The sequence below is a fragment of the Epargyreus clarus genome, unplaced genomic scaffold (assembly GCF_041222505.1).
Source record: "Epargyreus clarus isolate Ecla_fem2 unplaced genomic scaffold, WU_Ecla_fem_2.2 ptg000027l, whole genome shotgun sequence".
NCBI lineage: Eukaryota > Metazoa > Arthropoda > Insecta > Lepidoptera > Hesperiidae > Epargyreus > Epargyreus clarus.
In genome coordinates this window covers 11567103-11711281 of record NW_027332234.1, presented here as the reverse complement: position 1 = coordinate 11711281, position 144179 = coordinate 11567103, and the positions used below count along the sequence as shown (strand labels likewise).

At 34.6% G+C, this 144179-nt stretch overlaps 4 protein-coding genes across 4 annotated transcripts; 1 reads left to right on the top strand and 3 right to left on the bottom strand.

Annotated features, from left to right (window-relative positions):
- Positions 1-43620: 43620 nt before the first annotated feature.
- On the bottom strand, positions 43621-46364 carry LOC140753872 (zinc finger protein 277). The gene is made up of 2 exons (XM_073088676.1): positions 46000-46364; positions 43621-45416 (listed from the first exon to the last, which is right to left on the bottom strand). Exons 1-2 carry the CDS (start codon positions 46247-46249, stop codon positions 44362-44364), a joined length of 1305 nt encoding a protein of 434 aa, XP_072944777.1. The 5' UTR covers positions 46250-46364; the 3' UTR covers positions 43621-44361.
- Positions 46365-46687: 323 nt separating this feature from the next.
- On the bottom strand, positions 46688-98713 carry LOC140753751 (protein NDNF). Its single transcript, XM_073088521.1, has 13 exons — positions 98182-98713; positions 68552-68722; positions 66825-66937; positions 66417-66505; positions 65140-65258; positions 52377-52657; positions 51759-51850; positions 51202-51360; positions 50868-50979; positions 50170-50339; positions 49635-49783; positions 49062-49166; positions 46688-48211 (listed from the first exon to the last, which is right to left on the bottom strand). Exons 1-13 carry the CDS (start codon positions 98184-98186, stop codon positions 48070-48072), a joined length of 1707 nt encoding a protein of 568 aa, XP_072944622.1. The 5' UTR covers positions 98187-98713; the 3' UTR covers positions 46688-48069.
- A 29873-nt stretch (positions 98714-128586) lies between these two features.
- On the top strand, positions 128587-134367 carry LOC140754056 (trypsin-1). The gene is made up of 6 exons (XM_073088967.1): positions 128587-128840; positions 129347-129524; positions 132665-132781; positions 133118-133284; positions 133545-133696; positions 134032-134367. The coding sequence occupies exons 1-6, from the start codon at positions 128765-128767 to the stop codon at positions 134233-134235; spliced, it is 894 nt and encodes a 297-aa protein (XP_072945068.1). The 5' UTR covers positions 128587-128764; the 3' UTR covers positions 134236-134367.
- Positions 134277-142333, bottom strand: SmydA-5 (SET and MYND domain containing, arthropod-specific, member 5). The gene is made up of 6 exons (XM_073088966.1): positions 142239-142333; positions 139391-139433; positions 138183-138367; positions 136651-136776; positions 136155-136277; positions 134277-135504 (listed from the first exon to the last, which is right to left on the bottom strand). Exons 2-6 carry the CDS (start codon positions 139427-139429, stop codon positions 134409-134411), a joined length of 1569 nt encoding a protein of 522 aa, XP_072945067.1. The 5' UTR covers positions 139430-139433; positions 142239-142333; the 3' UTR covers positions 134277-134408.
- Between the last annotated feature and the right edge of the window lie 1846 nt (positions 142334-144179).

Here is a 144179-nt window from a genome sequence, read left to right as displayed (position 1 = left end):
GAAATTATGTGCGTATTAGAAATTAATTATCACTTGCTAAAACGGTGAAGAAAAACATCGTAAACCTGCATACCTAAGAGATTTATAAAGAAACAAATCTCAAAGGTATGTCAAGTCCACCAATACGCACTTGGCCAGCGCGGTGGACTATGGCCTAATCCTTCTCATTCTGAGAGGAGACCCGTGCCCAGCAGTGGGACAGTAATGAGTTGATGATGATGTTTATTTATCAAACCACATTAATAGACGTGGACCACAGGGTACTTCAAATATAATATAGACATAGTTATCCACTGGCTAAAGTCCATACTTAAAAATTCTCAAGTACTAAATTATTATCAGTTAAAAATTAACATCTAATGGGTTGAGTACGATGCGTCCCACTGTTTTTTTTTTATTTATTCGGTTTGCCAATGATTACATCACATACAATAATAACAACACATGTATCTTAAGCCAATTCAAAATGAGTATGTGTATACCTTTTAAGGCAAACACAGAATGCAAAATTTATTTATAGAATTAAAGTTTCAATGTTTTAAATGATTCAGTCGGTTTTAAAAGTTATACACTTTTTAAAAGCATTGATTGTGAGATGGTTTATATCCAAAGACCCATCGCACCCATTTCCGTTCCTATGTTCGTCACAGATCTCCTTTCGAAATAAATGGGGTTTAGACTACTGCCCTGGAAAAGTTTAATTGTTTGAATTTCTACACCTTTGAGAACTTATTTTTTACAGGACTCTAACGTAAGTAGGATTCTCAACATATTCTCCTTCCTTTCAACACGTGATGATTAATTTGTACATATTAATACACATATAATTTTGAAAATACGAGGTGCTTTTCTGGGATTTGAACCTTTGACTAATTGTGAGTAAGCCGTTTAAGCTGCAGGGCGAGCCAACCAATTAGACAGGTCTGAAGGTGGTAGAACTCTTTGTGGTTCGACTCCGGCAGCACCACCGCCACACCTATTTCTACCTAATAACAGCAGTGTTAGGCGCTGTTGTGTTCCGGTTTGAAGGGTGTGGTAAGGGAGGCAGACTTTTCCGAGGCGTTCCAGCTTAGTCCTCAGGGGTAGCGGCGCATCTGTGGCCGACCTCAGGTAGGAATATCTAATCCTATCTGGGGTTGATTACAGATGTCCATGGGCGGCAGTAGCCACTTACCATCAGGTGGACTGCATGCTCTTCTGCGACTCTTATATTATTAAAAAAAAGGCAAACATAAATACGCTCGAAAAACATTACTCTCCGCAGTTGGGTAAAGAGCTCTTTCCTTTAATAGAGAGATTCGTGATAAGCATTTACTTCAATATCATTTTCGATACACCGGCACCTCAAAGTTATGAGCATAACACGTATGTATACCCAAGAGAACAACTTATCTTGCAACTTTTATTCATGACTGTAATATTTTTAACTTTGTAAGTTCCGAAGTACACTCTATATTTCTGCAACATTGTATATTACGTCGACCATTTTGAAATGTAATGCAAGCACATTCGTTTATATTACGGGAATATCGTAATAAACTGGGAATTGTAGAGATTCGGACTTACATTGTAGCTATTTTGTTTCAACGGAAACTTTGTAATGAATTTAATTTTTAATAAGGGATCCTAGATTTGGAGTAAACAGATGAGCCTGAATTGTTGCGTAACGGTCTGAAAGACATTATTTTAATTCTATCCCAGGTTACATGAACATTTCATTATCACATGATAATTTTGCAATATCACATACACATTTAGCAATTATCAGTTCCTTATGTCTCATTACGCATGCGAGCCCTTATATATAAGGTTAGGTTAGGTTATAAAGCCCATGAACGTAGACAGTCAGTGTCGTATTTTGAGTCGCCAATAAAAGTTCGGCCGATCTTAAAGTTTATCCCAGATATGCCAAGATTGCACTATTTGTTCCAGACACCCTCTGGAACAAATAGTGCCTGAAAATCAAGTGAAAAAATGTCTGTTTCCAAAACTCTACATTCTACGCAAATGCTAAGAGGTGTCCGGATCCCCTATATGTTGTGGCCTAAATCCCTATCACTATGAGAGAATTTACGTGCCCATTGGACAGTAATGGTCCATTGCCCATTGACAACGATAAATATATACCTAGCCTAAAACAAGCTCGCTCAAATATAAGTCAACGAGCTTATTACCTAGTCTTAAAGACTTTGTACTAATATATATTTTTTTTATAATATAGGAGTAGCAGACGAGCAAGCAGTCCACCTGATGGTAAGTGGCTACTGCCGCCCATGGACATTTGTAATCAACCTCAGATAAGATTAGATATTCCTACCTGAGGTCGGCCACAGATGCGCCGCTACCCCTGAGGACTAAGCTGGAACGCCTCAGAAAAGTGTGTCTCCCTTACCACACCCTTCAAACCGGAACACAGCAGCGCTTAACACTGCTGTTATTAGGTAGAAATAGGTGTGGCGGTGGTGCCGCCGGAGTGGAACTACAAAAGGTTCTACCACCTTCACCTTCAAAAATACTTGTACTACTTAAGTCTTAAATTACAGACTGTCTAGTGTTGTCTTACAGGAGCACCAAACGTTTATTCCCGACACCGCAATGACTGTACCGAATGAAATTGTACATGAAATAAATCTTGACGCTAAAGTGATATGCCATTATCCTTATGTGTATTATTCTAAGTACCTCGTTCCGTCTCATGTGATCATATTATGTTTTGCAGACAAAAGTCACAGAAATTTTCTTACATGGTAGAAATCTGTGTACTTAGTTTTATTTGTGGCTGCTCTTTAGTCATATGTGGGCTAATGGTATTATTAAACTTTTTACGCTGAACTATGTTTATCTATGTGGGGTTGTTTTCCATCTTGTTTTATAATATAGGAGTAGCAGTTCAGCGTGCAGTCCATCTGATGGTAAGTGGCTACTGGATATTCCATGGACATCTGTAGTCAACCCCAGATAAAATTAGATTTCTCCCTGCGGTTGGACACAGATACGCCGCTACCGCTGAAGATTACGCTGGAATCCCTCGGAAAAGTATGTCTCCCTTAACCCTTTAAAACCCCCTTTAAAACATCCGTATTAATACAGCATATTAAGCGCTGCTGTGTTCTGGACACAGCAGCGCTTAATACTGCTGTTATTAGGCAGAAATAGGTGTGGCGGTGGTGCCGCCGTAGTCGAGCCACAGATTCTACCACCCTTAAAGGTACCTACCACCACTTAGCAGTCAAACCACGAAGGGTTTCTCTAAACGCTCTTTCGTACATAAAGTAAAGCTATTCCAAAGATAATTTATCATTCTATAAATCGCCATGAAACGCAATAAAAACTCAAAGGGGGCGAATTGTTCCGCAATATATGCTCTCGAGGGAATCCATTTTCGCGATGAATAATTCAACACTGAATATGATGTAAGACGCGGGAGATTGGCATCTTCTGCAAATGACACTTACACTCGACACATTCCGCCTGCTTACACTGTATATCATATATCCGGGTAATGTAACATAACATAACATATTGGAGTATGTAGATGTTAATCGATTCGGAAAAGATAAGTTCAAATAACTAATGTTCTAAAGTTCAATCCTTTGTGGTTGGACATTGGAGGCACCACCACCACACCTATACTGTATTACCGTAATAACAGCAGTGTTAAGCTGCTGTGTTTGAAAGGTGTGGTAGGAATTCATACTTACTCGAGGCGTATCAACTTAAAGTGCTATACTTATACCACAAGTACTAAGGATACACAAACACTATAAACCAAATGTCTGCCTGTCTGTTTCTCTGTTTGTTCCCGTAAATCTCTGAAACGGCTGGACCGATTTTGATGGGACTTTCACTGCCAAGCCATTACACAAAAAAAAGCAATGATATCTCAAGAGTTTTAATTTTAATCAAAACTTTTGTACGCGGGTGGAACCGCAGGGCACAGCTGAATGTACATTCGTTGCACGGAGCACCAATTTGCTTAATAAAGTATACTGCAAGCGTTTCTGCACTCATATAAATAAATTTACTAAGCAACTTAGTCATTTACTTAGTTGTGACGGATAAAATTGCACTGGGAATGTCTTGGGGTGAGATGCACCATTTAAGTTTAACGTTAACAAAAACCTAACCGGTCCATTCACCATTTAAGTTAACAAAAGCCTAACCAGCTTTAAATCTACGTAAACATTTTACGCGTAAACGTTTAAGCAGTGATAGCCTAGTGGTTAAGAAACTTCGCCTCTCGATCGAGGGGTCCGAGGTTCAAATCCCAGGCACGCACCTCTGATTTTTCAGAGTTATGTGCGTATTAGAAACTAATTATCACTTGCTAAACGGTGAAGGAAAACATCGTGAGGAAACCTACATACCTGAGAGATTTATAAAAAGAAATCTCAAAGGTATGTGAAGTCTACCAATACGCACTTGGCTAGCGCGGTGGACTATGGCCTAATCCTTCTCATTATGAGAGGAGACCCGTGTCCAGCAGTGGGACAGTAATGGGTTGTTGATGATGATGATGATGATGATGAAACATTTCATGGGTTATAACTTTTTAGTTACTAACTAACACATACCCTTAACCGGTCGATATAGGTCGGCTAAAATTATTGTTGTTGTATTGTTAAAATTGTTGTCAATTTAAAGATTAAAACTGTATTGATAGCGACATAAATGATGTTAATGACAATAAACTTGGTGCAACACAGAATCGTTACATCTATTGCTATCGTCAAAGTTTTTATAACTTTAACGCAAACATTAAACGGGCCTACGGTGCAACCCATCCTTAAGAGTTTAAAGTTTAAGCATTTACGACGGCGACAATAAAGTGATGTTAAGTTGATGTAACTTTCAATAAAGTTTTAGTTATTCTTTATTATCAGTCTGGTTGGTCTAATTTTACTTATATACTTATGCGAAAAACTACTTAACTTCGAAGGAAAAATAATTTCAAAAATTTCCTTTTCGTCAGTCGACGCCATCAACCTATTTCTGTCCCACTGCTGGATAGTTTTTTCTCAGAGCAAAAAGGGTTTAAATCATCGTCCATTCCACTGGTCCTCAAATTCTTAGATTTCATACAATTCGGAGAAGTTCTTTTAAAGAACTCTGATATGTGTAGTTCCTCATGATGTTTTCCTTCACCGTTCGAGCAAGTGATAATTAATTTCTAACACGCACATAACTTTGAAACATCGGGGGTGCATGCGGAGAGTTTACAGTTCGTGTAATTGTCCTATATCTCACTTTCATCATCATCAACCCATTACTGTCCCACTGCTGGACACGGGTCTCCTCTCATAATGAGAAGGATTAGGTCATAGTCCACTGCGCTGGCCAAGTGCGTATTGGTAGACTTCACATACCTTTGAGGTTTTTTTTTATAAATCTCTTAGGTATGGAGGTTTCCTCGCGATGTTTTCCTTCACCGTTTAGCAAGTGATAATTAATTTCTAATACGCACATAACTTTGACAAATCAGAAGTTCGTGTCTGGGGTCTGAACCTTGGACCCCTCGATCGAGAGGCCGAGTTTGTTAACCACTAGGCTATCACTGCTTATATCTCATGTTATATCTCACTTTACTGCTCTTAAATCCAGAACATAAAAGCACTTAGCATATTTTATATGTATATGCTAAGGATACCTTACACAATGTGAGATGTCAAAGGAACCACCTCATTATCCCGAAAAATTATCTGTCCTCTAAAAGATGCTTGCACTTTGTAATACTTTGTATGAATGGAAGCGAAAATTGTGAAAATAAAACTTATTCAACGTACAACCTACTATAACGTGAAGTAAGTACTTTTTCGTACGGAAATTCATGTGTTTTGTGACTTATATTTCAAAAATTACAAAATGCAATATAATTACGTACGTAAGATACTTTTAACTTTATTCACGTTGAATAGCAATATTACATTCTTCGAAAATAATTTAAATTAGTTCTAACACTATATCAGTGCATTGGAGTATGATAAATCCGCTTCTATGAGTCAGGAGTACTATTCTGTAACACCGTCTGTATACATTCGAAATCGAACGTATCCATTCGATATCAGAATCCTCATTTAATTATCAAAATCATATTTTTTAAAAGTCAACTAAGACCACACTGAGGGTTATTTCCTGTCGTGCGGGCTTGTAATCGCTCGCGGATTGGGTCCACATGGGTGTAAGCATGTAATGCGTGAATAGCATGCCTATACATACATATTATATGTATGCCTATGGCATGATATCACTTCATTAATACTTATCCTGTCACGTAAGTTACAGGAACACGAGACGCAGACTAAGGCAAGTTAATTCACGCATGCGAATGAGACACATGTGCGAACATAAACCCGTAACATAAACACATAAATATGTGTAACATAAAATATGCTCTAAGGATGCTTTTCCTGTCACGCATATGTTTAAGCGCACGGGTGTCCCATATGCTACTCGTGTTTGATTATGAAACGATAGAAAGCTTAGCGCGTGTGTGAGTTTTATCACGCGCGACAGGGAAAGCGCCTTAAGTTTAGGTGGCGCTACAATTTCAGTGTTGAAATGAGGAACTATAATTACGTATGACAATTTCTGATATTAATGTTTATATACGGTATTCTGTAAGGAGATTAGCGTCCCTGATGACTTACATTGTTTTCGAAACACACATTCCTTTCATCGTGTCCTCTGTCTCGAAGCAATCGAGATTGTAACGCATTGAGACTCGAATCTCTGTATTATAGAATACCACCACAGCAGTGCTTTGAAGAAAGTTTTGATTAACATCACAAGTAACTGGGAAAATTACGAGTAATATAAGTAAATACGGCACGGAGGGAACCTTGTTACGTTGGAGGTTCATAAAAAGTTTCATCTAATCAGACTCGAAGTATTCTAAGATTAATCATACTTTTAATTTGAGTTATGTTTTTGACATAATGTATTAATGTTCACTTGTAGCGGCATCACATTATTTCTGCATTATAACAGCAGTGTTAAGCGCTGCTGTGTTCCAGTTTGAAGGGTGTGGTAAGGCAGACTTGTCTGGCGTTCCAATTCTGAGGTAGCAAGGGTTTTGTGTGAAAGGTATGGTAACTTTAACTACTTTTTAACTAGGAGACTTGTCCGAGGCGTTTCAATTTAATTCTTAGGGGTAGCGAAACTTTTTTGGCCAACTTCAGCTAGGATTTTATATAGTTAATAAATAAGAGATCATTATTATTATAATGTTTATCAGATCAATGAAACTGAATGCTCCGATAATTTGTAATTTAATCGGATTAATCAGATGCTCGTACAAAAGTTTTCATTAACTAGTGGTAATTTTCATTTAAAATTTAATGAACATCAAAATTCTTGAATATCGTTAATATTTAATTTTATTAAAATTTATTCTTTCGTTGGTATTTAAAACTTAACTTTACATTTACGCTATAATATGCTGTACTGTAATACTGTAAAAAACAATTAAATTAACCTATTTCACTTACTTAATTTTATTAAGATTATTTATATGCGTTTATCTTATTAAAATCTGTTTAGAAATCGATGTTTTCCATGAATCAATCCCAGCAAGAACTAATCGCCATTAAAACTCTTTTAAAAAAACAGACAGGTATTAAAGCAGTTGTGTAACCGATTGCGTTGGCTTTCCATAATCTTGCAATTCCCATTTGGGGGAGAATTAGATTCGAAAAGCAATTAATTATAAGCATCCTGATTAACTGTTTTTCAATCAGAGCTCATTTATAAGCTAGGCTAGGTTTTACTTATAAGCTGATTATGATTCGTGACAAAAGGAACCCTATTATTAAGTCTACGCTACCCCTTCGTATGTGTGTGTATATTTTTAAAGTGCTATAATTTTTGAATCGTAATAGGTAGCCAATTGACTTTTATGGAGTTTGCCAAAATGTCATTCGCTATGAATATTGTATTTTGACAACATAGATTAGTAAAGATTACTCACTCCTAACAAGAAAATGTACCCAGTTTTGAGAATTGAAATAGTTACGTAAAAAAGTTTTTCCACGTCTCCGTGCTAAAATGTCCCTAAAATATTTGAAATAATTATTTATTTATTATGTAAATTACACAGTATAAGTTATTTATTCGTATTTTTTCTCTAAAAATGTATTTATTTGTCAAGAATTCAAAAAAAGAACTTACTATAATAAGCCATTTGCGGCTTCATTCAATTTCAAGGCGGCGAAATATCTTTACTTATCTATGTTTGACAAAGATTGTTCCTATTGATAAATCGTAAAATACATAATATGATGCACAAACACCGAATTTGGTATTATATTTGAAAGTGAATTGTGAGTGATTGTAAAAAATTGGTAAAGGGTGAGCGAAAGGGTGAGAAAAACACATTTTTGTAATATCTGGCTGAAAGGGGTGTATAATGAGCTGTATGTTACCTGTAAGGTCATTCCTTCCTTCTCAAAATTAAAGATTTATTGAAATAGTAAACATTTTCACAATTTGTACATATGAAATAATTTCTCTAAGCTCAACACAAAAAGTCTAATTTAATGCTTAAATATTAGGCTGTTGTAAAATACACGGCAGTGATAGCCTAGTGGTTAAGAAACGCGGCCTCTCGATCGAGGGGTCCGAGGTTCAAATCCCAGGCTCTCTGAGTTTCAAATTCATGTGCGTATTATAAATTAATTATCACTTGCTTAAACGGTGAAGGAAAACATCGTGAGGAAACCTGCATACCTGAGAGATTTATAAAAAAATCTTAAAGGTATGTGAAGTCTACCAATACGCACTTGGCCAGCGTGGTGGACTATGGCCTAATCCTTCTCATTCTGAGAGGAGACCCGTGCTCAGCAGTGAGACAATAATGGGGTTGATGATGATGAAAATACACGGAACCCTTGGTACGCGATTCAAGTAGTGCTTGGTCAACTTTTATTTTTCATCTCATTACGCTGCACTTTTCTATAATCTGCTTACATTTTTCATTTTCAGAGGAATTTCTCCCGACGACACTAAGTTGACATCTTGTTGTGGGCTTGTTAGCCATTTTTATGTATTTAAATTATAATTGGTATATTCATGTTTTATATATTTGTATACTTGAGAAGTGGAATTTTTTGTATAGATATTTTTTACAGCTGTTGTTAAGCCAATGAAGACCAATTTATTATAAAACCTATAGTGTAATTTACATGAACAAACAGTGCATATTCTAATATGTTCTGTTCAATTGTATTATATATAAGAGTAAATACTAAAAATAGCTTAAAAATAAATGAGTGTCGCTATAAAAGAAACCGCTTCTATTGGACGTTGTTTGCCGTATCTTTTGAACCGTAATATGTAGACAACTAAAATTTTCACAATACCTTTATTTCAATGGCTGCTATAATAACACATATTAAAAATAAAAATAATATAAACATTCGATGGTACGGAACTCTCCATGCGCGAAATCAGCTTGTACTTGGCTAATTGTTTTAAAGGGACTCTAGTCATTTTGAAAAAAAAAAATTTAACAAAAAAATAAAACTGACTTCTATGTCACTACAAAGTAAAAAATAATTGAAAAAAAAGTTGGTTTAGTACATATTTCTGAAGTCGGCGCTCAATATATTTCTTTGATAACAGCGTGTCCAATATGAGCGCCGACTTCAGAAATATGCACTAAACCAACATTTATTTCAATTATTTTTTACTTTGTAGTGACATAGAAGTCGGTTTTATTTTTTTGTTAAATTTTTTTTTTTCACCCTTTTTAGTGATGATATGCTAACGTTTGTATTAATATTATGTAAAATTGTATAAATGTGATCATGAATAAAGGTAAGGTCTGAATAGATACGGATTGGACCCAGCCGCTCGCAGGGCGCTGCCGCGCCCTTCTCGCTTAGTTTTGTATTGTCTTATATGTTCCAACCTAACCTAACCAATTCAATACGAAACATTATAGGCGAGGCTTTATGAGATACTAATTATTGGCTAGGTTAGATAGGAACAGATAAGTAAATAAATCAAACTAGGTGGTAAAACTCTGCGAGTGAACCGGTCCAATTTACCTTAATTCAATAGTTAAGAAAAGAAAAAGGAGTTGATGGTCAAATTTTTCATCATATATCTCTGTCTAGCTACTTCATTACAACAAATGTCTAATCTATATACTTTACATGGGAGGAACCTCTGCATCATCAGGATTGAAGAATTGAAGGTCATATCTTCCATCATATGTCTCTACTCAAAGACCTTATCATATATTCGTAAGCTCCAAATGCCTAAGTTGTATGGTTGAGGCAGGAGGCACTTCTGCATTATCAGAGTTGAAGAGTAGAAGGTCAAATTTTCCATCATATATCTCTACCTATCAACCTTATTGAATATTCATAAGCATCAAATGCCTAACTTGTATGGCTGAGGCAGAAGGCACCTCTGCATTATCAGAGTTGAAGAGTGGAAGGTCAAATTTTCCATCATATATCTCAACTTATCGACTTTATTAAATATCCATAAGTTCCAAATGCCTAACTTGTATGGTTGAGGCAGGAGGCACTTCTGCATTACCAGGGTTGAAGAGTTGAAGGTCAAATTTTCCATCATATCATGATAACCTAGACACTCAATGTTCATTAACCGACTTCGAAAAAGGAGGAGGTTACTCAATTCGACCGTATATATTTTTTTTTTTTATGTTTGTTCGGCGATTTTTTCGCGATGCCGCGACCGATCGACATGATTCATACACCATTGTATGCGGCTACTTTCACAGGGGGTCCCATTTCGAGGAAATTTGAAAATTTTCGCCAGTTTTCCCGGGAAATTGGAAAAACCCGATTTCTTTCTTTTCTTTCCCGATATAAACTTCAATAACTCGACTATTTCTTAACCAATTTCAATTTTCTTTTTTTTCAAATGAAAGGGTGTTTTGTTGCAGTACTTTCCTACTATAACATTAGTATGCTCTGATGATTAGAACTTAAGTAATGGGGTGGAAGTCATCATCACTACCCCTGCTTTTTACATATTTTATGACAACTTTCCTTCTGCCCACTCAATTCTCATGAAACTTTAAATGAACATTGAGTATCTAGATTAACATGATATGATGGAAAATTCGACCTTCAACTCTTCAACCCTGGTAATGCAGAAGTGCCTCCTGCCTCAACCATACAAGTAAGGCATTTGGAACTTATGGATATTTAATAAGGTTGATAGGTAGAGATATATGATGGAAAATTTGGCCTTCAACTCTTCAACTCTGATAATGCAGAGGTGCCTCCTGCCTAAACCATACAAGTTAGGCATTTGGAGCTTACGAATATATGATAAGGTATTTGAGTAGAGACATATGATGGAAGATATGAACTTCAATTCTTCAATCCTTATGATGCAGAGGTGCCTCCCATGTAAAGTATATAGATTAGACATTTGTTGTAATGAAGTTGGTAGACAGAGATATATGATGAAAAATTTGACCTTCAACTCCTTTTTCTTTTCTTAACTATTGAATTAAGGTAAATTGGACCGGTTCACTCGCAGAGTTTTACCACCTAGTTTGATTTATTTACTTATCTGTTCCTACCTAACCTAGCCAATAATTAGTATCTCATAAAGCTTCGCCTATAGTGTTTCGTATTGAATTGGTTAGGTTAGGTTGGAACATATAAGACAATATAAAACTAAGCGAGAAGGGCGCGGCAGCGCCCTGCGAGCGGGTGGGTCCAATCCGTATCTATTCAGACCTTACCTTTATTCATGATCACATTTATACAATTTTCATAATATTAATACAAACGTTAGCATATCATCACTAAAAAGGGTGAAAAAAAAAATTTTAACAAAAAAATAAAACCGACTTCTATGTCACTACAAAGTAAAAAATAATTGAAATAAATGTTGGTTTAGCACATATTTCTGAAGTCGGCGCTCATATTGGACACGCTGTTATCAAACGAAATATATTGAGCGCCGACTTCAGAAATATGTGCTAAACCAACATTTATTTCAATTATTTTTTACTTTGTAGTGACATAGAAGTCGGTTTTATTTTTTTGTTAAAATTTTTTTTTTTAAGTTTCATGAGAATTGAGTGGGCAGAAGGTAAGTTGTCATAAAATATGTAAAAAGCAGGGGTAGTGATGATGAGTTCCACCCCATAACTTAAATTCTAATCATCAGAGCGTACTAATGTTAAGGTAGGAAAGTACCGCAACGAAACACCCTTTCATATGAAAAAAAGAAAATTAAAATTGGTTAAGAAATACTCGACTTATTCAAGTTTATATGAAATCGGGTTTTTCCAATTTTCCGGGAAAACTGGCGGAAATTTTCAAATTTCCTCGAAATGGGACCCCCTGTGAAACTAGCCGCATACAATGGTGTATGAATCATGTCGATCGGTCGCGGCATCGCGAAAAAATCGCCGAACAAACATAAAAAAAAAAAAAAAAAAAATATATATACGGTCGAATTGAGTAACCTCCTCCTTTTTCGAAGTCGGTTAAAAAAATACACCTTGTATTGTATAATTGTGATCTTCGCCATACCATACAGTTAGAATGGTATTTGTAAAAGATACCATATTATATATCGTATCTTTAATTGTATTATTACTTAACTATTCCTTACAGTACAACTTTAACATGAGTATCAGCTCTAGTAATATTACAATGAATTATCTTTCTGTAACGACCAACAAGGGTCTATTCCTGTCGCGCATGTCTCTCCCACACGCGTGCTGATTGATCTTGTATCTCTATCTATCATAATAGGTAGTTCTCGCCTATTATCTAGAGTAGATTTCAATGTGATACCTAATGTAAGTTTTGATGGATTGCGCATACCTTATAGCGATAAAGTTAAAAATCTTGGCTTATACTTTGACAAACACTTATCATGGGCACATCAAATTGATGAGGTAAGTAAGAAAATGTTTTCCGTGGTGGGCTCGCTCAGGAGGCTTCGTAACTTTCTCCCGACGGCGACTAAAATTGCGTTAACAAAATCCTTACTCTTTCCCATTCTCGACTATGCCGATGTTTGCTATCTTGATTTAACGGAAGAGCAACTTAATAAACTTGAGCGTCTTCAAAACTTGTGCATTCGTTTTATATTTGGGATCCGCAAATATGAACACATATCCGATTATCGAACTAAACTCAAGTGGCTTCCAATCCGACTTCGCCGGAATATGCATATTCTTTCTGCACTTTACTGCGTGTTGTTCAGTCCCAATACTCCTACCTATTTAAAAGATCGTTTTCAGTACCTTCACCTTTCTCATGATCACTGTCTTCGTTCCTCCATAAATCTCTCCCTTCAAACTCCTTCTCATACTACCTCCTTCTTCAAAAAATCCTTTTCTACTACTGCTGTTTCCTTGTGGAATAAACTACCTCTCCATATACGTCGTGCTAAATCGCTTGATACGTTTAAAAATGAAGTTATGAAATTCTATTCTAATCCATAACTTTCCTTCTTCCTGTCGTCATTTGCATGAGATATTATGATCCATTTCTTCTATCAATATTTATTCTCTTATGTGCTTTACTTTATTCGTCTGTGCTTGTTTCTGTTTTTTTTTTTTCTTTCTTGTTGTTTGATTTATCATTGTGTACTATATTAACTATGTTACCTTTCATATTCCTTCTCCAACTTCATACACACTTCCCACTTTCCTCACTATCTTCCTTACTTTTCCATGCATAGGTTGTCTGGAAGAGATCGCTGCTTAGCGATAAGGCCGCCTATTGCATACGATTAACTATATAATTGTATATCATTGTTGTGTTCTGTTGAAGTGTGCAATAAAGAATATCTATCTATCTATCTATCTATCTATCTTGTAGTTTCATACGCGGCCATAGATTAGTAAATATTACTCGATCCTAACAAGAAAATGTAACCTTTTGACAAATGTCACTGTCAATTATTTTCATGTTTGAAAAATATTAAAAAATGTAGTTTTTAGATAATTTACAAATGAAACGATATTTCTTCGCACTTTTACTTCGATTTCGTGTCATAACTACGCATATCGGTATTATGTCGCGTAAATTACACCATGACAGCCATTAAACGGCTGACAGACCTGTCAGCCGTTTAAGTTATTTAATGGCTTCCTTCAATTACAAGGCGGTGCGATATCTATACCAATCTATGTACGCGGCTTGCAAAGAGACCGTGTCACGTTATGTCTTGTGTACGGATTGGACGCACGTGCGGGCGTATATACGCGTGACAGGAAAAGCGGTCTAGGTTTTTGTGTAACCTTTCTTATTTATTTATAGAATTATTCTAGTAAATTAGATCAAATACCCTTGTAGTGTACGTTCAATTTCTAAAAATAATCTAATTTAAGAAATCTTTCACCAGATATCCAATAAATATCAAACAAAATATCCCACAGTACCCAGCACGCATGAGCATTTGAGCCGGGAACATGTTATGTATTCCGCATTGAAGGTAAACAAAGTAAAAGAACACGAATCCACAATCTTGCGTCACGACAAAGCTCTTAAAGTAAACAAGGGGTCTGAAAGCGTAAACAATAAAGAAAACTCTTAGTAAAATAGGGATGGCTGTCTGAGATCGATTATCGAAGAATCGATTTTTTGGACCAAAAAATCGATTGCTTTAATCGACCTCCAGTAATGGACCTGTAGCGACTTCCCGCTACTTGTCAAGAGATGACGCTGCTGAATCACGCTATCGAAGTTTTCTAAACATGTTGCATATATTATATAAGTTCCTAACGGAGACTGTCGGAGCGCGGCCGCTTCCCGGGCATGATCACCTAGCCCGGCGGGAGATCTCCCTTTGCCAAAATATTAACAAATGTGTTATAGACATATTTTCCTGACGGATATGTATTACAGTGATTATGTTCTACCCCCAGAATAGAGCGAAGATTGATATTTGGAGTATGGAGGCCTCGATTTTTTTGTAAATCGATTTATCACACTTCGAATTGATTCAAAGATCGATCTTTTTCGGAAAGAATCGCCATCTCTATCGTAAAATGTTTTGCGAACTTACACAAGAACACATCGCCATCAATCACTGCTCAATTAATGCGAAAACCATAATATCGGCCATCTTACAATTTTACAAGAAATTTCGCAATAACACACATTATTATCAAGCAATTTTAGCCTCTATCTTGCTGTAATATGGAGTAGATTAGCGTGAATGTTTTAAAAAGTGGGTAGTTTTGTTCCGTTCTGTACATACTCGTACGTTTAATTAAACGACGTGTATAGAATAGTACATTACAATACGAGGACGAAAAATTTTTTTCTGACAAGTGTGAGTTTGCAGGCCGAGCCGCAGGCGAGGACTGCAATCACACGAGTCAGAAAAACATTTTTCGTCCGCGTGTTGTATAAAATTTTATATTACGGGGTCGGAAATGGGGGTTTTGCGCACGCGAAGCGTGCGTAAAACGTCCATTTACGCACGCCGTGATATAAAAGATTTTTGAAGTAATACTTCTTTAGGCGTGCCATTATAGACAAAAGTAATGATGAAAAGATTTTTGTAACAGAAACGGTTAGATGGAGCGTTACTTTAAGATTTTATTTAATTATTATCAATTTTTGGATGTGATATGATAATTCAATAAGAATATGATACGATTATGATATAATATGCACCAATATTTTCGTATTTTTTATTAACGTATTTCGTAGTTTAGTAACAATTCCACTTCTTGCGCATATCCCACACTATTTATTTGTATTAATTACAATAAAGAAGTATTACTTCTTATATGCATACATGATACATAGATGGGTTAGTTAAGTGGTAGTTAAAGCTTATGTTTACTACTACCACCACACTAACCCATCTTGTATGACATGATCTAATGTTTTGACAGCAAATATCTAATACTTGTGTATCTAGTACCCGATCTAACTATTTAACCTTTTCGGGCAAAATGTCCACGCCGCTATATATTTGCCGCTTGCCTCCCTCTACTAAATCGGGCCATATGTGTCTTCCTTACCACACCCTTCAATATAGCGCTTAACACAGGTATTATAAGGCAGATATAACTGCCGCCGTAGGTAAACAACGGATAATATTTTATTACCTGTATAACCTTTCCTCTATAAAAGAGAATACTAAATAAAACAATCAATTTACACAAAGCACGTAAGCCTCCGCATCGATCACCGATTCTTTCAGCTGACTGCCTTCACGTGTCAAAAGATATGAGGCTAGACGCACGTAGGGTTTAGATTCAATGGTCTGGATATATCGCAAGAACCATTTAGGACATTAGCGAAATAGGTCTACGATTTCGAGTGTTTTCCCTCGATTAGAGCCAATGGTGTGAAATGCCCTTAAATGTAACCCTTGAAGTTGTGATGCAAAAAGCCCTGTGTGTAATTGTGAACGTAACAAGTTATACTTCTTTAATGTAATTAATAAAAATTGTAGTGCGTTTTCCCTCGATTGCAGGTAATGATGTGAAATGCCTTTAAATGTAACCCTCGAAGTTATGATACAAAAAGGCCTTTGTGTAATTGTGTACGTAAGAAGTTATACTTCTTTAGTGTAATTAATAATAATTAATAGTGTGTTTTCCCTCGATTACAGTCAATATTGTGAAATGCCCTTAAACGTAACCGTCGAAGTTGTGATACAAAAAACCGCTCTGTGTAACTATATTTATTATACTTCTATAGTGTATTTAATAAAAAATATAGTGTGTTCCCTCGATTACAGGTAATAGTGTGAAATGTCTTAAATGTTACCCTAGATGTTGTGGTACGTAAAAAGCGTGTCTGTACTTATGTACGCACGTAAGAAGTTATACTTCTTTAGTGTAATTAATAAAAATTTGTAATGCATTTCCCTCCATTACAGGTAATGGTGTGAAACGCCCTTAAGCGTATGTGTAATGTATGCATGTAAGAGATTATACTTCTAGTAAGCTTATGCTTAAAACCACTACACCATCAGCACTCAGCAAGATTATTCTTGAAGTCTATCTGCTAATGGGTGTAGCCAACTAGATAAGCTAACACGAAGCTTTGCAACTTACTAGCTTAATCATCGAAACAACCTTAATTGCTACAACATTTTAAGTACTTCAAAAATAAAATGGGCAAACATTGCGTAACAGAAATATTCGTCCATTTGCAAAAACTTACAAACAGATAAGCCAACATAATTTCCGGATTTAAAAGAACTTTCGGAAGATCACAATTTCCATGTCAAAAAATCTTCCAAATTTTGAAGAAAACGTTCACCGGCTAGAAAATATTCAAATTTATTTTGTACCGAATCATTCATTCGTTCATTTCCCGTCAAACAATTTAAAGATTGCTTTCGTGAACTTCCGTTCTAAGATACTCATTCAAGAGATCATTTCAGAAGGGATTTGCTTAAATTCGATTTGGTGTCTAAGCCCTTACAAATAAAGATTGGTAATAAAATATTATGACAAAGACATTTTTCGTTTCGTCCATTTAAATAAATTGAATTTGTGTTTCTGTGTGATAGAATAAAAAATCAAAATAATATTATATAAGTTTTAATATTTGTTTAAACCCTTTGTGTAACTTTGAAGGTAGTGGATTTGTGTATTTTAGCTGACCGGGCTAAGACGGAATTTGGTGCCCTTCATATTTAATTACTGAGGAAAAAGATCTCCATATGGGATAAGATAAATTGTGACATTTTTCGAACCCAAAAACAGCTCTAAAAGCCTTTTTTCTCCCCCTATATGCTGTGCCTGTGATAACTCTGTGGTCTAGTTTGAAGAGTAAATAGGGGAAGAGTAGGGTGCTTTACTACCAGAGATGTGAGGGGTAGCTAATTTATGCATGTTTGTCAAATATACCAGAAGCATTGGTTGAACTCAAATAATCGTATTAGTAAATTGACAAATTACTCTGGTGGAAATGTACTACGACATAAGAAAGATATACACTGTCACAATGTTAAAACTATTTAGCATTAAGGCTACCTTTTATATCACATTTCTTATAATCAATGAAGTCGAAGAAATAAAAAGAAAGTAATTTCACTGTCGATGACATTGTTAGCGTGGTTCTACCGACAGGTTTATTCTTAAAATCTGCCTGAAGCTTGGTTGCGGTATTACACGTATGTGTATGTACACACTGGCATACAAATTTACTTATTTAAAATATGAAGGTTTTATTAAATTTTGCGGAAGCTTTTTTGGCACCGAACTTAAAACGGCTACAGCTTTTTATAATCCTCCAAAGCTTCGTACTGGATATGTTTCATGAATATTATTATATTTTATCCTACGTTTCCACAAGCATATTACATTTTCGGATTTTTCATTTTAATATACCTGGTACTTGTGTATTAAGCTATTTTTTTTTTTGGAAAAATGAAGAAGTAAAAGTATGCAATCCACTTTATGGTAAGTAGCTACTATCGCCCATGGATATTTGTTATAAGCCCCAGATAAGATAAGAGTCCTATCTGAACTCGGCTTGTTGCCTGAGGATTAAGCTGGAATACCTCGGAAAAGCATGTTTCCCTTACCACACCCTGCAAACCAGAACACAGCAGCGCTTAACACTGCTGTTATTAGGCAGAAGAAGGTGTGGCGTTGATGCCTACATAGCCGAACCACAAGTAGTTTTATTACCACCAAAAATTTCATTTTTCTACAACTCGCTTACCATAACAAGTTTTAAAGCAAATTTTACTAGATTCATTTTATTTCAAAGGAAGTCTTTATAGACATCCATTTGAGGTTTCCATTAAGTTCTAATCACTTAGGGTAAGAGCTAGTATCGGCAAAGCATTAGTGAGCCACATTTGGAAGGGATTAAATACTAATGAATGAACCTTGCCCTATTGACTGCAGTCAGACCTGAGGTATTCAGGTCAATGAGGATTAATGCCAGACTAAAATGGAAATAGGCGGTATTATTTCGATTAGTTATAGGAATTTGAAAACCCACTCCGTACGTTCTAATATCGTAACTCTTATTTACTCGTATGTATTATAACTGCAATGTTAAACGTGTGTATTTTCTGGTTCTGTTTGTAACTGCAGAGGGTAATGTTTTTATTATGTATGTACGTCTATATACGAGTATGTCTCCCGCCTAAACGGCTTGACGCATTTTAACATATAAGGTAATGTTGTATTCATCTAGATTGTGGGAGTGACACAGACTTTTTTTATAATATAGGAGTAAATAGTCCACCTGATGGTAAGTGGCTACTGCCGCCCATGGACATCTGTAATGAACCTAAGATAGGATTAGATATTACTACCTGGGGTCGGCCACAGATGCGCCGCTACCCCTAAGGATTAAGCTGGGACGCCTTGGAAAAGTCTGTCTCCCTTACCACACCCTTCAAACCGGAACACAGCAGCGCCTAACACTGCTGTTAATAGGTAGAAATAGGTGTGGCGGTGGTGCCACCGGAGTCGAACCACAAAGGGTTCTACCACCTTCAAAACTATATATTTAACTATACTATAAGCTATATTTATAAGCAGTCGTCTTTTTGCTTTTATAATAGTATTAGTTAATTGTGGCCTTAACAAGAAACTTATAGTCTCTACGCGAAAAATTGAAAAACCTGTGCTTAGTATAAGTAAATCACAAATTAGTAGTAACTAATATATTATCATCTATGCACCAATTACACAGACCTATATTATTATCTAAATTAACACACACAAAACTAACAAACAAAGTTTATATTTATGTATAATTACCATTTGAAAACATCGTTCAAATTGAACTGAACATTATTTGTATTTGATTCAGAAACGTGATTTAATATCAAACAACAATAGGCAGTAATGAAACATTAAATTGCTTCGTCATAATTGGTTAATGGGTGTTCATGTATACGTACATAAATTCACATATATGTAATTTGATGTTAGAACCTTTTGTAGTTCGACTCCGGCGGCTTTACCGCAATACCTTTTTGTGCCGGTTTACAGTTGTGTTAAGCACTGCCGTGTTCTGACTTGAAGTATAACGATAGATACATTATCTACGTACATGGTATATCGCTTTAATTCTGAATCGCTCTAGCGTAAAGTTGGTAAAACCCTTTGTGGTTCGACTCCGGCAGCACCACCGCCACACCTGTTTCTACCTCATAACAGCAGTGTTACGTGCTGCTGAGTTATGGACTGAAGGGAGACATACTTTGCCGAGGCGTTCCCGCTTAATCTTTAGGAGTAGCGCCGCATCTGTGGTCGACCTTAAGTAGACATCTAATCCTATCTGGGGTTGATTACAGATGTCTATGGGCGACAGTAGCCACCTACCATCAGGTGGACTGCATGCTCGTCTGCTACTCCTATAATATGAGAAAATGCATGTACAAAGACTTACATAAGACGTAGACCTGAGAATGTGCTTCAAGTTTATAAAAGAAATCACAAAATGATCGAAGAAACTTATATATAGGTATGTATAAGATATTCAAACATAATATTAAATTAAATAATGAAATGATTGAAGTCTTGTCTTTAATCAGTGTCTTCATACTATGGCATACATTTATAAAGATTAATTTACTACTGTTATGAAACAATTAACTCTCAAATAATTTGAAAATGACGTCGACGATCGCCCTTTTAACTTTAGCAAATGATTTGCGAATTAATTTACGAACTGTCAAGATTTGATGATTACCCAGTAAATTATTTGTTGTTTTCGCCCAAAAGTTTGTCCATTAGCAGTCTGGTAGTGGAATAGAGTTTGATCCACGTTTAAATAAACAATCAATTACTTAGATTTAAGCTTGATCTTTTCTGAAATAAAAAAATAATTACTGATAATAATTACGCTATAATATAGTTATTTTATTTTTGACTTCCCGTGTCACCGCTTGTAAGGACTTTTAAAACAGCTGTATTGATTTTTTACTTGACTACAAGACAAATATAGTATGTCGCCTATGGACAATTGCAACACCAGAGGAGTCGCAATGCATCGCCGGCTATGGAAAAGCTCATAATCGAGCTCATGAAAATTTTCATGCTCACAGGATATTAAATAAAAATATAAATAATGTTCAGTTTTGTCTATGGTTCTACGTATTAATTATCTGTCGTTGGTATTAATTTTAATCTGTAGGATTAAAAGCATAGAGATTTATAGTTTGAAATAGTTCGTTGTAGTACCGTTGTCGTCGTGTCGTTCGCGGTGGCGGGAGCCTGATGGCTTCCGCCACCGGGATTTTTTCTTGTTCGGGAAGCTTCGGAGTCGTCGGTCGCGCTCGCGCATATTTGTCGTTTTAGTTATACTCCGAAGTAGAAGCCACTATTCGTATTCGTAGCGTTTCCTTTAAATTCGCGTTAACTTCATTGTTCGCGGTGCAACGTGCTGTAAGATCGACGCCACGTGAGAAGAGGAAGAAGGTAGAGGTAACCGGTAGACCATTCCGAGGTAAGACTAGCTAGCTCGAGCTTAGGGTGAGTTGAAGGTGCCTTATACCTAGTACAAGAGGCTGCGCCCATCAGCAGCAGGTGAGTGCGTGACCCTATAGCACTTTGCATCTTATTTTTCGTATATACAGTCCAATTAACCTTCTTCGGGACACGGTCATCCTATCCATCGAAGAGAGGAACATTCGGTTCCTTATTTGTTCTAACGGCCGTGGAAATCTTAATATTTTCGGTCTCGGAGCCGAATTCATAACATTTTTGGTCTTCGAGACGAATTCACCACAATAAATTACAGAAAAAGACGCAATGGAAATGCGAAAAATTTCCCACATATGCACGCCAAAACGCTAGTGAGCTATTTTATAACGTGAGGCATTTGTTTTTTAAATATCTTTGAAATTGTATACATTGAAGGTACTATATGAAAGTTTGTTAATCGAAGAATTAATGTGTTTTAGGTATAAATTGATGAATCTCTAGAACATGTGTAATGAAGATCATGATGCTTTCATTCTTTTTCTTTTCACTCCCATATTTTATGATTCTGTTTGTCATGCCTGAGAATAAATGAAATTGGGTCTAACCTTAACCCTTCTTACAAGATCCATGTTAGAAATTGAATGATGATGAAGCACATAGAGATCTTGCGTAATCATTCATATCAATTTGATACTATTTAATTACATTTATATAGGTAATACGATGTACGTTTTCATTTTATTCGCGAATTAATAAAATCAGGGAGCACGGCAGTGTAAAGGTCTAAGTTAAATACATTACACTTTACCCATAAAATAGGTTTTTTTATTCATATAAAAATAGGATATTCGCAGTAGAATAATAGAGTACGGCCTTCACACCCACATCTCTTTAATAATAGAAATGCAAAAATCCGAATCTCACTTATATACCACGAGCAGTGCCCTTTAATCCCACAGAGATCTTTTGTACAAAGCGTTTTAACCAGAGAAGCGACACATTTGCGATAGAGCTCTTATTAGAGCTCTATCGCAAATGTGTCGCTTCTCTGGTTATGAAATGAAATGAAATGAAATATATTTATTTTGTATAGGCCAACGGCGGCACTTACAAATTGTCAGTTACAATATTTTCTTAAACTACTACCGGATCGGAACGCGACCTCTACTGAGAAGATCCGGTAAGAAACTCAGTGGGTTTGTCTTTTTTAATTTTAAAAATAATTATTCTCTTTTTATTTTATTTTTTTTTAAATGCCATTATTTTTACATATAATTAATAAAGCATTAGCTCCAGTATCTTGCTTTACATTTATCTAAAAAAAAGAAGTTTGTTCAGCAAGATACGCTACACTTTGACATTTTCTTACTTAACTAATAATTATGTTATTGATCAGTCCCAAGCTGTTTTATCATTAATATAATCAGAAATTGTATAATAAGCTTTACGACTAAGTTTGCTTTTGATAATAACTTTAAATTTATTAATTGACAAATTTCTGATTTTGATGGGCAGTTTATTATAAAAACGTATACATTGACCCACAAAAGAATTACTTATTTTGTGAAGACGAGTAACATGTGTAGAAAGGTTATGTTTGTTCCTTGTATTTACATTATGCGTGTCACACCGTTTTACAAATTTATCAATATTTTTCCTTACATAAATTAGGTTTTCATATATGTATTGGGATATAACAGTTAGAATATTTATTTCTTTAAATAGTTCTTTTAGTGAAGCTCTTGGAGGCAGGCTGTAGATAGCTCGTATAGCTCTCTTTTGCAATATAAATATATCATTTAGGTGTGACGAGCACCCCCATAGCAATATACCATAAGTCATAATGCTATGAAAGTAACTAAAATAAACTATTCTAGCTGTTTCTACATCTGTTAGAAGTCTAATTTTTTTAACAGCATATGCCGCCGAACTGAGTCTACCCGACAATTTATCTATGTGGCAGCCCCATTGCAATTTGGCGTCAATAGTAACACCTAGGAAAACAGTTGACTCCACGGGATCCAAAACCGTTCCATTTAATAACACATTGGTTTCAACATGCTTCACGTTGGGTAACGAGAACTTGATACATTTAGTTTTCTTCTCATTAAGAAGAAGATTATTTATGTTGAACCAATGGATAACTTTCGAGAGAGCATTATTTACTTCGTCATAATTATTTAATTGTCTTTTAATCTTAAATAAAAGTGAAGTGTCATCAGCAAACAATACAATCTCGTGATTATTCCCTACATAGCCTTAAAACGCCCTATTGGGCTCCGGTTTGAAGTAATTAGCTAGTCTTTGGATGACAGTGGTCACTAAACGTCACCAGAGATACTAAGCCATTATTTTGATATACGATGTATTAGACAACAAATATTATACACTATCTCAAAATAGACTTGTCATTTGTCAGACGTGAATAACATCCAGTCCGATATAAAGTTTAAAAAAGAAAAACCTTTCAGTAAGCGTAGAACTCGCCGAGCTAGCTACCTTGTTCTTTCAAAAGCAAGAACAAACTATGGAAAAAAGACAGTTACTTTTGAAGGAGTATATATATAATAAGATACCAAGCAATGTTAAAAATGTACACCCATTCAACGCTTTCAAGAGCAAATTAGCTAAGTACATAATAAAACATAAAACAATCACTTAAATATAAAAGGGTTGAATGGGTATCTGATAATACTGTGTGAATTGATGATACCTTAAATTAAGTTAATGTAAATCTCTGTTCTCATAGAAGTGACGTATTTGTCTTTTTTTATAATATAGGAGTAGCAGACGAACATGCAGTCCACCTGATGGTAAGTGACTACTGCCGCCCATGGACATCTGTAATGAACCCCAGATAGGATTAGATATTCCTACCTGAGGTCGGCCACAGATGCGCTGCTACCCCTGAGGGCTAAGCTGGAACGCCTTGGAAAAGTCGAAAAAGGGAGATACCCTTACCACACCCTTCAAACCGGAGCACAGCAGCGCCTTACATTGCTGTTATTAGGAAGAAATAGGTGTGGCGGTGGTGCCGCCGGAGTCGAACCACAAAGGGTTCTACTTCTACCACCTTTAAACACCTTGTCTTATTTGAGAATATAATTCTTTAAACCTAAACCTATTTTATTCAGGTATGTTATTCGTGAATTTAATATAGTACGTATTCGCAATTCGCAAAAAATATAAAAGGATTTTTCGCACATGATTAATGGTGGAAAGATTAACGCTTGTTACACATTAGTCCTTTGAAATGGAATTTAGTGCGATTCATTTTTATTCTGTATAATTCTTTCAATTCATTTATCTTGTTTACATGAATTTATTTTCTTTTCAGGAATAACAGGGTGAGGTTAGTGCGTCAAGCACTTGTCTAAAGATCCCGGAGTCCTCTACACAGCGCCGAGGATGGCTACCGAGGGCGTTTTAGTGCGGTAAGAATCCCACATAACCGCGGGTACCTTTTGAAGGTTTACCCCTCGTTAAAAAAGGCACTTGGCCAAAAGGAGATACAGAATTACAGTACAAGTACAAGGTGCCCCCGACCTGGTTTAACGACATAAAAAAATAGGAGACAGCTGAACACAGAGACTACAGGCTCAGTTCGAACAACATCAACTCAGAAACGCCTAATAGAAGATTTTCAGAGCTATACCTAAGTACTACCTATGTGATAACAATTAATGATAATTTTATCTATTTCTTTTAATTGTAATATCGTTCTTTTTATTAGCAAGCATAATTACATATTTATGTAATAAAATATAACACTAATATAATAATATTGAAGTCTTAATATTAAAACATTTCATTATTTAAATGAATATTATGTTTGAATACTTCCTACAAATTAGGGATAAATAGTCAAATCATAAATTAGTTAAGGTATCACTTACTTTATGTAACATCAAAGTTTTGGGGCACAGCAGTTAGTGGGCCAAGTTTGTAAGTTTCGTGCCCTCGCACCGGCGTCGAAAACTTCCCCTTTCAAGCATCGTTCAATTAAATCTTAATTTAGTGATCTCAGCTTTTAGTTGTAGAAACGGGTACGGTTTTTCAGTCAGTATATCAGTGTGTTCAATCTTTAGGGTGTAAAGTTTGGTGACTTCTTATCTGTTATTGATTACGGAGTAATTTTAGAGTTGGAACTATTTTTGCTAGTTTTGTACCGTTGATATTACTACTGGTATTATTTTATTTTTTCTTTGTTAACAAGGGGAAATCTTCAAAACGTACCCGGTGCCGTGGGAGCGACACAGGGTTAAAGGTACAAAATACAGGTCGGTGTTATGTGGGACTCTTACGACAGGCAGGGAATACCGTAGCCCTATTTTAGTCCCGGGACTACAGGGACAAGGTATTGTATCCTATAGAGGTGGTTTGATTTTGCTGACGCAATAAGTAAGATACCATATGAGTGACAGTTAGCAGATACTCGAGCGACATGCGCTACGACCGTCACTGACTGTCGCAACCAGTACCCTTACCATGAGTTTTTACGTTTCGACAAATATGACTGTTTTGGTATTTGTTTACGTATTTACAAATTCCAATCAGTGTCCCTAGCGGATTGTATCAGAACTATAGTGTCCGTAACGTAAAATTGAATGTCTAAATTGACAAAATGGCGCTTTATGTTTTGTTTCTCTTTTTTGCGAACATGTGAGGCAGACAAAAAGACTTGAGCACTGACTTATTGTTACATTTACTCAGTCTACTGAAGCAAACGGAACAAAATAATGGATTGAGTAAACATAACGTAAAATTGTGGGATGTTTTGAAAACTCATGGTAATGGTACAGACTCTAACTGTAGGCGGAAGCTGTGTAGTTAAACTCCGGAGTTTGGTGGTGCCGGGCACCATTACCACGTCTTTTTTTGTCAAATAATAGCACAATTAAAGTTAGTGTTTAATACAATATTTATCACAGGCGTTCTAACAGTAGCCTGAGGGGTAGCAACGTAACTATGGCTCATGCCAGGTAGTGATCTAATCTTATCTGGGGTTGATTACAGAATACAGACTTCATGGGCGACAGTGGCAAGTTATCATCAGGCGTATTGTATGCTTCAATTTGAATTTCCTACATTTTTGACGAATTGTAATTTCACTATAGCACTTAAAATTATAATGATACTAGCTGACCCGGCAAACGTTGTGTTGCCATATAAATAAAAAAAAATTAAGGGTGAACAACCCTTATCACTTAGGGGTATGAAAAATAGATGTACCCGTTTCTCAGACCTACTGAATATGCATATAAAATTGGGTGAAAATCGGTAAAGCCGTTTCGGAGGAGTACGGTTACTAACATTGTGACACGAAAATTTTATATATAAGAAGATAGTTGCTATATATAAATAAATAAATACTTCAACTCATTTAAATGAAACCTTTTAATATGATTGACTGACTCAATAACGAAAATGAATGCCTCCATCCATTAACACAACATCTGCTCATTATGAGTTGGACGAGGCTTAATTAAAATTATTTGCGCTACTAGCAACATTTGTATAGCTTCAGTAAACAGTATGAGAGATTGATAAATAATTAATTATACTTAAGTATAGGAATGTAATTGTAAAATGGTTTAAAAGGTTTTGGAAAAACTAAACTCGAAGTTTGTAGAACCCTTTGTCGTTTGACTCCGGCGGCACCACTGCCACACCTATTTCTACCTAATAACAGCAGTGTTAGGCGCTGCTGTGTTCCGGTTTGAAGGGTGTGGTAAGGGAGACAGACTTTTCCGAGGCGTTCCAGCTTAGTCCTCAGGGGTAGCGGCGCATCGGTGGCCGACCTCAGGTGGGAATATCTAATCCTATCTGGGGTAACAGATATCCATGGGCGTCAGTAGCCACTTACCAGTAGGTGGACTGTATGCTCGTCTGCTACTCCTATATTATATAAAAAAAAGTGGTACGACTCCGGCGACACCAACGACACACCTAATTGCATCATAACAGCAGTGTGAATGCTAGAAGCGCTGCTGTGTTCTGGTTTGAAGGGTGTGGTAAGGGAGACATACTTTTTCGAAGCGCATCTGTGGATGACCTCAGGTACTAATATCTAATCCTATCTGAGGTTGATTACAGATGTCCATGGGCCCCAGACGAGATTTCATACCAGGGTCAGCCATAGGTGCGCCGCTACCCCTGAAGACTAAGCTGGAACGCAACGGAAAAGTACGTCTCCCTTACCACCCTTAAAACCAGAACGCAGCAGCACTTAATACTGCAGTTATGAGAAAGAAATACTTGACAAAAAAGTAATTTAAATTTGCCTTAAAATTCAGATATAATTACTTGTATTTCATAAAATTATTCGCAGTAGGAAAAAAAGACAACAACAGGTTTTTAAACCAATATCAAAGTATGGATTGTACGGCTAGTTACTACTAAAAGACATTGGCGAAAGTAAGATAAAGGTAGTGTTTTCGTTTTAGTTCGGTAAAAAAATACCTTTTAGTATTTCTACGTATTTAAAAAAAATTATACCTTTGAATTTTTATATTATGTTTTTTCTGTCTCAGAAAAAAAAAATTTTAGTAAAGTCATAAGTATACCAGTGACGTCACAACTAACATAAACCTAAAAAAACCCAAATGCTAAATAGTAAAGTACATTGAAATATTATTTCTACCCAACCAAGCAAAATAATATGATGAAATATTATTTCTACAATAACATAATTTGTTACTGAGCCTACAAAGGGCGCGAAAACAGAAACTTCAAATAATAAATGGGTCCTGTAATTACGTGAAATTCGCCGGTAGATTAAAGGATTGGTTATAGAATAGGTACGTCACTTCAATTTGCAAAGTCAGATTGAAGCTTACAATTACATTCTATAGATGAATTTGTAAAATTATTTTAATTAAATTTATTGTACGAAGACACTGGTTTTCATAATTTGTATTATTATGTTACATAAGCGGGTAGTATATTTCTCGTAACAAAGTAGGTTATTTACCCATTTAATTAACTTCCTAGGCTCTTTATTAAACGATGTTTATTTAGCGGCCTGAAAGATTAAATTCGGTCTTTTAATCTAACACCTAGACAAATTATTTGGATCGATAACGTTTAACTTGCCTAGTCGAGATTATATTAATGTATACATAACGTATCGATTATCATTTTAGAACGACATAATATTATTTACAATTCTGCAACCATAGAGTTAATTTTTGGTGTTTCTTTTTTGCTTCAAAATCTATGACAACTAAATATGTTTTATTAACAATCATAAATATTATAGATATGATACTTACATATTACAACTATATATATTGTGTATAACTATAGATATTTAAATTATTTTGGTCCTTCGAGTCGGATTTCGTACGGACCGAAAACTTGTTATTTGCCATAGCTGTCTAGTACAAACCTTGAATATCGGTGTTTGCCAAAATTATGAGGTACATCTGCGGAATATTGCTATACTAAGTGTCAAAGTTTTGGGTTTACACCGCACGCCTGGGTGGCTTTGCTTTATTAGATAGACCTAATTTAGTCTATGGATCAAGGAAATTTAGTGTTTCGTAGTACGCTGCTATCTCTGCCTTTACTTATCAAGATTAATATCTACAGACACAGCTAATTTAGTAACAATTAAATGGTAGTTGGTAACTGGTAGAACCCTGTGTTTGGACTGTGATAAGCCCAACCCACTATAATAAATAATAACACTACTATATTTATACAAGAACGAATGATTCATTATTCATTAACACAAAAACATTACTTTCCTTAGTTGGTTGTGGAGAGTAATATTTTTATATTTCATTTTATGGAGCGCCCTGCAGTCTTCAGAGCTTGAAGGATTTTATGATAACACGAGCTTTTGCCCGCGGCTTCGCTCGCGTTGCGCAGTAATATTACTAAGTATGAATATTCATACAAACTTTCATCCCCAATTTTATGCCCTTGGGGGTAGAATTGATCAAAATCCTTTCTTAGCGTATGCCTACGTCATAACATGTACTTGCATGCCAAATTTCAGCCCGATCCGTCCAGTGGTTGGGGCTGTGCGTTGATAGATCACTGTGTCAGTCAGTCACCTTTGAGTTATATATATTTAACATATATGTACATTATGAAGTGTTCGTTCGTTCGGTTCGTCTAAACTATGGGAGTAACATAGTCAATAAACAGTATTTTTTTTGTTTTTATAATTATCCACATCACACACAGAGGCACACACGCACACACACACATACACATCTTTATTACTTCATGTTCTCACAAAGAAAAAATACTATTCGTTCAAACGAGATATAATTATATTTTTCATTTTATGTATAGACTATTCTTTTAAGATCTAAAGACATAAATTAACCTTCTTATTTTCATTGGCTCCTCATTAAAGACAGATTCTTTAACAACTTTTCTCGACTTTATAATGAGTTTGCAATGTTTCGTGATCCGTGTTCAGATTGAGTGGACGAGAGTCTTTGAGAAGGACGATTAAGATATTGGAGAAAGACAATTAACTTCTTTTTAGAGTCATAAATATGGTTGATTATCAAGATTGACTACAGATACAAAATAAGATCTTAATTAGGACAGCTTATTTTATCTAAATGTAGACGTAACTAACCTGAGGAATGCTCGTTTCATGTATATGTATATAGCTCAAAGATACGAGTATATGTACAAGGATTTCTGTAGATATTTTGAAGCCTTGCTTAATATTGTTTCCCTGAAATATAATATATAATGTATTTATTTGCGATTGTCCGAAAATGTAGACACTGACAGATAAAATAATGCCATTCCAATCCTAACACGTACACACTCATTAAAATAGACCAATAGCCTCCTAAAACACACACGCTCATAATTTACCACTAGCGTCCTAAAACACACACGCTCATAATTTACCACTAGCATCCTAAAACACACACGCTCATGATTTACCACTAGCGTCCTGAAACACACACGCTCATAATTTTCCATTACCGTCCTAAAACAGAGACGTTTATAATTTATAATTAGCGTCCTAAAACACACACGCTTTTAATTAACCACTAGCGCCATAAAACACGGACTCATAATTTACCACTGGCGTCCTTTCCTTATACACACACGCTCATAATTTACCACTGGCGTCCTTTCCTTATACACACACGCTCATGATTTACCACTGGCGTCCTTTCCTTATACACACACGCTCATAATTTACCACTAGCGTCCTAAAACACACACGCTCATAATTTACCACTAGCGTCCTAAAACACACACGCTCATAATTTATCACTAGCGTCCTAAAACACACGCTCGTGATAATTTACCACTAGCGCCCTAAAATACACACACACATAATTCGCCACAAGCGTTCTAACACACTCACACGCTAATAATAATTTATCTCTAATATCCCAAAACAGAGACAGGCTCATGGAATTTTGCAATTAACTGTTTACAAAGATACATATAGTTTGTTACGGCTATTGAAATTTTAAGCAGACTATTAACATTCGCCGAAAATTCCATTTGTCAGTATCAAAGCCTCGTTTTCACTTCAGCCTAAAGTAATTCACCCCTTCATTTTGTGGAACCAATAAAATTCCGTTCTTACGGAATCGTTCAAATAAATCGGGCTACAACGGCCTCAATTGCTTGTAGAACTTAAGAAACCAGCCTCATTACGCCTATTTGCATTGTTAAAAGACACTTAAGGTAAGCAATTTTTACCCTTACGCCTTTGTAATAAGGGTTCTTAAGGTGCCGTAGTAGGCTGAATGCATTGCAATAAATTGTTTTGAACTAATGCCATGGTGCCTATCTCGCTTTCTGGTTCAATGAATTCGAGTTAATATCAAACCAAAAGCAAAAGTAACCAAATTAGCGTAAGCCTTAAAAAGTTAGACTTAGGTAAGTTTTTTACACCTATAATTATTATTTATTAACTCTCTCTTGTTATTTACATTTACGTAATGATGCCTCTGAAGTCGATCTACGAAGGATTCTACTACCTTACATCCACTCACCCCATCTCCCATCACCCCATCGGGATAATCACATTTATTCCGAAGGGGTGATGGGAACCTTTAACTTTTGACTCTTTTGTCATACTTATCCATTGGTAAGTCAAAAACAATCAAAAAAAAAGATCTCCTATTTACTCGAAAGATTTTTATACTTTTTTTTTATTTTAACTGTTTTGTTACTTAGCAGGATAGTAAAGGGAAAATCGAAACATCAAGGTACAAAAACTAACAATTTTTGGAATGTCTGTAAAGTTTTGTGAGTAAAGTTGTGGATATGCGGGTCTCTAGGTATCCCTTTGTGAACCCTGTTTGTTGTACCTTGTTTCAGATTATTTGGATAATGTCTGTGAAGTTTTAGTGCTATAAAAGCGTGGCTATTACCTCTGGGGGGCTAGCCAAGTTGACATTCTACAGTCGCTTGCGCTGTAGAAACGCTATAGAAACGCTAAAATGTATGAAATTATCAATGATCACGTGATCAAAATAGCGAAGTAGAAAAGTCGTAGCCAAGTTACACGATAGAATAGAACGCTAGCGATTCTACAATGCTCATGTCATTGCTTTTTTCCATACAAATGACAACCTTTGACAACCATTTGACAACCTTTTGACTTTTTTGTCAAATTTGTTAGCGAAGCGTATTCTAAGATAAATGTCATAGTGAGCGATCGCGCCGACCCTGTAGAAAACGTAAACGCTAATAAAATGGCGGATTCTATATCAGCTGTTTGTCACTGCATTATAGATTTTTTGTTCATTTGAAAATGTATACTTTAAATGTGTTGAAATTTGAATATGGCTCTCTATAACTAGGGTACCCTAAAATATTATACAAATGAATTACACAGTCGTTTTTCTATTTTAATAGGAGCATATAATATAATAGATAGATAGGATAGAAATTAGAGTTATTCCAGTGTTTAAATAAAACTATTGTCTCAGTTTAACTGTTTTATTGCATCATCATTAATGCTTCTCATATTAGCTTTACTTGTAACTAAACCATTTATTTACACCTTAAAAGAAAATATAATATTAATATCTGTATCCTTTTTTCATTATTATCTCCTGTTCCCCAGCAATCTCCCTGTCTAGGCATAAAGCTAGTGGTTATGAGGTTTCATTTGTTGGCATGGCATGTGTGGCATACACCCAGTGGCATTTTCATTTATAATAATTGCCTCCTTGGAATCCGCTCCTACGATGGAAGAAGATCCTGAGTAGCTCTCCTTTTGATGAGCTTTAAAGTGCGGGTGGAATTCATAAGTTCACTAGCAAGTTCATTGGAGTGTCTTTATATGTACGAGTATATGATTTTAGTTTATTTGTCACTTTCTCTCACACTGTTGTCCCTGTGGCATCAGCTATCATGCGAAGCATTTTCGATCGGAAGCGCTGTATGATGTCCAAGTTTGAGTTGGATGCGGTTCCCCAAAGTTCGGATCCATATGACCATATCGGTTTTGGTATGGATTTGTAGTGGACAAGTTTGTTCGTTGTCATGAGCCAGTAAATCGTAACATTTTGGACGTCCAGATATTTTCTTTTGGTCATACGTATCCTAAGTTGAAGTAGGTAATTTTATACAAAATACATGCAATCGCTGTTACTGTCATTAGTAATATCGCTATGAACAATTTGTATACTCTTTGTAAACAATCAGTAATCACCATAGTTACCGTCCATAAACACATTATTAAGTTTAGTTTATGCAAAAAAATTTAAATAATAAAATACAAGTGCTATAAAATATAGTATATTTTTTTATTTATATTATGATGATATATTGTAATATTACTATTAAATAATTAATCATTACTATGTAGCTATTTTGGCTGGTGTAGAAACCAGACGATATTGTATTTGACGCCTAATTGATGTAAATGTGATAGCTTACCATAGACTTATCATATATGTAGAATCACATTTGCTAACGAATAGAATAGAAAACGAATAGAATGCAAAGTTTGTAACATGGCTAGCCCCCCTGAAGTGCTAGTCCACCTAACTGCTAGTCCGCTCTGAAGTTGTTGCGTGCAGGTGTGGTCATACAATTTGCTATGGTGACGCGATTCATTCCTATATTCAGAGCGGACTAGCAGTTTTACGCGGACTATACTCGTTCAGTGTACATTTTCAAATTTATTGAATAAAGCAAATCCAAATGCCATAATAACTTTTGGTATTTCTTCTCCATTTATGAAAAAAATTAATTAATTAATATTCTTATCTTTAATTAATTCTATTTAAATCCCATTTTTTAAGTATTAACAAAGTGTGCATTGATTTACTCTTTTTATATAATACCTATAAGAGTATCAGACGAGCACGCAGTTGATGATAAATGGCCCATGGACATCTGTAGTCAATCCCAGATCATATTACATTCCTACCTGAGGTCGCCCACAAATTCGCCGCTACCCCTGAGGACTAAACTAGAATGTCTCGGATAAGTATATCTCTCTTATCACACCCTTCAAATCAGAACACAGCAATACTTAAAATGCTGTTATTAGACAAAAAAAGGTGTGGCTGTGGTGCCGCCGGAATCGAACCACAGAGGGTTCTACCACCAACTTATATAACTTAATGGAATCCAAATTAATTCCTGTGGTCTTAAACTTGTCGTGAAACAATACCAAAACATTAATCTAATCCTTTTAACTCTCAAACTAATCTGAGTGAAATTAGTTTTCTTCGACAGTTTAGTTTTAGTCAGGTACCTATTTATTTGTTTCACCATCCGCGATACGATATTGAATTGGAAGGGAAGCGATAAAGTTGTTTTTTATTGCCACGACGTATTTTATAGAAAGAACGGTCTTTTTTTTAATGGAAATTTTGAGTTGTTAGTAACAGTAGACGGTCGTAATTAAAGGCTGGAATGAAAATATGGTTTTGATCTGACTGCCAGTTTTTCAACGAGCGAAGGATACGGACTCAAGCATATGCCGTTCCTTACCATTCGCTTCTTCATAACTTGTTGCAGCTGACCGAAGGAAGTCTACTTCTGTATATCGGCTTAGAACATAATGAGATTCTCTGTGTTTTGGGTGTCACGAATGCACTTACGCAAGTACACATGCATCACGAAAACAGACTTTGCTCAATAAAATGTTTTTTTTTTGCGATAAAAGACTTACGAAAAAGTAACATGATTCTATAAATATCCTGTATACGACCTCTGATGATTGTAAGCTAAGTTCCATCACCTATCTCTGTTAGCTCCTCGTTTCTCGCTCGCTTTAGTACAAGTGGTTTAGGTAGGTACACGGCATCTGACCGAACAGGACAGATCATTGTAATTCGAATAGACATTGCTACTGTAACTTTAGGGCCCTTTGGTATTTTACCTTAGGTACCTATAAGTAAATTATATTTTAACTTTGTATATTCCCAAACCAAAGGTCTATAATACCTTAGGGAATGGAATGGAAGTTGGTAGGACTCTTTGTGATTTGACTGCGGAGGCAGTGCCGTTAAATCTATTTCTGCCTCATAACAGAGTTATTAATCATCAACCCATTACTGTCCCACTGCTGGGCAGAGGTCTCCTCTCACTATGAGAAGGATTAGGCCATAGTCCACCGCGCTGGCCATTATTACAGAGTAATTATATGTCCCTAATTACCTATACATTGACTGTGTGTGTGTGTGTTTTTTTAATGGCCTAGTTTGATTCTCGATAGAAAATTAGATAAAATAACTTGTAATTTCATTTTTTTTTAATATTTAACGCTATTAAAGAATAAAGATTTGGCCTTTCATCCCCATTTGAAAATTCACGAAGTAAAATTGCGTCAAAACTTTGTCAAAAATAAACCGTTTTTATGCATCTATAAGCGTATCTTGTAAAAAGAATCGGTTCATCCGCTTACCCTGTAAGATACGGAAAATCCTTGAGAAAACAATGGGATTCAAGCCCGCCCTCTATTATTCCGACCCAATAAAGTTTCCGTGAATGTTCGTGACAGTCATGGTCTTTGCTTCAAGATCGGCTGAACGAGTTTGCACACGAGCACAGAATAGACAAATTCAGATGCAGTATCTACATGTGAACCAAAAGACGTATCTACACTCACAGCCCCACAGGATTCTATGTGGGTGGATTCATAGATAGACGAATACTTAAGCACCCAGAACCAGATCAAAAATCTAAATCCATCATTTAGATGTCTGACTGGCTGGGGATCGAACCCGGGACCGTCTGCGCGTCACCCACGATAGATATCCGACGTATTATGCGGTTGTGGTATTAGAATCGAAAGGGGTGAGATTTGAAAAAACTCAAAACTAAAACAATTTGATGTAGCTGCGCATATCAGATCATAATATACGAGTACTTATGTTGCTTTCATATTCCGAACAGACGAGATAATTAATTTTTAATAGGTATAAATTAGAAGGAGTTAGAACTCTCTGTGTTTTTTCTTACGCAGTCATAGTCCACGTAAAACTGCTAGTCCGCTCTGAATATAGAAATGAATGGCATCGCCATAGCAAATTGTATGGCTACACCTGTTCGCAAAAACTTCAGAGCGGACTAGCAGTTTGACGCGGACTATACCTGCCACGTAACGCATTTTAATACTTTTCGAAGAATAATGAATAAAGAAAGTTCCGCAAATAGTATAATAGTTTTAACTACTTCCTTGACATTTCATTTGAAACTTTTGATTACTTGACTCCGTTACGTTCTACCGTTTTTCTTTAATCTGTGGTAAAAGCTACAGTTGCTGTAACATTTTCCTATGTAATGGTTTTACTTGCGAACAGTAACATCAAAGGAAATAACTGAAAAGTATAAAGTAACTAACTGAAGGTAATTGAGCATATTCATCTTTAATTTACTTAACCTGTTATTAAATGTGTGTGTTCCAGGGTTTTATTCCAGTACCACGGTTGGTTCAGAGTTATTACTTTTATGTACTTAATATAGAAACAACAAACCAGTATGCAGTCCACCTCATGGTTAGTTGTTATTGCCGCCTAGAGACATCAGTAATTCTACATAGGATTGGAGTTTTACTCGAGATTGGTCACCGACGCGCTGTTTTCTCTAAGTATTAAGTTGAAACGCCTCGTATAAGTCTCTTTCATAACACATAGGAATTTTAAATTTAAACACAGCAGCGCTTAATACTATTTGTATAAGATTATTATGTCTATGGTATGAGACAAATAGGTATGTGTGCCGATTGTGCCTTCAGATCCAACCACAAAGGATTCTGAAAACTTCCAACTACAAAGTTACCCTTAATGCTAAAGAAGGAAGACAAACATTCTCGAAACTTCCAATTTTAAAGGTGCATTTAATGCTACATCGCGCGAGAATTATTGTATATCGTCTCGTTTCAACTAAGTTGCTTCTATATTCACGGAAAGAGGAAAATGATACTGCACAAGAGCCATGATATAGAAACGGATATGAATACGAGAATGCGATAACAGAAGGGAAATTGCGAAGTCGGGTATGTTGAAATGCTTTTAGGATTTAACTACTATGTTGGAACGAGAACATTACCTATTGTTAGTAGGTATAAGATAATTATTAGGTTAGTAGTATAAGATAATTATGTTATGAATTTAAGTTATATTTTTGACGTGTTTGGGAAAAAATATGAGAGTGAATTTCTCACAGCGACATTTTTTTAATATAGAAGTACCAGACGAGCATGCAGTCTACCTGATGGTAATTGGCTACTGCCGCCCATGGACATTTGTAATCAACCCCAGATAAAACTAGATTCCTACCTGAGGTCGTCCACAGAAGCGCCGCTACCCGTGCGTACCTACTTAGCTGGAATTCTACTGATTTTATATCTAAGGTTATGTCTCCATTTCCTTAATCCCAAAAAAATATTAAGATAAAATTGACTGTATTGAATTTTATTATGAAAAAAATATTTATAATAAGATTCTGAAACGTTTGCAGTATGTTGTTGACCAACGAAGCTACTGATATTGCTGGACCGAATATACATTTTGTTATTCACAAATAAGTATATACGAATAATTTGTCGTTTCAACTATAACCCTTTAGGTACCCAAAAGTTTCTTAAAGGTCACCTCCCCAGACAAAAAATGAGAAATTCTCTAATAGGTTGGTATAAAAACTATTTATTTTGTAAAGATACTTAGAACTATTTAATTATATTGTTTGTATACGAAGGTCGACAAAAACAACCAGTATCTACAAGGATCCAATTAGACCTAGTCAGATTTCGAAACTGAAACAGAGCGAAATAAAATAATTGTTTCCTAGAAAATGCTGAGACCTAAATATTTAGTGAAATATTTAATTACTATCTTCAAAAGAAATGGAAATCTCGAAGAATGAAAACGCTTTATTTGTAATATCTATTGGGTTGTTTGGAAAGTCATTTCGTTTATTTTTGTGAAAATGAAAGACAATTTTCTTATAATGAATGAATATTTTATAAAACTATATATTGGCAATTTTAGCCCAACACCTTAAGCCATCTTTCTGGTAGGAGCGTGATTCCACGTTCTTAATTTGTTTGGTCGATTCTTGCAAAAAACTGTTGCAGGTGAATTTTGACCTCTTTATTTCAAGTAAAGGTTTTACTGTCCAAAAATATTGCAGTGATCGGAAAAAATAATAATCGGATGGCGCCAGATCTGGAGAATATGGTAGGTTTTTTAGGTTTTAAGAGAATTTCGTGACGTTTCGGGAGCAGATCATAGACGTCAACGCGACGACGCAAATTTTTCATCGTGAGAAATCGGGGGACTCATATATCGAACTGCAAGCTTAAATCCAGGCCTTAGCAGATCATAGACGTCAACGCGACGACGCAAATTTTTCATCGTAAGAATTCGGGGGACTCATATGTCGAACTTCAAGCTTAAATCTAGGCCTTTCAAGTGGTCATAAACGGTTTATTTCCATAAATTTAAACTCTGGCCGATCTCACGTATTGTTATTGGCCGGTTTGCATTAATGCCTTTATCAGCCTTAATCGGCCTACCAGAACGTGGTGCATCTTCGACTTCAAAATTGCCGGATCTAAATTTTGTAAACCAGTTCTGCCACTGGCGTACTGACAGCACATCTTCTCCATACCCATTAGTTATTTTTTTTCTGACTTGAACAGTATTTTTACCTTTTCTATAGTAAAAAAGTAAAATATGACGAAAGTGCTGCTTATTGCTCTCCATATTTAAAAGGGCACCCACCAAAAACTATTGCATAAAATCAATTGAACTTATTCACACACAAGCCTTGCTATATCAGCTGTAAAAACATATAATGACAATGCGATTTAAGTGTGAAGTTAGCTGTGAAAAAATACAATTAAATCCACTATTGGGAAAAAACGAAATTACTTTCCGAACAACCAATATTATAAAAATACCGATGACACTAAGCTAATATAGGAAAATTAATTAACTCACTATGAATTTATTTGTGTTGTGTTCATGTCTATAAAAACTTAGAATGAAAAAGTAATAAATAATTTACCTATTTACACAACGGACTTCCATGTCACAAAGTGACAAAAAATAACTCAAATAAATGTTGGTTTAGTACATACATAGTTCTGAAGTCGACAATCAATATATTTCGTTGGATAACGGTGTAAACAGCGTGTCCAATTGTCTTTGGGAAGTCTGTTAAAAAATATTTTATTTTTTACTCAAAGGAGCCAAACATTTTTCCATCATTTCCGAAAAAACTAAAGAACTGTCGCTTCACTCACTTCACAAGTCCCTTATTTTAGGCCAGACCAGCTGTTTATTTACCCGTGATGCTCTGCCACTTACAGTAACGAGACACCGACCCAATTTCCTCTCAGTCACCGCCAACACTCATATCCGTTTGGGAAGTGGCTCCCAAGCATGTTAGTTGACCTTGCAGATAATTTTCCGAAAGATTAGTGATGTCGCAACGTAGTTATTTTGGGGGTATTTGTGATAAAAAATAAATGATGATTACACATTTGTTTCTAAACGTATAATGGATACATACGAAACTACGAAAATGTCACCCCTATCTTTTTCAATGGCGACTAAATGTTTTCGTTCATTTTCGTGAAACTACAGAAGCGTCACTTCACAAGTGACCTTTATCCTAGGCCGGACCAGCTGTTTATTTACCCGTGATGCTCTGCCACTCACAGTAACGGGACACCGACCCAATTTCCTCTCAGTCGCCGCCAACACTCATATTCGTTTGGTAAGTGGCTACCAAGCGTGTCAGCTGACCTTGGACAATGTTTAGGTACTAGAGGTCAATCGTGATATGTGTTGAATATTTAAAAATATTTTTTTATATATTATATAGGAATAGCAGACGAGCATGCTGTCCCCCTGATGGTAAGTGGCTACTGCCATGGACCCCAGATAGGATTAGATATTCGTACCTGCGTTCGGCCACAGATGCGCCGCTACCCCTGAGAACTAAGCTGGAACGCCTCGGAAAAGTCTGTCTCCCTTACCACACCCTTCAAACTAGAACATAGCAGCGCCTAACACTGCTGTTTTCCGATTGAAATAGGTGTGACGGTGGTGCCGCCGGAGTCGAACCACAAAAGGTTCTACCACCGTCTTATCCTGTACGCAGCAGTAGGAGATAAAATGGATTAAAGTTGTAGTTCGACGCCCTCTCCTCTTTGAAAAGATCCAGTGTCCAGCAGTTAAACAATATTTAATTGATTCTAATTCTTATTATATCCCTTATATATTACCCGTACGGACATTATTATTTTTATTTATGTGTATTTGTAGTATAATTATTATAGAATAATAACAAAAAATGTTTTTTGAGAGTAAACTTAACTTTTCGTTTAATAATTTCAGAATAAATTATGTCTATAAATACGTAGGTATAATAATATGATTCAATAAAGTATCATGAAAAATTATGCAATTTTTATTTACTTCTGACTTATTTTAAAGCTTTTTAAGCTCCCTGTAATCGAACACCGTAATTTCCTGCATGTTATCCTTACATTTAGCCAATATATATTTTTTTCAAATGGCATATGAAACTACCCGTATCTGTTGTAGTTTCCAAAAAACAAACATTCCTCTTCCATTCCGTTACCCTGAAAGCGATGGTTGTTCATTTCCACTAGCCTCCCATTCAAAGGCATCACAAAAACAGTCCTGATAAATGAATACAGAAGAGGCAATTCCCATACAACTCGTGTACGACAAATAGTTCTATATGGGATGGAATAGGGATGTGCCATCTGAAATCGATTTATACGATGTTCCGATACGTCAGTATAAGAAAAAATATAGTAACTGACAATTTTATTTGTCGATTTATTGGCCGAATTTTTTAATCGACATTAAGTAATGATTCTAATTAACCCAAGAATGAATACTAATCACATACTAATCTATCAAAAAACCGATAGCTATTATTTTTTTTATTTGCGATTATATTTTTTAAATATCCAAAGTATGAGATTTTTCCTTTTTCCTATTCATTTTTTTGACGTGACAACGTCTTAAATTAGGTTGCGGCTGGGAGTCACTTATGAAAAAGTGTAACGCCCGGTAACGTTACGATGAGTCACCGAACGAGAGAGAGGCCCGCCGAATGCCTTGCGTCTCTCTCCCACTCAACTATGATCGGTCTGCCGCGCGCGCAGCACTAGAGAATTAGGCGCATTGAATCGGCGCATGCTTGTGTCTCTGTCTTTGTCTTTCTCGAACGTTCTTGGCGTTGGAAAAACAAGAAAGCGTCACAATACAAGTTCACACGTGTGGTTAAAGTATCGTCAGCTGTGTCTGTAGTGAAAATATGGAGTGCTTAGATTCGTCATTTATCATTTACAACAACTACAACAATAAAGGTAAATAATTGTACACTGATATTTCATTATCGTAAACTATGATTGATTGATTAATTGTTAGATTGACACAAAAGTTGAGAAACTGAGTTTATAGGTTATGTCATACTATTGATAAATGTTGATAGTGTTAAGTAAATTATTAGTTTAAAATTAATTAATTAATTAATTATTATTTTACAAATTTCTTTTGAAAAATGCAACCATTCCATCAGTATTTTCATATGACGTTGTCACGTTCAACTATCGTCAGTAAACCGACTTTACAGACAACCGATTTTTTCTTTCATCAGCAAAATTTGTGGACTGCCAGGAAAATGTGAAAATCTTCTGTTTTCGTCGATAGGTATATTTTCGAGGTAGTGATAAAAATAATCGATCCTATAGTCTATTGAATTAAAATATATTTTTTTCAGGATGACTCCCGTCCCTAGAATGGGACACATCCGGAACAAACCAAGACTTTATACGAGTGACCTTTCAATTTCGAATTTCCATAACATAGGAGGTCGTCAATTTAAGAGAGCCATGACAAATGTCGGCTTTATTTTTATTTGATTCTCAATTTATTTGTAAAATTGACTTTTTGTAAAGTAAAATGGACAATTCTATGGTAAATTGTATTTACATAGATCATAAAATGTATGTCCACGTCACAATATATGATATTTGTGTTAAAACTTGTTTTAATTTGCTATAACTATTAATTAATACGGTAAAGTATAGACTTACCAAAATAATTGTTCAAGCTACAGCCATGCTACAGCACAAAATCACAACTACCTAACTAAAAACTTATTTAGAAACTTACTTATTTACTTTTCGCTTATTCATTAATGTATCATATGATTTTACTGAAATCTGCAGTACTTTAATAATAAAAAACACAGGCTTAATGGAGAGACATCGTAACATTTAACCAGAAGGGAATATTATGTAAAATATATCCCTACCCACCTTAATGTCATTGTAAGTAGGTAGATAATAATCAATCATCATCATCATCAACCCATTGCTGTCCCACTGCTGGGCACGGGTCTCCTCCCAGAATGAGACGTTTTAGGCCATAGTCCACCGCGCTGGCCACGTATTGGTAGACTTCACATAGCTTTAAGATATATTTTTTATAAATCTCTCAGGTATGCAGGTTTCCTCACGATGTTTCCTTCGCCGTTTGAGCAAGTGATAACTGATTTCTAATACGCACATAATTTTTGAAAATCAGAGGTGCGTGCCTGGGATTTGAACCTCGGACCCCTCGATCGAGAGGCCGAGTTTCTTAACCACTAGATATTAGAAGATAATAATCAATATTACCAATAATATCACTTAAGCGATTTTAATATGAGTATTTCCCTTTACATGAATAACTCCAAAAATTAAGCAATTTTCCGACAATACCTTATAATAAAATGCCCACAAAATTCTAGTTACGGGTACCGACATACACTTGATACAAATTCATAGTCACTCAAGTCCTTTACCAATAATGGAATTTAGGTAACAATGGACCCCACTTGAGTGTAATAACAAACTAATTGAAGAGCGGTTCGTTTAATGCAAACTGTTGTATGAATTGAACGCCTAAATTAAAGAGGTGTGAAGTAGCTAGGTGTTTTTAATATTTAGAATTTTCAGGAAAATCTTATATATAAAATTCTCGTGTCCCAATGTTAGTTACCGTACCTACTCCTCCGAAAAGGCTTTCACCAAATATTATATGCATATTCAGTAGGTCTGAGAATCGGCTACTATCTATTTTTCTAAGTGATAAGGATTGTTCATCCTTAACATTTTTATATTTATATGGCAACACAACGTTTGCCGGGTCAGCTAGTTTTCTACATAAAATATTATGAATGGTTCAAAATTTGAAAACGCACTTCATGATTTATCTTTAAGATTTTAAAGACCTCTCAGCTCACTGTGTTTTACTTTATTGTTACAGCAAGTGATAATTAATTTCTAACACGCACATAATTTTGATAAATTAGAGGTGCATGGGATTCGAACATTGGACCCTTGGACTGAAAAGCTGCTTTTCTTTCTACAAAAAAAAAAAAACAGAATTAGTCGAACATCCCGATATAAGACTACCTTTATCGAGCTGGCTAATGGATGAAACGTTTTTTGATTCAAATTAAATATGTCATAAACTATTGCAAATGGGTTGACTTACAAATTTCAGTCCAGAATATGATATGATATGAATATCTGGACAGAATTTTTTTAAACAAGCCATTTGCAATATAATTATCGGCATATTTAATTCGACTTAAAATACTTTTCATCCATTAACCAGCTTGGTGAAGATCGTCTTATATCGGTATCTTAGACCAAATGTATATTATACCAAATAAATTGAAAATATGTGGTAGGTTTCCATAGGTTTATAAAAAAATAAATATGTACATTTCATTTATTTCAGTTGTATTTACAAAGAGCATTGGTAGCTAAAAATATTGAATAGATTTAATGAAAGATAAGACAATATTTATTTTAGTTTGAACGAAACATGTAACAATATTACAATATAAACAGAATAATATATATATATATTTTTTTTATAATATAAGAGTAGCAGACGAGCATGCAATCCACCTGGTGGTAAATGGCTACTGCCGCCCATGGACATCTGTAATCAACCCCAGATAGGATTAGATATTCCTACCTGAGGTCGGCCACAGATGCGCCGCTACCCCTGAGGACTAAGCTGGAACGCCTCGGAAAAGTCTGTCTCCCTTACCACACCTTCAAACCGGAACACAGCAGCACCTAACACTGCTGTTATTAGGCAGTAATAGGTGTGGCGGTGGTGCCGCTATCGTCGAACCACAAAGGGTTCTACCACCTTAAATTATTTATAACTATCATGATTATGTTCAGAGACATAACTAAAGTAGAATGTATGTCTCATGTAATATATGCATTTAAATCAGGAAATATTAGCACTGCACTATGATAAATTCCATCTGTTTTTGGTACATATTTGTATTGAAATATGACAACATTTGTGGCAAAACAGTCACCATACTAAGCTGACACAGTGTTTCAGGTTCAATCCCTGACAGATAATGTTCTGGGTATTTGTGTACTCTCTGCATATAGCACCCACAAATAAGTTATTCAGATATCAATGAGTATAAAAAAAGCAAAAAATTCAATTATCATTAAGAACAGCCAAAGCCATTTCCTTCGATATATCATCCGACATAGAGTTCCTCCTCTCAATTTCTGTTTCATCACTCGACCACCAAGTGTCATCATTATCTTGTATGTAACATAAAAATAAATCATCTTCATACGTTGGAAAATAATATTCAGGCTGGTCCCATTTCTCCTTCTCGAGAACCAAATGTTTATTTTCCTTGACATGCTTTTCCAAATTTTTCAAATCGTCAAATTTCGTCTCACAGCCCAAACACTGCTTTAAATGCATTCGGTGACGTATATAGTTCACAATTTTGATTTTGTGATAAAAGTCCAAGTCTGTAGTTGCATTTGTGAATGAGAACTCATGTTTTCTTTCCATATGGTCCAATACATTATCGTATTCTGTTTCGCTGTGGTCGCAGAAGAGACAGGTAATTCCCGGACCATTTTCTTCTGTCCATTCCGACCATTCCGGGTCACTATCTTCCTCTGACTCTCGTTCAATTGCAACTGTTTGATTTGGCTTAACTTTATTGCCCCTTTTATACCTAGGTGTTTTGTATACCGGCTGATTGCCTCCTACGTAATTAACTAGATAGAATTTATCGTATTCCTTATTATCCGGATTGATTCGTTTGTGCCCTTTCTTCCTCATGTGCTCCTTAAGGATATTCCGGTCCTTGAAAAACCCTTCACAGAAGACACATTGTAGTTTCTCCACTTTTCCAGCGATGAAGTCTACCAATTCGTCAATGAATACCAAGTTATCGGGTTTTGCTATAAAAAAGTTGTGTTTTTCATACAAATGACTCAAATAATTAGCTCTCGTAGTATTTGAGATATATCTACAGAATATGCATTCTTTGATATAATTCTTGTCCTCCCGCTCAAATGCATGCAGTTCCAATAGCTTTTCTAGTTTAGTTTGTACAAGATTTGCTCTTAATTCTTTATCTTCCGGAAGGACATCACTTAATAAGAAGTACTCTTCGTTTTTAGACTTGGTCCCGTCTGGTTTGTTGTCTAAGAGCATTGTTGTGCAGAAGTATGGTAGGCTTTGATCTGAAAAATAAAGAATAACAATATAGATTATTATTAGTGAATGTTTGTTTTAACTGAAACTGGGGCTTCTTGCATTAAACCAGCACTGATATCAGAGACTACAGGTTTTTTAAACTATTTGGTTTTTCAATCTCCTCTGACCAAATGTAAATTGATAGTTTTCATTTTTTCCCAGACTTTTTTTCTAAGTATTCTCAGGCTAACCTTACCTAACCCAACCATATTTTTTATAAAAATAAAGTATACATCTAGTATTGAATTGTCACTGCCACAGTTTAACCAATCCTATATAGAATAAGAGTCCTTTTTGTATTTGAAATCAAAATATTTTTTCAAAGCAGACCCTTTACATAATTATTCTTCACTTCAAGAATCTACTAATTAATTTACAAAATGTTTCGTCAAGATAAATCGTTACAGAGTATTCAGTGAGATGTTGTTCCCTGTTGACCCCTGGAGACCAAAGGAAGCCTCATTATATTTTAAAGCAGGGTATAGTAGGGCAAGAAAGTTTCAACACAGTACAAATAGCGTTCGATAGGCTGCAGTAGAACAACGAAGTTGAGTTGTAAATAAAACTAACCTTTAAATCTCAGTCGCCAATATTTAACGTACGCGCTCAAATCAGCTATCTGGTTAACATCGGCTATAACAAGACGATGCTCCATGAATAAATGTGTCAGGAATGGCTTCTCGAGTAAAGGTAACGTGTACTTTTCGTCGCACAAAACACAAATACACTCCACAGGATCGTCTCTTTTGAAAATGGTTGGAGTTTTAGTATTCTGATGCAATGTTAGCGGTCCAAGGATTTGTTTCTCGTTTGTACTCATTTTTAATTGTGTATTTTCATTAAGATACTGTAAACTTTGCAATATTTATTGAAATTTCGGTATTGCAATCACAACAATATTCCACAAATCCACTAATCGACATAAAGTTGACAGTTGTCAGATGTCAATGAGCAATGACGACTTTGATAATTTTTATGCTATTGATTTTTATACGAAGTAACTCTAACATTCAGCCGTCATTATACGTTGTATTAATTTCGTGTTGCCCGATTAAATTTGATCAATATATAGATTCAATTATTATTTGTTAATTAAATATTATATCTTTAATCTAGAGTGACTAAAAGGGTTATTTAAGAAGGAATGTAATAAATGAGACTACTGTGTATTTTTATTCAGTTAGTTTTACTTTATTTTCTCTTATTTCTAAAATAAACAATATTACGTAAAAGTAGTAGGAACTTAGTAGAGTCTGTAATTAATTGTAAATGCCACAAGTAACTTATACAACGTTTAGTTATTAAAAATGTTATTTTTATACATTTTAATAATGATATTTAGAAATTAAAATTACCAATTACAATAATTTAAGAACAGAATAAATATTAAAGGCTTACAAAGTTGTTATTCACTTCGGTATTATTTATATTATTTTTATTAGTAAAATTATACTTTCGTTTACATTGTTTTACAATAAAAATAAAAATTGACTTATAATTATTAAGTAAGTACCTACAAAATTTTACAATAATTATGATCAATAATGCCACTATAATATTTATAAATTCCACACTAATTATTAAATTTTATAACAAAATTTAATAAAAATAAATTGTTTAACAAAAATATAGTTTATTATACTTAGCTATAACTAAATAATATTTATACAGATAAGTAATAAACTATATTTTATGTATTTGTTGTAAATTTTTATTTATTAATCACCTTAAAAAATAGAACCGCTTTACTTTTATTCCTACTATAGAAAATATTTTTATTCACAGGGCCAAAATTATGTATTCTTGTTACTAATTTTATATTCCTACAAAAGTTTCATCGATTAAAAATCATCCCTTGACATTGCACCTCATACATAGTATAGAAAAAATTAAGTTATTTCAATTCTTATGCTTATGTATATTATTATTATAATCATCACATATTCGGCAAAGCATTTAACATTTTCATAATAATTACAAATTCTAATTTATTTATTTTACTTATAAACACAAAATTATTATTTATAATACACGACCTCTCTTATAGGAACTACGTAATACATTTTATAAAGATGCTTCTATAACTTATATTGGTTATATTATATCTAATACTAATAAAAAAATAAATACCTAAAAAGTTGATTTATGTTGCAAGACAGTAGTTTATGGGAGTAAGTTCATTAAGACACCTTAGAAACTTAATATATTTTTCAAAACTAAATACTTGTTCAAATTAAATCACAATAAATAAAAAAAAACCCTTTTATTTTACGAAAAAATATTATGTTACATCGACATTCAATCAAAACGAATTAATAAAAGGGACTAACTATTTCTGTTGTAATGTAGTTTCTATCATGGTTTCTTTGGTTCCAACGTAATTTTATTGTAAATTATTAATTCTTTAAAAAAAATTATTTTTTTCAACTTTAAGAAACAACGAACATTAGTATTAAAAAAGCTTAAATAAAAAGACGGCAACCCTAAAACTAAATGACAGGTGACAGACAGTGACAGCAGATATATTTGTGATTTTTATTTCTATTAACATGACAAAGGATAGTTAGGTAAACATCCTCACATTAAATACAAAATAATTATGTTCACCTTAATACTGATTTAGCTAGCTTTACTCGAGCGTTATTCTTCTTTACAAGACGCGTTAGTATCAACATACAACATATTATACGGCACCGAGACTCCTTTATTTGAAGCTGTCACTTGAATGGCGTACTTTTTCCCAGCTCTAAGTCCTAGTACCTTTTGTACTATCACTCTTGTTCTGAAAAATAAAAAATAAATATTAAATAAAGGGAAAATTCATAAAAAATCATTAAAAGATCATTCACCAGACGGTGCTGGGTGAGGAAGGGGTTATAGAGTTAGTTAATTCATTTAAAATTAGCGCTTATTGTAAATTATTGCGCTTATTCTAATTTTATACGAGAAAAAAAACCTTGATATCCTAGGCATATAATTTTGTTAGTCTCTTTTATTTCCTTTGATTGTGAAGTGAAGTGAAGTGAAGACTGCTTCTACGGTACCTGCGTTATGCACTCAGACTAATAAAAACGACTAATAAAGTATGCGTTTTTTTAAATTTGTTTTCAATTATTGAAGGTATCAATTATTTTTATAGTGACCAGACTAGTGGTGCCCGCGTCTTCGCCCGCATTTTAAAGAAATAATATGACATACATAAAACCGAAAATTTGTACCTGCGTTGGAATGACAGTGGTGCCATCTGTCGAAAATTGGTCTTACCAACTCCCAAACCCTCGTGGGCTCTTGGACAACTACTTTGCTAAAAACCATCACTTGATCAAATGCATAGTTTCCGATTCTATAACTACTTACGAATTAAAAAATCCTTTTCCCACGGACTAAATTGGAAATCTAAACCATTCTCAAGTCCCCTTGAACACACACAACAAATTTCATCAAAATCAGTCCAGTCGTTTAGGAGGAGCCCCAGCTTTCCCCTTTGACGGTTAAAATATCTGTCGGTCAATATATTGGCGAAAAGACTCCAATAACCTTTCGTGCAATACCTACAGCAACGAATGAACTTCCATATGAACCAAAGTAAAAAAGCGTAGTAAAAAGAGCAAAGTCTTTATCCTCATACTTACGGTGGTCGTTGCAAGTGATTCATACACTGGTTTCTCATATGCGTCCGCCTGCTCGAGCATACATAGCTGTCGCTGTTCACTATCTCCCTCGTGGTGATACAATATCTGGGAAGATGATGAAATATTTTGAAATTAGCAGCTCTGGAGAAGCTTAGGACATTCAAAAAGAAAAATATTACAGCACATTTTAAAATAAATTCCATGTTATGTTTTACGGGGCCAAAGTTGTCAAAGAGACGACTGTACAAGGAAAATAGCACTTAGAAATGTTTTGTTGGTAATTTGTTTTAGTTTAAGATATGTGCATCTTTAACTATGCAAACTGCTTATTTGATTTTGTGCAGGAATAGATAGTACTGTTCGAAAATAATGCTATTTAGTAGAGGCAGATGAGTGGTGATAAGTAATAGGACAGTACGAAAGATACAAAAGAAAGTTGGCTTCAATTTGATGTCAATTAAATAACGTGTCACTATAGTTAAAAGAGCTGCAATTGGTTTTAATTTGGAGTGTCAACCATTTGGGACTAATTTAAACAAAAATATATTAATTTCAAGTATAACACCAGCTGACCTAATAACATCTGTAGCATTATGACTGGCTGGTAAGAAGGCGACATCTACAGATTTGCAAGACCTCCTCGGTCTCAGTTCCCTTACAGTGCCCCCATCTTCCAAAAGCTCTGGAGTATTCGCTCCCCATCTCGTGGTTGATGCTGTGACCTGGAAAATAACATTTACTTATGTTATTATGAGTTCTAAGAATATCCTTTGTATCTGAACTTCCTTAAGGATAATTCTTCAATACGTCAGTATTACACGGTGTTTTTTCCAACGGTGTTAAATGGCCAAATCCGAAATTAAAAGCCACGAGGCAACTTTTGAAAAAAAAGATGATTAAAACTCATTAACTTTCATTTTACAAAGTAGGTGTAATCTGGTAGTAGAAGAAATAGTAGTAATATCAGTAGGGGTGGTAGACAGTAGTGCTATTGTAGAACTCGTGGAAGTAGTAATCATTGTCATAGTAATAGCAGAAGCCACAGTAAGAAAGGATACCATTAAAGAAATAAATCCAATACTTATTTGAAATCAAAATAAAACCTTACCTCGACATTCACAGCGCCATCTCTGTACCATCGGTTTGGGATTACCCTGATAACGTATCTCATTCGTGTTTCTTCAGAACTAGAGTCAAATTGCACGGACCCTTCGTCACTCGTTTCTTGTATTGACGATGTTGGTATCGGCGCAGGTACGAAGAATTTGGCGTGTGGTTCTAAAAAAATAAAATAATAGAAGTCAAATCACATGATATTAAGTAAATAAAAAAATCAATGGCCTGCACTCCGGGAGGGCCGGCAGAAGTGAAAACTTGAATATTAACGTTGTGCATTTTTGATGTTTTGGAATGGTTAGGGAAATATTTTAGACGAATTGTTTTAATTATCAGTATAAAAGTAATATATGTGGTAAAATACAATATTCATTTATTGCGCTATCGTACACAAATTATCGTACACGAATTTTCGATCAGGTCAGGTGTCCTGGCGCGAGTTTAACATTTTTTACTCATTACAAAAAGTGCACAACCCCTCTAAATAAGTCTTCACTTCAAAAATCGTATTTTCGTAACATCTCCATACAAAAAAAGCGCATTGACAATAATATTCCAGCCAGTACATGCACGTTACATTTGGTAGCTAATGTCTATTATGAATGAGATAATTTACATAATTCGCTCACGGTAGCGTATTCTATACATAATAGGTACTAATAACGATTATAGAAAGAAACAACATCTTACCTATATCTTTTAATAAGTACAGTCTTTTGCCTCTGACAGATACTTCAACATCGACGGAACCTCCACATGTTGATATTCCAAGCCATAGTCCACCTCCTGAACTGATAGTAGCCTAAAACAAGAAATAGTTCTCGTTGATATTTTACTTGCTAGTATTACCAGTAGCATAAATGATTGATTTTAGTAAGAATATACCAACTGATATAGATTTTAATTAACACCTCTATAACTAACACAAAATGTTGAAATGCCCCATGCACTAGTGCTCTCAAAGAATAGTGCGAGGGAACTTTATTCCAAATTTCTGGAAATTATGAAAATATAGAACTCATACCTTAAAATAATAAACACTCTTCCCTCGGATATCAGATTTGTGGGGAACATTTTCTCGTAATCGCTTTGCAGTTGAAGTGCGTGGTTTTACGTTACCAATAGCCAGAAGGGACCCTGCCCTACGATCTCTAGCAACACCGAAGACGCTAACGAAATATGTCTGAAATAAAGCGAAATTTCATTATAAATAAAGAAAAAATGGGCAGTATATTTTAAACGACATCACTTAAGATAATGGTTATTGTAAAGTTTTCTTTTAAAAGTAAATATACTACTAATAAGGTTTCTTGGAAAGTATAATTATGTTGTTTAGTGACTTTTCATCTCTTGAAATTTAATGTGGGAAAAATTTCAATCGTTAATTAAGCTGGGACAAGAGAAGTATTAATGCCCTGTAGATAAATATCCAAGGATGTAGAAAATATAAAAAAATGTGATATTTTAGAATTGTTGAAATCATATAAATAGGTACTTGTTACTGAAAGATTTCATTTTACATAATAAAAGTAATAATGTAAAGGTGTCGTAATAGTTAAAGCATTTCAATCAAATACATACGATGCTAGGATCCAGATTTTCAATCAGATGATGTGTTCGCTCCCCCACACAAGCTATTACGGGATCTTCATTGGTCACTCTTGTACTTCGACCTGGTTTGACACACGGACCTATTTAGATTGATTCGTCAATATATATAACTTCAAAACAAAGACAGACTAAGTTAAAAATACAAACAAGTTACTAAGAATATCGCAAAAAGTTTTAAACTGAAACAGAATTGATTGAATACTTTTAAATTACAAAGTTCACTTTTGATAAATGAATCTAATTGATGATTTTTGCGCTCAAACGTTTTCTTTAAGAATCCCTATTTCGATGTTTTAAACCACTCTAACACACCTAGACCCAGAAGACAGATTTACATTACTCTTTGTGATATCTTCACCAGGAATTGAACCCGAAACCCTTTGAAAGGTCGGAGTGACAACCATTCTTCTACGCGGATCATCAAAAGTATATACGGATCTGCAGTATTTAAAGACAGCTGTAATAACCTTATATTCATTTTCTATATATACTTTATTATGTGTACGTTCATTAACTTTTCCTAAACCAACTTTTTCAAATACCTTTCTATTAACCTTAACCAACAAACCCCAACTCCTTAACACTCACCAAACTTCTTCCGCCTATAAACGTTCTTGAAGCTCTCGTACGAGCTAAAACTATCTGTGTCGATTTCAATTTTATTATCCACTTCGGTGACCCTTGTGGCGTTATCTGCACCGTTTGCCTTAAACCGATCAGCTTCCCCACGATCTTCTCCGGAGTTGAAACGATTGGATTTGTTCTCCAAACGACTCGCCTTTACGTCGTACTGGGCTGCGCAGAGGGATGTGTAGTTCTTTTTATGCGATGCTACGACACAGTAGTTTGTTTCTTGCGGATCTATAGGACTGAAAACAGTGGATTGTTAATTTAAAATCGATTTTAGGAATTTTAAATTGCGGAGAAAGTTGCTTTTTAATATAAATAGAGAACTATTATACAAAAAAATCGAAGGTTTATAACTACAGCCTATGTGTCAGTTAATTAAAAGTTTCCTAAAAATTAGTCTTACCTACCTACATACATACATACATTTTGAAGGTAGGTACTGCACCATCGCCACTAAGAATTCTACCTAATAACAATAGTGTTAAAGGCTGTCAATACGCCAGCTGTTTACTTATTAGTGTTTTTAAGTTAAATAACTAAGCTTCACCATTTATGTGGGTTACATACGAACCAATATTGCACGGTTCTATCTCCTTGTATGAACATTATGACTATTCATTATGAAGTATTCAATAGAAAATAATTAACAGCAAAAGCGCAAAGCATTTCTCACACCTTTTACACCTCAAACCGCAATAAAATACAGTTTTCTCTTTATTTCACAGAACTATAAAAAATATTTTTCCTATAAATGGTAGTGTTGGTGATATCCCAAAGAGGTTAATTGTCAAGGTTAAATTAATGGAATAAGAGGCAATGATCGAATCAGGTAAAACGTTGCGAAAAATCCCATTGAATTACTTTAATGGTAAGATGAGTCTTGCATTTATAGGTTCCTGCTAGATAATAGTGAAAAAGTTGTTTGAGCTTACAGCGGGGACCTATTCTGTACACATTTCTACCGTTGCTTTACGTATACGTTGTTTCGATAAATATTGTAAATTAAAATGGCGGCATTTTGATTTGTATATATAGACGTATTTGTATTATAATTTCTATGGGAACAATTTATACTCGTAAAGGTTTTTACCCGTTACTTGTGCGATATTCTCTATCCTTTATAACAAATATTCATGTTATAATTTTTTCATACATAGTATATATTTTTTTCTTTTTATAGCTTTATTAGCTGTATTAGCGTATAACTTGTTGTTATGTTTAAACACGTTATGTTGCATCCGCACACTTGGCATTTGTTAGGTATAACTCCAAATCACTACAATCGTCAAGGCTTGATCAAAAACTATGCTATAAGCGCTTGCACACAAACCAAATGATATGCTCTATTCACACCCTGGAATTTGTGACAGTTTGGTAAGCGTGGCAAACGCGGCCTAAATTTTACCATTTCGAATCCGACCTTAAGTCAAACCTGTCAAACTTATTTTGCACGACTCATGATGCGAAGCATCAGAGAGTGCTTTACGATCGAAAAATTTTTTTCGCTTCATTTTGGCGGCTATTTTTATTTTTAAATTATAATCGACGATTGTAGGTCACTGAATGCGAATGAGTAATTAATTCAGTGTCGTTTAATTGCAATTAATAAAATAAAAAACGAAAACTACAAGATATATATATATCCATGTAAAATTAACATGGATGGTGATATATCTATATCTATAGATATTATGTACATTTTATTCCACCAGGGGCGCCTGTGCATCACTTTCCTAGTACAGCTGTTTTTTTTAAATTTTTATTTTGCACGACTCATGATGCGAAGCATCAGAGAGTGCTTTACGATCGAAAAATTTTTTTCGCTTCATTTTGGAAGCTATTTTTATTATTATAGCCTTGATAGTTCATGGAATCAAGATATTTTGCATACTATTGTCGAGATAATTTAATGGAGATTAATTCCATACTTTTTAAAAATTGATTAACTGCAATAGAATTGGAAAAAAACACCAAAATAGGTCAAAAAATTTTCCTGTCCGTCATGTGTGAAACCTGAAAACACTCTAACTTGTGAAAAAATCCATCATTTGAGTTAATTTTTTTTTTAAATTCTAATCGACGATTGTAGGTCAATGCGAATGATTAATTAATTCAGTGTCGTTTAATTGCAATTAATAAAAAACGAAAACTACAAGACTGTATATCTATAGATATTATGTACATTTATTCCACCAGGGGCGCTTGTGCAGTACCTTCTTCCTACTACAGCTGTTTTTTCGGCAATTAATTTTGAACGACTTAAGTTTTTTTTTTTTATATATTTCATAATTAAATGAGCATTATGAGTCGTGCACTTTTGGATTTTCCAAACTTTTTTTTTTTCTTTTTTTTCTTTTTATTTTGCACGACTCATGTGTTTTTTTTTTCGTTATTTATTGACAAATAATTGGATAGCTATTTTTTTATTCAATTAAAAAAATGAATACTGTTAAAACAAAATATAAAAAAAAAAATTAACGAATGAAAATTTCACATATTTATTTTAAATTCTAATCGACAATTGTAGGTCACTGAATGCAAATGGCTTATTATTTCAGTGTCGTTTAATTACAATTAATAAAAAACGAAAACTACAGGACTGTACATCTATTTATATTCATAGAAAATTAACATATGGATGGTGATATATCTATAGATATTATGTACATTTATTCCACCAGGGGCGCTTGTGCAGTACCTTCTTCCTACCACAGCTGTTTTTTCGGCAATTAATTTTGAACGACTTAAGTTTTTTTTTTATGTTTCATAATTAAATGAGCATTATGAGTTGTGCACTTTTGGATTTTCCAATTTTTTTATGTTTTCTCGGAAATTTCGAACTTAAGTCGAACATGCCAAACTCAATATTTTATTTTCTTCTGATATTATGTTTAAATCTGAAGGATGATTTGAGAATACTCCCCATTGGAGTCCAGTTAGCTAAATGGTTAAGTTATCACTCGATGCGCGGGCGCATGTGATGGCATCCATACAATTACACGAACAAGAAATAAGTAAAAGAAGCCGCTATTAAATTAATTAATGTTCTGCTCATTATGAGGGCATCAGAGGGTAAATAAGATACCTTCCTTTTTTGAAAACTTCCATCATCACTATTCCCTTTAAGGGTATTACAATTTCTTATAACGATCGAGTTCTATTGATATCAAGTGTATTTTATTATTTTTATAGGATTTTTCAAGAGTGGTAAATAATAATGATATAAGTGCCTTTGTACTATTACGCCTTCAATATTTTATGATATTATCAACATATGGGGTCTTGGAAGGGTTATTAGGATTCCGAAGATCACTTTTTCTAGCGTGAAGTAGATCTATCGTTTCGGAAGGATGTGGATGCCGGCTGACTTACTTAATGAGGAGATGCTTCATTCGTCCTAGAGGGAGGGCAACGCACCTATGATCGTTTAGGTAGAACCTATGTACTATTATTATATACGGAGTTGGTCACTATGCCTATGGACGGCAGTGACCACTTACCATCAGGACTGCATGCTCATTTACTCCCTTATAATTATAAATAAAAAACACAACCATATAAAATTGAACTCTACCCCAGGTCACCTCAGACACTACGTATCCCGACAAGTTTTAATGACATGTTTCACCACTATCCACTACAAATATTCTTACTTACATTTATTTATTCCTATTATCATAGCACGCATTACATAATCACACCGAACAATATTTCACAAAAGTTAAAACAAGTTCAAAATATGCACATAGCCCGAATATTCCAAATTAAACTCAATATCGTGGAGATTAAGTAATTATTTCGTTCAACAGTTTTCACGCCTCGCCGCTCTATACGATATTTAACTTTGAATATTTAGTTTTAAGATTTACGTTCCAACGCCGTACAGCGGATGGCCTGATGCAAAAACTTGATGGAATGAAGCTTGCCTTTACAGACTCTTTATTCTATTTACACTAGCCATGCAGTAGCATTGACTGCGTGTAGTGGTGACACTGTGTATTGGTCATTAGATTGGTTTAGATAATAAATAAACATAGGTATAGGTATCAAAGAAATGTTTATATAATTATACAACTCCTAGAACTAACTTGATGATTTACAAGGTTTTGTAATTTTAATGGTTTTAATTAATAATAATATTATCAGTGAATCAGTTTTGTCTACCAAAGTAATAATAAATAATAAGTATTAAGTAATAAATAAGTATTAAAAAAACAATATGTCTAGTATTAATAAAATGAAATTGTCTAATGGTTGATTATTAATAAAGGTTAATACGGATTATTTCGACGACCCGCGTGGCGGAGCGGTTACCATACCGGTCTGACGCGCTGAGGGTCCCGGGTTCAATCCCCGGCCAGACAGAAATTTAAATGAGGAATTTAGATTTCTGTTTCTGGGTCTGGGTGTTTGTGTATTTGTCTCTGTGTGTGTCCATGGCACCCACGATACAGGGTATCCTAGTTTGGGGCTGTGAGTGTAGAATAGGTTAGTTAATCCTAATCTGAAAATATCTGAGGACCCTACAACTTTACACGGTATATTTGACACCTCGTTCGGCGTAAAGTTCAAGCGATTACAAAATAATCGACGTATGTACTCGTATCCATGTATTAATGTACCTACTCTTATATCTGTGTGTATCTTATAAATGTGTGTGATTAAAAAAGTACGATTTTACTACTACAACGTCACTAAAAATACAAGGAAAATAAAGAGTGACTTTAATTGGCGATTGTCGCTAGTGTGGTGTCAATGCAATAATTTTACTTGTTCTTATTTACTACTAGATCGACTATCAGCTGACATTTTTTGTTTAAATCCTTATTTGTATAGTTGTTGGAATGTGTGTTTTATGTTTTTATTACAATTACGATTATAAAATTACACTTATTGAAAAATGTTAAGCAATTTTACAAAAATTAATACAAAAACATTACGCGTTTCCGTAAACAGTAGTAAATAAGTAGCATAACTATTTAATTCTTTAAAAACTGGGCGAGTAGCGAGTTAACTCGCATGAAGAGGGTTCCGTATAATATATAGGTTTTCTTGTAATATTTAATTGTACACTAATATTTAAGTAATTTAAGTGAACACTATTTTTATATTTGTCATTTTGTTTCCCAAAAGTCACCCAATTCAAAATGCAGTTATTTACGTTATACTTTCATGTTTTCGTCATGCGTAAAAGCGTATGACTACCGAATTTCAATACATATTTTGGTCCAGTAGCTCCGTCAAAAAATAGTGGGGACAGACGGACGGACAGACGCACGAGAGATCCCACAAGAATTCCGATTTTTGTTTTCTCATACGGAACCCTAAAAATACTTAAATACTTACAAACCTATTGCAGGTGTTTAAGGTACTTATCGCAATTCTCACAATTGACTCGAGCAATAATACGAGTGTTCTCTTATCTCGTAGGAATTTTAATAACATAATGTCTATACTTAACATAATTTGTTTATGGTCCACACAGTTTACGGTATTTGTTATTTTTATTGCACCTATTCGTAAGTTAGTTTCTTTCTCTAGTACACACTATAGTCTGATTCATAATTAGGTGTCCAAAATGTAAACAAAGAAATGTCATTGTCAAAATTCGATTACAGGTATTGCAAACCTTAACAAATTAACAAGAAACGAAAAATTTCACAAAATTCAACATAAAACAAAAACTTAATAACTGCACACAATTAAAAAAAACGCGCTAAGAAAACTAGAAAAAATTCGAGTTCGATCACGATCACGAAAATGAATAATATCAACTACGAAACTTAAAAATAGCGGCACAAAAAATGTTTTAGATGCCGATTGTGTGACCATTATCACAATTTAATTTTCTCTCATAAATCTTGTTTTTATTATTATGACTGTATGAAATGAAATTGAGTTAATATAAATATTGTAAAATGTGAATTGATTTTAATTTATTTAGATTATTATTTTATTATCGATGTATTAATTTAATATTGTCAAAAATAAGAAACTGCCATTTGACACATATTTTCTTGATACCTTTGTTTACATTTTGGACACCTAATTATGAATCGGACTATAGATCTAGTTATTTATGTCCTAAAACAGGAGTAAAAGGAGCGTGGTTTGGAAGATATTCTTATTCAAGGTATAACTTAGTCCTCAGGGATAGCAACGCAATCCTGACTAGTTTCAGTTGAACCGACTTCAAGTGAAACTGTGGTAGATACAGATATCCATGGTTCAGTAGCCACTTAGAAATCAGATAAACTGCATGCTAATGTCTTAAAGTAGGTACTTAGCATTTAAGAAGTCTTTTCTTTTGTTTTCCCAGGAAAACTGTCGAAAATTTTTCACTTTATACGAAATGGAACCCCCAAGAAATTGGTTGCATAAAATGGCATTTAAATAATTGTGCTGTAGTGCGTGTCGAAGAAGTAACATACATTCATAAACACATACATAACTACATACACACACAAGCTCAAAAAACAAAACACTGCGCAGTCAGAAAAAATAGGCTCAACCATCCCGGCATAATAAATACCATTATCATTTTAATAAAACAGTACAAGATTTAGCGCCGACCAATTACTCGCCTACCGACCAATTTACATTACAACTTTTTTTACAAGACACCAATACATGGAAACTCCATTATACAGAGGAATGTAGAACAGAGGCAGCATTGGTCGATGATCGTATACAATTAAAACATACGGAATGTCAACGTGTAGTAAATATAGTATAGTATTTACAATGTTGCCGGTTCTAGTAAGGAAAGGCAGATCCGTTTGAAGCAACACCAATTTGAAAGTAGCGTTCTATTCTATTATTTGTTTTTTGTGATTAAGGTTAGGTGAGGTTAGGCTTCATGTTTGAGTTTATTGTTATGAATTCTTTGGCACGGGTTTGTGAATTTTAATTATGTGGTGTCGTAGGAATTCGTTAGGTACCGCGATTATAATTGCCTATAAAAAAATTGAAAAAAGAAAGTGGCGATTTAAATTTTATCTTATTGGCGCTGATTTTGTTCGAATTTATAATATTGACAATTCAATTGTAAACAAAAGCTCTAACTAAAGAGTCGAATACAACTTTTTACATTATTTTTACATTAACATGTAACAAATTAAGTAAGTAATTTAGTTTAATATTCTGAATTTCTGTGAGTATCTTACCCAAGAAACAGAACTATAGTTTATTATTGAAAAACTCATCACATCCACAAGTTCAAACTGTCAATACAATTCCTCACATTATCTTCCTACAAAAAAGTTTTGCTTACACTTTGCGAAATATTATGCACACTAAGTTACGTCAAAGATCTACCTAAAAGTATTCCAACGGCTCAAATATGGCATTATGATACATGAACATGAGTTCATTTACTGGTACTGCCAGTTTATTAAATTATACGGCAACTCAATATTTATACGATGTCAATTCGGATGTTTGCAATTCACACGGACCTAGAAATGGATTAGTGTCAGTGTTGCAAGATGATAAATCAAAGCCGTATACGAGAATGTTTTGGTTTTTTATTGCAATATCAGTGAAACTATCGGTAAATGTGGTCGGTTTTAATATCATTAGTACCATTAATGCATTAATTTTATATTAAGTATGTGTGTATACGTTTTGCCCGGTTGCGGAGGGTAATGTTTTTCAAAAGTATGTATGTATTTCTCATACTTTTTGACGCCTTATAATTCAAACGGTTTGATGGAATTAAACTTACATATATGTTGTCATCGGGTTCGTACACAATGTAAATTGGCTATATTTTAAGTAGTTGGGTTGGTTTAGGTTAGGTTAAATGTTTGCTATTCACACGGACCTAGAAATGGATAAGTGTCAGTGTTGCAAGATGATAAATCAAAGCCGTATACGTGTGTGTTTTGGTTTTTTATTGCAATATCAGTGATACTATCGGTAAATGTGGTCGGTTAATATCATTAATGCATTATAATATGAGATATTTATGTATACTTTATACCTGACTATGGATGGTAATGTTTTGGTAGTATGTATGTATGTATGACTCATTCTTTTTCACGCCTTATAAACCAAACGGTTTGATGGAATTAAACATACATATCTGTTGTCATTGGGTTCGTACACAATGTAAATTGGCTATATTTTAAGTAGTTGGGTTGGTTTAGGTTAGGTTAGGTTGTGTATTTATTTTTCATACTTTTTGACGCCTTATAATTCAAACGGTTTGATGGAATTAAACATACATATCTGTTGTCATTGGGTTCGTACACAATGTAAATTGGCTATATTTTAAGTAGTTGGGTTGGTTTAAGTTAGGTTAGGTTAGGTTATGTATTTATTTTTCATACTTTTTGACGCCTTATAATTCAAACGGTTTGATGGAATTAAACATACATATATGTTGTCATTGGGTTCGTATACATTGTAAATTGGCTATATTTTAAGTAGTTGGGTTGGTTTAGGTTAGGTTAGGTTATGTATTTATATCTCATACTTTTTCATGCCTTATAATCCAAACGGTTTGATGGAATTAAACATACATATATGATGTCATCGGGTTCGTAAACATTGTAAATTGGCTATATTTTAAGTAGTTGGGTGTTGGTTTAGGTTAGGTTAGATGTGCACAAATCACACGGACCTAGAAATGGAATAAGTCAGTGTTGCAAGATGATAAATCAAATCCGTATACGTGTGTGTTTTGGTTTTTTATTGCAATATCAGTGATACTATCGGTAAATGTGGTCGGTTAATTATTAATGCATTAATAATATGAGATATTTATGTATACTTTTTACTTAACTGCGGAGGGTAATGTTTTTCGATTGTATGTATGTTTGTTTATATGTATGTCTCATACTGTGACACGCCTTATAGTCCAAACGGCTTAAGGGATTTTAACAAATAAGGTGTCGTTGGATTCGTTTAAATTGTAAGAGTGAAATTGACTATATTTTGAGCAGTTGGGTTAGTTTAGGTTAAGTTAAATGTTTGCTATTCACACGGACCTAGAAATGGATTAGTGTCAGTGTTGCAAGATGATAAATCAGAACCGTATTTGTATACATTCTCGTGAATATTTCGTTTTTTAATCCAATAATGTAAGTGATACTATTGATAATGTGTTAATATGGTATTTATGTGTACTTCTTAGCTATTGCGGAAGGTAACTTTTCCGAGCGTCTAAGGTAGCAACGTATCTGTTGCTAAGGTAACTTTTCCGAGCGTCTGAGGTAGCAACGTATCTGTTGCTAAACTCAGGCAGGAATCTAATCTTATCTGGGATTGATTGAGATACCCATGCCCTCTAGATGCAGGATAAGGACTGCATGCGTCAGCTGCTTCAATATTAAAAAAGGGCGAAAAAAGAACTAGTTCAGTCGGAGTCGAAGTACAAGGATTCCTTCAACTTTTTTTACTTTTTTTAAATGAAACGCTTTCTACACTCACAGTCTCACACTAGGATTATCTGTATCGTGGGTGCTACGGACAAAGACACACAAATACATAGATACACTCAAACCCAAAAACAAAAACCTAAATTAATAATTCAGATATCTAAAACAGGTGTTAAGTTACGCCGGTTAATAATCAATCTATCCAATGTTTTGCCTGCCAAAGATCGACATTTCGTATGAGACATTGTCTTATTTCAATTTTGGGTGGTAAAAATTGCATTAAGTTTCTATCTATTACGCTTTAGGAGGTAGAACCCTGTAACAGACGTACAGATAGTAGAGGCTTAGTAACAGGGTTCCAGTTTTACACTTTGGGTACGGAACCCTAAAAAGTTGTGCCAGCGTCAAAATACGAGAACTTCTGCTTCTTCAGTTAAAATGTAAACCTCCGATTTTATCACGCTCGTAAACCGTTGATTAACATAATACAGATGTCTTTGAGTTAGCACCGCAACTGAATTACTCAGAAAGTCAATCCAATCAGCAGATGAGATAACATACTTGTTATAGAAAACTAAAACAGGTGTTAACTATGTATGAAGCTAAACTAAGCTTACGAGTAGATGTCTATTTCTGATCGGTAGGAATTTCATATGAAATGTGCTACAATACGATGACTGCTAAGGTCCGGGTTCGAATCCCACGTATGCATCACTTATCCTTTTATTTTCTCTTTATTTTCACTTATTTTTTATATTATCATTAGATAGTGTTTACCTCTTATTGAGATCGATTATACGTATAGCAAGATAGTGTGAGTTTGTCCGCCATTTTTAATTCCACTTTTTATCGAAACAGATCGTACTAATGAGTGTGATAAAGCTCAGTATCTATGCCTTAGTTGATTCTTTGTTTTAGTGGCTTGATAGATATATGGATAAAGATAGCATGAGTTATATTGCCATTTATAATTCTACTCTTTAGTGACACGGACCATACTATCGCTTTTAATCAAGCTCGATTCTATTCTTTAATAATTCGATAAATGGTTACACTACACAAACACAGTATGAGTTTACCTGACAATTTTCAATCTACTCTTTAGTGACATGAATCATATCTGAGCGTGAATTCAATAAAGTTCAGTATTCACACCCGAATCCATTCGATACATTAATGCATAAATATAGCACGAGTTACACCAGCCTTTTATAATTCCACTCCTGAGTGTTTCGAATCGTACTGGTGCGTGTATTAAAGCTCACTATCCACGCCTGAGTCAACGGTTGCGTGAATGCTTGAGCAATTATATCCCTACACGGGCAACTTGGAGCGCAATGAGCGAACGAGAAGCAGAACTCGGTACCTTCATCGCGTGTTAGATTTTATAAACTTAGGGTACTTTCACACAGACTCGTGTGTTTTAAGGAAATAATAATTATTTGAGACTTTTAAATTATTTTATTAAACTGGAGTAAGAAACAAGCACATAGTCAAACACGATGCCAAGTCCAGCCGCTTATGGATATTTTAATCAATCGAATTTAGATGGACCACAGATACATTGCTAATCTTCAGAACTAAGGGCTAAAATAAATATAGCGCGACTTTCGCCGCCATTTTTAATTCTATTCTTGAGTCAATTCCATCCTTTATTGAATTGATATATAGACGGATAATGGTAAAAGTTACACCATCAGATGCCGGCGTGCCTACCATTTATAAATCTACTCTTTGGTGATACAAGTAACACTAGTGCGTGTATTAAAGCTCACTATCCACGCCTGAGCCAACGGTTGCGTGAATGCTTGAGCAATTATATCCCTACACGGGCGACTTGGAGCGCAATGAGCGAACGAGAAGCAGAACTCGGTACCTTCATCGCGTGTTAGATTTTATAAACTTAGGGTACTTTCACACTGGCTCGTGTTAAGGAAATTATTATTTGATGGTTCCGTACCCAATGGGTAAAAACGGAATCTTATTACTAAGGTCCCGCTGTGTGTCTATCACAAGGCGTCTATCTATTGAACTGTAATAGATAGACACTTTAATTTTTTACAGAGTAAAATGTAAATGAAAGTACGACTCGCACTTGGCCAATTATTTTATATAGTTAAATCTAAACGATTCAATACACGGGCTACGTGATGGAAAGTAGTCCCCGACGCCTATGGTCATTAACAACACCAAAGAAGTCACCAATGCATCGCTGGCTTTGCAGGAGAGCTATTTTTGCACCTTTTTTTAAGAGCCCTATGTTATAGCGCTCCGGAAATACCTCAGAAGGAAGTTCATTCTACATAACATTTCTACATAACATCAGTTCCAGATATAATAGTTCTAGATTAGTCAGATAAGTTGTTATCCTTGGGGACTAAGTTCGAACGCCTGGTATACAGCCTTTAAATCAGAACGCAGCAGCGCCTAACACTTGCCCTAGCAATAGACCAATTTTATTTTATTTGAAAGGTGTAAGCAGAATGAGTTACATGAGGCGCTTCAACTTAGTTCTAAGAAACTAATAAGCAAGATTTAAACGTATTTTTTTAACTTAAATTTCAAAATTTAATAAATTTATTATTTTATTTATCTAGATGTAAATTAATGCATAAAGTATCATTCTATAGCCTCTAGTGGAAAACCGCAAACCTACTGTTAATATCAGTACATTATAACCCGTGCCTTACCAAGTCATATCGAAGGCCTTATACGGCATATCATAAATTCATCTATACTTGTTCTTGTGACGAACGGACAGACAGGGCGAATTTATGGCTTGTGAGTTATGGTTAACGGTGCTGCGGTGGTGCTAAGTTCCATTAGGTTAGTATTTAAGCGTTAAATATAACCTAGATCATTAATAAAAAAATAACATTTTTTTAATAAAATAGGAGTAGCAGACGAGCATGCATCCACCTGATGATAAGTGGCTACTGCCACATCATGAACATCTGTAATCAACCCCAGATAGAATTAGATTTTTACCTAAGGTCGGCTTTAGGTGCGCCGCTGCCCCTGAGGTTTGACAACGAAGATTGTGAACTTTGTAAAATTAAAAAATATTTTTCGGTAACAGTAGGCATACGGATTTCTACATCCGTATGATGTCCTGTGTTTTTTTTTACGAGGGGGAAACCTTTAAAAGATACCCGACTTCATGGGAGTGACGCCGGGTTATGTGGGACTTTTACCGCACTAAAACCCCCCCGGTGGCCGTCCTCGGCGCTATGTAGAGGACTCCGGGATTTCCAAAGGAACGCAACCGGGGTCCTCTTAGCGCATAATAGGAAGAATGCAATACAAATATTATATTGGTACTTGTTATAAATATTTACCTTGGATCCCAGCTGGCAGACAGCCTCCGCCGGGATCGAACACGCAACCGCATTCGCACTAATCTTGTGGCTTCGCCTCGCACGCTCACAGCTATCGCACCCCCTTTTGGCGTTGATAACTGTGGGAAACGTAATATTTTTAGAAAATATTCTCGTATCAATATTATACAATGGATTAATGATTTTGACAAATGCTTTGTCATATGTTATGATGAGTGGATTGATTTTTTTAAATATTATTGAAGTGACAAACAAGCGTGCATTTCACCTGGTGATATATGGTTACTGCCGCACCGCCCATGGGCATATGTAATGGACCACAAGTGTATATGGCTCCCTGAGGTGTGCCACAGATACATTGCTACCCTTTTGGACTAAGTTGGAAAACCTCGGACAAATATGTCTCTTTTACCACACCTTTCAAACCAGAACAGAGCAGCGCTTAACACTGCTGTTATTAGGCAGAAATAGGTGTGGCGGTGATGCCGGAATTGTAGTGCAGTATTATTCAGATCTCCCCCTCCCCTTATCCCACTGTGAGTAAATATCAGATGCAAGGCTTTACAGAAAGTATTATCTCCACACAAAATAACAGCAGCATTTTCAAACTGTTTATACAAACAATAATGCATTTTTAATTTTATGAGAAAATTGTATCAACCGTCACCTAATTTCTGAAATTGTGTGTAATATAAACTTCCTCATGAGCATAATGATTACGTTCTTAAGGAATATAACGAAATATCCCCCGAAATACAAAGACAAAAGGTTCGGTAAGAGTATAATTAGGGCTGTATTGTTTCTACTAATAAGAAGGTTAATGAAGGGAACTAATTAAGGAAATATGTGTACTGTGTAGGCAGATAACCTCTTCATGATAATCTAAATGATAAGACCTGGTTATAATGAAACTGATAAAATACTGACATTGATAAAAGGAAATTGGGATATTTTTTGAAAATGAATACATACATAATTTGGACAAAATGCAGAAAACCTAAAAACTGATCATCCGTAAAAAGTAGCAAAACTCAACTAGATTTTACGTAACTTTTATCTAATCCTTAAAAACGGTACTTTTTTTGAGATGAAAGGTAAGTAACATATGTCCTTTTCTAAGCATCTGACAACATGTGCAGAAAATTTAATTACAATTGGTTATGTAGTTACGTAAAGTATAATAAACAAACAAACAAACAAACAAACAAACTAACATTCGCATTATAATATTAGTTAGGATATTCATAAATAATGAAAAGCTTAGAAATTATGCGTACCTGTAATATGTATTTTTCTTGCCTTGAAGTATTTATAGATAGAGTAACCATTTCTACGCCTTTGTATTCTCTTAGAAGATTGAGCTGCCCTGCAAAAATAAGGTTTTTCTGTTATTAGTACTCATCATCATCACCATCATCAACGCTTTATTGTCCCACTACTAGACACGGGTCTCCTCTCAGAATGAAAAGGATTAGGCCGTAGTCCACCGCGCTGGCCGAGTACGTATTGGTAGATTTCCTTCAGATAAAAATATTTAATAAATTCTTCAGGTGTGCAGGTTTCCTCATGATATTTTCCTTCACCGTTTTAAGCAAGTGACAATTAATTTCTTCTCTACTCATGACAATTTTTTAACCACGTTTTTAGTTCTTTTAGGTAATAATTATTTTCCAAAATTTGCTTACCATCATCAGTACCTGCTTTTCCATTGTAGAGAGCCCAATGTATATTCCTTGAACATGGACTCACAGTAAGGTACACCATTGTCTGTGATATTGATGACGTATTTAATTCTAGGCTGAAAAGGAGAGCATTCATTAATTTTGTTTCATACTGTGTTGACGTTAAAAAACCGTGCCTAAATATGTCAGACCTAAGGTCCAATTGGAAATAGATTGCAAGGGCACTAAGGTTCTCATTGTCAAGGGAGCTATGGGATTATTGGACCAAAACGAAGCTACTGATACACCCATAATTATAGGTGTGGTAGCGATTCCTGCGAAGTACTACGAAGGGTTTTATCACCCAGAAACCTTAATTATAAAAACAGTCACAAAGAACCAATTTCACATTTTCGAAACAGTTATATTTAATGTTGCAGGGTTATAACAGAGCGGTTCTATTTTACCATTGGATTCTATTTTCACAACTAGGATTCTGGACCATTTGGAATTCGAACTTGGGACTTTCTGAGAAGTAACACGGTAAGGGCGGATCTACGTGACGTGCCCGGAATGCTCTGCGTGCCAGTGACCAGACTGACGTGCGGTGACAGGGGAATGACGTCACAGCTAAGAGAAAACAGATGTGTCACGTGTCATGGAATCTTCAGGGATGTAGATGTATAAATGACTTTTACAGGTTTTATAATTGTATCATTGGTTCTGTCTGCCATAGTCTTCGGATTCGAAAAATTCCAATAATTGCTTATTTTGTTAATATTCTCGTGGATCTGTTTCTTTTTCGTCGTGTTTGAAAAGGCACTAATCTGTCATTAATACTCTTCGCGACAGGAAAAGTACCCTTATTATAATGTAGGTGTAGCAGACGAGTAAGCATTCCACCTGATGTAGCTGAGGGATAAGCTGGAATGCCTCGGAAAAATATGTCTTACCACGCCTTTCAACCAGAACACAACAGCGCTTAACACTGTTGTTATTAGGCAAAAATAGATGAGGCGGTGGTGTCGCCGGAGTCGAACCACAGAGTGTTCTACCATCCTAAGATGTATGTGGCACGCGTGTGGTGTACGCATTTGCGTACTAAAACACGCGCGACAAGAAAACCTTAACATTTTTGTGACACAAAATAAATACCAATCTTTACGAATTCCTCATCTATATTTCGCAATATACGGTAAGGCACAATAATAGGAATTTCCCTTTGTTCTACAAATAGTTCTTTGAAGACACGTAAAGGGTTTCCTGTCCTGAACAAACATTATTTTTCCTGGTTTACTACGAAAAAATTGAGATACAAAATTGATTTTCATCGAAATAAGCGGTTACACGAAGTATGCGTACCTATTTGTATTATATTTTAATATTTTGTTTTGTAATATAGACATAGAAAATAATCATGTGGTCCACCTAATTTATAATCAACCCCAGATAGCTTTAGATCCCTACCACAGGTCGCCCCAAACCGCCACCTCTGAGGACTAAGCTGGAACGCCCCGAAAAGTAATATATCTCTTACCACACCCTTCAAAGCACAACACATCAGCGCTTAAAACCGCTGTTAGGCAGAAATAGGTGTGGTGGTGGTACCGCCGGAGTCGAACCACAGAGAGGTTAATCACCTTCAAAAATAAATGAATAATTTCTAGCATTTATAGTACAATCCATCTAGGTGGCGTTAAAATGTTTACCCTCGATATCGATTTTGGATAATATCTCTATTAAATACTCACTTTTTACTCTCTCCCTTGTCCAGCCTGTACACAGTCTGATTGTCCATCGGCAGCCACTCCGTAGTGACCCTGGACACAGGCCTGGTGACCAGCACGCTTGGTGCCGCGTACCCAGCTCCCGCCGCGTGAAGGATGATGAGCACTGCCAACCTTGATAGGTGGATGAGGTTGCTAGAAAGGAAAAAACAATTCATTATCACTTATATCATTATCATCATAGGCATCGTCGTCATCATTATAATATTTATTATCACTACGACGATTACATCAATCTTTGGAACCAGAAACATTGTGATCATCCTAGTACTAAGGAGGGGCAACATATTTATGATCGGCTTCATGGAGGACCCTTCAGCTTCACATGGACTAAGTTCCAGCTTTCTAAGGCGCCCGTGAGGAGATCATCATAAACACTCGATATTAGCTTTTCCCCGCAGCTTCGCTCGGATTCAGAGGTTTATGTATGCCTCTTGAACGGTTTCGGGAAAAAAGGTGCCCTACGTCCTTTTCTGGACCTCAGACAACTTATATACTTATGTACAAAATTTCATGGCAATATAAATAGTTGGCATGCAATGGTACAAAAAAACAGACTCACATTCACATTTATAATATTAGTCAGGATTGTGTGTCATTGTCACGTTAGATATAAGTATGTCAACACATATTGTATAGGAAAATACTTTTTGTTTGTCACGGCACGCGGCTATTACGCTCTATGTCTGCACATGTAAACGAACCCTTAAGGTACATTAAAAGATACCAATCAAAGTAATTTATATCGATTTTTCTAGTAATATTAACGTCGAACTAAATGTAAAATATAAAACACGTTTAAAAGTTATTAATTTACATTGTAAGCTCAATAAAATTCATTCCAACTTGAATTCCATTAAGCGATGAATCGAATAATATCGATAAAACAGCAATACCGAATATCGATACTGAAACATCGCGTTCCATTCGAATTGATTCTATCGATGCCTCTTTAAGTTCAACACTTATGTTCTACTTAGGGTTGGCACAACAAGTTATTTATGTATTTTAGAAAATATTTTAACAAGGATTTGCAGCTTCTTGAAATCTTTCCTCCTAAAAGGGACCATGTCTACCAGTGGAGCAAAAAATGCATCCTGTTATAATAAAAGTGCCTCCTAAACTATATAAAATGGAGACATTAGAATATGTTTTAGGAAACACATTTCTACCGTCCACACTTAGCCAGTGCGCTAAATTAACCAAACCAACCAAATCTTTTATTCAGAGAGGAGAGTTGTTCCCAGTATCTTTGTGGTTAAAGATCATTTATTCTCAAAAGAATTGGTTACAATTCACTTAAATGAGAACTTAAGATTAAATACATTCATAAGTAATGAGCATGAGGGTAGACTGCAAAAATTATGTGGATTTTACTTATAAACAACACTGCGACGGCGGTATAGACGGAATCTGTTAACAAAAGGTAACGTAGCAATAGTGCCGACTGGATGCGACTTCATGTTAAAGTTAGAAAGGTGAGCGTAGTCGTTTATTTTTGTTTGTTTTATTTTAATTTAATGTTAATTTTAATGCATTTTAATTTGTTATTTGTACAGAAGTGTTATTAAATGTTATGTTATGTTTATTTTAATGTATCATTATTATTATTTTATTTAAATTATTTCAGGTAAGTTAGGTTAGTGTTCAGGTAAGAGGTAAGTGTATTTTTTTTATTTTTATTTTTTTTATTTAGTTTATTGACGGTGGATGTTCATTGACACTTCTACATAATATTGTATATAGTTTTATTACATTTATGTGTTCTTTTATATATTATTTTATGTATTCGTTTTTATATTTTTTATGTTATTGATTGTTTTTAGCTTTTTAAAATAGTATGTGTTTGATTTAATCCTATGTTATGTTCATTTTATTGTTTTTAATAAGATATGTTGCTTGAGTAATTTTTTAAAAATGTTTATTGATTTGGCTTCTTTGATGTTCTTTGGAAGATTATTGTATAATTGTGCGGATTCGTATACTAGACTTTTTTTACCGTAGCTAGTTCTTGGTGGTCGTAACAACAAATTATTTGCGCTTCTTAGTTTAATTTTTTGATGACTAGATTTTGTTTTAAATTCAATTTGGGTGAATATATATTTTTTTAATATTTTATGAATTAAAATGCATGTGTAATATCTATATGATTGTGTTACGTTCATTATTTTGGTTTCTCTGTATATTTTTTCTGAAGGTGTTAAAAAATTGTAGTTGAATAGTACTTTAATCAATTTATTCTGAGTAATTTGAATTGAGTCAAGATGGACTTTAGCAGCTGACCCCCAAACTTCAATAAGATAATCTATGTGTGGTTTTATAAGAGCGTTATATATCATGTACCGCACTTGTTTGGGCATGTATTTCGCAACGTTGCGAAGAACACCCGTTAAAGAAGTCATTTTTAATTTGATTTTTTCTAAGTGTGGCTTCCAATTGAGATTTTTATCCAAGATAAGGCCAAGATATTTTTCTTTTTCAACTCTTTTAATATTTTGATTGTTTATCTTTAGTGGTTTATAATTAGAAATTTTCTTATTTTTTGGTAAGAATATTATATAATTCGTTTTGGTGATATTTATTGTTAAAAGATTAGACAGAAACCATTCATTTATTAAGTTTAGATCATTTTGAGCTTTTGTTACGACGCTTTCAATTGTATTACCGAAATAGAACAAACTGGTGTCATCTGCATATAAAGTTAAGTATCCTTTTAAGCCAATTTCTTTAATGCTGTTTATGTATATTAGAAACAGCAACGGCCCAAGGATTGATCCTTGAGGCACGCCGCATGGAACGACTTTTGGGCTACTTATTTGATCTCCTAGTTTAACAACTTGATATCGGTTTGAGAGGTAAGTTTTAAAAATTTCGAGAGCGGACCCATGTATACCTATATTTTTTAATTTTTGTATTAGCAATTCGTGGCTTACTGTGTCGAATGCTTTTTTGAGGTCGATGAAAATACCGAGCGCTATTTGTTTTTGGTCTATGTTTATTTTAATATTTGTAACTAGGTCAACTGTGGCCGCAAGAGTATTAGATTTGGCTCTGAAACCGTATTGCTTGTCGAAAAGGAAATTTATTGAATTTAAGTATTTCTCTAGGCGCTGATAGATAATTTTTTCGAAGATTTTTGAAATGACTGGCAATACTGAGATCGGACGGTAATTTGAAGGGTCGCCTTTGTCACCAGATTTATAAATTGGAGTCACTTTCGCTACTTTTAAGTTGTCAGGAAATGTTCCTTTGTCTAAGCATGTATTAGTACATTGAGTAAGTTCGTCAATTATCAAGAATTTCACGCATTTAATAGATTTTATACTGATTCCATCTATACCTGAACTTGAATTATTTTTTAAAGTATCAATTATTTTAATAACTTCTTTCGGAGTAGTTGGTGGCAGCTGATAAAGTCCGAGATTGTCGTGGACCATTTTGGGAGCATAAGGCTGGAACGTATGGTATTTACTCGGAATTTCATTAGCTAATACTGAACCAATGGTGGAAAAATAGTTGTTAAATCTTTCACATATCTCTCTATTATCAGTAATAATTCCCTCAGAAGTACGAAGTTTAGTAGGTATTGCAGTCTCCTTATGTTTATTTACAGACAATTTGTTTATTAACGACCACATTTTTGATGGGTTGTTCCTGCAATTGTGAAATTCTTTGTAGTAATATTGTTTCTTGGTTTTTTGAATTCTTCCTACCAACATATTTCTTTTTCTTAAAAACTCTTCTTTTATTACTTCACTTTTTGGGTTTCTTTTGTGGAGGTTCCATAATATGTTTCTTTCGTTTAATTCATGTATTATAGTTTTATTTATCCAATCTTGTCGTGGTTGGTTTATTATCTTCATTTTTGGTATTTTACTTTCACTGATACTAGATCAAAGTTTGTCTTCTAATACATTGTACTCGTTTTCTTTATTTGTTTGATTGTTTGCTTCCAAAATACTGTAGAGTTTATTGTAATTTATTGCTGTATAACTCATTCTTTTTAGAGGTATGGGCTTATATTTTTTAATTTCAAAATATAGCTGTTTATGATCAGACATAGCTGATTCTACAATTGCCAAATGAAAATCATTCTCTTTTAAATTAGTGCATATATGGTCTAAAATTGTTTTCGTTGTATGAGTCTCACGTGTACAATGGCTTTCTTCAATTTTATTTAATATTTTGTATCCGTTTTCTGTTAAAACTCTTTTGTAGTCCATGGTATGTTTATCTTTGTTTAGTAAATTAAGATTAAAATCGCCAAACACGACAGATCTTTTACTTTTTTGAAGCTGACGAGAATAATTTTCGAGAAAACTGTTGACATTAGCTCGATTTGTTCTATATATAGAACCAATATCAATAGAAAATTTGCTTAAATGAATCCAGAGGTAATGATTTTCATTAAGGGATTGTTCTTCAATGAGGTTATGTTTGAGGTTATTGTGTGCGAAAATTGAAACTCCTCCACCTCTTATGTTGGATCTATAGTTATAGTAGTGGGTATAGCCGGCTAATTGATATCTTCTAGCTTCGTTATCCGATTTGAACCATGTTTCAGTCAAAACAATAATGTGAACAGTACTTTGAAAAGACTGTATTGCGCATCTTAGCTCATCAAATTTTCCTGATTTGACTAAACTTCGAATATTAGCATATAGGCATTTTAGGGATCCATTGCTAGTAGTAATATCTCGATAGCAGTTCGTTATCTGGTATGTGACACTGTTAATAGTAGTAGGCAGAGTATTAGGTATATTCACTGGGTACTGGAGTTTTTTGATGGGAACTCAACAATTTTAGGTATTCCTTTGACATATCTGATACTCAAAGTTGCTTCTCCATTTGCCTTGCGGCGTTCAAGTTCTTCCTTCAAATTCTTTAAATATGATTGCTGTTTTGGAGTTTGGTCCGGGTAAACTCTTATTGAGAGATTTTTAAGTTTGGTTTTATTACGTAATATAGATATCGCCGTACATTGGGATGCAAAGCATACTTTGATAGGACGGTTTTTGCCACTAAAGGGTTTACCCAAACGAATAATTATTGCTGGTTCTGGGCAGCTAGAATCTAAAATTTTCAGCAATTTGTTCACTTCAATCTTGTCTTGCTCAGAGTTCTCGCGTAAATTTGTAGAATTTGGTTCGGGCATACCCGTAATGATGATATTTTTGCTTCTTATATTGCGATCATTTATTTCTGCAATTATGTCTTCACTCTTGCATGGAATTGATACAGATCCTACAGAGGTGGATTGCTTAAATTCTTGGATGTTTGATTCTAGCGTTTCAACCTTTTTAAGGGTTTTATTATCAAATTCAACCATAGCAGCTAGTTGTATCTTCATTTTATTTTGTTCTATAGTGACATTGTCTATGGTTGACCTAATATCCTTTACATCCTCTTTTATTGATGTCACATCCTGGGATAGTTTATTAAAATTTTCCGTTTGACTTCTGTTAAAATCCTTAAAACACGACACCAATTCAGATATCTGATTTCTAATATCAAGCAATTCTTTTTTAATATGATCATTATCATCAAGTTGCTTTCTCTTATTACGAAGGGTTACATGTTCTTTGGCAGAGGACTCTGAGTAAAGATTTCTACTGGACTGCTCTGGGTAGGAACCACTACGCTCAGCATTCGGGCCGCTTCCAGTCGGCGATCGCAGTGTACTCATGTTGATCTGTGTATACTCACGGGCAGGTAATGCTTCTATACGCAGCGATGCGGGAGCGAGTCGAAAAATAAGGAGCCCGTCCTTTTTACCCGAAGAAGTGAAGAGCGGTCGCCGCGCTAGTGTTTCGTTTAGCGCAAAGGAACAATGTTGTATTAGCACAAAACTTCACAATCTATTAGCAGTCTTAAACTTAGTAATTAACGGACGACACTTAATTGGCAGTAATTAAGGTGTTTTTAAAAATAATCTGCGACACGTCCACTCTGTATGCTCATTACATCGGGAATGGATCGGGGATCGGAATCTTTAGTATGAGTTTTTACAAAAAAGACTGTTTTGGTACTTGTTAACGTATTTATATTCATACATTCCCAATCAGCGCTCCTAGCGAATTGTATCAGAACTAATTGGAGATATATGGGAAATAGGTAAACCAAAATAAAAACAGACATTTTTATCAAAACGTAAAAACTCATACTAAGGGTACAGAAGTGGAACAATGATAGGTTGACGACGAAAAGTATAATTATATTCGTTATAAAATCATCAATAGGTTACTTTACTTCAGTAAATATATACATGATTTTAATTTTTTTTTTTTGGTAATTGAATGGATGTACAAAATGTACATAGTGTAACTATCCTGTGAAAGGGCCATAAAACACAAATCAAATCATTTTTTAATTACTCCAATTTTAGGTGTCTGACATTATGTACTTACCGTACATAATGTAACAAATTGTACATTATGCAACCTTAATTTTAGAGGCCTACATTAAATTATATTTAAAACAATGACAAACCAAATCAAACTTTATACATTTATTAAAATAAATATTTGAAAGAAAATAGTTTTCGCCAACCCTATTCTAACAAGAGCACCGCATAAATAATTACTATCGCGGCGCCATCTTTACAATCGCTAGCGAAATCACGTGTGAAAATACCAGGCATCCATTCGGAATTCGTTCAATTTACGTAATGGATGTAACACTATAGTAAAACTATCGGGCAATTATCGTATCATAAATGTACTTGGTTTTTAATGCAATGGTCGTTATCTTAATGGTTATAGGAAAAAGAAAATGTGTATGTGTAAGTGTTGTGGAAGTTACACGAGTTTAAATTTAGTTTTTTTTTATTTAGTTGTAACAAACGAACATGCAGTTCGTCATCAACCCATTAACGTCCCACTGCTGGGCACGGGTCTCCTCTCAGAATGAGAAGGATTAGGCCATAGTCCACCGCGCTGGCCAAGAGCTGGCTAGACATCACATACCTGTGAAAACTTTTATTTTAAGAATTCTCAGGTATGCAGGTTTCCTCACGATGTTTTCCTTCACCATTTAGCAAGTGATAATTAATTTCTAATACGCACATAACTTTGAAAAATCAGAGATGCGTGCCTGGAATTTGAACCTTGGACCTCTCGATCGAGAGACCGAGTTTCATAACCACTAGGCTATCACTGCCACAGCATGCAGTTCACCTGATGGTAAATGGCTAATGCCGCCCATGGAAATTGGACATGTTTAATGCACCCTAGATAAGGTTAGATTTAGAGGTCTAAGTTGGAATGCCTCGGAAACGTATATTGTCTCCCTTAACACACCCTTTAAACTAGAACATTGCAGCGTTATTAGGGTGAAAGGTATGTGGCGGTAGTGCCTCCGGAATCGAACCACACTGGGTTCTAGCACCCGTTACAAATTTTGTATACATCAACTGATATAATGTCTAGCCCGAGATCGAACCCAAATCATTGTAGGTACTCGTCAGAGTATACTCACTTACTGTTAAAGTACAAAAATTCTAATATATATATTTACAATTCAATTAAATTTATTTATACGCAAGTATTCAATACATTGGGTTTTAATTATTTTTAACTTTTTAATTATTTTTATTAACAAGTAATAAAAGCTTGTCTTTAAAAAGTTTTTTTTTCTTTTGATTTTTAACCTGTAAGATTTAATCTTAACCCTACAGGAACTCAAATAAAAAGCATTTACCACGGAATATAAAATTCTAAACATAGCGTTTAATGGTTAACGTTTGTGCATATAAAATTAATTTTATAATATTTATTATCCAAGTACAGCCAGGCTGTCCTATAATTATCCGTTTAATCGCTATAATAGTTAATGGTACCGATTTACGATTTATAAATTTGTCCTTTATAGTTTTCTGGGCTTCTTACAGAAGTCATAAAAAGTCTATCTACACTTTAAGAAGTTTATGGACAATATAAATAATTATTATCACTTTTATTTAACATGTACACACAAATATCATACATAATGCTTTGTTTGAACTTTTCTCACTTTTATTTTGATTTCAAGTAGAAAATTGGTCGCAATCCACCAGGTCCTCCTCGGCTTCCTCATAGATTAGAGCCAAAAAAGGGGGCCCAAAAAACTCGAGTTGCATGTTTTTAAACCATACTGCCTCCAACTACGTTTAACCATTGCCATGCCACAATGACAACCGAACAAAAAAAGGAAAAATGAATACATGACACCACCGAACAGGAGGATTGGTGACCTGGAGAGGAGGGCGAGTAACTGCTGGATTCAGACGGCTTGGGGCCTGTCGGAGTGGCGCAAATTCGAGGTAGCCAGCAGTGAACGTTCTAAAGGATGGATGGATAGCAACCGGGACCGAAATAAAGAAGATTGCCCACCGAAGAACGGAAAAGCGCAAGTAATTTAGTCACTGGCGATCCAACTGCCGACTGCATCACGAGTTACTTAGCTTTGTAGATCAGTTACCATCTACACAAATACACATAATAGTAATATAAGCTACATTTTAACCTTCATAATATATAGGTTACTCGCATAAAAATAGAAAAAAACGCGCGCGGCCACGCCGGCGCTACCGCGGCGTAAATAAATCTCATTACATTTACAAGTAGCTTCGTGATTGGTTATTCTCATCAGAATGAGAGATCAGATTGAGGGATCATAGTAATGGGCTTATTTAGGGCCATAAATAATAAATAATATGCGAATAATCTTGCTTGTCTGTCATTACGCTACTTGTACGATGGCAAAATTTAATATGGTAATTAGGGCTAGTAACCACCTCAAGCTATGAACTATAGCGATTTTTGTATCTTTAATTTTTATATTCAAATCCACAATCAACTATTTTTAACATAAATTACGTGGGTCATGTAAAAAAGCGGACACGGTCAGATGTTGTATGAGTGACTGATTGAAATGACATAGTTACAGTGACTCAGTACAAGCTTTTATTTAGCTTGTCCTGTTAGTTCTTTTTTTATAATATAGGAGTAGCAGACGATGCAGTCCACCTGATGGTAAGTGGCTACTGCCGCCAATGGACATCTGTAGCCACAGATAGGATTAGATTTTCTTACCTGAGGTCGGCTACAGATGCGCCGCTACCCCTGAGGATTAAGATGGAACGCCTCGGAAAAGTATGTCTATCTTACCACACCCTTCAAAACGGAACACAGCAGCGCCTAACACTGCTGTTATTAGGCAGAAATAGGTGTGGCGGTGTGCCGCCGGAGTCAAACCAGAAAGGGTTCTATCACCTTCAAAGTTCGCTTGTATGTGAGGGCCAAATCTTACAACTGAATTTTAAACCAGTTAACAATTAACCGATTAAACTGAAATTTTGCATACAAGTTTGGATGACAATGATTAGTGACGTTATTCTAAGTCCAATATGGCGGATACCCCAAGTCACCGGATTATTTTATATTCATCCCCATGACATGGGCATCAAATGAAAGGGTTATTTAAAGAAATACGATTATTTATAATGATTCTTTTAGAATGTTGTTTTTTATACCTACGAAAAGGGATTTTAAAGATGAAAAACATAATGAAGTTACAAGAACTCTTATTTTTTAAATAGGTATAAGTTTATTATTTTATAAATTTTATTCTGCCTTATAAGTAGTTTTAAGCGATAATTTATTCTGTAAGGCAAAAGCTTCAAAAAGGTTAACTTAATACTTTATCAATGGTAGCTACGTACCTATTTATAGACCCCGTGTGTACAAAGGTTTTAGGTTTCAACCACCCGTTCGACCTACATTTATCAGGGCCAAACTAAGTTAGCGGATAATGTATGCCAAACTTAAGTATCCAGTATCCACCGATATCCGTGGAGGATAGTCTACCTAGACCATAGATTAGTAAAGATTACTCACTCCTAACAAGAAAATGTACCCAGTTTTGAGAATTGAAATAGTTGCGTAAAAAAGTTTTGCCACGTCTCCGTGCTAAAATGCCCCGAAAATATTTGAAATAATTATTTATTTATTACGTAAATTACGCAATATTAGTTATTTATTCGTAAATTTTCTCTAAAAATGTTTTTATTTGTCAAGAATTCAAAAAAAGAACTTACTAAAATAAGCCGTTTGTGGCTTCATTCAATTTCAAGGCGGCGAAGTATCTTTACTAATCTATGACCTAGACTTGACTAATTTATAGATACCGTTTACAACTAAGACCAAGATATAGGTATTAGACACGATGACAGATTTTCAAATTCCTTTGTACGATGGTACGCGTTACTATTTCCAAAAATAACATAATTTCAGTAATAAATTAAGTTTAAAGCAAATAAAAGCATGTTTCTACCTATTCTAAATTGTGAAAAAGCTCGCAGGTGTCATGGCGTTCAGTGGTGATGTCACGGCTTAACATTGCATAGAAAAGTTCAAGCGATGGTGATATCGTACCGGTTTGAAGGGTGTGGTAAGGGAGACAGACTTTTCCGAGGCGTTCCAGCTTAGTCCTCAGGGGTAGCGGCGCATCTGTGGCCGACCTCAGGTAGGAATATCTAATCCTATCTGTGGTTGATTACAGATGTCCATGGGCGGCAGTAGCCACTTACCATCAGGTGGACTGCATGCTCGTCTGCTACTCTTATGTTATAAAAAAAAAAATCAAAAGACGATTGTTATTTTACGATCGCGTTTTGTTTTCGGTCGCTGACGACAAACTGTCGCTGCCTGTCGTTAACGGGGCTCGTGGCCTGTCGCTCGTATATTAGAGCCCTTATAGGACAAGAATGTAATACAGCCGGTGTATGATATAATTATGTGGTATTTGCGTAACGTAATCATGGATACCACCTTTAAAGATTAAATAGCGTAATTGTAATCGAGTAAGATACTTGTAACACATGTTTAGAAAAACGAGAAAGCCGATTGCGTACCTATACCTATAACTCGCATAAAATATGCTGTGTCAAAATGACGTCAATTAGGTATTTTTAGGCGCCGTACCCAAAGTAAAAACGGAATCCTATTACTAAGTATCCACTCTCTGTCCATCTGCTCTTTTGTCCGTCTATCGCAGGACTCTATATAAATTTAGCCAATTATTCTATTTCATTGTTCGCAATGACATGCTACAAAGACGAATCTAACTATGTACAAGTCGTTTTGACCACAGTCCGCGCCGACTGTAGACGTGGACAACAGTTGAGAAAAATAACTCTTCTGTTGCACTTGGGTAAAAAGCTAGAACAACCTTACTATTGTGAACGTGGAGGTACCAACGTCACACATATTTCTAGTGTGAAGCGTTTCTGTGGAAGGGTGTGGATGCTGGCTTACATATCGCTTCTTTGCAAGAATAATGGCACAAGTCAAAAACGCAATTTTCAAGAGAGCCAGTTTAAAATTAAACAATGTTTTTGTTTCCAAATCTTTTATTTAAATGAGAATTAAAATAATGATAAATACAATTATAAGTAGTTATGTATATAACCACAGTACTGATAGGACACATTAATAAACAAGTAATTTAATTAAAAAATCAAAAACCCGACTGCACTAAACAGGCTGAAATAGAATTTCCAAAAACGGTGAAATAGGGGTTTCATTATTTTTATGCAGAAAGCTAAATACAAAGTTTCATAGTAGGTATCTGCTTCAACTGTCCCTTTAGTACCGGGACCAGAATAGGGCTACGGTATCTTCTGCCTGTCGTAAGAGGCGACTAAGGGGCTTCCGGGGTTGCGGGCGGCAAGAGTGGGAGCTCAAACCGTCCAGCAAGCGACCCCGAGAAGGACAGCGGTTTGTGTGGTCGCATATCGCTATAATCACCAGGGGATGTGAGAGGAGCGTAAATTGCTCCCCCCAGGGCAGAGCCCGTTAGAAGGGCATCGCGTTAGGAGGACTCCGGTTGTGTTCCGTTGGAGATCCCGGAGTTCTCCACCAAACGCTGAGGACGGCCACCGGGGGGGTTTTAGTGCGTTAAAATCCCACATAACCCGGCATCACTCCCATGGCGTCGGGTACCTTTTGAAGGTTTCCCCCTCGTCATAAAAAAAAAATAGAGGTATCTCCTTCAAAAACAAATGATGTTCAAACAATATTATCCTATTTTATCCTCGTAGTGCTCATTTACGCTATATAAATAACCTATAAGTAAAATTCCAGCACTCTAAAGTGCAGCGGTTTCCCTTAGCGTTGATCTCTGTCACAGCAACCCTACTCATTTAGTCAGACAGTCATCTCGATGTAATATATATATGTGTAATCTACCCTTTTAATTTCCTTTGTTTTGATACCCTACTCGATAGGTTTGGTATTTATTTTTAAAAAGTGTTACTATTCGGCAAAAAAAATCGTTAGGGGTAGAATTTCATTATTTTTATCCAACAAACCTGATACAACATTTTATAGTGTTGCTTCAAAATTGACGGTTGTTCAAATGAACTTTTAACCCTTATTTTACCCTCTACGGGGTTGATTTTTCGGAAGGGGATAAATAGGTGTGTCTTTATTCCTACTCACAAAGCTAAATACTAAATTTTATAGTAGTTGTTTCAAAATTAAAGAATTTCAAAAAAACTTTTTTTCCCTATTTGACCCTCTTAGGGGTGGAATTTCCAAAGGGGCTTTCGTAGTACTTATTTACGCTTTATAGGGAACTCGTGTGCAAAATTTCAGAACTCTAAGTTGCGCGGTTTAGGCTGTACGTTGATTTCTGGAAAATGAAAAAGTCATTTAATTAGTCAGTCAGTCAGTCATCTTGCTGTTTTATATATATACAAATATGTTTTTATAATCTCCGTTTAATTTACTTTCATTTGATACCCCACTCGATAGGTTCGGTTAACTTTTTTTTTTAAATGTGTTACTATTTCGCGCCAAAAATTCGCTCTTTTGATTTTTTTTTTCTAACACCTATCTAAGGACACTTGGATCATTGAGTCGAATATAATGACATCTTAATTGTCGAAATTTAACCAGCCATTTGTAAGATCGGTTCAAATAAAGAAAGACAAACATACAAGATACGCGCGAAAAACATAACCCTTCCTTGGCAGTCGGGTAAATAAGAAATATTTGGGATTAAATTGTATCTTTAACAGAAAAATGAATTTTGAGTTGTGTCATTCTTCTTGTAAAGAAGCGATATGTGATGATCATCTTAGATTCAACTGTAACGCATGTGTGACCGGCTTCAGGTAGAACTTCTGATCTATATGGAGTTAGTTAGATAGTCAGATTTCCATGAGTGGCAGTGACCCAGTAAGATTACTGCACACTCGTTTTCTACTTCATCTTACAAAACCTGCGTAGTGGAGTGGCAGACATTGTAAGACGCGAGTTCGATCCCCGGCCAGGCAGATATCTTAATAATAAATTTAGATAATTGTTCTGGGTTTGGTACTGACACACACGATACAGGGAATCCTAGTGTGATGTGAATGCAGAAGGCATTTATTTTTTTAAACCACTAAATAAGTACGAAACCATCTCTTATTTTTTAGTAATACCGAACTCTGTAAGTTTCGTAAGGTTTTTAAACAAAGCGAGGTTAAGTTACGATTGGTAACCCAACACCCTGTTAAATGGGTGTTATGACATTAGCTCAGTGAAACGTGTTAGTTGGTCGGGGTTAGGTGTCAGGTAAGCGGATTGGTCAGGAATAAGGATGGGGTTACACAACTGTTGTTGTTGTTGTTTTGCAACTGGAATAGAGCCCAGTAAAGACAATTGGTACTTATAGGCTACTTCTAAATGTTCTTCGACTCTTCCAAAGAAATCGCGTATCGTAGATTTCTTAGAAATTACATGTAAATTTTGTAAATTAGTAATTTTATCTGCCAATATTCGTATCGTCAGAAAGTGTGTACACTTGAGACTTTTTTATAATATAGGAGTAGCGAACGAGTATGAAATCCACCTGATGGTTAGTGGCTACTGCTGCACATGGACATCTGTAATCACACCCTTGTAATATTAGATTTCTATCTGTTCTATCTATTCTATCTTCTACTACTACCTATCTATTTTACTACTACCACCGCTACTAATGTTTTGCTAAACATTAGTAGCGGTTGTAGTAGTAGTAGTAGTAGTAGTAGTAGTAGTAGTAGTAGTAGTAGTGGTGGGATAGCAATCCCAGAGAACGAAATTGAATCGTCTCGGAAAAGTATGTCACTATTACCAAACTTTTTAAAAAAAGAACACTGTTGAATACTGCTATTCAACAGTGTTGTTGTATGGCAGAAATAGGTTTGGCAGTGGTACTTTGGGAATCGAACCGTAAAGGGTTCTATTGCCTACAGATCCTTAAAACACAAGTATTCAAAGCTTTGTCAAGTCGAGCAAACCGCATTATCCAGTCCCAACTATCATTTTTCATTTGAATAAAAAACACATTTTTATTAGTGGGAGAATAAGGATTAATTAGAGCTTTACAGATGGAGACGAATCGATAAAAGAAACTGCGCAATAAACAATAATTTTGATGTACATTTTTTACTTAATCGGTTAAAAGAAATAATGTAACATTTAAATATTTATTTATTTATACTGTAAACATTTATGTTCATTCAATCAATCAAATCCAATCAATCAATTTATACAATATTCGTGATAATTTTTAACCAAATGATTATTATAAATGTACATTTGGTAATTTTAATAACCATGGAATAACTGATTGTGTATCATATAGCAATGATTGACATATTAATTAACTCCGGTTAAAAGCGTAAAACGGAACAGCTTATAAGTCAACAATGCGAAAACAACGGTTTTCGCAACCGAAGCAGTCGTTTGCTTGTGCGTATTTGTTGCGGGTGAAATATAGGCAGTAATGTTATTTTTAAGTACCAACCTGCTAATGAGTTTTGCTCGGGTGACCATAGGTTTTAAGTTTCCTACAATTGCTTGGTTGAGATTGCTTGGTTTTTTTCAAAAAATGCTATACTATTATAAAAATCCAATATAAGGAATAAGGATGTTAAAGGTGAAAATGTAGAAGAAACATGATTATAAGTGTATAATACAGAAATAAATATGGTGGTATAAAACCGTATTCAAAGTAATAAGTATTGTGACATTTATTGACTATAGACGCCTCTTATTTTAAGGGGTTTAAATTGTGAAAAAATATAATTATTTATTTTTATTAGCTACACAAAATCATTTGTCGTAATTCGAGTAGTTAAGAGTTTTGTGAATAACATAAATAACATACTATTCATTAGTTCATTATTCATGAGTTCATTATTATCGGATGATCAGTTTAAAACTACATACGAATTTTATTTATTGAATTTATAATTTTAAATATTACCTACTATTTACACACTATTTATAAATTTTACGCACTACAAAATTGTAAATACATCACTAAAAATAAACAAAGTGATTTGTAAACTATTTCTATTCTTGGAAATCAACACCATGTAAACAACGTTTTAATTTTGGTCGCCCTACTTTTCAAAAGTATCTATTCAAATCAACGAAGTTTCGTAAGCAGGAAGAGTATTTATTGACGCTAGTGTGAAATGATATTATTGCATCAAACTTTATTAGTTTGAGTCGGACACCTCATTTAATTCGTAACATCATAATAAAAGTTATATTTTTAATTTTCTTTCGTCATTAGCAGAAATATATTTATAAACACTTCTGAATTGACAATTCACTATAAGTCTGAATTTATAATATGTAAATTCAATTATTTCTTCAATTCAATTCAATTCTTTCTTCTTATTCAATTCTTTTGCTTAAGAGTTTGTTTTATAGTTACATCGGGTTTGACACTTTGATAATGTATTATTGTTTTTGAGATAAAGCAAGCAACTTTAAACACATTTCTTGAATGGAAACTGCACTTAATTTCCTACTTTTTTTTTTGGATTAAGGGTTCTTAGTGGGTATCCCGCAATTTGTTACATAATTTTGTAATTTTGAATGTAACTTAAAATCAAATGTTTTACGCCTCGATATGGAACCACAAACTCTTATACAACAAGTCCATATGCCACAAGGCTATCGCTGCTTTAAGCTGACTCAATCGCGTCATTTCGAACAAACCTTTACGCAGGTAAAGTCTACAGTACGTACAGTAATGACCCTTTCAATCCTCGACAATAATGCCCAATAAATTAGTTGGAGCGAGAAAAATACGTGACTCTGATGTTCTTGTTAGCGGCTGAGTCAGATATTACCACGCAGCGAGTGCAGTTATTGTATTACTAATACGTACGAGGTTCTTACTATATGTATATGCATGCCTATATATTAACAATAACAGTTTTTATACAGAAAACAAGCCACATGATGTTATTTGCCACTGTTGCCGATCTGTCATGAAATCCATCTGGATTCTACTTATCTTAGAACTCATCTGAGGGCGACTACAGTTGCGTTGCTAGCCCTAGTGATTAGGCTAAGTTGGAACGCCTCGGATAATTCTGTCCGTATCACACATTCATCCTAAACACAAATGTCCTATACTACTGTTATCATCATCAACCCATTATCGTCCCCTACTGGGCACGGGTCTCCTCCCATAATGAGAAGGGTTAGATCAATGTCCACCGCGCTGGCCAAGTGCGTATTGGTAGACTTTATATACCTTTGAGATATTTTTTTATAAATCTCTCTGAATGCATGTTTCCTCGCGATGTTTTCCTTCACCGCTTAAGCAAGTGATAATTAATTTGTAATACGCACATAATTTTGAAAAATCAGAGGTGCGTGCCTGTACTTTTATAAGGTCGTGGTTTTTCGGTCAAACTATACTGGTTCCACCACCATCTATATACTAAAATAATCCACACAGTACGGCCGAAATTTTTCATTGCATTTCATTTCATTTAAGTATTGCCGAAATAATCAACCTCTACGCGTAGCCGATTCATAACCCGATTGTGAGCATATCCAAAATATTTCCATTAAAACGATAAAAGGTTCTGGAAACAATCCACAAAACGAACAGATGCCAATGTCAATTTGACGCTCATAAATTTAGTCATCAAGAGAAGCGAAGACTGAAAAATCCGTTTATACGCTACACTTGAAGCGGTACCAGCTCAATATATCAATAAATGTCACATGTAAGTAAACAGAGTAAATAAACGTGGCCCCGAAATATCTGTCTTATTGCGAAAATTGTTCTACGGCTTTTGTCTCTGAATAGGGTCCATACCCTTGATGTAGGTTGAGAATTTGAATTTTGCTGAGTTAATGAAGTAAAGAGGTTTTGTGTACGTTGTTTTTATGTACGTTTATTACATAAAATGTGTAACAAACGGACATAGAAAACGAAACCACTTAAGACCACATGGAGTCTTAGTGTTTCAAAATTGATTTTTAGCTATTTTATGAAACCATACGGGTTCTGTGACTTTTTACTATGGTAATGTTTTTTAACGAAATATTAAATAGCTTTAATTTAAGATAAATAAATTCCAAATCTCTTCGGAACAGCTTTAAAAAGCTTTTTCGGCCCGAGCGTTTTAGTGGAAAATGCTTTTATTTTAATTATTTTTTATTAAGCGTATTTTATTTGTTTGATTTATTGATAATAAATTTAATTTTAATTTTACGTAATGTAATAAATTTACTAATTACATCATTCATAATTTTATTATTACAAGTGTAATATTCCCCAATTTAACATTTAGCCAATAAATATAACTTGAAAAATAAATATTATCTACTTGTGTATACAAATATAAATTATGTGATTAATAAATCTTTATCGAATATGTAATCATTAGAGTTAACCTTAATTACCATAGGCATTTATTACGCACATTTATTATAATTATAGTTATTCAACCGAAATATAATGGAGTTATTGATTAATTAAATGAGTAATATCTGTTTATTTCGTATGTAAATATAGTTGGAAATGTCATTTCGTAAGATTACGACATAATAATTATGAGATATGTTATTGAGCAAAGCAATTTACACGGATTAGTGATTTGTTACTTGATAATCCTAATTAATGTGTAATATTAAATACTAAGTATGCAATTAGTAAGTATGATATAAACTCCGTACTATTTTGTAAAATGTAAACATAAATTCGAATCTTGATATTTTGAATATACAGTGCTTCGTATGATTTCGTGTTTTGTTTGTTTTTGCTTATATGATTGGAGTAGCAAGCGAGCTTATTGTCCATCTAATATTTAGCGATTACTGCCGCCCATTAATATCTGAAGCCCATACCATGTAGAACAGAAGTTATGCCAAGCCGAACACAGATGCATTGACACTTGTGAGTAGTAAGGTGGTCTCCTCATGAGACGAGATGTTGACTTCCACATCCTTCAATCGAAATGCTAGAATAGCTTTACGCTAGAAGTGGGGGTGGTAGGTTATTCTTCGGAAAATACAAACATAAAGAATTTCACACAATAGTGAACAATAGTAAACGTTTTTATTTTAACTTTTTCTGTAAATAAAAACGTTACAACGTTTTTATTCATTCTTTTCTACGTTATAATTCATTCTTTTCCTGTAAATAAAAACGTTCCAACGTTTTTACAACGTTACAGGAAAATAATCAATTCAAATCAATAATTAAAATTTTAAATTTTTTTACATAAAATAAAATTTCTATTTTCGAATAATAGTTAAAAAGGTACCAATTATTAGTGAAAAACTGACAAACAAATGATATAAATGAAAATACAAATTTAATATAAAACACTTAATTTTTGTCAATTTTAAATATTTATTACTCTTGTAAATTAAATAGCTTTTATCAGCACTGTAATTTATATTTCCGTTTTAAAATCTGTTTGTAAATGTAAAGATGCGAATGACACATTTATAGTGAGTGTAATTTTAAAAATGTATCTATAAATACCCAGTCTGCCAGTCTGTCTGTGGGTTGTCGTTTTTCCGTCTGTTTCGGTGTATTTCACGGTATTCGGTCTGAGCGAGTATTAATAACTCCAAGCTTAGTTCTCAAGTCGAAGCGTTAACTTAGACACTTAGTATTGTTTCGCATCTTTCAAAACTTTGTTATAAGGCAAATTCTTGAACACAAAGTTTCTTTGAACAAAACAATTTCCCAAGATAAAAAGTAGCTTTCTTTAATTTATGCGCAATAAAAAAATAACAAATGTTTTAGATGCATGGAAATGTACTTAGTGTTAACAAAAATATATTTTTTTTACACTTAAAATCCCACATTATTATAATGAAACTGGTATGAAGGCACAAAGACGAGTAAAAAAACCACCCGCCTCCGAACATAAATCTAGATTCAAAGTTTATACGTGTTTCTGGCCGGAGATTCAACCCGAAACCCTATAAATATCTGAATAGATACTACTGTGTCATCATGATCGTCAAAATGCATAATATCTTTTATCCACGTAAAACTGCTAGTCCGCTCTGAATAGAGAAATGAATCGCTTCGCCATAGCAAATTGTATGACTACACCTGCTCGCAACAACTTTAGAGCGGACTAGCAGTTTTGCGCGGAATATACCTCCTTAAATTCTGTCTACAATAAAATACATACTAAATTATAGCCATTTCCATGCCAATAGTGTTACCCTTAAACGCATTTACTAAAATAATTTGAACATTTGATCTTTCTTTTAAAAAGGATACGTTTAAATTCAATCAATTGTAAATTATATAGTAAAATACAATTGTGTAATATAGAGTCATTCTTATTAAATTAAAACACATTTTATTTAATATTCAAGCGATTATCGTTAACATCGAGAAATGAAATTATTTATTAGCATGATTTAGTCATAAATATTTATAAATAAACTGTCTGCCAGTACGTCTGCGCGTTGTTGTTTTTCCGACTCTTTCACAGTATTTTGTCTGCACGTATATTTATAACTTTTAGAGCCAAACTTTCTGAAGAGCGACGTAAATTTAATTTCATAACATTATATAGTATATCTATAATAGATGCTGTCATTTACAATTATTCGTATGAATTTTTAGCTAAGCGCAAATTATAAAATCAGTTTACCTGTTCTTGCATCAATGATAAAATCTCATATAAAAAATCAAACGAACATATTTTTACACCTTTCTTAACCAGTTGCGTTATTTTTTTTAAATCAATTATAATTAACATTATAGGGATAAAATTTCATACACGTTAGGATCCGCCACCGAATTTATAACGTAAAATAATCAATATTTTAAGACATTCAACTGTATAATATCCGGATATGCAGAAGAAAAGTCTCACATATGTCGTATGACCACTTGGTAAAAAGTTCTTCGTACTCAATCAATTTTTTACAACAAAATCTTGACAATGTCCGCCCTATAGCCCTATATATTTAAACTCTTTGTTTAAAATAAAACCAGTGTTGTCTGTCAAGTTGTCACTAGACGGTGTTGTCTTATCATGTCTGTCAATATGGCGCAGGCGTTAATGCAATTTGCATAAAATCTTTTACGTAGTCTTGGTTAACCATTAATGTTCTTTAAAGCGTTAAAAATAAGAAAAAATATTCAGTGATTATAGTTCACATGTTCTCTCTCGATTTAAGTAATATTCTATATTATTTAATCTTTAATTTATATCCTAACTACGAGTAATATTAGAAATGCAGAAATGAATGTGTTTGTTTGTTTGCTACGCTTTTACGTTTTACCTACAAAAACGATTGTCATGACATAATTATTGTACACTGACTGCGAGTGAAGCCGCGAGTGAAAACTAGTGAGTAATAAATTAATAATATTATTACATCACTCATATTTTTAATAGTAATTTCCATAGATTAGTAAAGATTACTCACTCCTAACAAGAAAACGTAACCAGTTTTGAGAATTGAAATAGTTGCGTAAAAAAGTTTTTCCACGTCTCCGTGCTAAAATGTCCCTAAAATATTTGAAATAATTATTTATTTATTACGTAAATTACGTAATTATTACGTAAATTAGTTATTTATTCGTAAATTATCTCTAAAAATATTTTTATTTGTCAAGAATTCAAAAAAAGAACTTACTAAAATAAGCCGTTTGTGGCTTCATTCAATTTCAAGGCGGCGAAGTATCTTTACTTATCTATGGTATGGTAAATTTATTAGAAATAATTTGTATATTATTTGGGTACGTTTATATCGAAAATAAAATACTCTTTAAAATACACTTCAAACAATATACAAAGATGTAAAATTAATTATAATATGACAAGAATATTCACCGTCTGGATGTATGTCTGTGTTTATTCCTGTTACGTCTCTTTCCGTGTATACATTGTAAACTGTAATGTCTTATACACGGCTTAATATTCTGTCTGCTTATATAAATATCTTCAAGGATAACACAGCTTAGTTCCTTCAGTTGACAGAGCAAATATTTAGAATACAAATTTCGATCCTTATTAATCGTAATAATTAATATTTATTTTCAATAAAATAGATTTTTAGATATTCAATGCACGTGTATGTAAATTATATTTTGTAGTATTGCAAATGGATAGATTAATTATAATTATTGTATATTTATTTTTAAGTAACCAGAAAAAAAAATATGTTCAAAATTTTATTATTATTAAAATTTTATTGTAAAATATAAAATACATTTAGTATTTTTATATCTTTTAATAAAAAAAAAACATTATGTTATATTAATTATATTAATGAAAAATTGCATTTATTTTGAAGTCTTATTAAACTTGTCGCATTATTATTATGTTAAATTTATCTATACCGTTAATTCATATTGTAATGTTTTTAATTTATACGGCTTCTCACGGTTTCAATTCTTTGCTACCGGCATTTCAATGCTGTTTATAAATTAATCTACAAAAGATAATGTAGATTAAAAAAGAAAAACACTTAGAAATTACGCAGTTAAATCTTTATTAACTAAAGAACAAAGCCAGGTCTAGTGACGGCGCACGACCGCTGAAATTAACTGCCGTCTTGACATTGCGACGCTTGCCAAAACATCGTTGTTTCGTTTTAATTAAGGAGTTTCCGCATTTTCAGCTCCTTCAGCTCTTGGTCATCGCAAATAATTAATATTATTAGGTCAAGTGAGTAAGGAGTTAAGATTAAACTCCTTCACACTTTTCTTTATTAATTTTTAATTAATACTTTCTACACTCGTATAGTCCGCGTAAAACTGCTAGTCCGCTCTGAATATATAAAAATGAATTGTGTCGCCATAAATTAAATTATGACCGTAAATTGTATGACCTGCTCGCAATAACATCAGAGCGGACTAGCAGTTGGGCGCGGGCTATGTAAAATATAATTTTAACTCATATATTTTTAAAAGCGTCGTCGACGTCAACCCATTACTGTCATACGGGCCTTAAGAGAGTAAAAGGTTAGACTGTAGTTCACTACGCTGGCTGGCGACTTCACACAGTACTTTTTTTTGTTGATCTTAACGTCATTTTCCGAATTAATGGAAACATGTCACATTGTTATCTAACGATATCCTTCACGCGAGATGGATGTTTTTTGCAGAGTTATTATAAGATATTAGCATGAGGTTCTTCTGAGATTGTCACATCATAAGTGAATCAGTCAGTAAAGGCAGTGATAACCTCGTGGTTAAGAATCTCGGCCTCTCGATCGAGGAGTCCGAAGTTCAAATCCCGGGCACGCATCAGGCATCTCTGATTTTTCAAAGTTATGCGCGTATTAGAAATTATTATCACTTGCTAAACAGTGAAGATAAACATCGTGGGGAAATCTGCATACCTAAGAGATTTATAAAAAAAATGAATCTCAATGGCATGTGAAGTCTACCTAGTCTATAAGTGAATACGCACTTGGCCAGCGCGGTGGACTATGGCCTAATCCTTCTCATTATGAGGAGACCCGTGCCCAGCAGTGGGACAGTAATGGGTTGATGATGATGAAGTCAGTCGGACGGCATCCACACCTTTTCACCGAAACGGAAGAATTGGTTGACGGTACGAATGTTGTAACGTTAGCACCATCCCGGTAGAACTATAGTGAACCACAAGCATTAGTTATTAATATCTCTGCCGTTACACCCCACAATCGAATGCATTTAACTTATTTTAAGGCAGAAACAAACAAGTCATGGTATGGTAGCGCCACTGTACTTATAGCTCTATTACCCACAAAAGAAACTTTTCGAAAAGTCCAACCGTTATGTCGTCACTGCACCTAAAAAGCTGATTGTCCAAGCCCAATAACGCAATCTCATCCCTGGCCCCGTATCACGCGTCCAAGGAATGTTCTAATTTCAAATTACGGAACCAAATGAGTTTCAAATGAGTTTTTTTCACTATATATTTTCAAACAATCTATTCTAAGCTATTCATGCAACCAAAAAGGCCAACCATCGGTTTTATGGAAATTCTGCTGTTACCATACAATATGTTGATGTTTAGGGTTGCGTGGGTAAAAGTTACTTTATAATGGTTTAATTTTCTTCACTATCGCTATGGACCCCTAAAATAATCAAAATTATTTAAATTATTTTTTATGATTACAAGCAAAATTTCCGAAATGTGAAAGGATATACCGTTGAGAACTCTTTAATAAACAAAAATCTCAAGCATTAATCTTTCCCTTCGTTGTTTTCCCTGATAAAATCTGACTTTAAATAAATATAGTTCAAAAAACAAAAAAGCACGCTTTTATGATAAAATCAACAAAAAAGTAGAAAATAATTTTCAATTAAGGAACAGTAAATAGTATAATCGTGAAAAAAGCGTGGGGTGCTCCATGTATCAGTTTTCAAAAAGCGCCCCACACTTTTTCACGGTTTTTGATAATTCTTCAAAATTTTGAATTAAGTGAACTTTCGAAGTGGGTAGAAATCGGGTTCAAAGATTCCGTTACTTAGTTACATACATACCTACATACATACAACCCAAGCTAATAAAGGCGTGTCAAAAATAGATCTAAGAGTTTAAACCCTTTATGTCAAACGTGAGAGGCCGACATATGAATTTAGCCTACTAGGCCATCATTTTTTATTGGATTATTAGATAAATGCACACACACATGATTCAATACCCACACACAACATTAGATTACCTAACGAAGGTATTGGAGATTTGATTTCGACCTTTGACTGCACTTTTAAGGCAAGGCACTGACCTAAGTGAGTCACTATTTTGTAACTACAACACAATCACCTACATGTACACCAAACATTGTAAGCGAAATCCCTTCAGAAGCACGTTTAGCTCCGTTTAACAAAAACAAATCAAATTTCAGTCCAAAACAATATATAATAAAAGTTATTAAACCTCTTGTTCTACTGTTAGATGGCAGGCGATGGGTAAAATTGCTTTTAAACTTTGTCATTTATTATTTGTAATATGTATGCTACAAAAATTTCTTGTTCCTCTAATAGTACACTAGATGTAAACTTCTTAAGGTTGTACGACTCCTGAGGTACCACCGTCGCAGGTTTACTGCCTGACAATAGAGGTGTTCATCATATCAGAGGCTATAGTTCACCGCGCTGGCCAAGTGCGTATTGGTAGACTTCACATACTTTTGAGATTCTTTTTTGTAAATCTCTCAGGTGCGCAGGTTTCCTCACGATGTTTTCCTTCACCGTTTAGCAAGTGATAATTAATTTCTAATACGCACATAACTTTGAAAAATCAGAGGTGCGTGCCTGGGATTTGAACCTCGGACCCCTTGATCGAGAGGCCAAGTTTCTTAACCACTAGGCTATCACTGCCGTGGAAGTGTTAGTAGACTATTATTACCTTCTGCTAGTACTAGTAAGCTTTATTCATGAAAGTCGAAAAAGGAAAAAAATCTAAACAGTGTTGAATTTGCCATAACCTTTATCTAGTGATTATGAAACTTATGATTATGCTTTGAAAGAAGACGACTACTGGCTATTCTTCTAGTATTTTTTTATCGCTCAACTTTACTCGCCGATAGGTAAACAAGTGTTTTAAAGGAGTGCGACTCGAATGTGTTACGATAATATCATTCGAATGTGGTAGAGCCCCTTATCGTTCGACTCCGAAAGCCGCTCATTGGTATAACAATAATATTTCGCGCTACTGTGTAACTTCTACCGCTGTTAGTGAGACACATACTTAATGCAAAGTCGTCTCAACAATCGCGTTACAAAGCCGATTTCGCGGAATTATGAAAACAAACAAGATTGTGATGTGATTAAAGGATTTTCAGATTATAACATCCTGTAGCTTAAGCTTTGAGTCATGTACGGGAGTTTGGTTAGTCTTTTGGAAAGTGACATACAGACAAAATATTTTAGGATTTAATGGTAATTTTAAATGATGTGGATAAAGGGACTAAATGGTATTTTTTTTTTATACTTCTCTAGCCGACCTCAGGTAGGAATGTAATCTTATCTGGGATTGATTACAGATGTCCATGGGCAGCACTAACCACTCACCATTAGGTAGACTACAGGTGCGTCTGCTATGAGTACGTCTATATTATAAAAAAACAAGATTGGGCTGTGATTAAAGGATTTTCAGATTATAACATCCTGTAGCTTAAGCTTTGAGTCATGTACGGGAGTTTGGTTAGTCTTTTGGAAAGTGACATACAGACAAAATATTTTGGGATTTAATGGTAATTTTAAATGATGTGGATATTGGGACTAAATGGTATTTTTTATTTTTTATATACTTCTCTAGCCGACCTCAGGTAGGAATGTAATCTTATCTGGGATTGATTACAGATGTCCATGGGAAGCACTAGCCACTTACCATCATGTGTACTGTATGCTCATCTGCTACTCCGATATTATTAAAAAATGTTACAGATTTTTTTAGTACCTAGCCGAGAGAGACTCTAGCCCAGCAGTAGGATACAAAAAAAGATTATTTATTTTGTTACGATGTGACTTGACTGTCAAAAAAAAAACAAAATTAAGATGTTATTAAAAGATTTTCAGATTATAACACCCTGTAGCTTAAGCTTTGAGTCATGTACGGGAGTTTGGTTAGTCTTTTGGAAAGTGACATATGAACTAAATATTTTGGGATTAAATGGTAATTTTTATATTTTATATATTTCTGTGGCCGACTCAGAGAAGAATGTAATCTTATCTGCGGTTGAATACAGATGTCCATAGGCGGCAGTAGCCACTTACCATCAGGTGGAATGCATGCTCGTCTGCAACGCCTATATTATACATTTTTTTTAATAAAAGAAGACTGTGGTGCGATTAAATAATTTTCAGATTATAACACCCTGTAGCTTAAGCTTTGAGTCATGTACGGGAGTTTGATTAGTCTTTTGGGACGAATGACATACGGACTAAATATTTTAGGATTTAATGGATGATGATGGAAGATATTAATTGATGTGTTGCATTTATTACTTATGTATTGGATCAGCGCGCAGTTAAGTGAATGTTATTATGTAAGTATGCTAGGTGGTAGAACCCTCTGTGGTTCGATTCCGGCGCCACCAGTGTTACACCTATTTCTGCCTAATAACAGCAGTGTTAAGCGCTGCTGTGTTCTGGTTAGAGTGTGGTAAGGGAGACATACTTTTTTGAGGTATTCCAGTTTAGTCCTTAGTAACACTCCTCGGTATTCTTTAAAAAGAAGCTCTCCAAAGTATGTAAATTCTAACATTTCGTACGCCAGCGTTGGCCTATATCTTTTCTACTGTGAAAAGCAATCAGCCCAGCAGTGGGACAAGAATATAAGAAGATTGGTTGTGGAAATAAAACGGGAATAAAGGTCATTAAATCAGAGAATGATAGACAAGGTGGTAGAACCCTTTGTGGTTCGACTCCGGCGGCACCACCGCCACACCTATTTCTACCTAATAACAGCAGTGTCAGGCGCTGCTGTGTTCCGGTTTGAAGGGTGTGGTAAGGGAGACAGACTTTTCCGAGGCGTTCCAGCTTAGTCCTCAGGGGTAGCGGCGCATCTGTGGCCGACCTCAGGTAGGAATATCTAATCCTATCTGGGGTTGATTACAGATGTCCATGGGCGGCAGTAGCCACATCAGGTGGACTGCATGCTCGTCTGCTATTCTTATATTATAAAAAAAAAGAATGATAGACAGACAGACACATATACACCCATTAATACATATAAATGTATAAAATACCGTTCTTAGCTTCATATAAAATTCCGGAAATTTTAACATACATGAGCGGAAGTGACTTAATTTCTAATTTTACGGAATCAACATAGTGCGACCAACGTGACTATTACGGTTAGATGTGAGAGCCCCAAGTTCGAATCCGGCCATGCTGACAATGAAATTGTGAAATTTGATTCTTGTTATGGATCTGGGTGTATCTGTACCTATTCTTATTTGTGTGTGTCTATGGCGTCACGACACAGGGAATTCTATTCTCATGCTATGCTAGTGTTTAAATGATTAAGACTGGAAATAGAGATATTAAAATAAATATAATGTGTTATATACACGACGAATAGATAACCTCTTTTCTTTGGGTTAAAATAACGCTATGAATATTTAATTTCATGTCATTAAATTAAATGCAACATTAACGCTTTATTTATTAATAAAAAGCTAAACCCCGCGAACATAGATTAGTAAAGATACTTCGCCGCCCTGAAATTGAATGAAGCCACAAACGGCTTATTTTAGTAAGTTCTTTTTTTTAATTCCTGACAAATAAAAACATTTTTAGAGAAAATTTACGAATAAATAACGAATACTGCGTAATTTACGTACTAAATAAATAATTATTTCTCATATTTTAGGGACATTTTAGTACGGAGACGTGGCAAAACTTTTTTACGCAACTATTCCAATTCTCAAAACTGGGTACATTTTCTTGTTAGGAGTGATAATCTTTACTTATCTATGCCCGCGAATGAATGAAGTATTTATGTTATCCCCGATAAATCAAAATATTATTTTTAGATTCCATTAAATGGGCAGTTATCCAAAACACGACTGTGCTAATCGCCACATAGAGCGCGACTAATTTATCTCTTTGTCTATGGTATTGTAACAAGGAAAAGAAAACTCATTCTCGTTGATTGATATGTCGTTTGATTAAAGAAATTATTTCGGCTATCCGCCGGAGCTAATTTTGGATTCTAATAATAGCGTGCTAATGTCGTTTTATTTTTGACAAGCTTCTAACTGTAGAGAGCTCAATACCTCAGTTTGACCGGTCGAAGTAAATAGTTAATTAATGTAATAACGTGGCGCCGGCTACCAAATGCGGCTATTAAATTAATCTTTTACTGTGTTCATTGGATATTAAGTTTACACGTTGCATAAATAACGGTATTTTTATGTTTAGTTAGGAAGGTGTGTAAATTAACGATTAATATAATTTGAATTTTCTAGTTTTCGTCCGAAACCAGTTATCCATCATACATGTAAAATTCGATGATGAGAATAATACATACAACAACGAATTATGCCAGTAAACGGAATAGAACAATGAAAAAAATGCAAGTTTAAGAACACGAAATGGTAGAACAAAGATAAGGAACATGTAACTGGTAGAATTAATTACCAATACACGAGTGACAGCAAATATGAGGAACACGCGAATGATAGAGCGAAAATGAAGATTATGCAAGTAATAAATCGAAGATTAGGTGCACGTTACTGAAAGGACAAGGTGAAGAATGTTATTTACTATTCTTTGCCGTGACAGTAATGTTTCTCCACGAACATCTCTAATGCCTACCTTTGTTTAATGCTTGTGACGTTACAGTAACACCAATAAATGAAAATAAAATGAATATACGTACATATCTATGTGTTGCATTATAAATAAAACATCATGCAATGTAGCTCACAACATGACAAGCTAGTTTAATAAATATTACATTATAACTACTTGCTTTAAAAGAAGAGTCTTATTATTCATAAGATATTTACACTACAAAAAGGAATCGTATTAATTATAACATAATAATATGCGTTATGGTTGTTATAAAAACATGTCATATCTCGTTTGACAACTATTGTATTCTAATAGATATTGTAAATACTTTTTATGGTAATTGATAGGTATTAAATTTGTTACAGACTGATTATTCTATTCCGATAAAGATAATAATATCGTCCAAGTTTCATTAATAGGTTTACAAAACTATTTGTAGAGGAATACAAAGCCCATCACTAGTATTCGATCGGTTGTCGTGTAGCAATTGTTAACACATGTACATTTAAGGAATTAAATGTCCAAGTATTGTATTACATGACACTAATTGGACAGTAATAGTGAGGCTTCGCTATAATGTTACGAAGGGTCAATTCGACTGGGTGCATATCGATTTGTATTGTCCGAATTTGTAATGCTAATATTGTTATTGATTTCCTTGAACTCACCTTTAACGGTATATAAAATAAGTATATTTGCGCTATTGTGTCTCTGAGCGTACTTTTTACGTTATGGCTAATAATTTGGTAAAAAATAAAATCGCATGTGAATTTCAATTTTGTAAATTAATAATAAATAAAATACTTATACAATATTATTTTAAATTTCGCACTTGCCTGCCACCAGCTAACAATAAATGTTTTAACGGTCAAATAAATTAGAATTGCACAATAAAATAGATGAGTCATTTCATTAATAACATAAATGTAATATTGTATGTTTCTGAGTTGAACATCATAAATGATATCCACGTTAAATATCTTATTTCTATTAAGAAAATATAAATTAAATTCTAAATAAAAATATTTCTTTTGTCTTACCCCATCTTTGATTTCACACAAAATCTCTTAGTGTTCTAGCGTCATAAACACAAAACCACCTCTGCGAACATACAACGGGAAATAGTCCACAAAAATAAAAACAACCAAGCTTATAAAGACATATTTGAAATTCAATGTGATTGTGAAAAATGGGATCGGATTTGTAACCGAAATAAAGAACGTGTATTCCGAAATTATGCACCGGCCAAGCAAGTGGAAGTGTACAATTTACGGTAAAAAATCTATTCCGTACAATTTTTTATTGAACATTAAAATACGCGAATAAAATTTGAAAATCGAATCACTTATCCGGCACGAAAATAGGCACATGTATTCTTCTGTTTTTTGTAAAATTATTGTACAATAATTTATTTAGAATTAGAATTTTACGATTTTAAATTTTTCGAATATCGTTCGAATTTTCGACGTGACAGTTCATTTTTATCGTGCGTGTCGCGGTAAAAGCTCGTAAGCTCGAGCTGTGCGTGACGCACGCGCCGAGTGGCAACTGGAGGCGTGCGTGTGCAACCCGCGATGCATCGGCGCTATCAAATAAACAAAAACCGCACGAGGGGCATTCAATCTCGGGCGCGGATCCGAACGAATTGTTAATTTTATCACCCTGTCCTGTGCGCTTGATAGTTTTCGGATCAGCTTTTGATTTATTCATGTGGACGCTTTTTGCATTAACAGTTTATTTTAGTTTGATTTAGTAACCTATATAAAATGCAAAATTATATGTACAGAATATGGAAAATATGTTTGTGATAAAACCAATGGTTAGAGGAATTTAATTTGTAAATTCAAATTATTATAATCAGTTTGTAAAGATCACATCTGCAGGTGAGTTAACACAAATTAAAAGCTTTCTATATTTTTAACCCTAAATGAAATGATTTTCACTTTATTTAAGTGTCTTAAAAACTATTATGTTACTATTTTGTCTGACTAAACTCAAAATATAAAAAATAAATACAATGGGAAATGCAATTTATTTATTATAATATTGTAATATAGAAAGTAGACGTTATTAACCCTTAATAAGCCATAAGACTATTATTTCCCACCTCAAAGTTGCCCACAAACTTATTTTTCGTTTTTTTATTTCTACAGATATAATAAAATAAATCGAACGTATATTAAGATGGGTAGTTTTTTTAAGTTTTTTTCTAGCAACACTTCTTTCTAAACGTCAGCTTTCAATGTCAATGGTTATTCAAAGTGAAAAGTTCATTTTAACGGTCATTTTCTCCCAAAATTTAAAATAGTTTTTGAAACTGCGCCCAGAAAAATTCCTGTAAGTGCGCAATTGTTTATATTTCGTAAAGTAGAACATGTATTTTATCTATTACTATAAAGATAACGTACGAAATAAGTTACGTTGGTATATTTTTTCTCATTCGAAAATAGTGGGAAATTATTAACCTATAGCCGAGTATGAAATCTTCAAGTGGGAATTGTTTCCCTATAACCCTTAAAGATTACGAAATGTTTTGATTATTTTTGGAATCATAAGTAAATAATAAAAAAAGAGTTGATTAATTATATTTGTTTAATCTTATAATAAATAATTCATTTAATGTTGCATTGTCTATTTTTTTCCCTATATAAAAATCGACGAGTAAAGACGCTGACAAAAGTTAATCAAATGGTAAATTATTATGTTCATGGATATAGGAAAATAATTTCCCACAAAATATAACTTTTATAGGTTATAGGGAAATAATTTCCCACTGTAAAAAAAAACTACTTGCTACCTACTAATTTTATTTTAGTATTCAAGTCTTTAATTTCAATATAACCTCGTACTGATATATTAAAATCAACTTGTTTGAAGCCATGGCCGATTAAGGGTTAAATAAGAAATATCATTAAATTAAAATTGAATTTAAAAACTTACAATATTTTCAATTCTGCATTCGGTTCTGGAAAATACTTTATTTAAATTGTTCAAGAATTTTTGAAGATGTCAAATACTTCCTGCGCCTGTTTACTTCGAAAAATGTAATGTGAATGTATTATTCATTACGTTTAACATAGCAACCATTCATTTCCGATTTAAAACAAATAAAATTCTGCCATTTACGTCATAAAAGCAGGAACAAGTGTAATCTAAAAGTCATGAGGTCAGATTTCATTAAGATATACGCGTCTAGTAATAATATCTATTATGCCCACCGGACTATGAATGACCGGCCAGAAATATATGTGCAGATTTTGTATACAAAATTAATTTGAAATTTGAATAAAACATTTTGTGTACAAAATCGGTACCTACGTCTCAAAGAATCATATTTCTGCGATGCACAGGTTGTGAAGGTTGTAGAACCCATTATAAAGGTGGTAGAACCCTCCGTGGCACTCCAGCGGCACTACTATTTTTACCTAATAACAGCAGCATTAAGTGCTGTTATTAGGTAAAAATAACCCTCCGTTGTCGGGTAAAAAAAACCTTCCTGTATAAAACGTAACTCGTACTTACATAATTATTTTGTACATACGAGTATTATATAATTTATAAATAGCATTAATTTCTTATATTTTTTAAGTACTACGGTCTATCTCTTTCAAATTCAAGAAAAATAAATAGTATCATAAAATAAATATTACCAAATGAAACACAAATTTTACAATCCCGCAATCTCTTAATTAAATAACGTATTCTCAGAAAACATTTTGTAGATTTGTAATGCTATTCTGTAAAATACCTCGAAATCAAATCTCGACTCATGTTAACCTCGATAGCATAAAGACAGAAATTAAATCTTGAATTCGTGCTCCTAACAATGAACTGATGTTCGGAAAACTTAACCCTTAAATGCTTACGTGTAAAGGCGCTTCTTCATAAGAAGCATTTGCTTGTACGTTATGTAATAGTTAAGACTCGAGCATTATAGGTATAAGAACTCATTTGTAGTCGGCCTCATGTACTGGTTGATTATACATGTCCATGAGCGACAATGTGCACTTACGATACGGTGGACTGTATGCTGGTTTGCTACTCGAAATAACGCCTAATTTTAATACCCAAAATGAAGCGCCACTGGCATTGTCGACTTCTTAAAATTGAATTTGATTCAATTTTCGAAATTCTAAAATGGTTCCTCTGAATACGAGTATTCTTAGCGATTTGTGACATAGTTAATAATCTTAAGTGGATACCCTCAGGTATGGACACCGTATTAGATTCCAATCCATCCTGGTTGTTAGAGAAGTATTCTACCGCTAATAAGAACTTTGCATTCCATAATATTTATATATTACAACTAAGTGCTAGTAACCAAAAATGGATACACTACTTGTTTTTGCAATGAACATCATACGAAGCAATTATACCCTAAACATGGTTTTACCAACTACGGTGCAAAATAATTTGCATCTCACCATCACCACACCTATTTCTATCTAATAAGAGTAGTATTAAGCACGACTGTTTTCCGGTTAGAAGGGTGTGGTAAAAGAGACATACTTTTCCGAGGCGTTCCAGCTTAGTCCTCAGGGGTAGCGGCACATATGTGGCCGACCTCAGGTAGGAATCTAATCCTATCTGGGGTTGAATACAGATGTCCATCAGCGGCAATAGCTACTTACCATCTGGTGGACTGCTTGCTCCTCTGCTACTCCTAAATTACAAAAAAAAGTCAATCAGAATCCCTATAAAGTTGCTTACCAACGGTTACGAAGAAACTTGACCAACGTAAGCAAATTATTGTTTGCCCATAAACCAACAATTCAATTTGCTTAATGCGAAAATTACTCGCAGTAGTAAAATGTACGCGGAAATTAATTTCTGAAGTCTATGATTAGAACACTGAAATCAGCAGTTTATGTAATAGCTACCTATCTGTCTAAGAATACGCTATAAAATATTTCATGTGCCGTTATAATCCATACATGAAATTAAACTGACATGTCTGTTTGTAATATCAAGATACCCTCGTTTTCTAACTACAAATCTTAATTTGCACTATATATAAGAATATAAAAAAAAACTATTTAAAAAATACAACTCTATTTAAATGCAACTAAATTATAATTTAAAAGAAATTAGCATTACGTCGATATAGACGGTCTCTTTCTTGTTTTTACATACATATATTTAACACACAGTAAAAATGTATCTGTAATGTAACATGATATGTAAAATTATCTTATTTACAGTTTTCTTTTATAAATTGAAAATCATAGCATGTGGGGGTGCGCGTGGCGCCTTAGCGGAACTATACAATTAAGAGCGCTCCTTTATCGACACATTTATTTTTTGAACATTACATTACAATTAAATACAGTCTCGTTGACAAAAGAGCATTTGCTAGTGTAATATAATGTAACACATTGTATCGTAAAATCTATCTCATTACAGGTTGCGCACCGTAATGTTAATGTTTGTTACTCCTCACTCGCTGTTGTAATGTTTGAATCTTATCTTATGTCGCATCCACAAGTATTGGACCACAGTGAACAGAGTTTGCGGCAAGCGCCAAATGTGCACACGGGGCATACAAATATTTCTAGTGATGAAGCGCCCTAATACAATCATTATTTGCTACGTAATATTATATTTTTATTCCTTTACTATACAAAGGATATACGGCTAATCCTGGCCTGCTTCATATGAAAGGAATATTTCGTTTTAATTTAATTTTTAAAAACGTATTATAACTTTTGACAGTTTTATACCCAAACAGAAGAAGATAGAGAAGGGATAACATAATTATTCATAAATTAAAATAAAATTTATGAATAATTTGTAAATTTTTATCTGGTCTGAAAATATCTACTATTTATAAACAAAAAAAATGATTCAATACTTTTTGATTTTTTTGGTAATTTCATCATGATAATAAAAAAAATATTTTACATTGCTTAAATTATTATTTATATTCATTTGTTTATTTGTTTCATTGTCAAGCGGAAGTTAAATTTCTCAATTTCTTTTAAAATAACATCCCGTTCTTGCAATTTAAACTCAATAAAACCCAATACTTAAAGTTTTATTACTTTAAACAATACTCAGTTTACGATTCGGATAACGAATGTACTCGAACCTGTTACAGTATATAACCAAATTGAGTCATATTACATTGTTACTGACTTATTTATCTTAACCGATCTTTACATATAAATATTAGTAGCAGCTTTGGTATTGATTTAATAGTCTTAGGACATATTAAAGAGTCCGGTTAAAAAGGTCAGGTTCACAACCCAGACTTTAAATTGTGAATCGCAAACACGCCCCGCTAATTATTAAAATTAAGCTGCCGATAGAACATAACCTTTACTATCACTTGTTTATAGGGTACAGGAAACACGAGTAGAGCTACAAGCCTGAGACTTCTTAAAAACATTCTCAAAGATATGTCTTAGCCCCTCTTACTTTGAGCAGCAGCACTAGTTTAGATCCTTAGAATTTCCATACGTACTGATGCACTCAAAACGATTCGACAAGAGAATCGCGTTCATTATAAAAAGTATGGTTAAATGACGAGTGACTAGACATATCGCAAGAAGACCGATTTCTACAATTGACGACGACATCGCGTAAAACTTTTTTCTCTATTTCATATTGACCTTTAACTTCAGCTTACTTTGTATAGGATAATCGCGCTATAGAGTATTAAAATAGGTAGTTATTTACGTGATTTATTATTCATTGTTTTATCTCCTTATTATTATAGTGTTATGGTTGTGTTAATAGTTCGAAAATATTCTAGTAACACCACATATACGGCAGCTTAGGGAAGCATTCGTTGGAGCATGGTTATCACACGTATTTCTGTCTGCTGTAAACTTGATATTAGAATAATATAATAATAATAACGCTTTCTACACTCACAGCCCCACACTAGGATTCCCTGTATTGGGTGCCATGAACACACACAAAGACAAATACACAAACACCCAGACCCAGAAACAGAAACCTAAATTCATCATTTAGATTTCTGTCTGGCCGGGGATCGAACCCGGGACCCTCTGCTCGTCAGACCGGTTTGGTTTCAAATATTCTGATATGAAGGGCGTTTTCGTGACTATTTAGTCTTCAAGGGTAGCCCTAAATCTGTAATGTATCTAAGGCAGAACTACCATTCCATTCCATTAAGTTCGGAAGGTGCTAGAACTTTTTGGGTTTCGTGCATCACCTGACCACCTAATTCTACCTTATAGCGACAGTGTAAAGCACCGTGATAAAATTCAAAATGACCCAATTATTACTCCTATACATAGGACACATCGATTTATAATATAAGTATGGACGGAATAAATGGGGTTATGGTTAATACCGATAATAGCTAAAACTGAATTATTAAAATAAAAACTCTTTAGTGATGCTTATTAGAACACATTTCTGGAAATTTCTAAAGGAAAAAGAAATTAATTTTCAAGAAAATAATAATATATTTTTTTAATTCCTGCTCTTACAATTTAATTACCAAAAGTTGATAGTTTCGTCATAAAGCGACAAACCGCTAACACTTCGCATGCGCAGTATAAAAGTGTAATCACAAAGCGCAAGCGCACGCGCAGCATCTGCGGCGCGCGGTCGCTTTAAATATAACCGGTGACAATGGCGCGTCCGTTACGAAGGATACCGTCCGTTTATAATGCATAGTGTGAATGAGATGTGATTGGGCGTGTACCTACTTGATAAAAATATATAATCTTTATGATTGAACTGTTAATTATACCTACGCGTTTGGACAACATTTGACAAAGCGGTAAGACGCGCACAGGGTTCCAGATTCAATCCCTGGCCAGACAAATATCAAATGATGAATTTAGATTTTTGCACTAAGTCTATGTAATTGTGAATTGGTTTGTGAGTATAGAAAGTCTATTACCTAGTTAGAAAGACAAGTGGTAGAAACTCGCCCTCTTGATCAGGGGGTCCAAGATTTAAACACACCACTGATTATTCAAAGTTATTTGCGTAATACAAATTAATTATCACTTGCTACAACAGTCACTGAATACATTGTGAGGAAAACGTTCTCAAAGCTGTGTGAAGTTTAACCAGGTGGTAGAACCATCTGTGGTTCGTCGGCAGTACTACCGCCACATCTATTTCTCCCTAATGGTAGTAGTGTAAAGCGCTGCTTAGTTCTGATTTGAAGGGCGTGGTAAGGGAGACATACTTTTTCGAGGCGTAGGGGTAGCGGCGCGTCTGTCACCGACCTCAGATAGGAATCCCAAATTATCTCAGGATTTGATCAGAAATGTCCATGAGTGGCAGTAGCCACTTGCCATCGGGAGGACTGCATGCTTATCTGCTACTCCTATATTATATTAAAAAAAATCATACTCGGCCACTAGAAATAGATTTTATTCCTCTCACTTTGGTAGAAGACCCGTGCCCAACAACCCTTAAATCGAAATATACCATTGGAAAATACAATTTCCTTTCTCGTTATCCAAAATAAATTGTACAATAAAACTTCACGAGTAAATCAACTAATTCCTTAGTGATTCATTCACTAAGCCATCCGGAACTGCCAAATGTACGGATTTTAATGACCGCTTCCTTATTAGCTGATTACTTTAGTTGATTGATTAATAAGTTTGATTCAGGAAGAAATTAGGTGATATTTGAAACTAAAACAATTGCAAGACAAACAGATTCAATGACCTTTGAAAGATTCAGGTCGTATTTTGACTTTTGTATATTAAGGAAGTGGCAAATGAGCAAGGGGACCAACTAAATAAGTGGCAAATGTAGGCACGATTCAACAATAGAGCTACGGTATCTTCTGCCTGATGTAAGAGGCGACTAAAAGGTGGTGTCTGAGGTTGCAAGCACCAAGAATGGGAGCTCGAACCTGTCAGAAAGCGATGACAGGAAGAACAACGCTAAGTGTTGTTGCATGCTGTCATAGGCCTCCGAAAAAGAGCGTGGGGTAAGCGTAAATCTCCTCCTCCTCAACCCATTATTGTCCCACTGCTGGGCACGGGTCTCCTCTCAAAGTGAGAAGGATTAGGCCATAGTCCACCGCGCTGGCCAAGTGCGTATTGGTAGACTACACATACCTTTGACATTTTTTTTTAATAAATCTCTCAGGTGTGCAGGTTCCCTCACGATGTTTTCCTTCATCGTTTAAGCAAGTAATAATTAATTTCTAATACGCACATAATTTTGAAAAATTAGAGATGCGTGCCTGGGATTTGAATCTCGGACCCCTCGATCGAGAAGCTAAGTTTCTTAACCACTAGGCTATCACTGCTATAAGCGTAAATCTACCTATATGTATTTGTCACGTATAATTTAGGTCATACCTGAGGTCTATGTCAGTACTCCTGAGAACTAAGGAACGTCCCTTCTATTACCTCTTCTATTCGACTTTAAATAAGGGCTGCTATTTTTGGCTTAGCACTATTGTTATGAAACAAAAAAAGATGTGATGATGATGATGCCTCAGGAGTTGCACCGCGTAGGGTTCTTCCATCAATTCGATGATGATGATTGGTGATTTTAGCCTTTTTATATCTCACTGTTCACAGGTGTTCAACTACTGGGGAACTGCTGCTCAATCCCACACATAATAATGATCACATACTCCAAGATTTTGTTTTGGTAAACGAAATTCGTCCACCACACTATACCACTGTTTGATGGTTCAAATACACAAAACCAAGAAAAATGTTTCAGGTTGATATTTGCTTAGCGGGAATCGAACCCGGGACCTTACACGGGCACTGTGCCACAAGCAATGTACGATTATACTGAAAACCCGTCGATGACCATTAAATTACTTTGATTATCGTCATGAATTTTGATGAAGACTTACAAGTAATCTCGTGTTAAGATCCAACGGGTTAAAACAAGGAAATTAAATAACGGGATGTTCTGTTAATTGTGTGTGTGTGTGTGTGTGTGTGTGTGTGTGAGTGTGAGTGTGAGTGTGAGTGTGAGTGTGAGTGTGTGTGTGAGTGTGAGTGTGAGTGTGAGTGTGAGTGTGAGTGTGAGTGTGAGTGTGAGTGTGAGTGTGAGTGTGAGTGTGAGTGTGAGTGTGCGTGTGAGTGTGAGTGTGAGTGTGCGTGTGAGTGTTTTATAGCAACAATGCAATCCGTTTGCGAAATATTGCATGTTTCTGATGCGTCTTAATTTACGCCCGTTATCAATATTCAATCTATCCAATGTATTGCTTACTAAAGATTGAAATTTGTCAATTTGTAGTAGGAACAATAGTTAGTTGGAACGTCTCATTGGGTAGTGCATATTAGAACTCTTGTGCAGCAGTACAGCAAGATCTTGTACTAAATAGTCTTCTACTATATTGTAGTATATACTTTATAAAATAGTGTTAACCTAGTGGTTAGGAACTCGGCCTCTCATTCGTGAGCTCCGAGGTTCATACTTAGGCAGGCACCTCTAATTTTTCAAAACTTATGCATGAGGAAACCGGAATCAGACATGGAGGTTTCAAAAGCAAAGTTCTCAAGGGTGAGTGATATTTACCGATTTGCACTTGGCCAGCGCGGTGTATTATGGCCTCTCATCTAAGAGGACATACGTGCCCAGCATTATGGGTGGTGGGTGAGTGAGGTACTAGAATATCCTAGTAATCGCCTGGTAATAAGCGAGAATAAGTTAGCAAGTTGACAATTCACACTTATCATTGCTTGTTATTTGTAGCCTTTGGTGACAGCGCTATTCAAAAATTTACAAATTTCGTGTGTGCGTTAATAAAGACCCGTTAAATCACCTATTTATTAATAAAACAATCCCAAAGCTTATTATGATTTATAATATTTAAATGTATATATGTATTCTCTATATTATTGACATATTTACGCTTGGTATTAATATTATGCTCATATAATAAAATTATTTTTTATATAGCATTCTCATAGGGAATAATCACTTACCATCAGCTGAAGCACGCTCGTTTGCTACTTCACATACAAAAAGAAAGCGCCGCTAGTCATACCTCAAAGAGCCAATAACAAAACCAAATAGACATTTAAAACATGTAAGTAGTTAAGCGATAAGCACTACATTTCATCAATCAGCCTTAACTAATAAACATAATAAAACGCAAAAGAAACCGCCTACTTAACTCAAAATTCATTTACTCGAAGTAGTCACTTACTGGCAGGGTTAACAATTTGAAAGAAAATAATTTTAAAATAAATGAATTTTAATTTTAATAAACTAAAAGTAAAACTTAAATTAACCTTGTAGAAAATAGACTCAATGTCGCAGTAAATAAAATGTTGAGTGAGTAGTGATTTTTAACGTTTAAAAATTAAACGTATTCATTTTTGCTAAATTGTAAAAAAATATTTATAAATCTATTATTAATGTAATTTAAATTAAAATAATAATAAAACCGTTTTTAGTATTATCTAGGAAGTAATTATTATTCTTTTGTTAAAAATAAAATCACTTCTATTTAATATAATTCTTATTATAATTAATTTATATTTTTAAATAACTGTGGAGCAATGTAGCAATCGTCCAAACTTATCCAATCATAGTCCTTAAAACCGCCAACCCTATCACCGCCGCACATCTTCACAGAAACGATTAATTTATTATTTCAAACCACCCTTTTCGCGCATCCAATTTAAAATTTGACATCTTAAACAGTCTTAAATTACATGTGAAATTATTTCATTAGTGATGCGCCGGCCGAGGGCTAGCCTGATGTAATCGAGACCGAGTTTTCGGTACCGAAAGATGTAATCAACACGTCAGCGTGGGCACGCCCTAAGGTCTTCGGTTTAATAGGCAGATCTCGATATCTTCGCAAATCGGTACGTTCGTGTAACAATGCAAAATAAACTCCATTGTAAGGGTGGAAGATCTTGGGCTAACTACAACTTAGTGGGTATATGAAGTTTGTTTACACATTGGTTAAACTCAAGAATGCAACTGAGAGTAAGATTTAATTTCTCTGAATGCAATCATTAATCTTTCGTTTAGCGAACGGGTTTGAGGTAGCGAGTAAGGGTTAAAGTATTTTCAGCTTTGTTTTATAAAAGAATTCTATGTGTATTCTAATTTTAGAGTGGTGATAGAGACATAGGTACTTGTTTTGTTATGTGTATTGCTCCTATTATATATAGGAGCAATATGTAAGTAATATGTAATATGTAAGTATCTACTGTAATCGGTAGACTCCAATCAACCCCAGATCAATTTAGATTCCAACCTGAGATGGACCACAGATGCGCCGCCACCCCTCTAGACTAAGTTGGAACGCCTCGGAAAAGTATCTCCCTTGAAACCTAAACATAATACCGCTTAACACTAATGTTATTAGGCAGAAGGCAGACGAACCACAACCGATTCTGCCTCAGGTAGTGAGGACTATCTGTGGAGATAGGACTCTAATCTGACCGAAAATTAAAAAATACTCTACCTTGCTTTGAGAAAAAAGTTAAGAAACTAAGAGCTTAAAGGTTATTTTAGTAAGAGCCTCTTACACAACTTTGCAATTTCTGTCCATAAATCCACAAAAGTCTATCAATTTTGCAATTCCTGTCTACAAATCCATAAAGGCGAGTAAGGCCCTGAATTTGCAATTTTCAAATCATTTTTCCTTATTGTCTACGATGCTCCGGTATGGGTAGGATTGGAGCGCTTAGCAGGACATTAAAGAGGTGGTTAATGCCCTATCTATATATAGAGCAAACTACATGCCCCGATCTGAAGCTCAGCGATGAGCGATGAAACATAATCATGATTCGTGAACAATTTGTGGTGAGAGTTGAAAAGAAATTGATGTATTTTTTTATAAAAATAATTTATTAAGTAAGACAAGAATAATAAATTAATTCTCATTTCAAAATGAGATTCGTGAAAATTTTATTTAATTGTTTGGCAATTGGCCAGCGAATTACTATTCTGGTCTGACTCTTAGAATATTCCAGGATCAATCTCTGTTCTGTCAGCAATCAACAAAACAGAAAAACCCATTTATTTTACTTAAACTAAAACTTTAAATGAAAGAAATACTTAGAATTCACAATAGCTACTTTCGGTTTGTCTGCCAAATAATAAGATTTTCTACATTCATGTGTGTGTCGTTAATACCAAGGACACATAAAGATGAAACCGAAATCGACATCTAAATTCATTATTAAGTCTGACCGGACATCTAACTCAGAATACATGCGAGTGAGACGAGGTGCGAGTTATGTTGATCGCTTCATCACGCGGAAGATCATATATCGTAACACCGCTGATCGTCCGCATTCGAACCCCGACCCTACAGCATGATTACACACTCGCTACCGAACCATACGCGCAGATCGCAGTAATTGATACGGTATAATCGATTTTCATCACTACGCAGCCACAATAAAAGTGGCGTGTATCTGTGCGAGAGTAAATGTAAAGCCATAGAGTTAGATAGTCTAGAATTGGCCAGTGTATACTTTTAAAGTAGCTACTTTTATAGGTTGTAAGGCCATAGAGTTGGATATTGTAGAACTGGTCAATGTATATTTTAAAGTAACTACTTTTATAGGTTGAGGTTTAACGAAAATTTTTACACAAATTTTAAAGTTAAGTAATTTTATCCACGACTATATTCCAAATTTAAATTTAAAATTGTATTTAAATCAATAATGTAATTTAAAATTAGTTTAATTTGATATTATAAAATAAATGATTAATAAAATAATCATTATTAAAAAAATAAACAAATACTTCAAAATTATCCAATATTTCATCCTGAGTATAAATTAGAGATCTTTTGAATACTCTTTTATAATTTTAATAATATTGCTATGAGTCATATTATTACCTGTCTATTAGAGCACAGTAGAGTGATCTAGTCCGAACGACACCAATGTATTAAGCCATTTTTAAAAGATATATTTAACTTGTAAATATCTATTTAAAATTTTAAATTTGGTAGAACCCTTTGTGGTTCGACTCCGGCGGCACCACCGCCACACCTATCTCTACCTAATAACAGCAGTGTTAGGCGCTGCTGTGTTCCGGTTTGAAGGGTGTGGTAAGGGAGATAGCCTTTTCCGAGGCGTTCCAGCTTAGTCCTCAGGGGTAGCGGAGCATCTGTGGCCGACCTCAGGTAGGAATATATAATCCTATCTGGGGTTGATTACAGATGTCCATGGGCGGCAGTAGCCACTTACCATCAGGTGGATTGCATGCTCGTCTGCTACTCTCATATTATTAAAAAAAAAAAAATCTTACTCCAGCGTCGTAGCTGCATCACGTGGACCTTCAAGGAGAGTGACCACTGTGCCATATTGATCCTCAGTAGGCCATTTGGGTTGAGTGGGAATTGAACTTAGGACCTTCCCTTCTGTATTCTACAGATCCACAAAACCCACTTCACAGTCATAACTCACAAAAAATCAAATAAACAAACGAGCCACCAAACAATCCGTTCGTTATGAGTTTCGCGTGTTGCACAATGATCTATGCGCGTTCGCGTGCTCCACCAGATGCGCAAGCGCCGATCAATTTGCAGCTTTTGTTCGACGCCGCCTACGTTCAGTGTAACTGAACTATAAACATCATAAAATGAACCGCAGTACGTTGATATAAGGATTGTGTGGTGGGTCAAGTTATATTGGACCGTTTTAATGGTGCAGTGTAAACTTGGGATAACTACCCGCGTTCCTATAATTTTTTTTTTGGATTTGTGTGTATGTATGTGTGTTGGTAATAATAATACACAATCGCAAAAGTATATACTGACAAAACATTTATTTACTTTTAGAAAATAGCTGCTCTTATTTATATTAATAAGCCGATTTTTTATTTATTATGTGCATTTTCTCATTATATATTATGAGATTACATTTATTGCTACTCATTTAGTTTTTATTGTTTAATACATTTTTATTAAATGTATAGTTTTTGTCATAAAATTAAATTGTTTTCATTTTATATTTTAATTTTGTTTTACGTTATTGATAAATAAATAGCAATAAGTAAGAATAAATAATTATTTAATTATTCATTATTTTAGTGTTAAGGCCATGGAACTCCATGTAAATTACGCAGAGGCACAAAATACCTTTAATAAAGCCACATCGATATTTCACAACATATGCAAGAACTTTAAACCTTATTGTTACGAGTCACTATAAAATATGTATCATTAAAATACACCAAAACATTCCGTACATACTCGATAATGTAACCAAATTGCGATTTTAATACCAAATTAACAACAATGAAAATGAATGTCTATTCACGTAAACAAATTACTATAAAATGTTACACCTTCCGTAACTTAAGTGCTATTATTTCATAATTCGCCGTAAGATAAAAATATGCATCCGCTGCTTCGCCTTATATTAAGTTAAAACGTTTAAAATAATTACGGGACAATTTTGTTAAGGGGACGTTGCGTTAGCGCAACGATGCAACTGTTGTAGATCCACGGATACATGGATTAGAATATTGATTATTTGTACGCAGTTGCAAAATATTGGACAGGATTTATGTCATTCCATTTTTAAATAAGACCTCGATTATGTCTACAAACATTTAATGTATTAGACATGGGCTGTGGCAATCAAAAACGTATTATTATTTTTCTGTACGATATTTTCACAGGCATGGTCCATGCGCGGCTGTGTTATGGTAGACATAAATACGTTAATAATACTGTTACTTTATAGGAAAATACTTTTTTGTCTGCCACGGCGAACGTTTACCACAAATTTATTCTTAAAATACATAAGTTTGAACGTAACCGTAACATAGTTCTCGGCTTCACATTTCGTAACGTGAGAAATTGCACTAGTAAGATATAAAAATGCATAATATTGCACTTTCAGGTATAATAACTAGAATGGGTGTTTTGCATTGTCAAATTTATCATTTTTATTACTGTTATACTCGTACTATATAACTTACAATAAAATTGGTTGTACCAAGGTAGATAAAAATCTTTTTACGTTTGGACTTACAAAGTTTCTTGAGTGTACAATTTTTTGGAATAAAGAAAAACATCTAAATTATACAAATACCAACAATTATTAGCGACAAATATTATTTTAAGGTGACTTAAAGCTTTTGCTATAAGATAATAATGAGATATATAAAAAAAGTTACAAAACCAAAAATTATCCTGAAACGCGTTCTTTTTTTATTACTCAGATTCCTCAAACATTTTTATTTTATGTTTTTTTTTCAATCATACAATAGTCGATTAATCAGAGCCATGAAACCCACCTTTAAATCGTATAAAGCGGTGTTCGAACGGATCGCAAAAATTGCGTTTCTCGCGTCGAACGATCGTTGGAATGTCATTAAATTTTATGACCTATTTGCGAGTCGGTAAATTTATGACTCACTGTACTTAACCTTTGTATTGAGTAGTAATCACGTTTGTTCTACTTACAATCAACATAAATTATAGTATAGAACATAGGCGGTTATAGGTACAGTCGCCGTCAACCCATTACTGTCGCATTGGGAACGGGTCTTCTCTCAAAGTGAGGTTTAGTAGGGAGGGTTGGGTTTAGGTCATATTCCACCGCGCAAGTCAAGTGTGGATTGATAGGCTTCACTAGAACTTTTTATTTCAACTCTTAAGCATAAGGTTTCGTCACGATGTTTCTTTTCACCATTTAGAAAGTAATAATTATTTTTTATGAGCTCTTAATTTTAAAAAAATCGTACTTGGGATTTGAACCTCGTGCCAACGAATGAGACGCTGAGTTTCTAACCACTATGCTCTATTGCGGTGGTCCTTACGTGAAAGTAGCTATGAAATTTCATGTCCGTGCGTTATGTTCAGTTATGAAAGTACATTTTAACCAAATTATTTATTTTAATAATAATTACAGTGACTAACCTAAATTCGTCCATATGACTGAACTGATTACAATTGATAAATACTATATACAAGTAACTAATTTAAAAAAAAATCTTAGTTGGTATCGGTGGGGGTTAGTTTTAATTATACATTCAAGGTTTGACCCTCCTAAACATGAACTAACAAAACAAGTGAAGTAAATGTTTTTTTTATAATATAGGAGTAGCAGACGAGCATGCAGTCTACCTGATGGTAAGTGACTACTGCCGCCCATTGACATCTGTAATCAACCCCAGATAGGATTAGATATTGCTACCTGAAGTCAGCCACGGATGCCGTTACCCTTGAGGACTAAGCTGGAACGCCTCGAAAAAGTCTGTCTCCCTTACCACACCCTTATAAACGGAACACAGCAGCGCCTAACACTGCTGTTATTAGGTAGAAATAGGTGTGGCGGTGGTGCCGCCGGAGTTGACCCACAAAGGGTTCTACCCCCTTCTTGCTTGTAATAATAACCACCGCAGTCGAACTAAGAAAAGTTCAACCATCCCCTTAACAATTAATCATTCACCTAACCTCACCTTTTATATAACAATTTTCTAATCATGTTTTAAACTATTCATTTGTTTTACTTATATCAACTCTCTAAAATTTTACATTACAAAGTCATTACATTATTTTCATTGACAATTTAGATTCATAATCACAAAGCATTCATTCGATAATTGAAAATGTCATTATTAACATGAGACTGTTTGACTTACATAGAGTAATAAACCAACAGGTAATTTCAATTTATAATTTACATAACAAAACTTTCCGAGATACAATGTGCTTAAAATGGTCTAGAAAAATTATATTTCAGGAAAACTTCTTTATAAATATGTTATCATGAAAAGTAGAAAGGATTCGGAAATTTAATCCTGCAAGGGCTTTTGTAGAATTAATTTTCCGATGTTGGATGTAGGATGCAGGATGTAGGACGATAGTAGGATGAAAGTTAGCATTAATATAAATAGTTCAGAAATGAGTTCTTGTATTTTTTAATAGAAAATAGCTTTAGTTTTTAACCGAATGTGAATGACAAGTATGTCACATAGACTTGCTGTAAGGGTGTCGGTGCTGGGTCGAATGCTTTTCGGGAAGACCATTATTCTTCTACCCTGGATGGGCGAGTATGTCTCGGTAACACTTTAAGCCCAGGAAATTTAAAGGAAGAAATATACTTACATAACAGACATAAGCCTCACATTTTTGTATTCAAAAGTTCCTGATTTTGCTAAGCATATTTAATTGTGATTGTCCATAATTACTACATCTTCCTACATCAACTGAACTTACATAATTCCCCTAGTTATATTACAAACTTAATTATTACTACACAAAATTTACACTATAAAATATTCTCCATGTTCTCCAAATCTATAATTCTCTCTACTACAACCTACTCTGTCTTGTAAAGTTGTTCGTGGAAACTGAACGACTTTACAAAATGAAATAGTATCGATCCTGTAATAACTCTGCAATTATGACATAGATTGCTTGATTGAAGATAATTGAGGAATACGGACAAAAACCGTGTACATTTCTTTATTTATGGAGAACAAGACATAGAAGAAGAAAACCTGAAGAATGTTATGGATGACAACGTAATTTACTGTGTGTGTAAGTTTATGTGAATATTACAATGTTCTTCATTACGGTGGGAATGAAAGAAAGAAAGGAAATAGATTGCTCGCGTTTAACATCTTCATCTTAATTATCAACCTATTAGTATCCTATTCATGCCCAAAACGTGTTTTCAAAATAAGAAAAATTTAAGTCATAGTGTACAATGATCATCAAGTACGGATTGGCGGACTTTACATACTTTCGAAGATGGTAGAATCCTTTGCAGTTCGACTCCGGCAGCACCACCGGCACACCTATTTCTGCCTCATAACAGCTGTGTTGAGCGCTGCTGTGTTCTCGTTTGAAGGATGTGATAAGGGAGACATACTTATCCGAGGCGTTCCAGCTTAGTCCTCAGGGATAGCGGTGCATCTGTGGCCGACCTCAGGTAGGATTATCTAATCCTATCTGGGATTGATTACATATGTCCACGGGCGGCAGTAGCCACTTACCATCAGGATGACTGCATGCTCGTCTGCTACTCCTATGTTATATAAAAAAAAACTTTTAAAAACTATTTTTTGAAATCTTTCACACCACTTCGCAGAGGTGCTTGGGATTCGACCCTGTGTTACAACTACTACATAATCTTAGAAGTTGCAAAAGTGTTATACTGATCAGACACGTAGAAAGCTCTGGGTTCGATACCCGGCAAAACACCAAAACGACGAACCAACATCAAAATGACGAATTTATATTCTGGGACGAAGGTGTTGACACCCTCGTCAAGGAATTGTGAAATTATTAGAAAAAAAATGTTTTATTTTTTATTTTATGTAATTATTTATTTAATTACACAATTCAAGCCGTGTTCAAGGGCTAGTCCTACCCACTATCCATATTAAACATGCCTTTACTCTTAATCTATGAGCACGAAGTATGGTCCCCATTTGGCATCATTAAGTTTAAGTGTGTCCTATATATTAGTTCGCAAAGTTGATTACTTCTGCTCAGAACTTGTATTTAAAGCGCAATCACACTCAATGTGTTAGGTGTGTGTTGTATTATTAGCGACGAAACGATAAGCGAAACTCTGCTGGGATATCAGATATGAAATATCAATTATACGATTAAGCTAGGAAAATGAAAAATAAAATAAATAACATTCCTTTAAAATATGTTTTCCTTATATTGATAAATATATTTCTTAATTAAAATCATACTACTGGTACACTGACTGGCAGTACCTACCCAAAGCTTCTAGTTATAATGATTTAATATTCCTGTTCACATATCATTTAGTTTTGAAGACTTTGACATAATAATGGAAACTGACGGGAACAAGAGAATTCTGAACATTTAAAAAGCCCCACACTACTAGGATTTTGAACTTATGGCATATATTTAATTCTAAATTCATCCTTTATTTTATTTTATTTTAATAGGAAAACATATTTACATATCTATCTGACCAGGAATCGAACCAGGAACCTACTGCTCATATGTTTGACATGGTGACCGCTCTACCTCGTTGGTTATCGGTACCTTTAATATGAGGTTTTAAGGTTTTACAAAAATGACTATTTTGGTATTTGTTTGCGTATTTGCCCATACATTTCCCATCAGCGCCCCTAGCGGACTGTATTAGACCTGACATGATATATAGGAAATACGTAAACAAAAACAAAAGCAGTCATTTTTGTCAAAACGTAAAAACCCAGACTAAGGGTACAAATATTGTTACATATTTTGACATAATAATATATCCTATTTCTGTCCACATAATCCTATCTGTGGTTTCAATTTATTCGCCCAGCGTGTGACAGATACTTAAAGAGAACGACTAAAAAAATAATTCACTTGGCTGTATTGTAGAAGTGTTAAAACGCGGTGTGGTCCTTGAATGTCGTGTTATTAAAAGAATTAAAGTTAAATGCCATCAATTTTATAATTACGTACAGCGGAATGGGTGGCGAATAGCGTTTAGTGATAAACAGGTGTTATCATATGCTATAAGGCATTTTTTCAGGCATTTAAAATGGTTTAATGGTTTTATAGAGTTTTCTAGACACAATTAATCTTTTTTACGACTACGGAGGGCATTTTTAAGCATATAAAAGAAAGATAAAATATACATACAAACGTATGTTTTTACCTTTCTTTTGTAATCTTTGATATCCTAAATTCTTGAAATTTCTAAAATTCTCTAAATTAATCGAACGTTGAAAACTGTGAAATCAACAATTAAACTACCTAATCAATTCATGTTCCTAATTTACAAAAAAAATATATAATATAACTAACACTTAAAATAAATTTATTAAAAAATATTATAACAAGAAAAATGTAAAAGTATTTCTGTTCAATTTTACACTCGCGACAGTTACACGAAGTACAATGTGTAACAAAAAATTCCGAATCCCGCGATCCTTCAACGCATTGCGATTGTAACGTGCGTCGAAATTACAATTACAATAATGTGTAAATGCCGCTGACATCTTGTATTTGATAACGATCACTTGTCGTTGCTTGTGTAAATGTAAATCATGAGAAATGAATAAATGGATCGGTATCCTGAATATTTATACTTTTTGCTTTTTTATGCATTTAAAAAACATGCGGATATTAATTTGCAATCAGCCGTAAATAGGTTTGGAATTTCCTAAGCTGGTAGTGTGAAACTGCCAAGCAACACAGGAGGTGATAACGATACACTTGTATGAGGCATTTTATGTTAATTATTAGTAGTTACAATGCACCTGTGGTAGGTCTAATTAAAAGCCGCAAAAAAAAAAAACTTTAATGAAAAATTTAGATACTCGCCGAGCATAGATTAATTGACGCGAATATGAGTATGTAAATAACTTACTTGTGTGTATTCGGTTTTTATAACGAATGTTCATCCGTCTATCGCGCCATGGCAGTTTTTTGGTGCGAATCAAAGCATTTTGCGTCTTCGCGCAAAAGTTTACATATTTGTCATTGTTCGGAAAGGTATTCGGCACATTGTTCGCATAAATATACACTAAAGTTAAGACTTTAACTTTGAGATGCCACACAATATATTTTTTGTAACACGCCAAAAGCGAAGTTATGCAGTGCGAAATGCGCAGTGACGGTTACAATGTGCGTGGACCTTAATGACAAAATTATCTCAATGTGCCACTAAAAAAATACACGTGGAAACCGCTTAGAAAGTAAAATGTTTGCCATTCTGCCAAGGCAACAGGCTTAATGTGACTTATGCTTGGGGCCTATTCTGTAAATCGAGTAAGTTTCGGAGCAAAGTAAATTTTACATTGATTTTACCACGATTTTACATAACTGTCCAATTTAATTATTCTTTACTCTTTTTTAATTATCAATTGCAACTTATCAGAAATAAACATCCATAAGGAGGCGTCCAATTGTACAATGTGAGACTTTTCTCTTTTTAATTTAGTCTCCTTCCTTCTCATGTATGATTTTTTCTCTATAATTTTAAAATAATTTAATTATAATACGAAATAGTTATTTTCCATTCTCATTATTGTACTATACTTTATTTGTGTACGTAAACTTATTTTTTTCTTGAAATACAGAATTTCAACAGTCATGAAACAATTTTTATGGACAAAATTAGACACTCAATGAAAGACCAAAACTTAATGATGTAACTTAAGACATACACTCATATTTTCTAATCCGATATTTTTTATAAGTAGAGAGAATATCTCTTTATTATCCGCTCAGAACGAAACTAGGAATTTTCTGCGCACAGAATAGTCCCCCTAACCGTTCCAATATATATTTTTCATGTAGATCAGATAAAGCGCCCCCTGCTATGACATCAATAGTGTGAACCCATTACAATACTGAATAAATTTATCACTAGTATGCACCCACGGGTATGCTCGGGTATACAGGTACATTTTATACCTTTCTTCTATACAAGAAATTCAAAAATAAAATGTTGAAAACAAATTGCGTAATGTTGCGAAAAATATATTCAAACCGTTTGCTTTAAAAAAAAACTGAAGTAAGAAGTATGTCTTGTGTTTAGTAAACCTTTGCATGTTTTTTTTTTTTTAAATTGAAGTAATCAAAGAGGATGCAGCAAAGTTAAGTGAGCGTTCCCGCTCACGGATATATTTTTAGTTGTACTTACCTCTGAAATTGGCTTTAAAGTACTAAGCTAGTACTGATAATTCTACTTTAGATACCATTCGCTTCAAACCAAAACATAGCGCCAAAATCAGACATTTAACAAGACGGGAAAAGGTGTGATGTTGGTGTTTTCAGAACTAAACTACAAAGATTTAGGCCATCTTGATAGACATAAGTAGGTTTTACTTTACGTTCGTTTTAGGTTTTACTTTACTTACTAACAGCCAAGTTGGTAAACAAAATATCCCAAAAAATATATTATTATTCTTAAATACACAATGTCATTGTTTTGTTCTGGTAAAATTTTCAACGTACCGACGTGAAAGTTACAAGATTTAGTATATGTATATTAAATTGTAAATGGGCTATGTCTTTGCAGAAACATTTGATAAAATGCTGTAATGTGCTATTTAGACGTTTTGGATTATAAAATACTAAAGGCGGAAGCCTCGTGCTAGATAAATCTCTTTTAAGACAAGTCTTGAGTCTTGTAAAGTTCAAAGGTATAATCTCTACCAATCTGCATTTAGTCCATAGAAGTAGGAAGCGTACATAAGCCCTATCGATATTATGTGTCATTTGGAACATGTAAATCTGTGATCAGCCCCAGATAGGATTCTAATCCTACTTGAGATAGGCCACAAATACGAAGCTACCTGTGAAGATTAAAAAAATACCTCGTACGAGTGTATTTTCCCTACCTCACCTTCAAACCAGAAGATACCATCGTTTAACAATGTTGGTTTCAGGAATATGTGTGACGGTGGTGCCTTAGTAGTCAAATTACTGCAGCAGACTAATGGAATACCTTCCTTACCACACCGCCAAAGCTGATAGCATCCTTTAACACCGAAGTTACTAGTTATTGGGTAGGAATGAATAAAGCGGTAGTGCCGGAGTCATACCACCGAAGATTCTACCTTCTCAGATACTTTTCGAAAATCTTATGATGATTTGAACGCGTGATCCCAAATTCCTTCTCCGCTATGACTGCGTCCAAAATAAATTACATGTAAACAAAAATATTTTCGTTCCCGCTAATATAAATTACAAATTCCAAACCAATTTTTTGAGCCTTGTTATTTTTTGCGGTGCCCAATTTCGATTATCGGTAGGCTTCGCTCATCTTGGCGTCCTGTTTTTGCGCCCTAAGCTTGTCATCTCTCCGTTTAAACCTTGGACTAAGTAACAAAATAGAGTGCTAATTGTCCAGAAACTTTCTAGAATTATCCATCAAACATCTTTAATATGACGTCACATTAACATATTTTATTGGGCGTTTTATGTTTAGCGCTTGTTTAAACCAATCAGCGTATTTAAACGTATTTACTTCATTGTCTTGTTAATTAGGAGTTTATTTGTTTAATACTCCATGATGAAAGCTGACCGCTTTTGCAAAAACCATCTTTTTCACCATCATATTCCCATGGCTTCCACGACAGGTTGATTCGCTGATATCGCCGATTCGGTTGATCGCCTTTTTTCCCATTGACAACGGAGCCGACTGGGCTATTTGAAATTTTAAATCAGTTTCATGTATACGTCAGATTCGGCCTACCTAAACCGGATGAAAATTCGTCAATGTATCTTTTGACAATCTTATTTTAACTCCCACAAAAGATACCCAACGCCTTGCGTCTACGTATTACGGATTATGATCGTATAGCTTTTGATTTGCTAAAGATAAAGATAGATATGTTATTCGTATGCCTGATTCGATGAACCGATGTCAAATGGGATCGTACCGCTCAACGACGATGCCACAAAAACATCGTTGGCAGGTGGATCCTGAATTTAATATTAGTTATAGCTGTACTGACCATTTATTCTTACTTTAATACGGGACACCTTTACTATGTAAGCAGTATTGTGTGTGTGAAAATTCTTATCATAATTAATAATAAAGTTTCATTTATTTAGTATGTTGTAATAGTAATGACATATTATGTGGATATCCATTTCTTTTATTATCACGTGTGAATATGTATTGAATTCTAGACATGTTTTTTTTTAATTATCACTTTTCTAATCAACATAACCTTAAGCATGGGGATTTTCTTATTTTTCTTCTACCAAATTGTTCTAATGATTGTAGTGCACATCAGGGCATCCTTGTCGCCATCCCCTTACTGTCCACCTCCTGTCCCATTAATGCTAGGCGCGGATCTCCTCTCAGTATTACAGATTTAGGATACAATCAATCGCGTTGGCCTAATGCGAATATGTAGACGTCACACATCCTTGACAACTTTTTTTAAGAACTCTCAGGCGTGCAGAATTCCTTATGACGTTTTCCATTACTATTCAATCAAGTGAAAATGATTTTCGCAATCATTCACATTAACTTGAAAAACCAAAGGTGTGTGTGCCTGGGGTTTGAACCTCGAACCCCACGATTAAGAGGCCGAGTTCCTAAGCTTGGCTTTCATTGCTTCAGCAATCGCTGCATATTTTGTACTTAGGGTAGCGGCAAAGAGTAGCTGGAAACGGGACAGTCCCGTTCAAAACATAACATATGGTCACAGTAGTTATAGCGGATCGGATTTTTAAAGTGACGCTACTGTTTGAATAGATTCGTGTTTTTTGGCGATTTTGAATATTTTTGATGCGTTCATGGCCGTTTGTTATGAATAATGTTATTTGCAATGATCAATGCAACATGTTACATTCGAGAAAAACGTTATGTAACGTTATTCTATAGCTTAAAACTTTGAAATCTTTAAATTAAAAATCCTGATATTAAGCCAAATAAAATAAATATAAAAATATTTTGATTTAAACATCTTAATTTTAAGCCAAATACGAATTTGACCGTATAAATTCTAACAGATATTTGGTTTACGTATATTTAATTTTGTATTTATGTAATATTACCATTTTAAATTAACAATTCTATCCCGGATGACCAAATTAGACCTTAGTTTAACATTCCTGTTCTTCCGTTGACTTATTGTTATATTGAAGTAGCAACTAAACATGCAGTCCGCATGATCGTAAGAGGCTATTGCCACCTATGGTCATCTGTAATCAACTCCAAACAATATATGATTTCTGAGTTGCGTTGCTAGCGTTGCTACCCTTTGTTTTTTGTTTACGAGGGGGAAACCTTCAAAAGGTACCCGACGACGTGGAAGCGATGCCGGGTTATGTGGGATTTTTACCGCACTAAAACCCCTCCGGTGGCCGTCCTCGACGCTTGGTGGAGAACTCCGGGATCTCTGATGGAACATAACCGGAGTCCTCCGAGCGCGATGCCCCAATCGGGCTCTTCCCTGAGGGAGCAGTTTACGCTCCTCCCACACACCTAGTGTTCACAACGGTATGCGACCACGCACACCGTCGTCCTTCCTGGGCTTACTTGCTGGACGGTTCGAGCTCTCACACTTGCCGTCCGCAACTCCAGAAGCCCCCTTTTAGTCGCCTCTTACGACAGGCAAGGGATACCGTAGCCCTATTCTAGTCCCGAGACTACAGGGACAAGTGTTGCTACCCCTAAGACTAAGTTAAAACGCCTCAAGTAAGTAGATACGTAGATACGAGTTTTAGGGACACATCACCCTTACCAACTTCAAAGAGAAATACAGCACTGCTTAACATTGCTGGTATATGTCAGAAATAGGTGTGGCGATGTTGCCGCTGCATTGAACCACAAAGGGTTCTACCACCTTCACACCTTATACACTTTATAGAACTGCATTCCTATTGGCTGCAAAAAAACCTTTATACCGAATTTAGACCCGCATTATTCAATTAATTCAAAAAGTAAACTCAATGCACCAAGCCAAAGTGTCATTAGTGATTTATAATGAAGTGTTATCAAAGTGGAACAGAAAACACTTATGCATTGTATATGCACACATTGTTATAAGTCGAGATTTGATATGGCTTATTTGGTATGCATCTTCGATGGGTGGCCCTGGTCTCGACAAATGTAAAGGTAGATTCATACTAGTTCCTCTAATATCATAAATCGATGTGGGTAAATGTCATATTAACATTTTAAACATGACAATAATTTGAATAAATAATTAAATTATGTGTCAAAAAAATGATATTCATGGCCACAAAAACAATTATGTTCAATTTCATTATGTCTCAGGTTTCTTGTTTATTAAATTATTACGAGACTAAATATTTTATCTATATCTCACTAGATTATAATGAAGTCTCATCTGACATTGCCCTATATACGAACCATACTTACCCATGACAAAACAAGTTTCAATACAAAAAAGAAGAATAAAAAGTATATTTTATATGCAGTAAAATTCAGTCATATGCCATTACAGATTTCCAGTGTATTTACATCTTCAATATCACACGAGGCACTATCTACACCTCACTCGACGATAAAGTCACATCTGACATTGTCCTAACTACGGCCAATCCTTACCCCTGACAAAAATATTCCCAATCTAAAATGCAGAAGAAAAAGTACCTTTTTATACAGCAATCCTAAACTTTACATCGGTAAAGGCTTTCAGTGTCTTTCTATTTAAATTAAATTCTATTTAAATTCAAATCGCGCTAAAGTCAAATCTGACATTGGTCTAATTATAGCTAACTCAAACCCTGGCAAAAAGAGCTAACCCCAAATGAATTAATAATTTAATGTCTTTATTTTTTTGTTTTAGATTCCTAGTCTGTTTCTACCGTTAAATTCACACGAGGCACTATCTACACCTCACTCGACGATAAAGTCACACCTGACATTGTCCTAATTACGACCAATCCTTACCCCTGACAATGTAACAGTTTCGTCCTCATTTGGACTCTACTCACGAATGCGTCTTGGCGGTCGAGTTTTGTTTGACTTTATTATATAATTTGTATACAAGTTGGTCGTGTTTGTTTTAGCGTAGCGAATGATGTAAATGACGTTAGTTTTTGAGTGCGACGAATTGGTTTGCGAGTGGCATGTTGAAATTCACTTATGGCTTAAGGATTTTTATATTTAGTTTATGGATTGAGTTAAAATGTATTTTTAGAATTCTCAAAGTTGCATCCCGAGATTGGCTACAGATACACCGCTACCCTTGAGGTCTAAGCTGGAATGTATTACTTACCCTTACCACACCTTCAAACCAGAACACAGCAGCCGGTAACACAACTATTATTAGGCGGAAATAGGTGTGGCACTTATACTGCTGGCGTCGAACCACAGAGTCATATACCACCTTCAAATTTTAATACTATATTAATAAGGAAGAACAATGATACATCTCAATATTTTTGTTTTGATAGCTACTTGAATTAAGTTTTTTTGTCTCCTAAACTAGAGAGCCAGAACTTTCTTATCCCGCCTTGCTTTTCAGATCAACAGACCCAGTCGAAAGGCGTCCTGTAATAGCTTTGTCCAGACGTGGTCTCTGTTCGAGGACCTAACTACCTTTTCGGTTGCCACTTCAGCTTGCTAAGTCTGAATTATATTTTTATATGCAATTTTTTTGGTTATTTTTTCATATTGTACAAATGAAAAAACTAGGAATTTTTTTAATTTCCAGCGAAATAATTTCTTCACTTGCCACTTGCCTGTATAGTTTCGTACTAAGAATGCAGTTACGTGCCTTCATTGAAAGCCTCGCATCGGTACAGTAAGGACATAGACACATCTAACGTAAACAATATCTATGTTAGTATAATTTACTACGATGAAAATAAATACATATTTATAAAATAAACTTGTAAATTATCTGTCTATAATATAATCGAACATAAATAATCTCATGACAAACTTTGCGACCGTTTTCAATCTTGTAAATAATTATAAATTGAGCATAAGTAAATTAAAATTAATATAATTAAATTATTGATTTTCTAACACAAAAAATGCTAATTCAATTTTTATCGGGCCAAAAGTGGCTTCTTTAAATCTCTAACTTGCAATAAATACTCATAAAAAAATCATGAAAATCATTTCTAACATACTAGAAAAATCAACAAATATTGGTATTTATTTCTTTACAAAATAAATGCAACAAAATAAATCAGAATAATAATGTAATGCACAAAAATAATTCCGATTCATTGTAAGCATCATCAATTATATCTATAGTAAGGCTGAGTCATGTGGCCACACCCGCGCCACCATGCGGGCCTGCTCAGACTGGCAACTAGACAGCGGCCTTCAGCCGACCTCCGTTACCACGATGTACACGGAAACTACGGAAACTTCCGCGTCGGGATTGTGTAACTACCTTTATGACATTACGATTTTTCGGGTGTGTGTATGGTTTTAGGTTTAGTGGCATTGAATTTTTTTTAAATAGTATAGGAGTAGCAGACGAGCATGCAGTCCACCTGATGGTATGTGGCTACTGCCACCCATGGACATCCGTAATCAACCCCAGATAGGATTAGATACTCCTACCTGGTCGGCCACAGATGCGCCGCTACCCCTGAGGACTAAGCTGGAACGCCTCGTAAAAATCTGTCTCCCTTACCACACCCTTCAGACCAAAACACAGCAGCACTAATACCGCTGTTATGAGGCAGAAATAGGTGTGAAGGTGGCGCCGCCGGAATCGAACCACAAAGGGTTCTACCACCTTCTAAAGGTTTAAAGTGGCGTTGAAAGAAATATATGGAAATAAAATATGAAAAAAATATTGGAATATATAAAATATATGAAATGAAATGGAACGTAAGACTGAATCGTTAGACAACTTACACTTTTGCTTATATTTGACCTTTGTTTTTCGATTCCGGAAATACCACTCCAACACCCCCGTTTAGTAATAGTCACTACGAGTAAATAAATAAACTGACTAAGCAACCTTCAAGTAACCTCTGTTATCACTACAAATACGGAAACTTTCCTTTCCGTAGTTTGTGTTGGTATCAATGACCTTTTTGATAAAAAGACTAGCCGTTTTTCATTAAAATCTTTAACTCGTATACTAGTTTTTCACCATATATATGTATATAAGTGCATACGTTACCATACCAATGCAGGATTTTAGAATTTTTAAAACTTATGTAAATTTTAGGGCGAAAAGTAGAAAATCACACACTCAAACTTATTAATCTTGAAATATGTTTTTAAACTTTAAAAAATAGTGCTTTCTTTTTTTTAAAGAATGATAAATTTTATTGAACTAATAATAATTGTCAAGTACCTAACTTACACTGTTTTTCTATACGAACATAAGGATACAACTTTCACACATCACATAATAATGCAGATCAATAATTTTTAGAAAAAATGTTTTTTAACCACAAACACAAATAGATAATTTTCATTTTTTTTGTAATCACAGAAGTAGATTCGATAATTTTCCTACCAATTTTTCCAATCACAGATGTCCATCGATAATTTTCACACCATTTTCTCTAATCACAGATGTAAATAGGATACTGACCACGTATCAGAGATCATTGAGGTAAAGTAGGCCAAGATGCATTCGCTCCACATTGCCTGCACTTGGCCGACTAACTTGTAGGAATAGTACAGAATACTACTAGGGTGACTACGTTTCTAGGAGAATTCCTTTACGTATTTAATTCTTTTGCTTTTTTTATTTTTGCGAAAACTAGTGATACCTTAGTAAATATTACTAGTGTGGCTATGTTATTTGTGAAAGGAGAATTCCATAGCAAATTTAATTATTTTCCTATTTTGACTTTTTCCGATAAGCAGTAATAAAATAGTAGTTGGAACTCGGCCACCTTATCACGGGCTCCGAAGTTGGATGGATCCCCAGACATGCACCTGTAAGTACAGTCCTTGTCCTGCGACAAGACTCTAGTCTCCTCTTTGAATTAGAAGGCTTTATTCCAGAGTCCAATAGGCCAAGTGCAGATTATTATACTTCATCTATTTCATACAACTTTGACAACTTTTTTATGCGATAACGTGTATGGCAAGTCCTAATATATCCATAAACCATAGTCACTTCTCTATGTACTACATGCATGCTTATCACAGACATTGCATAGAAATATTTCGCCAATGCCCAAATATTCCCTACTTTAACAACTTTTTTGTGACTTATTCTCAAGTCCTGACAAATCCTAAAACCATAGTCACTTCTCTATACTACCTGCCTCCTTATCACTGACATTGCATAGAAATATTTCGATAATGCCTATGTATTCCCGACTTAATGACTTTTTGTGACTTATTCTCAAGTCCTGACAAATCCCAAAACCATAGTCACTTCTCTATACTACCTGCCTCCTTATCACTGACATTGCATAGAAATATTTCGATAATGCCCATGTATTGTGTGTAATGACAGGCGGTTCCGCGACTCTTATCGCTCTATCAACCGAGGCCTGAACCTGACATTGAACTGAGGTTAGTGATGGGTCGATTTTACATCGATATCGATATTTTAACTATCAAAGTTTAGGTTCACCTAACATTGAATGCTCATGATGTACGTAATCATGATCATATTTATAATCAATTTTAGATAGGATATGATACGTACGCATATCTAACACTTATCATAAGTGTTTTTGTCAAATCTTCCCGTAAGAATTAAGTTTAATCTTTTGAAATAGACTGGCTTACCATGTTATTTGTAGCTTTGTATTTTACTGTGTGCTTTGTATTTTAGCATCAAAGTTATGGTAAATTTAGATCAGTTTTTTTCAAAGATTAACGCGTATAGAATTTATAAAATATATTTTTTAAACTTTGGTATCAAAATATAAGCTCAGAAAATGAATGTAATTTTTAGTTTATATACGATAATAAAAGTATCTGTATAAATTGCACTTAAAATTTAGAAGTTTATCGATAAATTGCCCACAATGCAACCACATCCTTAACAACCGACTTATACGGGCAGGCCTTCGAACAAACGGAGGAGGCTCGACTCAGAACAAATCATAGTATCCTTTAAATATGTGACTTATGAAATCACATCCTCACAATCAGTGCACGCACTGACAAGTGCATATTTGCACTTTATTTATTTATGTATTTTATTCAAAGTATTTATTTTTATTTAGTGTTATATTTTTAAATAGTAGTATTTATTTTTATTAAGTGTTCTATTTTTATTTTTTTTATTTGAATTATTATTTAGCTTATTCTTAATTAATTTAGAAATTTGTGCTATTTTTAAATTATGAAAATGAATTCGTTGTTCTTTGTGACATATATTGTTCTAAATTTAATTTCGTTTGGATTGTGTTATGTGAATCGTGAGTGTTTTCTTTAGTTAATTTTCTTTTATCAACATTTCGCAAATTTATAAACATGTCGTTTAAACATTTTTTTAAGTGATAATTGGAAGTTTTAAATAACCGCTCAGAAATAAGTGGCAGTGAAATAAAAATTACCAAAAAAAAGTTAATAAACAAAATAATTAATGTAATAGCTGCTTATATAACAATGCACAAAATATATTCAGGGTGAAGTCGTTTACACCATAAATAAATTCCACAGAATAGGTAATTGCATAATTGCTTAATGTAGTATGCATTGTATCTAAAATATATCGTACAAACTACTACACTAAAAAAACTTTCAAATTTTACATAAAACATTAAACTTACTCATTAAGAAGTCAAAATAACGACACCACTCGTATGTAGTACGAGTAATATACATTTTCATGTGAATAAAACTAACTTTTCACCAAACTATTAAAATAACCATCAAGTATTAGACAACAATAGACGCATCTTATTACGAAAACAAATTTCAGTGGCCGATATAGAATGCGGCGTGGAAACAGCACGGCGGGGTCGTATCGTGGGCGGCACGGACAGCCTCCCAGCGGAGTTCCCGTGGGCGGCGAGCGTGTGGCGGCAGGGCGCGCACCAGTGTGGTGCTACCGTCATCAGTGATAGGTGGCTGTTGACCGCTGGACATTGTGTGTGCAGGTGCGTATGTGTATTCAGTGAATGTTGCTAGTCTTAAGTTTTGAGGGCATAGATAAGTATAGATATCTCACCGCCCTGTAATTGAAAGAAGCCATTAAATGGCTTAAACGGCTGACAATTCTGTCAGCTACTTATATAATGCACAGTTAAGTGGTGCAAAAACACGAAATCGAAGAAAAAGGTCGGAGAAATATCGTTTATTTCGTAAATGCTCTAAAATCTACATTTTTTAATATTTTTAAAACACGAAAATAGAAGACAGTGACAATTTCGATTGTCAAAACTGGTTACATTTTCTTGTTAGGAGTGAGTAATCTTTATTATTCTATGGTATTGGGCTATAACCTTGCATTTTCTGGAAATCTAGTTCTGATACTAATCAAGTATATTAAAATAAGAAATATATTTTCAGCGCGCAAATCTGCGGGCACAAGCATGTAATATGAATAAAAGAACATTTTCCGCACGGATTATTTTCTAATATTTTGCACGTAGGATGAATTGCTAAATTGCTTTAAAACCTTTTACTTCCAAGGCGAAACGGAAATCATTGGCCAAGTGCGAGTCGATCTCGCATAAGAAGGCTTCTGTACTACCAATTTGCCATTTTTTTTAAATTACTAATATTTTTATCATAGGATATATAGAAGTAAATACATTGTGAAAATTTGAACCGTTACAGTTCAAGAGATAAAGCGAAAAACGCCGAAAAGCATTTCTATTATGGCGACCCCAATTCTTAGATTTTTTTTATTTTAGTATTTTTTGTTACAGCCGCCACGGTTACATTTACGCTTTACATACTCTGTAAAAATTCTAGTGTCCACGGTTCAAGCTAAAGAGCCCTGTGACAGATGGACAGACCGCTTAGTAATAGGGTTCCGTTTTTACCCTTTATATACGGAACCCTAAAATAGGAACGACGTCACGTTTCAGACGCGTCGCGACGTCTGAAAATTTAGCAAAAAGAAGTTAAACATGAACTCGCATTATCATTTATATACGTTTGTTCCCGCTGGCAAATTTCAATTTTACTTACATGTTCCACTGACGTATGTGGAACTACAGAAAGGGCAGATTCTCGCTTGCTTTTAAATACTTGATGTCAGAAAAAATATTTTTGAAATTCCTTAGAAAGAAAACGATTTTTATTTCTTGAAAGAATCATCATTCTTGCAAGCTTACAGCAAACGCGTCAGATTTTTAATTTTGGTTCTTAAGACTTTAAGTTTCAAGGTTTCTTTGTTTGCGAAGTACCTTCAAACGAAGACTTGATATAGTATATGATTTCACCTAGTTCTGCCTTAGAACAACAATGTTAAATACTACTGCTGATTTGAAAGATGTGCCCGAGGTAAAATAACTAACAATGGAATCGTTTGAAATAGGCCCAATAGGGTCGTATCTATGACAGATTACAAGTAGAACTTCAATACCAATGTAGTGTAGATTTACTTTATTTAGATCATAGATTAGTAAAGATTACTCACTCCTAACAAGAAAATGTACCTCGTTTTGAGAATTGAAAAAGTTTTGCCACGTCTCCGTGCTAAAATGTCCCTAAAATATTTGAAATTATTATTATAAATTGTTTATTTATCATGTAAATTACGCAGTATTAGTTATTTATTCGTAAATTTTCTCTAAAAATGTTTTTATTTGTCAAGAATTCAAAAAAAGAACTTACTATAATAAGCCATTTGCGGCTTCATTCAATTTCAAGGCGGCGAAGTATCTTTACTAATCTATGATTTAGATATATTTATTTAGATAGTGTGTTGATTACAATTGTGCACTTAAGCACAATGATCACTCATCATCAGGTAGACTTCTTGCTCATTTGCTACTGAAAAAATGATTTATTCAATTTTATGAAAAATTAAACTTAAAATCGTCTAAAATTTTACAGTACTGATTACTGTCTACAGTCTTTTACATTATGTACTTTTTAGAAAAAATAAATAGAAAAAAGATACGTTTTCTGCTCTGAAGGATGAGGTATAAAGTTTATCAAGGCCATCACATTATGATAAAATACCAACATAATTAGTTGAGCTGTAATGATTTGGCGATAAAGTTTCGCTTTTAACTATAATCAGACCGAGAACCATTTCACCGCATCTAGCATACGATAAAACATTCCCTTTAAGTCCTGTTCGGCGTTGAGTCGCAACAAGTCATATGCGAATCATTAATTTTTTCTCCGCATCCATCTTCGTGTCATAGACGGTTATCGTTAGAACTACAAACGTTTTTCTTCACTTTAGTTCTTGGATGTTTTTTAGACTGAAGAATTATTGGGAGTTTTAACTCTCAGTTATGGCTGAATTTGAAATTATTTCGCCTTATACTGGAATGTCGGTATTCGCTGTAGCTTAATCATTTTGATGATTAATGAAGGTTAAAGCTTCAGTGAAATGAATTTTACAATATTATCCAATCTGCTTTTGATTCTGTGACCAGCTCATATCTGTGTATGGACTGATAAAGCCCAGAGAACAACTAAATTGAATAATATGTTTGGTGCATTTCCACTTATTTGCCACCACAAAGATTTTTACCAGTATTAAGTCTTAAAGTTCACGGCCTTTTTTTCTGTGTCTAAAACAAGGGTTTTAGGTACAAAGCGTTTTGAAACTTTTCAAAACAAATTTCTGACCAACCAATATGGTACCGTATATAAACCAACCTAAAAGGCCTGAAGCGTTCTGCTACGTTGAAAATGTTACCCCGGCGAGTGGAAAGATATCGCTATGTGCCGCAAAGACCGTAAAGTGTGGTCACTCGGAATGGGGGTAATTTTGTTTATCTGTTTGTACCAGGGCAGTATCTTTCAGCAATTTTTAGTATACCGTTTAGAGGCGGTTAGGTGTTTTGCCTGGGATATGGTCGTCAGCAGTAATATATTGAACGATACGATCGATTAACTATTATATTATGTACATTCTGTTTATAAACTTTTTTAATAAAAAAGAAACAAATTATTTTGAGTTTGTGTCCAAACTTTTTAAACTTCATTACTTATTTATTTAAGTAAATTAACTTCTTTTCTAAAACTGAAAAAGTAGTAAGTAGTACGAACCACTACGGATTTTGGCGGGTGTTTTATTAGTTTAGTAAAAATTATAATTTTGTTGCAGTGCATTCGAAGAATTTTTCAAAACTAAACAGTTATCAGTTGTAGTTGGATACACGGATATATCTACTAAGAAGGATAATGAAGCATTGTCCAAGATTATACCGCATCCAGAATATAGGTATGTAGACATTTATTACCTGTCTATGTAAGTCCTCATCATCTATTACTATCCCACTTCAGAGATCTCCTCTCAGAATGAGATTAGTAAAATTTTTGAGTGGTTGACTTCATATTATCACTAAAGACCAGCTCCTTGAAGAAAGGACATTAGAGACAACACAGTTCATAAAAAGAGAAATATACATGTTTCCTAACAGTGTTTATTTCTCTCGATTTGTGCTTTACAGACATACTCTTTATACTTCTCTAAATCGCACTCCTCGCACCTACAACTAGTATTAGTGACGATTTCGTAGTCCAAGAAACAAAACGTTTAAAAATCTCAAAATTACAGATGTAAGAAGAAATCCAACGACGTAGCGCTTCTGAAAACGATCCGCCAGCTCACCTGGACAAATGAGCTGCGACCTGCGTGCTTGCCACAACCCTTGTCCTCTGACTTCAGTGGTACCCTGGCCACGGTAGCTGGGTGGGGTTTCACCAACGAAGATAGAGCTATTGGTAAGTTTCTTCAGATATTTGTAATAGAAGTAGCATAAGAGCAAGCACTGGATATTAAATGATCATCGTCGCTTGTGGAGGTTTGCTACTTGCCCAAAATTCAGGGAGTCCTGTCTAAAGTAAATACTTTTGAAAATTTGCTACTCTTAGTAAGTAAGTTCGAGTTTCTTATATATTCAAAAACGACTAAACTGAAAACATTATATTGGAAGAGTTTTTCAAATTCGGTGCTGATTATAGATGATTTTTTAATATTTCAGGGTCAAGACCAAACATTTTACAGAAAACTGAAGTATTAGTGGTGGCTAACGATGAATGCAACACTTGGTATGAGTCAAAGGGCAGCAAAGTGAAGGTCATTCCGACACAGATGTGCGCTGGGCACGAGAAGGGCGGCAGGGACTCTTGCTGGGTAAAGAAATTGTATTAAAATGTGCACATGAAATAATTTTACCGAATTGCGTTATTTTGCAAAAAAACAAAATTTCATTCTAAATTTCTAAAATTCAGAAACATTTCGGAGCACTCTTTTTCACATTTATTATTATACTTGTTAAACTCCTACTCTGTTCCTCATAAAGTTCTTTATGATTCTATGAAAGCCTCGTCAAATTTCATTTAATTTCTAAGATTAACTTGTATAGACTCACTAAAATAAAAATTAACATTATGTACTTTTGTCCATCTAACTACGCGGGCATAGACACCATGTAGTACACAATTATTTAATCAAGTAATGAATTACAGGCTGATAGCGGTGGCCCCCTACTAGCTCACGGAGACAATGGCCGCTCAATGGTGATTGGTGTGGTATCTACTGGAAGTGGCTGTGCCAGAGAGAGAATGCCTGGCATCTACACCAGAGTATCTAGATTTACAGAATGGATTACGTCTAATGTGAATGGTGACGACGCCAGATCAGGATTAAGTTGGTACCTCGGAAAACGATAGATTATTATTAAATATAAGTTAAGATAAATAAGTTTGAGCAATAGTATTAACATTTAATAATATAATATCAAAGATATAAACAAAGAAACATCTCACTGTGATAATAGACTAAGCTATAGGAACATAAGTATTTATTGTTAACGTTTAAATTTATTAATGTTGAAATAAAAAATTCAAAAATGTATTTTCTTTTCCTTACAATACCTTTCAAAATCTCGCTGGCTACCCTCTAATACAGCGTACAGTTTCTTTCCTGAAGTTTCTTCTAGTTCATCTTTTAGAGATTCTAGTGCTGTTTCGATAGCAGCCTTAGCTTCAACTAGAAGCGGCTTTATTTCTTCAGTTGTTCTAATAGTACCATCAGATTTTACCTTTTTAGACTTCAAAACTAGTGCTGAGTGTAGTTCATGGTGCAAAACTGATGTATAAAGACAAAGCCTGGCGTTGCCAGGGTCAAGAGTCTTGGTGATATTAATAAGATCCCTACACATTCTTATTTTCTTGTCTAAGATGTCTTCCGACATAAAGCTCGGTTGTCTTCCATACAACTGCACTAATGAATGTTTTATCGAGTACAAATGATAGTGATTTGGATGTAAAAATGTTGATAATCGACACAGAAGATTTTCTAACATCGTAACAGATCCTCCCATCATCAAAACGTTATCAACTTCTTCTCCCATTTGTGAAATAAGCATATTGATCTGAGAATTATTTACTTTGACTTTACATTTATTGCATGCCCATTCAGTTTCTTCATCTAATGGATTTTCGGGTAGATGAATACCATCACAGGTTTCATTGCCATCACCAAAACATTTCATAGCGCTCAAGTATGTGCCCAGTTCCGTTGGATCACTGCATCTTTCACATTTACACGAAAAATATTTCGTGTCCTTCAAATGTTGCCTTCTAGCTTGCGTCCCCCAAAGTGCATGACTGTACATTGTGGTTATATGATTGTCTTTTATTATTGGTAATACAACTTTAATCGTAATCCTGTACAAATCGCTATCTTTCTTCGATAGATTGAAAGAGTGTTTCGTGTTCGGCACACAACTATGCTCCATTATACATGTCTTCGCATACAGAGCGAGCAATTCAGAGCCTTCAGGCAAACGGATTTCTAATCCGTTTGTGTCAATAATGCCACACATTTCGTGAAGGAGTTGCTCCGATATTTCTGGCAAATATTTCTTCTTCAGATTACCGTCGAGTTTATTTATAAAACTGTTCATCAGATATTCAACGATAAATTCGTTTGCTTCGCTGGAATAGAAAAACACTTGTCAGTTTAAAAGTTTTCAGACATGTTATATTACTTACTCCATGTTATATTTACTCCAATTATAGTAATAATATTGCGTTTCAATGAAGCCCTTAAGAACAGCAATTAATAGGATGATCGATTTGATGCCAATAAATATTGCCTTACATCTTTCCATTAACTTCTTTTTTAGGGTTTTACCCAAAGAGTAAAAATGGAATCCTATTACTAAGACTTCGCTGTCTGTCCGTCTGTCACAGGGCTCTATATTTGGAGCCGTAATAGATAGACACTTAATTTTTTACAGAGGGTGCATAACGGTGGCCGCTATAACAAAAAATACTAAAAATAAAAAAAGTTGAATACAAAAAGGGCCCCCATACAACTGCTATTAGATATTTTTTCAACTAACTTTTGAACCGTCATATGCAGACAGTTCAAATTTTCATAATGTCTGTACTTCAATAGCTGTTATAATAATAAATACTAGAAATAAAAAAATAAAAAAAAAAGTTTGGCTGTACGGAACACCCCGGGTGCGGATTTGACTTGCACTTGGCCAATTATTTTAATGAAATACATTTAATGGTAACGTAATACTATTTACTAGAGCTGCATGCTCGTTCGCAGCAAAATAAATAATGATACATACTCATAGACTTCAGTTCCGGGTGTTCGGCATTCCATGTGAGACTGCATTTCCAGCAACTTCTTCCAGGCTACAGGATTCGTGTTTTGGAGCAGGACGCAACGTAGCGGCAGCAGTGCATCGTGTCTGGAGAAGAAATATACCAAATATAAATTCTTAGTGTTTATTACGCATACCAATATGAAACACTGCTGTGTTCAGAGATGAAGGTGTGGTAAGATAGAGAAATTTCTTAAAAGCTTCTGAGATTATTCCCTAGGAATATTAATGTCATCCCCCATGGCCAATGTTAGGTTGGACGCTTATATGTATTATCAGTCATTGAAAATAAATGTTCATGGATGACAGCGGCTTCGAAAAATAGAGAGATTTTACTGGTAAAAAGTAACTTATTGTTTTCACCACAAGCAATATCTAACAAATATATTACATTTAATACAAAGTTCTACTTGACAAAGGCGTTACTTCTAAAAATAATATGGAAAGTTCAAAGGTTTACCTGTAATATTCCGCCATGTTATCAAGAACGCATTCTGGTCGTGCGCTGAGAATCTGACACTCAATGCCGTGGTGCTTAGGATCCTTAAGTCCAGGACAGTTCCCAGAGCAGACTGGCCATCCACATCTGGAAATGCATATATTTAGTATTTTAATACAATGAAATCCATGCTGCGGATTACAGCCTTTTAAAATGACACGTCATTTAATAATAATTGGTTATTTAAGGCTTTAACCCCAAAACTATTTAAGGCATTTTTGACTATCTCTAATAAATAATTTCGGATTAAGCTATTTGCACACAGCTGATATAATTGCCGTGTAGGTATAGGAGTATTTCATAATTCTTCAATTAATATTAATTAGGCAAAATCACTTTTCCTCTTAATAACTTGCTAACGTAAAAAAGTAAGCAGGCAAAATCACTTTTCCTCTTAATAACTTGCTAACGTAAAAAAGTAAGCAGATTTGTACAGAATTTCAGAATGTAAGTGTTATATTTATTATTTTCTAAAACAAAAAGAGGTCTCTACACCAGAATTTACCTGATAATTGATTTGTACAGATATTATTCAAGAATTTTATAATGTCTACCTACAAAGTTGTACATGTCTATTGTTAACATAATTGGTCTACATTCCATCAAAGATATAAAAATAAGTAATTTCGCAGGTGTACAATGTACGTAATTATGGCAATTATTTCTGCTATTATATGCCTTCTCAAACTACGCACAATATCAGTGAAACAAACAATTTTAAAGGTATATTTCAAATTATGTACGTACTTATTATTTATTAATTAACTTAGTATTATTTAAATGAAAGTAATAAAATGTAGTTTATTATTTTATTTATCTTATATATAAAATTTTATATGCATGTCTGAGAATCGGCTACTATGTATTTTTCATACCCCTAAGTAATAAGGGCTGTTCAGCCTTAACATTTTTTTATTTATACGCCAACACAACGTTTGCCGGGTCGGCTAGTAATTACAATAATATTCAGCTAGCTTAGTAAATATGGATTTCTTTAAGATTGAAGTAGCAAACTAGGATTTATTTCAATGGTTTACATTTTATTTAGTTACCAGTACCAGTACCAGTATGAGTTATTACGTTTGCTCGAAAACGTTCAACGTTTACGAATTCGCTCACACAGCTCTCACGTAGGGTCCACCATGTTCCATCGGAACTAAAATTTCGCATTATAAGTTTTAAAAAACTGAATAGTCAATTGTAACGACATTTAATTTTACAAATATTAAAATAATTCATTTATTTTTGCTACTTACACTATTATAGTTCCGTTTTTTTAATTTTTGCCGCGGAATTTTAGTTCCGATACCGTCCTACGGATACAGGTAGGGATATCTTACCCTATCTGGGGTCGATTACAGTTCATGGGGTGCGGTGACCATAGGTGGACTGCATGCTCATCTGCTACTTCGATATTATAAAAAAAAAACCTCCAAATCTATCTTTACTGCTCGCACTCTCATAAACTTCAATGACCTCTGTCTTAAACTTACTTAGAGCATCGTTCACCAACATCAGTAAACACAGGCTTGTAGCAGCCGACACACGGCATTGAGGCGTCAGGGTCTCCCATGGCCTTAGGCCCGAAGACCAGAGGACACTCGGCCAAGACAACATCGCCTGGCACCAAGTCTCGAGTGGCTACGAAGTATCGACCAAGCTCTTCGGAAGAGCGCACCTAAAAAAGGCATTATGTTTGTTTTTGATTTTTTGGTTCTTCGAACGAAATACAGGGCATAAACAGAGAAAATATTGGAAAAATTAAAGACCTATTCTGTACCTACGTATTTACATGCAATAAAAAATACTGAATACTTAGTACATTCGACCCTGTACTAAGTATGCAGTATTTTTTGTAAGGGGTGGAGGCTCTGGCGAGACGAAGGAGCCCCCTAATCATTGTCTGAATTAAAAAGACTTTTTTTCCGTCAAGCCTTTCAAAAAATGCTGCCAACGAATAAAATTATATCAATACTGTTTGGAAAAACGGAAAACTGCTTGAAAAAATGTAATAATTGTCATAATTCACTTTGTGAATTCAAATCGTATCGAGTAGCGACATCTGTCCAGAACGTTAGTAGTTAAACTAACTGCTTACTCACGTGTTAACAATGACACAAGTACGCGCTAACTCAAAACGACAGGACGTAGTTCTAAGCATGGCCGCTAGATGGAGCGAAAATATTATTTGAAAACAAGATTGCTATGTATTTACTTTATAACTTTATTTAGGATTTAATATCCATTATTTATATTTAATCTCATTGGACTTTAGTTATTTTGGAAGTATCGTAATATTAACAAGAAAGATTGAAGGATCTGTCTGTAATATTGTTAGCGTAACGTAATGGCGACGCCTTTGAAAGTTTGGAAGTGATTTATAGTACGAAAATGTAGGACATTTCCATACATTCATACATTTTCATAAAATATTTGGCTCGGTTGCAAGTAACGACGCTAAGTCTTGTGGTAAAGGGTCAAAGGGCTTTAGGGCTCGTTTTCAGGATAAAAAACAAGAAATGAAGCTTTTAGTCATTTTGGGATTGGTAATTACAGACCCTCTTAAAAAACTACATCCAAATTAATGTACACGTGTGTTATAATTATTAGAAGTAAGTATAGTGTTAGTGCAAAAAATATTCGGGAACCGAGAATAATAGAAGGTGCTCATAGAGACCCTCGTATTAATTAAATACAGTACCTCATACGGCAAATCCGTTGTTCCATTTTCTTGGCCCATTATTCTGAAAATGAAATATATTTCAAAAAAATATTTATGAATTCTATGTATGTAATTGGAGCATATATTCCTGATTTAAGCTAAATGTTTAGATAGAAGATTAAACAGAAGTTTTTTTTTATTCATATCTGTACCAAATAGATCAAAAAAGCACAGGTTTCCCACCAAGCTCTATCAAGGCCATTAACCTGCCTTAACTCTAAGTCGAAATGCTCATTGTAATGATTAATTATAAAACTTTTTGCCTAATAACGTCAGTGTTAAGTGCAGGGGGGTTACTACCATCTTTTCAAACAATATTATTTTAATCATACTTTTACTTTTTTGCAGGATATTTAACTTTTTAAGCAAAATATGACAATTTCAGTTGGTTATATACAATGGATAAGCGAAAAATTATCGAAGCGAAAAAGGATTTCAGTTTGTTCAACTGTGTATGACGGAATATTTTACTGTTTTAAGGAGGAAATGAAACTTTCCTGAACTACGATGGTTTTTAGAAGATGGTGGTAGGCCCCCTGATGAGGTCTAGTCTGAAGAGGATGGTAATAAAGATCTTCTTCGGCCGACTTTAGGTAGGACTCAAGTCTTATCAGGGGTTGATTACAAATACCCATTGGCAGCAGTAGCAGTAGCCACTCTCCATTAAGTGGACTGAATGCTCGACACTACAATATTATAAAAGAACTAAGTATTCGCTATTTCCATCTCAACATTATCTAAAGGTTAATCCAATCTAAGGATAATCTTTTTTAAGTTTTAGCGATACCAATACCTACCTATACACTGTACCTATATAATATTAGTGAATAAGAGACTAATAATATCTGACGATGATGTTGGAATGATTGGCTGAGCGACTTGGCAACGTCCAGATAAGGTCGCTCGGGCGAACTCCGCGCCGTGTCAAGGTAGAAAAACGAAAAGTAAACAATACCTTCCTTTATATACAGCCATTATTAATAATTAATCTATCCAACTGACTGAACGTCTACACTAATATTATAAAGAGGAAAACTTTGTTTGTTTGTTTGGTTGTAATGAATAGGCTCAAAAACTACTGCACCGATTTTAAAAATTCTTTCACCATTCGAGTAACATAGGCTATATTTTATATGAAATATATTTGATAAACAGATTTTGAGGCGGTACAAAGTTTGCCGGGTCAGCTAGTTTGACATATTTTTCATAACCCCTATTATTAAACTATCCATTGTATTCCTAACAAAGATCGAAATTTGTCAATTTTTAGTAAGCAGCAATTTTGAGATGTCTAGGTATATCTGGTAAGCAAAACATTGTGTAGATTGATAATTAATAATGAGTGATACTCTACAGAGGCTTATTTAAATTATAGAAAAGTTCTAGGTGGTTTATCTACTTCGGTACTGCAGCTGACTGCCTTACAGCAGCAGCTGCTATGGTGTGGTTTGAAGCTTGTGGTTCTCGTAAACCCATTAGTGTCTCACTGTTTGGCACAGGTCTGCTCTCAGACTGAGAGGGATTCAGGCCAAAGTCCACCGCACTGACCAAATGCCAATTGAAAACGTCTTTGAGATTTTTTATTAAGAACTATAAGACGTGTAGATTTCCTCACGATGTTTTCTTTCTCTGTTTAAGCAAGTGATAATTAATTTTTCACCAGATATACAGGTCTGGGGTTTGAACCTTGTACCCCCGATTGCCCCCTATCTATTTTCTATCATTGCTTAAATTTATTTAGAATAATTTAACCCAGGCATTGTACCAGGAAATTGAAGGAAATGATCGCCTCGTCATTCAAGTTAAGAATATGAATGAAACAAAGGTGGTACAACCCTCTGTGCTCTCGTTTGAAAGGTGTGGTAAGGGTAAGGTATCATACTTTTCTGGGGCATTCCAGCTTGATCCTCAGAGGCACATCTGTGGTCACCCTCAGGTAGAAATATAATCTTATCTGGGGTTGATTACATGTGTCCATGGGCGGTAGTAGCCACTTACCATCAGGACTGCATGCTTGTCAGCTACTCCTATTTTATATAAAAAATCACAATAAACGTGCATTCTTATTTACTTTTATTGATTAAATGCAGACATATTAAGGTTACTTCCTGGGCCAATGACCGATGTTAAGACATTGGGATGGACAAAAATACATTCGGTGCTCATTATAACGCATTGTTATGTTTGAAATAGATCTCCGGTATATTACATTGTAATAAATTGTATTACATTGTTATAAACTCTAACACTAACTGACTGAGGAATAGTTTGTAAAGCTGAATGTGAACGAGTTGCGCAGAAGTTCCTTATAAAACGTAGACGAGTACCTACTAGTAAAGATTTTCTGAAAATGTATCTCCCAATAAGGTCTAATCGGATAAAAGGTTATATGTAAAATAGTATATAAATTAAACATTATCAAACAATCTAATATTTTCTTTCATTATCAAAGAATAGTTTACAATAAGCAATGGTAATTTTATAAATTTCGAAAATAATTGAGTAACGTTCTGATGTATGATTATTTACCTATCCTACGATTATTTAACTACCGGAACAATAAAATCTATTTCAAATAAGTGAATAGTAGTCATTTTTAAGCTCGGGAATTAATTGTTTATAACCTAACTTTCTTTAGTATTTTAAATTTGTTAATATTATACTTTAAATCTATTACCGAGTAGAGCACGTGCAGTAAGCCTTTAAATGAAAAATGGGTGAAACGAAAACCATTTTTCCTCCACCATTCACCGACCAATGGTGCCACGTGGCACCATAACCCATAAAGCAACCAAAAATAATACCAAACTATAAATAGTCCACATACCTTAGGAACAAAACTAGCACAACACAGATTATGATAGCACTTCTTATTTCACGTCACGGGTTATGAGGCGTGCGCAGGCGCAGGGAAGAGACCCGAGACTGCTTGAAGCAGCTTCCTTACGTAAGATCCGGATATAAATGCTTGGATGTGGTATGAAACTCTTCTAACGTTAAGTAGAATTTTCAGGTATTAGGACTATTATGTCTTCCGGTTTTGTTTGTAGTGAAATTTAATGTAGGTACACATTTTATATTATTTTTTATATTTTAATGGCGAGAAAATCTTTATATTAAAAAGCATATATACGGTCGAATTGAGTAACCATCTCCTTTTTTGAAGTCGGTTAAAAAGCATTTAGAATAAATTATTTCAAAATTACACACGAATTATGTACATCTATTGATTCATATTTTTGTAAAAAATTAAGTAATTATTAATTTTATTAGGTAAAATACCCTGATAGGTATTCCACCTATTAGTGTATTCTACGTATCAGGGTAATTAAACATGTTTTCAAAAGTATAGAAACAAATAAGATCTGCGAATAAATCTTATTCCCAACCCTATAAAAAAGTTGATCATGAACCAGTATATTTCAATTAATATTATGATACTACAAATTTGCTGAAGACTTAAAGTTGTACATAGTACGAGTACCTATCTACCACCACATCTATAGAAAAGTACAAACATACCTATTTCTTGCGTGAAGTACTTCTTGCGTTTCAGACATGATTACGTCTCATCTACATATCTTCCCCCTCAGGTCCTCAGGAGTGGCAAAGCATCTATGACCGAATACACCTAGAATTTATGTCCTAAAGGAAGCTGCTTATAAATTTCCATGGGCGGCAGTGACCACTTACCATCTCATATTCTTATAGTAATAATGAAATAATTGGCCAAGTGCAAATCGAACTGGCACACGGAGGGTTCCGTACCACCAACATTTTCATTTTATTTATTTTTTTAGTATTTGTTATTATATCAGGCACTGAAGTAAATACATTGTAAAAATTTGAACTGTCAAGCTAAAAACGTTGAGAAATAGCCCTTGCGTGTATGGCGACCCACATTTATTTTCGACTTTGTTTTATTTTTAGTATTTGTTGTTATAGCAGCCACCATTATAAATACTCTGTTAAAAATGTAAGAGTCTGTCTATTATGGTTCAGTAGATAGAACCCTGTGACAGACGGACAGTCAGCGGAGTTTTAGTTTACCCATTACTTTACCACTGCTGGGCACGGGCACTTAGTAATTTTATTTGGAACTCTCAGCGTGCAGATTTCCTTACGATTTTCTTCATCGTTTAACCAATAATTAATGTCTAATGCGCTCATAACTTTGAAAAATCAGAGGTACATACTGCGAGCCTATTTTTTTTGTTATCGAAGGGGAAACCTTCAACAGGTACCCACAGGTGCAGTGGGTGCGACACAGAGTTATGTGGGATTCTTATCGCATTAAAACCCCCCGGTGGCCGTCCTCGGCGATGCGTAGAGGACTCCGGGATCTCCAAAGGAACGCAACCGGAATCCTCTTAGCGCGTAGCCCCGTCGGGCTCCACCCAGGTGAGCTTGACGCTCGCCGCACCGTCTGGTGCGTACGACGGTATGCGACCACACATACCGTCGTCCATACCGGGGTCCATACTGCGTGCCTGAGATTCGAACCTTGGACCTACCGATTGAAAAACTGAGATTCAATCTACTAGGCTTTCACTGCTTTTACGGATTCTCATCGTAATATGGATGTTAATTATTAAAAAACAAATAATTTCCAAAACTAAAGGTTTTTTTCATAATGAACAGAATAATTTCATACTCCGACATGGACAAATGCATTATGATAGACTTTAAACACATTTGTGAACATTAGTTCTCATACAAGTTTATCTTACGAGATTTAGATACTTCATCGTTGATTTGGGTATATCAT

Excerpts from the sequence above, each read along its gene's own strand:
- SmydA-5 (XM_073088966.1), bottom strand. The coding sequence starts at position 139,429 with ATGGGCCAAGAAAATGGAACAACGGATTTGCCGTATGAG. Across the intron at positions 138,368-139,390 it reads CAACGGATTTGCCGTATGAG|GTGCGCTCTTCCGAAGAGCT; the intron begins GTACTGTATTTA and ends TGCCTTTTTTAG. Across the intron at positions 135,505-136,154 it reads CCCGGAACTGAAGTCTATGA|CGAAGCAAACGAATTTATCG; the intron begins GTATGTATCATT and ends TTTCTATTCCAG.
- LOC140753751 (XM_073088521.1), bottom strand. Across the intron at positions 52,658-65,139 it reads TCTGCCAGCTGGGATCCAAG|TCCTATAGATCCGCAAGAAA; the intron begins GTAAATATTTAT and ends CACTGTTTTCAG. Across the intron at positions 48,212-49,061 it reads AATCACTTGCAACGACCACC|AACAAGAGTGATAGTACAAA; the intron begins GTAAGTATGAGG and ends TTTATTTTTCAG.
- LOC140754056 (XM_073088967.1), top strand. The coding sequence starts at position 128,765 with ATGAAAATGAATTCGTTGTTCTTTGTGACATATATTGTTCTAAATTTA. Across the intron at positions 129,525-132,664 it reads GCTGGACATTGTGTGTGCAG|TGCATTCGAAGAATTTTTCA; the intron begins GTGCGTATGTGT and ends ATTTTGTTGCAG. Across the intron at positions 133,285-133,544 it reads CAACGAAGATAGAGCTATTG|GGTCAAGACCAAACATTTTA; the intron begins GTAAGTTTCTTC and ends TTAATATTTCAG.
- LOC140753872 (XM_073088676.1), bottom strand. The coding sequence starts at position 46,249 with ATGAGTACAAACGAGAAACAAATCCTTGGACCGCTAACATTGCATCAG. Across the intron at positions 45,417-45,999 it reads TTGGCGACTGAGATTTAAAG|ATCAAAGCCTACCATACTTC; the intron begins GTTAGTTTTATT and ends TTTATTTTTCAG.